This window comes from Anomaloglossus baeobatrachus, chromosome 7, assembly GCF_048569485.1.
Source record: "Anomaloglossus baeobatrachus isolate aAnoBae1 chromosome 7, aAnoBae1.hap1, whole genome shotgun sequence".
Classification (NCBI taxonomy): Eukaryota; Metazoa; Chordata; class Amphibia; order Anura; family Aromobatidae; genus Anomaloglossus; species Anomaloglossus baeobatrachus.
Window position 1 is genome coordinate 302,242,139 of NC_134359.1, and position 144,179 is coordinate 302,386,317.

At 50.9% G+C, this 144,179-nt stretch overlaps 3 protein-coding genes across 3 annotated transcripts; 1 reads left to right on the top strand and 2 right to left on the bottom strand.

Annotated features, from left to right (window-relative positions):
- Positions 1-27,880: 27,880 nt before the first annotated feature.
- LOC142245689 (nuclear factor 7, brain-like) lies at positions 27,881-50,267 on the bottom strand. The gene is made up of 9 exons (XM_075318620.1): positions 49,825-50,267; positions 38,849-38,923; positions 37,090-37,250; positions 32,064-32,510; positions 31,886-31,981; positions 30,283-30,516; positions 30,174-30,196; positions 29,942-30,072; positions 27,881-28,569 (listed from the first exon to the last, which is right to left on the bottom strand). The coding sequence occupies exons 1-9, from the start codon at positions 50,027-50,029 to the stop codon at positions 28,031-28,033; spliced, it is 1,911 nt and encodes a 636-aa protein (XP_075174735.1). The 5' UTR covers positions 50,030-50,267; the 3' UTR covers positions 27,881-28,030.
- A 55-nt stretch (positions 50,268-50,322) lies between these two features.
- On the top strand, positions 50,323-83,864 carry KAT8 (lysine acetyltransferase 8). The gene is made up of 11 exons (XM_075318626.1): positions 50,323-50,574; positions 80,074-80,319; positions 80,722-80,796; positions 80,871-81,046; positions 81,998-82,051; positions 82,142-82,306; positions 82,550-82,780; positions 82,858-82,951; positions 83,115-83,265; positions 83,349-83,503; positions 83,612-83,864. The coding sequence occupies exons 2-11, from the start codon at positions 80,082-80,084 to the stop codon at positions 83,674-83,676; spliced, it is 1,404 nt and encodes a 467-aa protein (XP_075174741.1). The 5' UTR covers positions 50,323-50,574; positions 80,074-80,081; the 3' UTR covers positions 83,677-83,864.
- A 15,847-nt stretch (positions 83,865-99,711) lies between these two features.
- PRSS8 (serine protease 8) lies at positions 99,712-118,062 on the bottom strand. Its single transcript, XM_075318637.1, has 6 exons — positions 117,755-118,062; positions 109,660-109,683; positions 101,695-101,839; positions 101,200-101,471; positions 100,951-101,117; positions 99,712-100,782 (listed from the first exon to the last, which is right to left on the bottom strand). Exons 1-6 carry the CDS (start codon positions 117,798-117,800, stop codon positions 100,456-100,458), a joined length of 981 nt encoding a protein of 326 aa, XP_075174752.1. The 5' UTR covers positions 117,801-118,062; the 3' UTR covers positions 99,712-100,455.
- Between the last annotated feature and the right edge of the window lie 26,117 nt (positions 118,063-144,179).

The window sequence follows — 144,179 nt, forward strand, 5'->3', positions numbered from 1 at the left end:
ACCGCTACCAGAAAGGCCACTTTCTGTGAGAGTCGAGAAAGTGAAACAGCCTTCAGAGGCTCGAAGGGCGGCTTCTGGAGAGCAACTAGTACCCTGTTCAGATCCCATGGATCTAACGGCCGTTTGTACGGAGGGACGATGTGACAAACCCCCTGCAGGAACGTGCGTACCTGAGGGAGTCGTGCTAGACGCTTTTGAAAAAATACCGATAGCGCTGAGACTTGCCCTTTAAGGGAGCCGAGCGACAAGCCTTTTTCCAAACCAGATTGCAGGAAGGAAAGAAAGGTAGGCAATGCAAATGGCCAGGGGGACACTCCTTGTGCCGAGCACCAGGATAAGAAAATCTTCCACGTTCTGTGGTAGATCTTAGCAGACGTGGGCTTCCTAGCCTGTCTCATGGTGGCCACGACCCCTTGAGATAATCCTGAAGATGCTAGTATCCAGGACTCAATGGCCACACAGTCAGGTTCAGGGCCGCAGAATTCAGATGGAAAAACGGCCCTTGTGACAGTAAGTCTGGTCGGTCTGGTAGCGCCCACGGTTGGCCGACCGTGAGATGCCACAGATCCGGATACCACGACCTCCTCGGCCAGTCTGGGGCGACGAGCAGGACGCGGCGGCAATCGGACCTGATCTTGCGTAGCACTCTGGGCAAGAGTGCCAGAGGGGGAAAAACATAGGGCAGCTGGAACTGCGACCAATCTTGCACTAAGGCGTCTGCCGCCAGTGAAAGTTGGGACCTTGTTGTTGTGCCGGGACGCCATTAGGTCGACGTCCGGCCTTCCCCAGCGGCGACAGATTTCCTGAAACACGTCCGGGTGAAGGGACCATTCCCCTGCGTCCATACCCTGGCGACTGAGGAAGTCCGCTTCCCAGTTTTCTACGCCGGGGATGTGAACTGCGGATATGGTGGAGGCCGTGGCTTCCACCCACATCAGAATCCGCCGGACTTCCTGGAAGGCTTGCCGACTGCGTGTCCCGCCTTGGTGGTTGATGTATGCCACCGCTGTGGAGTTGTCCGACTGAATTCGGATCTGCTTTCCTTCCAGCCACTGCTGGAAGGCTTGTAGGGCAAGATACACTGCCCTGATTTCCAGAACATTGATCTGAAGGGTGGACTCCTGCTGAGTCCACGTACCCTGAGCCCTGTGGTGGAGAAAAACTGCTCCCCACCCTGACAGACTCGCGTCTGTCGTGACCACCGCCCAGGATGGGGGTAGGAAGGACCTTCCTTGTGATAATGAGGTGGGAAGAAGCCACCATTGAAGAGAGTCCTTGGCCGTCTGGGAAAGGGAGACTTTCCTGTCCAAGGACGTCGACTTCCCGTCCCATTGGCGGAGAATGTCCCATTGAAGTGGGCGCAGATGAAACTGCGCAAACGGAACTGCCTCTATTGCTGCTACCATCTTCCCCAGGAAGTGCATGAGGCGTCTTAAGGGGTGCGACTGGCCTTGAAGGAGAGAGTGCACCCCTGTCTGTAGTGAACGCTGCTTGTCCATCGGAAGCTTCACTGTCGCTGAGAGAGTATGAAACTCCATGCCAAGATATGTTAGTGATTGGGTCGGTGATAGATTTGACTTTGAAAAGTTGATGATCCACCCGAAAGTCTGGAGAGTCTCCAGCGCAACGTTCAGGCTGTGTTGGCATGCCTCTTGAGAGGGTGCCTTGACAAGTAGATCGTCCAAGTAAGGGATCACCGAGTGTCCCTGAGAGTGCAAGACTGCTACCACTGCTGCCATGACCTTGGTGAAAACCCGTGGGGCTGTCGCCAGACCAAATGGCAGGGCTACGAACTGAAGGTGTTCGTCTCCTATGACGAAGCGTAGAAAAAGCTGATGCTCTGGAGCAATCGGCACGTGGAGATAAGCATCCTTGATGTCCATTGATGCTAGGAAATCTCCTTGAGACATCGAGGCAATGACGGAGCGGAGAGATTCCATCCGGAACCGCCTGGTTTTCACGTGCTTGTTGAGCAGTTTTAGGTCCAGAACAGGACGGAAAGAGCCGTCCTTTTTTGGCACCACAAACAGATTGGAGTAAAAACCTTGACCTCGTTCCTGAAGAGGAACAGGGATCACCACTCCTTCTGCCCTTAGAGAGCACACCGCCTGCAGAAGAGCATTGGCTCGGTCGGGATGTGGGGAAGTTCTGAAGAACCGGGGCGGAGGACGAGAACTGAACTCTATCCGGTACCCGTGAGACAAAATGTCTGTTACCCACCGGTCCTTGACCTGTGGCAGCCAAATGCCGCAAAAGCGGGAGAGCCTGCCACCGACCGAGGATGCGGAGAGAGGAGGCCGAAAGTCATGAGGCAGCCGGCTTGGAGGCGGTTCCTCCGGCTGCTTTCTTTGGGCGTGAGTGAGTCCGCCAGGAATCTGAGCTCCTCTGCTCCTTCTGAGTCCTTTTGGACGAGGAGAATTGGGCCCTGGCCGAACCTCGAAAGGACCGAAACCTCGACTGTCCCCTCCACTGTTGAGGTTTGCTTGATCTGGGCTGGGGTAAGGAAGAGTCCTTACCCTTGGACTGTTTAATGATTTCAGCCAATTGCTCACCAAACAGCCTGTCTTGAGATAATGGCAAACTGGTTAAGCATTTTTTGGAAGCAGAATCTGCTTTCCATTCCTTTAACCATAAGGCTCTGCGTAAAACCACAGAGTTGGCGGACGCCATTGACGTACGGCTGGTAGAGTCCAAGACCGCATTGATAGCGTAAGTCGCAAACGCAGACATTTGCGAGGTCAATGACGCCACTTGCGGCACTGATGGACGTATGACAGAGTCCACCTGCGCCAGACCAGCTGAAATAGCTTGGAGTGCCCACACGGCTGCGAATGCTGGAGCAAACGACGCGCCGATAGCTTCATAGACAGATTTCAACCAAAGGTCCATCTGTCTGTCATTGGCATCTTTAAGTGAAGCCCCATCTTCCACTGCAACTATGGATCTCGCCGCAAGCCTGGAGATTGGGGGGTCCACCTTTGGACACTGGGTCCAGCGTTTGACCACGTCAGGGGGAAAGGGATAACGTGTATCCTTAAGACGTTTGGAGAAACGCTTATCTGGATAAGCATGGTGTTTCTGGACTGCTTCTCTGAAGTCAGCGTGGTCCAGAAAGGTACTCAATTTACGTTTGGGATACCTGAAATGGAATTTCTCCTGCTGTGCTGCTGCCTCCTCCGCTGGAGGAGAAATATCCAGCAGTCTATTGATGGCCGCTATAAGATCATTCACCATGGCGTCACCATCAGGGGTATCCAGGTTGAGAGCAGTCTCAGGATTAGACTCCTGATCACCTAACTCTGTCTCATCATACAGAGAATCCTCTCGCTGAGACCCTGACCAGCGTGATGACGCCGAGGGTCTCTCCCAGCGAGCTCGCTTAGGCTGCCTGGGACTGTCATCCGAGTCAGAGCCTTCAGCTTGTGATGCCTGGGACCCCCTTGGAGCACGGATTAGTTCCAACTGAGGGGGACCGGGGAACATTGAATCAGCAGTGCCCATGGTCTGAGTGACCGGTCTGGACTACAACGTTTCTAGAATTTTTGTCATAGTCACAGACATCTTATCAGCAAAAACTGCAAAGTCTGTCCCCGTCACCGGGGCAGGGTTCACAGGCGTCTCTGCCTGGGCCACTACTAGCATAGACTCCGGCTGACGAAGTGGCACAGGGACCGAACATTGCACACAATGGGGGTCAGTGGAACCTGCCGGTAGATCAGCCCCACATGCGGTACAGGCAGTATATAAAGCCCGTGCCTTGGCACCCTTGCTTTTTGCGGATGACATGCTGTTGTCTCCTCAGAGCAATATAGGGGTATAAGCCAAGAAGCGACCGTACAGTGCAATATATAGGTACAGGCAAAAGTACACAAAACAACACTGTGGCACTAGTGGGGTCAGCACCTAGGTGCTGCTTACCGCCCGCTTAACAGCGGGTGTGTGGTCGCCAGAATCCCCTGTCTGGGTCTCCCAGGGCTATGTCCGTTCTCCAGCTCAGACTGCGTGCAGGAATGGCTGCCGGCGTCCTGTGAAGAGGGGCGGGCCGTGGGCGTGCTGCAGACAAAGAGCGGGAAACTGGCGTCCCACTGTGCCCAGTGAGAGGGCTGGAGTATGTAAATAAGACTCCAGCCCTCGGCGCTGACTATTGTACAGCGTCTCTCCCCTTCCCTGACTGACAGGGCTGGGGGCGGGAACGAAACGTAACTAGGCCGCAGAAGCCGGGGACTAAATTTATAAGCGCTGCCGTCGTAAAAGCACGGTCGGCGCGAAGTCCCCGGCGCACCACAAGTCTCAGCCGCGCCGCAGTCCCCGGGGGCGGCCGGCGCGGTAGTTCCCCACACATAAACTCACTCAGCTAAGCTGCAGTGAGTATAACCCAAGCGCGCAGCGCTACTGTCCCCGGCGCACTAGAACACCCAGCAACGCTGGAGTGTGTCTGTGCCTGTCTGTACGGGGACACAGAGTACCTGAATGTTGCAGGGCCTTGTCCCTGACGGTACCCAGCTCCGTATCCAGCAGGATCTCCGGGTCTGTGGATGGAGCCCGGCCTCAGAGTCTGGAGGTCGGTAAGATCCCACTTCACCAGAGCCCTCAGGGGGATGGGGAAGGAAAACAGCATGTGGGCTCCAGCCTCCGTACCCGCAATGGGTACCTCAACCTTTACAAACACCGCCAACAAGAGTGGGGTGAGAAGGGAGCATGCTGGGGGCCCTTTAGCAAGGGCCCTCTTTTCTTCCATCCGATATAGTCAGCAGCTACTGCTGACTAAACAGTGGAGCTATGCGTGGATGTCTGACCTCCTTCGCACAAAGCTTGAAAACTGAGCAGCCCGTGATTCCACAGGGGGTGTATAGCCAGAAGGGGAGGGGCCTTACACTTTTTAGTGTAATGCTTTGTGTGGCCTCCGGAGGCAGTAGCTATACACCCAATCGTCAATCGTCTGGGTCTCCCAATGGAGCGCCGAAGAAAAACTACATATAACTGAATAGGATAACTGAAGTGAGCACTAATATATATATTATGAGTGCAAGCCAAAAATTACATACTATATACGGATAAGGCTGCACATCAAACTTAGATAATAGTATAATGCCTCAAGCATATGGTCAAATATTGGAATATACAATGAAAAATGCTACTTGCTAATTTGAACATGTGAATAATGAATTGCATACCTGCCATGAATATTAGGAAAAAGGAGATATTTAGCAATCGCATTGATCAATGTAACTGAGCCCCAAGGCCTCGTCAAGGCATATCTCTATATTGGGGTCCCTAGCTCTGTGACCCTAACTGTGTGTCATCTCATTGCAATTAAAAACTGCTATGGGTGGAGAGGGGTAACTAAGGACTTTCTTATATAGGAGATGGAAAAAACATGGCCGAAAGGGGCGGAGCTGTGTTCACATTCAGAAGCAGTTTTTAATTGCAATGAGATGACATAAATGGCATCCATGTGCTTTCTTTTCCAAAAAATTGTCTTCTGCTGAGAAAGAAGGGAATTTTGTTACCGTAAATTCCTTTTCTTCTAGCTCCAATTGGGAGACCCAGACGATTGGGTGTATAGCTACTGCCTCCGGAGGCCACACAAAGCATTACACTAAAAAGTGTAAGGCCCCTCCCCTTCTGGCTATACACCCCCCGTGGGATCACGGCTGCTCAGTTTTAGTGCTAAAGCAAGAAGGAGGAAAGCCAAGAACTGGTTTAAACAAATTCAATCCGAAGTAACATCGGAGAACTGAAACCGTTCAACATGAACAACATGTGTACCCGAAAAAAACAAAAATCCCGAAGGAAACAGGGCGGGTGCTGGGTCTCCCAATTGGAGCTAGAAGAAAAGGAATTTACGGTAAGTAACAAAATTCCCTTCTTCTTCGGCACTCCATTGGGAGACCCAGACGATTGGGACGTCCAAAAGCAGTCCCTGGGTGGGTAAAGTAATACCTCAAGTTAGAGCTGCAAAACAGCCCTCTCCTACGAGGAGGCAACCGCCGCCTGCAGGACTCTTCTACCTAGGCTGGCGTCCGCCGAAGCGTAGGTATGCACCTGATAATGTTTGGTGAAAGTGTGCAGACTCGACCAGGTAGCTGCCTGGCACACCTGTTGAGCCGTAGCCTGGTGTCGTAATGCCCAGGACGCACCCACGGCTCTGGTAGAATGGGCCTGTCACAAACCACCGGGGGGGTCACTCAGAAATCCCCCGCGCTGGCTACCAGTACGTCACAATCGGGGGGTAACAAGTGGGGGTCACCCCTCCTTTATACCTCCCGACCGACAGACAGAGCACGTGACGCGCTCTCTAGCGCCCCTCTTATAGTCAGGCCAATTATGGAATTGCCCAACAATAAGCAAGGAGGCCGCTATACTACTTATGCCGATTATTGAAGGGTCCCCGGTGAGAGTAGGGTATATATTCCCCCGACCTCCGCGGGCGGAATATATAAAACCTCCCCGAATCTCACTGGCCTCCCCACAATAATCCTTGGCACAACTCGCTGCCACCAACCGCTTCACGGTAACTATTAGCCGAACACACAGACGTGGGATTCAAGATCGAGATAACAGAACAGCCCAAGATTAATTATATAATTTAATCAGCCTAAAGCACACTAGAAACTACAATATATACAATAGGGAATCTACAGAATATACATATGTCAGAGTACAGTTACAGATAAAGCATGGTTTACAAACAGGTATGCAATTCAATCAGTTACCTTGTGCGTCTGGCCACAGGGGGGCGCTGTAGACCAGGTTTCCAGGAACTCCCACAGATGTTTCCCTCACGTGACCCCCAGCGAAAGAACACTGGAAAATGGCCGAAGTAGGGTTATCAACCTGGGCAAATCCAGGTCCCCTCCTACCTTCGTGACCTCAGAGGGAGCACTGCTCCACCCCTGGCTGGAGTTATGGACAAAATCCACAACATGGAATATGGCCATAACTTGGCCTGGGAGCGTCGTAGGCGGACGCCAATGCTCTCATTGTGACAGTTATGAATTTAGCTACAGAATGAGAGGTTTCATGACTTGTCTACTAGTTCCCCATTGGCTGATATCACGCCTGGGGTATTTCCCAAGCTCCCGCTCCCATAAAAAGGGTGTGCCAGCATCGTCCGCATGCGGAGACACCATTTTTATGGTTGCCATATTTATCGGAAATATGGCTTGCAAGATATGAACCATTTTTTACTGGAGTCGTTCTGTCTGGATACTTCCAAGCTTGCTAATTAGATAGCAGCTCCTACCACAGGGTCACGGCAGGGAGTCATCCTGTGTCCATTGTTCCCACATCACCTAATTTCCATATCATAGGAGATGGCCATGGGATGTGACACCTTCACAGATGCTGGACATTGAGGACAAGAAGGGAGGGGGGCACTGCCAGGGAGTGATGAGCGATTATGACTGGAAGTCATAATTCATCTTCATATCCCGGGATTTGCCTCACACCTCCCCCCTTTTGAGGGCGCTAGGGGGCAGCACACTCCGGTGTTCCCCCGTGCGCCCGTCCGCGACCTCTCCTTGTCGGGACAGCCCGTCTGCGTTACCGTGGTCACGGCCCCTTTTGTGGCGAATGGTGAAGTTGTATTGCTGGAGCGCAAGGCTCCATCGCAACAATCGCCCATTCGTCCCAGAGACGGTGTGCAACCAGCTGAGGGGATTGTGGTCCGTCTCCACGATGAAGTGGCGCCCGTATAGATAGGGTTGCAGACACTGCAGGGCCCACACTATGGCCAGGCACTCCTTCTCCATCGTGGAATAGGCCACTTCCCTTGGTAACAGCTTCCTGCTCAGGTACAAGACTGGGTGCTCTTGGCTCGCAGAGTCCACCTGGCTGAGCACCGCACCGAGGCCGAAGTCACTGGCGTCGGTCTGTACTACAAACGGCCGCGTGAAGTCGGCTGCCTGTAGCACGGGCGGGCTGGACAGGGCGTCCTTTAGGGCCTGGAAGGCTGTCTCGCAGTCCATTGTCCAATCGACTGCAGAGGGCAGCTTCTTCTTGGTGAGGTCCGTCAAGGGCTTTGCCAGGCTACTATAGCGTGGAACAAACCTCCTATAGTACCCAGCGGTCCCCAAGAAGGACATCACCTGCTTCTTGGTCCTGGGGGTGGGCCAGGATGCGATGGCCTCCACTTTCTCAGGCTCGGGCTTCAGTGTTCTCCCGCCTACCCGGTGACCGAGGTACTGGACCTCGCTCATGGCCAGCTGACACTTTCCCGGCTTGATGGTCAAACCTGCCCGGTGGATCCGCCTGAGCACCTGTGCTAGATGCTCTAGGTGGTCCTCCCAGGTGGGACTGAAGACGGCAATGTCATCCAGGTACGCGGCCGCGTACCCTTCAAGTCCCTTGAGCAGGGTGTTGACCATCCGCTGGAAAGTGGCAGGGGCATTCCTCATCCCGAATGGCATCACCGTGGACTCGTATAGTCCAAATGGGGTAATAAAGGCAGAGCGTTCCCTGGCCTTGCGAGTCAGGGGGATCTGCCAATATCCCCGGCTCAGGTCCATGATGGTCAGGTACTGAGCCCCGGCCAACTGATCGAGCAGGTCATCGATGCGTGGCATTGGGTACGCATCGGCGACCGTGACAGCATTGAGCCCCCTGTAGTCCACGCAGAACCGAGTGGTTCGGTCCTTCTTAGGGACGAGGACTACAGGCGAGGCCCAAGCGCTGTTGGATGCCTGGATCACCCCCAGCTTCAGCATCTCGTCAATCTCCTGGCGCATGTGTTGCTGCACCTCCAGGGAGACCCGATATGCTGAACGCCGGATCGGGGGATGATCCCCAGTGTCCACGTGATGGACAGCCAAGTCAGTCCTTCCGGGCTGGTTGGTAAACAACCCCCGGAAGGGGAGGAGGGTGGCCCACAGCTGGGACCGTTGGTCCTCCAAGAGCTGGTGGCCAACCTCCACATCCTCAATGGATCCGCCTGCCCTAACCTGGGCTAGCATATCCAAGAGGGTTTCCGCTTCTCCCTCCTCGGGCAGGTTGCACACGGGGAGCGCACACGCCTCCCGCTCATGATGTGCCTTCATCATGTTCACATGGAAGGGCTTCCGCCTTCCACGGGCAGGGTCCAGGGTGACCAGGTACGTCACAGGGTTGAGCTGCTGGTACACGAGGTATGGGCCTTCCCAGGCTGCCTGAAGCTTGTCCTGTGGTACGGGGACCAGTACCCACACCTTTTGACCCACTTGGTAGGTCCTCTCACAAGCGTTCTGGTCGTACCAACGCTTCTGATCGGCCTGGGCTTGAGCCATATTGTCGTGTACCAGTTGCGTCAAGGCCTGCATTTTGTCCCGGAAGCGCATGACATACTCGATAACCGACACTCCAGGGGTGGCCAAATCCCCTTCCCAAGCCTCTTTCACCAGAGCCAGGGGGCCCCGCACACGTCGCCCGTACAGGAGCTCAAACGGTGAGAATCCTGTTGAGGCCTGTGGAACCTCCCGGTAAGCAAATAACAGGTGTGGGAGATACCGCTCCCAGTCACGCCCATGGGAGTCGACCAACATCTTAAGCATCTGCTTTAAGGTGCCATTAAACCGCTCGCACAGGCCATTAGTCTGTGGATGGTACGGGCTGGCCACCAGATGTCGCACCTGGACTTGCTTACAGAGGGCCTCCATCAGCTGGGACATGAATTGGGTCCCCCGGTCAGTGAGCATTTCCTGGGGAAAACCCACTCGGGAGAAAATCTCCAGCAATGCGGTGGCCACCTTGTCAGCCCGAATGGACGACAAGGCCACTGCTTCTGGGTACCGGGTGGCATAGTCCACTACCGTCAGTATGAAGCGTTTCCCGGAGCTGCTGGGGATGGCCAGCGGGCCGACCAGATCCACAGCCACCCTCCTGAAAGGCTCATCGATGATGGGCAGAGATACCAGTGGGGCTTTGGGGCGTGGCCCCGCCTTCCCCACTCTCTGACAGGTTTCACACGAACGGCAGTAGGCAGCCACATCGGCCCCCATTTTTGGCCAGTAGAAATGCTGGTTTAACCTGGCCTTGGTCTTAGCGATCCCTAGGTGTCCGGCCATCGGAATCTCATGTGCGATCTGCAACAACGCCGTCCGGAACGGATAGGGTACCACCAACTGTCGGTCCCTGGGCCACGCCTCCGGTGAACCCTGCTGGACCGTGGCCCGGTACAGCCGTCCTTGGTCCCAGACCACTCGCTCCGGGTCCGAGTCCGAGGGAGGCTGTGCCGCCTGCTCCTTAAGAGCTTTCAGGCTGTCGTCAGCTTCTAACGCTGCCTGAAACCCCTGACTAGATGTGGCCAGAATCGACGAGACTGTCACATCTTCAGTCAGTACCCCGGGACCTGTGTCCTGGCCTCCGCCTGACTCGGCGGCCACTTGGTCAGAAGGGGAAGAGCTATCGGACCTCCGGGAGGCCCCTTGGCTTCCAGCACTCCCACTGCGGGTGACAGCGGCCACAGCTGCTGCGACCGTGGGTCGTGCCTGCTCCTCCTCCGTTCCTGACCAAGTCGCCGGTTCAGGCAGACCTACCTGGCTTCCTGACACCCCGGTTGTGGGGGAACCCTGCACCGAGATCTTACCTGGGAGCACTTCCGCTCCTGGACCGGCCCCAATCTCACCTGCCTGTTCCCCTCCTGCAGCAACAGAACCCCGCTGTGAAATCTCTGGGGACCCCACATTTGCTGTGGTAGCCCCCACCCCACACACTGGTCCTCCCCCTGCAGCACCCTGCTCTCTGCTTATCCCTGCAGAGGGCAACAGATCCCAGCTCACTGGCTGGTTACTTGTAGAGGCATTGTCACACCTTTCTCTGACCCCCTCCCCTGTCACAGCTGCAGCTGTGTGTGTGTCTATGGTGTCTATGCAAGCAGAAATATCAGAGTTCACTCCCTCCTCCCTTACATCATTCATAGATAACACATTAACATTGTTAGGAGTCATGTCAGTACGGGCTGAAGGTTCAGCCCTTGGGGGGGGCCCAAACTGGGAGGTTATCTGCCCCAAATCTGTCCCAAGTAGCACGTTTGCAGGGATCCGATCAGTTACCCCCACCTCCCTCACCCCTCGCCCTGCGCCCCAGTCCACATAAATGTCAGCAACAGGCAGCGCCGGGTCAATGCCTCCAATCCCGGAGACAGCGAGGGTTTTTCCAGGGATCAAGTCTTGGGGGGACACCATCTCAGGCCGCACCAGAGTCACCTCCGAGGCGCTGTCTCGCAGTCCCATGGTCACAGACCGGCCGACGGTGACAGGTTGGAAGCTGTCCAGGGACCTACCACCACCCCCACCCACACAATACACCTTGGGCGGCCCTTGGGACGGGGACGGAGCCGGGGCCTTGGGACGCTGAGGGCACATGGCCTTGAAGTGTCCAGGTAGGTTGCACTGGTGGCACCGTCTTGGCTCTGCCACGGGCCTGGAGAGGGGAGTTGAGGGGGACACCCCCTGCAGTCTAGGGGCAGGTGGGGCAGTCGCAGAGTTCATCTTACCCCCTCTCCAGGTGCTGCTGGTGGCTGCTCTCCTGGCCTCAGGAGCCCGATTGTTGGTGTAGTCATCGGCCAGGGCAGCTGTAGCCGTGGACCCCTTTGGCTTCTGGTCTCGGATGAACTGGCGGAGATCCTCAGGGCAGTTCCACAAGAGTTGCTCCGTGATGACCAAGTCCAGGATCTCCGGTCCGGTGGAAAGCTGCAGGCCTTGGGTCCAGTGGTCGGCAGCTCGGGCAAGTGCCCGCCGGTGGTCAGCCCAGGAGTCCTTTGGTCCCTTCTGTAGGCTCCGGAACTTCTTGCGGTAGGACTCTGGAGTGAGGTTGTACTGTTGGATCAGGGCCCGCTTGATGGTGTCGTAGCCCTGATCTGCCTCAGCAGGCAAGTCCCCAAGGATATCCAGGGCCTTACCCCTTAAACGGGGGGTCAGGTATTTGGCCCACTGGTCCTTGTCCAGATGGTGCTGCAAGCAAGTCCGTTCAAAAGCAGTCAGGAAAGAGTCCAAGTCTCCATCCTTCTCCAGCACTGGGAAGTCCTCAACACGGACCTTTGGAAGTTTGGTGTTTTGAAGGTCACATGTGGCTGATGAGGGCCGGAGCTGAGCTAGCTGCAGCTGGTAGTCACGGTCTGCCTGTCGCTCTCGCTCTTCACGCGCTGCCTGCCGCTCCGCAGCCTCACGCGCTGCTTGCCGTTCCGCAGCCTCAGCGTCACGCGCTGCTTGCCGTTCCGCAGCCTCAGCGTCACGCGCTGCCTGTCGCCCACGCTCGGCCATGAGTATCTCGTAGGTATCCCGGTCTCCAGCCATAAGCCTGGCCAAGGCAGCTTGAAGGAGGGCCTCTGCACCTCTCAGGCCGGAGGGATCGGCAAGTGGTGATCTGCGGCACGCTGCAGAGCCAGGGGATTCACTGTCCATTGCAGAGCGGAGGGCTGGCATCTGGCTCGTTGAGGACCCTTGGGTGAGCTGCTCCTCATCTTGTCCAGCAGTGCCAGGTTGTGCAATGTCCTCTGCAGAGCTGTTTTCTGGCGTCGAGCTCCTGGAGGACTCGTGGGCAACCTCCTCATTACTGTCCACAGCACCGTCCTCCCTCTCTTCGGCTCCTGCTTTAGCATTGGCCAGTTGCATAGCTCTGCTCCTGGTGCCATCAGCCATTCTTGCAGACTTTTGGTCACTGACACAGAACTGACACCCGATGCCTCCACACACCTTACAGTATCTGCACTCTGACACTCTAGTGTTGAGCTAGTCTGAAGACCCCAGCAGCCACAGCTGCTGCAGGCAGTCTTTAGTGTCTGGGAGTATGGGTCTCACACTCACACACACTATTATCTCGATCCCACCGCTGCCACCAATATGTCACAAACCACCGGGGGGGTCACTCAGAAATCCCCCGCGCTGGCTACCAGTACGTCACAATCGGGGGGTAACAAGTGGGGGTCACCCCTCCTTTATACCTCCCGACCGACAGACAGAGCACGTGACGCGCTCTCTAGCGCCCCTCTTATAGTCAGGCCAATTATGGAATTGCCCAACAATAAGCAAGGAGGCCGCTATACTACTTATGCCGATTATTGAAGGGTCCCCGGTGAGAGTAGGGTATATATTCCCCCGACCTCCGCGGGCGGAATATATAAAACCTCCCCGAATCTCACTGGCCTCCCCACAATAATCCTTGGCACAACTCGCTGCCACCAACCGCTTCACGGTAACTATTAGCCGAACACACAGACGTGGGATTCAAGATCGAGATAACAGAACAGCCCAAGACTAATTATATAATTTAATCAGCCTAAAGCCACACTAGAAACTACAATATATACAATAGGGAATCTACAGAATATACATATGTCAGAGTACAGTTACAGATAAAGCATGGTTTACAAACAGGTATGCAATTCAATCAGTTACCTTGTGCGTCTGGCCACAGGGGGGCGCTGTAGACCAGGTTTCCAGGAACTCCCACAGATGTTTCCTACACGTGACCCCCAGCGAAAGAACACTGGAAAATGGCCGAAGTAGGGTTATCAACCTGGGCAAATCCAGGTCCCCTCCTACCTTCGTGACCTCAGAGGGAGCACTGCTCCACCCCTGGCTGGAGTTATGGACAAATTCACAACATGGAATATGGGCCATAACTTTGCCTGGGAGCGTCGTAGGCGGACGCCAATGCTCTCATTGTGACAGTTATGAATTTAGCTACAGAATGAGAGGTTTCATGACTTGTCTACTAGTTCCCCATTGGCTGATATCACGCCTGGGGTATTTCCCAAGCTCCCGCTCCCATAAAAAGGGTGTGCCAGCATCGTCCGCATGCGGAGACACCATTTTTATGGTTGCCATATTTATCGGAAATATGGCTTGCGAGATATGAACCATTTTTTACTGGAGTCGTTCTGTCTGGATACTTCCAAGCTTGCTAATTAGATAGCAGCTCCTACCACAGGGTCACGGCAGGGAGTCATCCTGTGTCCATTGTTCCCACATCACCTAATTTCCATATCATAGGAGATGGCCATGGGATGTGACACCTTCACAGATGCTGGACATTGAGGACAAGAAGGGAGGGGGGCACTGCCAGGGAGTGATGAGCGATTATGACTGGAAGTCATAATTCATCTTCATATCCCGGGATTTGCCTCACAGCAAAACAGCCCTCTCCTACGAGGAGGCAACCGCCGCCTGCAGGACTCTTCTACCTAGGCTGGCGTCCGCCGAAGCGTAGGTATGCACCTGATAATGTTTGGTGAAAGTGTGCAGACTCGACCAGGTAGCTGCCTGGCACACCTGTTGAGCCGTAGCCTGGTGTCGTAATGCCCAGGACGCACCCACGGCTCTGGTAGAATGGGCCTTCAGCCCTGATGGAACCGGAAGCCCAGCAGAACGGTAGGCTTCAAGAATTGGTTCCTTGATCCATCGAGCCAGGGTGGATTTGGAAGCCTGCGATCCTTTGCGCTTACCAGCGACAAGGACAAAGAGTGCATCCGAGCGGCGCAGGGGCGCCGTGCGGGAAATGTAGATTCTGAGTGCTCTCACGAGATCCAACAAATGCAAATCCTTTTCATACCTATGAACTGGATGAGGACAAAAGGAAGGTAAGGAGATATCCTGATTGAGATGAAAAGAGGATACCACCTTAGGGAGAAACTCCTGAATCGGGCGCAGCACTACCTTGTCCTGGTGAAAAACCAGGAAGGGAGCTTTGGATGACAGCGCTGCCAGCTCGGATACCCTCCGAAGAGACGTGACCGCTACCAGAAAGGCCACTTTCTGTGAGAGCCGAGAAAGTGAAACATCCTTCAGAGGCTCGAAGGGCGGCTTCTGGAGAGTAACTAGTACCCTGTTCAGATCCCATGGATCTAACGGCCGTTTGTACGGAGGGACTATGTGGCAAACTCCCTGCAGGAACGTGCGTACCTGAGGAAGTCGTGCTAGACGCTTTTGAAAAAATACCGATAGCGCTGAGACTTGCCCTTTAAGGGAGCCGAGCGATAAGCCTTTTTCCAAACCAGATTGCAGGAAGGAAAGAAAAGTAGGCAATGCAAATGGCCAGGGGGACACTCCCTGTGCCGAGCACCAGGATAAGAAAATCTTCCACGTTCTGTGGTAGATCTTAGCAGACGTGGGCTTCCTAGCCTGTCTCATGGTGGCCACGACCCCTTGAGATAATCCTGAAGATGCTAGTATCCAGGACTCAATGGCCACACAGTCAGGTTCAGGGCCGCAGAATTCAGATGGAAAAACGGCCCTTGTGACAGTAAGTCTGGCCGGTCTGGTAGCGCCCACGGTTGGCCGACCGTGAGATGCCACAGATCCGGATACCACGACCTTCTCGGCCAGTCTGGGGCGACGAGCAGGACGCGGCGGCAATCGGACCTGATCTTGCGTAGCACTCTGGGCAAGAGTGCCAGAGGGGGAAACACATAGGGCAGTTGGAACTGCGACCAATCTTGCACTAAGGCGTCTGCCGCCAGAGCTCTGTGATCGCGAGACCGTGCCATGAAAGTTGGGACCTTGTTGTTGTGCCGGGACGCCATTAGGTCGACGTCCGGCCTTCCCCAGCGGCGACAGATTTCCTGAAACACGTCCGGGTGAAGGGACCATTCCCCTGCGTCCATACCCTGGCGACTGAGGAAGTCCGCTTCCCAGTTTTCTACGCCGGGGATGTGAACTGCGGATATGGTGGAGGCCGTGGCTTCCACCCACATCAGAATCCGCCGGACTTCCTGGAAGGCTTGCCGACTGCGTGTCCCGCCTTGGTGGTTGATGTATGCCACCGCTGTGGAGTTGTCCGACTGAATTCGGATCTGCTTTCCTTCCAGCCACTGCTGAAAGGCTTGTAGGGCAAGATACACTGCCCTGATTTCCAGAACATTGATCTGAAGGGTGGACTCCTGCTGAGTCCACGTACCCTGAGCCCTGTGGTGGAGAAAAACTGCTCCCCACCCTGACAGACTCGCGTCTGTCGTGACCACCGCCCAGAATGGGGGTAGGAAGGACCTTCCTTGTGATAATGAGGTGGGAAGAAGCCACCATTGAAGAGAGTCCTTGGCCGTCTGGGAAAGGGAGACTTTCCTGTCCAAGGACGTCGACTTCCCGTCCCATTGGCGGAGAATGTCCCATTGAAGTGGGCGCAGATGAAACTGCGCAAACGGGACTGCCTCCATTGCTGCCACCATCTTCCCCAGGAAGTGCATGAGGCGTCTTAAGGGGTGCGACTGGCCTTGAAGGAGAGAGTGCACCCCTGTCTGTAGTGAACGCTGCTTGTCCATCGGAAGCTTCACTGTCGCTGAGAGAGTATGAAACTCCATGCCAAGATATGTTAGTGATTGGGTCGGTGACAGATTTGACTTTGAAAAGTTGATGATCCACCCGAAAGTCTGGAGAGTCTCCAGCGCAACGTTCAGGCTGTGTTGGCATGCCTCTTGAGAGGGTGCCTTGACAAGTAGATCGTCCAAGTAAGGGATCACCGAGTGTCCCTGAGAGTGCAAGACTGCTACCACTGCTGCCATGACCTTGGTGAAAACCCGTGGGGCTGTCGCCAGACCAAATGGCAGGGCTACGAACTGAAGGTGTTCGTCTCCTATAACGAAGCGTAGAAAACGCTGGTGCTCTGGAGCAATCGGCACGTGGAGATAAGCATCTTTGATGTCTATTGATGCTAGGAAATCTCCTTGAGACATCGATGCAATGACGGAGCGGAGGGATTCCATCCGGAACCGCCTGGTTTTCACGTGCTTGTTGAGCAGTTTTAGGTCCAGAACAGGACGGAAAGAGCCGTCCTTTTTTGGCACCACAAACAGATTGGAGTAAAAACCCTGACCTCTTTCCTGAAGAGGAACAGGGATCACCACTCCCTCTGCCCTTAGAGAGCACACCGCTTGCAGAAGAGCATCGGCTCGGTCGGGATGTGGGGAAGTTCTGAAGAACCGAGGCGGAGGACGAGAACTGAACTCTATCCGGTACCCGTGAGACAAAATGTCTGCTACCCACCGGTCTTTGACCTGTGGCAGCCAAATGCCGCAAAAGCGGGAGAGTCTGCCACCGACCGAGGATGCGGAGAGAGGAGGCCGAAAGTCATGAGGCAGCCGGCTTGGAAGTGGTTCCTCCGGCTGCTTTCTTTGGACGTGAGTGAGTCCGCCAGGAATCTGAGCTCCTCTGCTCCTTCTGAGTCCTTTTGGACGAGGAGAATTGGGTCCTGCCCGAACCTCGAAAGGACCGAAACCTCGACTGTCCCTTCCACTGCTGAGGTTTGCTTGATCTGGGCTGGGGTAAGGAAGAGTCCTTACCCTTGGACTGTTTAATGATTTCCGCCAATTGCTCACCAAACAGCCTGTCTTGAGATAATGGCAAACTGGTTAAGCATTTTTTGGAAGCAGAATCTGCTTTCCATTCCTTTAACCATAAGGCTCTGCGTAAAACCACCGAGTTGGCGGACGCCATTGACGTACGGCTGGTAGAGTCCAAGACCGCATTGATAGCGTAAGTCGCAAACGCAGACATTTGTGAGGTCAAGGACGTCACTTGCGGCACTGATGGACGTATGATCGAGTCCACCTGCGCCAGACCAGCTGAAATAGCTTGGAGTGCCCACACGGCTGCGAATGCTGGAGCAAACGACGCGCCGATAGCTTCATAGACAGATTTCAACCAAAGGTCCATCTGTCTGTCATTGGCATCTTTAAGTGAAGCCCCATCTTCCACTGCAACTATGGATCTAGCCGCAAGCCTGGAGATTGGGGGGTCCACCTTTGGACACTGGGTCCAGCGTTTGACCACGTCAGGGGGAAAGGGATAACGTGTATCCTTAAGACGTTTGGAGAAACGCTTATCTGGATAAGCATGGTGTTTCTGGACTGCTTCTCTGAAGTCCGCGTGGTCCAGAAAAGAGCTCAATTTACGTTTGGGATACCTAAAATGGAATTTCTCCTGCTGTGCTGCTGCCTCCTCTGCTGAAGGAGAAATATCCAGCAGTCTATTGATGGCCGCTATAAGATCATTCACCATGGCGTCACCATCAGGGGTATCCAGGTTTAGAGCGGTCTCAGGATTAGACTCCTGATCACCTAGTTCTGTCTCATCATACAGAGAATCCTCTCGCTGAGACCCTGACCAGCGTGATGACGCCGAGTGTCTCTCCCAGCGAGCTCGCTTAGGCTGCCTGGGACTGTCGTCCGAGTCAGAGCCTTCAGCCTGTGATGCCTGGGACCCCCTTGGAGCACGGATTAGTTCCAACTGAGGGGGACCGGGGAACATTGAATCAGCAGTGCCCATGGTCTGAGTGACCGGCCTGGACTGCAAGGTTTCTAGAATTTTTGTCATAGTCACAGACATCTTATCAGCAAAAACTGCAAACTCTGTCCCCGTCACCGGGACAGGGTTCACAGGCGTCTCTGCCTGGGCCACTACTAGCATAGACTCCGGCTGACGAAGTGGCACAGGGACCGAACATTGCACACAATGGGGGTCAGTGGAACCTGCCGGTAGATCAGCCCCACATGCGGTACAGACAGCATATGAAGCCCGTGCCTTGGCACCCTTGCTTTTTGCGGATGACATGCTGTTGTCTCCTCAGAGCAATATAGGGGTATAAGCCAAGAAGCGACCGTACAGTGCAATATATATATATGTACAAACAAAAGTACACAAAAACAACACTGTGGCACTAGTGGGGTCAGCACTTAGGTGCTGCTTACCGCCCGCTTAATAGCGGGTGTGTGGTCGCCAGAATCCCCTGTCTGGGTCTCCCAGGGCTATGTCCGTTCTCCAGCTCAGACTGCGTGCAGGAATGGCTGCCGGCGTCCTGTGAAGAGGGGCGGGCCGTGGGCGTGTGCAGACAACGAGCGGGAAACTGGCGTCCCACTGTGCCCAGTGAGAGGGCTGGAGTATGTAAATAAGACTCCAGCCCTCGGCGCTGCCTATTGTACAGCGTCTCTCCCCTTCCCTGACTGACAGGGCTGGGGGCGGGAACGAAACGTAACTAGGCCGCAGAAGCCGGGGACTAGATTTATCAGCGCTGCCGTCGTAAAAGCACGGTCGGCGCGAAGTCCCCGGCGCACCACAAGTCTCAGCCGCGCCGCAGTCTCCATGGCGGCCGGCGCGGTAGTTCCCCACACAAACTCACTCAGCTAAGCTGCAGTGAGTAAAACCCAAGCGCGCAGCGCTACTGTCCCCGGCGCACTAGAACACCCAGCAACGCTGGAGTGTGTCTGTTCCTGTCTGTACGGGGACACAGAGTACCTGAATGTTGCAGGGCCTTGTCCCTGACGGTACCCAGCTCCGTATCCAGCAGGATCTCCGGGTCTGTGGACGGAGCCCGGCCTCAGAGTCTGGAGGCCGGTAAGATCCCACTTCACCAGAGCCCTCAGGGGGATGGGGAAGGAAAACAGCATGTGGGCTCCAGCCTCCGTACCCGCAATGGGTACCTCAACCTTAACAAACACCGCCAACAAGAGTGGGGTGAGAAGGGAGCATGCTGGGGGCCCTTTAGTATGGGCCCTCTTTTCTTCCATCCGATATAGTCAGCAGCTACTGCTGACTAAACAGTGGAGCTATGCGTGGATGTCTGACCTCCTTCGCACAAAGCTTGAAAACTGAGCAGCCGTGATCCCACGGGGGGTGTATAGCCAGAAGGGGAGGGGCCTTACACTTTTTAGTGTAATGCTTTGTGTGGCCTCCGGAGGCAGTAGCTATACACCCAATCGTCTGGGTCTCCCAATGGAGCGCCGAAGAAAACTGATTTTGGCAATAGAGAACTCTTGGCGATTAAGTTAGCTTTCGAGAAATGGCGCCATTGGCTGGAGGGGGCAGTTCATCCCATTACCATAATCACACCATAAAAACCTGTTATATCTCGAGTCTGCCAAACGTCTCAATCCCAGGCAGGCTAGATGGTCTGGGGGTTTTTTTTACCAGGTTTAATTTTACTGTCCAGGGTATTAAAAAAAAAATCAAGGCAGATGCTTTATCCCGGAGTTTCCCTGGTGGTGGTGATAATGTGAACCTAATACCCATTTTTCAGAAGGGGTGGCCTTTTGTCCAGACCAGGAGGGGGAGATGTTGGCCTCTTGCCCGACAGGGAGGCTGCCACCTAATTTGAGCCGTAAAATAATTGGGGAACATCACAACTGTACTTATGGGTCCATCCAGGTAGTAAAGCAACCTCGGACCTCCTGTCTCGTCATGTTTGGTGGCCGGGGTTGCATCAGAATGTGGTTAACTATATCTGCTTGCAGCATTTGTACACATTCCAAGGTAACGCATACTCGTCAGTCTGGATCTCTTCTGCCATTGGCTATCCCTAATAGACCATGGACGCATTTAGTCATGGATTTTATTATGGACTTGCCTTTTGTCTGCAGGAAAGATTGTGGTTTTGGTGGTTTTGGATAGGTTCAGTAAGATAGTACATTTCATCGCATTACTGGCACTTCCGAATGCCAAGACTCCGGGCTCAGGTGTTAATCAGTGAGATCATGAAGCTTCACGGGGTCCCTTCCGATGTGGTTTCAGATCAGGGAATGAAGTTTGGTTCCAAATTTTGGAAAGAAGGGAATTTTGTTACTTACCGTAAATTCCTTTTCTTCTAGCTCTTATTGGGAGACCCAGACGATTGGGGTATAGCTACTGCCCTCTGGAGGCCACACAAAGCACTACACTAAAAGTGCAAGGCCCCTCCCTCTCTGGCTATACCCCCCCGTGGTATCACGGGTACTCCAGTTTTAGTGCCAAAGCAAGAAGGAGGAAGCCAACAACTGGTTTAAACAAATTAACTCCGAGTAACATCGGAGAACTGAAAAACCGTTCAACATGAACATGTGTACCCGCAAACAGCAAAAAACAATCCCGAAGGACAACAGGGCGGGTGCTGGGTCTCCCAATAAGAGCTAGAAGAAAAGGAATTTACGGTAAGTAACAAAATTCCCTTCTTCTTCAGCGCTCTATTGGGAGACCCAGACGATTGGGACGTCCAAAAGCTGTCCCTGGGTGGGTAAAGAAATACCTCATGTTAGAGCTGCAAAACAGCCCCCCCCCTACGGGGATGTCACTGCCGCCTGCAGGACTCTTCTACCTAAGCTGGCATCCGCCGAAGCATAGGTATGCACCTGATAATGCTTGGTGAACGTGTGCAGACTCGACCAGGTAGCCGCCTGACACACCTGTTGAGCCGAAGCCTGGTGCCGTAATGCCCAGGACGCACCTACGGCTCTGGTTGAGTGGGCTTTTAGCCCTGAAGGAACCGGAAGCCCAGCAGAACGGTAGGCCTCTATAATTGGTTCTTTGATCCATCGAGCCAAGGTGGCTTTAGAAGCCTGCAACCCCTTGCGCGGACCGGCGACAAGGACGAAAAGTGCATCGGAACGGCGCATGGGCGCCGTGCGGGAAATGTAGATCCTGAGTGCTCTCACCAGATCTAGCAAACGCAAGTCCCTTTCATACCGGTGAACCGGATGAGGATAAAAGGAAGGCAATGATATATCCTGATTAAGATGAAACGAGGATACGACCTTAGGGAGAAACTCCGGAATGGGGCGCAGCACAACCTTGTCCTGGTGGAACACCAAGAAGGGAGCCTTGGATGACAGAGCAGCCAGCTCAGACACTCGCCGAAGCGATGTGATCGCAACAAGAAACGCCACTTTCTGTGACAGGCGAGAAAAAGAAACTTCTTTGAGAGGCTCGAAGGGCGGCTTCTGGAGAGCCACTAGTACCCTGTTCAGATCCCATGGATCCAACGGCCGCTTGTACGGGGGCACAATATGACAGACCCCCTGCAGGAACGTGCGCACCTTAGGAAGACGTGCTAGACGCTTCTGAAAAAACACGGATAGTGCCGAGACTTGCCCTTTAAGGGAGCCGAGCGACAAGCCCTTTTCCAACCCTGATTGCAGGAAAGATAGAAAAGTGGGCAATGCAAATGGCCAGGGAGACACTCCCTGAGCAGAGCACCAGGTTAAGAAAATCTTCCACGTTCTGTGGTAGATCTTAGCAGAAGTTGACTTCCTAGCTTGTCTCATTGTGGCTACCACTCCCTGGGATAATCCTGTTGACGATAGGATCCAGGACTCAATGGCCACACAGTCAGGTTCAGGGCCGCAGAATTCTGATGGAAAAACGGCCCTTGAGACAGCAGGTCTGGACGGTCTGGAAGCGACCACGGTCGGCCGACCGTGAGATGCCACAGATCCGGATACCACGATCTCCTCGGCCAGTCTGGGGCGACGAGTATGATGCGGCTGCAATCGGATCTGATCTTGCGTAGTACTCTGGGCAAGAGTGCCAGAGGCGGGAATACATATGGGAGGCGGAAGTGCGACCAATCTTGCACCAAGGCGTCTGCCGCCAGCGCTCTTTGATCTCGCGACCGCGCCATGAATGCCGGGACCTTGTTGTTGTGCCGAGACGCCATTAGGTCGACGTCCGGCACTCCCCATCGGCGACAGATTTCCTGAAACACGTCCGGGTGAAGGGACCATTCCCCTGCGTCCATGCCCTGGCGACTGAGGAAGTCTGCTTCCCAGTTTTCTACGCCCGGGATGTGAACCGCGGATATGGTGGATGCTGTGTCCTCCACCCAATTCAGAATGCGCCGGACTTCCTGAAAGGCTTGCCGGCTGCGCGTCCCTCCTTGGTGGTTGATGTATGCCACCGCTGTGGAGTTGTCCGATTGGATTCGGATCTGCTTTCCTTCCAGCCACTGTTGGAAGGCCAGTAGGGCAAGATACACTGCCCTGATTTCCAGAACATTGATCTGAAGGGTGGACTCCTGCTGAGTCCACGTCCCCTGAGCCCTGTGGTGTAGAAACACTGCTCCCCACCCCGACAGACTCGCATCTGTCGTGACTACTGCCCAGGATGGGGGCAGGAAGGATCTTCCCTGAGACAATGAGGTGGGAAGGAGCCACCATTGCAGAGAGTCCTTGGCCGTCTGGGAAAGAGAGACTTTCCTGTCTAGGGAAGTCGTCTTCCCGTCCCATTGGCGGAGAATGTCCCATTGAAGTGGACGCAGATGAAACTGCGCAAAGGGAACTGCTTCCATGGCTGCCACCATCTTCCCTAGGAAGTGCATGAGGCGCCGTAAGGGGTGCGACTGGCCCTGAAGGAGCGATTGCACCCCTGTCTGTAGGGACCGCTGCTTGTTTAGCGGAAGCTTCACTCTCGCTGCTCGAGTATGAAACTCCATGCCAAGATACGTTAGTGACTGTGTCGGTGACAGATTTGACTTTGGAAAGTTGATGATCCATCCAAAAGTCTGGAGAGTCTCCAGCGTAGCCTGTAGACTGAGTTGGCATGCCTCTTGAGAGGGTGCCTTGACAAGTAGATCGTCTAGGTAAGGGATCACCGAGTGTCCCTGAGAGTGCAAGACTGCTACCACCGCCGCCATGACCTTGGTGAAGACCCGTGGGGCTGTCGCCAGACCAAATGGCAGAGCTACGAACTGAAAATGGTCGTCTCCTATCACAAAACGTAGAAAACGTTGATGTTCTGTAGCAATTGGCACGTGGAGATAAGCATCCTTGATGTCTATTGAGGCAAGGAAGTCTCCTTGAGACATTGAGGCAATGACAGAACGGAGGGTTTCCATCCGGAACCTCCTGGCGTGCACATGTTTGTTGAGCAGTTTTAGGTCCAGAACAGGACGGAATGAGCCGTCCTTTTTTGGCACCACAAAGAGATTGGAGTAAAACCCTCTCCCTTGTTCCTGAAACGGTACAGGAACCACTACTCCCTCCGCTCTTAGGGAGTCCACCGCCTGCCGCAGGACATCTACACGGTCTGGGTGTGGGGAGGTTCTGAAGAACCGAGCTGGAGGACGAGAACTGAACTCGATTCTGTACCCGCGCGACAAAATGTCCGTCACCCACCGGTCTTTGACCTGTGACATCCAAGTGTCGTAAAAGCGGGAGAGCCTGCCCCCGACCGGAGATGCGGAGGGAGGGGACTGGAAGTCATGAGGTAGCCGCTTTGGAAGCGGTTCCTCCATTTGCTTTCTTGGGGCGTGAATGAGCCCTCCAGGAATCTGAGTTTCTTTGCGTCCTCTGAGTCCCTTTGGACGAGGAGAATTGTGTTTTGCCCGAACCTCGAAAGGACTGAAACTTCTGCTGCCACTTTCTCTGCTGAGGTTTGCTTGATCTGGGCTGGGGTAAAGAGGAGTCTTTACCCTTGGACTGTTTAATGATGTCAGCCAATGGCTCGCCAAACAGTCTTTCTCTAGACAAAGGCAAGCTGGTTAAACATTTTTTGGAACCAGCATCTGCTTTCCAGTCCTTTAACCACAATGCCCTGCGCAAAACTACCGAATTGGCAGACGCCATTGAGGTGCGGCTGGTAGATTCTAGGACCGCATTGATAGCGTAAGACGCAAACGCGGACATCTGCGAGGTAAGGGACGCCACTTGCGGCACCGCTGGATGTAAGATAGCATCCACTTTCGCTAAACCAGCTGAAATAGCTTGTAGCGCCCATACGGCTGCGAATGCTGGAGCAAACGACGCGCCGATAGCTTCATAGACAGATTTTAACCAAAGGTCCATCTGTCTGTCATTGGCATCCTTAAGTGAAGCGCCATCCTCCACTGCAACTATGGATCTAGCTGCAAGTTTGGAAATCGGGGGATCCACCTTTGGACACTGGGTCCAGCGCTTGACCACCTCAGGGGGGAAAGGATAACGTGTATCCTTAGAACGTTTAGAGAAACGCTTTTCTGGATGAGCATCGTGTTTCTGGATTGATTCTCTGAAGTCAGAGTGATCCAACAGAGCACTTAATTTACGCTTGGGATAGAGGAAACGAAATTTCTCCTGCTCTGCCGCTGCCTCTTCTGCTGAAGGGGTTGGGGGAGAAATATCTAACAGCCTATTGATGGCTGAGATAAGATCGTTTACCATGGCGTCCCCATCCGGGGTATCCAGATTGAGAGGGGTTCCAGGATTAGACTCCTGATCACTCTCTTCAGACACATCACAGGGAGACTGATTGCGCTGAGACCCTGAGCAGTGTGATGACGTTGAGGGTCTTTCCCAGCGAGCCCGCTTGGGGTGGCTGGGGCAATCATCTGAGTCATCATACTCATCCTGAGAGGCCGGGGACCCCCTTGCAGTCTGGATTAAATCCAACTGCGGAGGGTTAGAGGACATAGACCTCGCCGTGTCCATAGACTGAGCCCCAGGCATGGATTGCAAAGTTTCCAGGATTTTTGCCATAGTCACCGACATATTAACCGCAAAAACTGCAAAGTCTGACCCTGACACCGGGGCAGGACTTACAGGCGTCTCAGCCTGGGTCACTATCTCTCCTGACTCCGGCTGGCGAAGCAGCACCGGATCTGAGCATTGCACACAATGGGGGTCTTTGGAACCTGCTGGTAGAGCAGTCCCACAAGCAGCACACACAGTGCACACAGCCCTAGCCTTGGCAGCTTTGCGTCTTGTGGATGACATGCTGCTGCTTCCTCAGAGCGATCTGGGGTATTCAGCCAGGAAGCGACCTCACAGTGCAAGAAATCAATAAATCTCTATGTCCAGTGACACAATACACTAACATACACTGAGGCACTAGAGGGGCCAGCTGAAAAGCCGCTTACCGCCCGCTAAAGAGCGGGTGTGTGGTCTTCCAAAGCCCCTCAGTCTAGGTCTCCCAGAGCCTTGCGTCCTTCTTCCAGCCAGCCATGCATGTAATGGCTGCCGGCGTCCTGAGGGAAGAAGGGGGGCGGGCCCTGGGCGTTCCTGACCAAGAGCGGGAAGCCTGCTCCCTCTGTGCCTAGTGTGAGGGCTGGAGCATGTAAATCAGGCTCCAGCCCTCCTCGCTGCCGTGAAACAGCGTCTCTCCCCTACCCTGATTGACAGGGTGGGGGCGGGAACGATCGGAGCTGCCGGCGTCCTAGGCCCAAAAGCCGGGGACTAGAGTTATAAACGCCGCCGCCGTAAAAGCGCGGTCGGCGTATCCCCGGCGCACCACAAGTCACAGCAGCGCCGCCCGGTCCAGTGAGGGTCGGCGCTGCGTTCCCAGAACACAAAGTCCCCCAGATGACTGTAGGAACACCAGCTCAGTGTACGGTCCCCGGCGCACTACAACACCCAGCCAGCCCGGAGTGTGTCTGTGCCTGCCGGGGACACAGAGTACCTGTAAGATGCAGGGCCCGGTCCCTGATGGTACTCCTGCTCCGTATCCATCAGGTTCTGATGGGTCTGTGGATGGAGCCCGGCGACAGAGCTTTGAGGCCGGCAGGATCCCACTTCCACAGAACCCCCAAGGGGATGTGGAAGGAAAAACAGCATGTCAGGCTCCAGCCCTGTACCAGCAATAGGTACCTCAACCTTACAACACCATCCAGGGGTGAGAAGGGAGCATGCTGGGAACACTATATGTGTCCTCTTTTCTTCCATCCGAACTAGTCAGCAGCTACTGCTGACTAAAATCTGTGGAGCTATGCATGGAATGTCTGACCTCCTTCGCACACAAAGCTAAAACTGGAGTACCCGTGATACCACGGGGGGGTATAGCCAGAGAGGGAGGGGCCTTGCACTTTTAGTGTAGTGCTTTGTGTGGCCTCCAGAGGGCAGTAGCTATACCCCAATCGTCTGGGTCTCCCAATAGAGCGCTGAAGAAACATTGTGTGACTGTGGGTGAAGTTGTCTTTCTCTTCTGCCTTCCATCTCAGTTGAATGAGCAGAGCACATAAATCAAAATTTGGAGGAGTGTTTTGCCTCATCACTCTTCTGTTTGGCAAGGGGTTCAGAGTAATTTGAAGCTGATGGTAGACAGATACAAACATATGGCTGATAGGAAATGTGTGCCAGGTCTGGACCTATGTATGAGTGACTGTGTGGTTGTCTACCAGGAACATAAAGGTGAAGGTTCCTACTTGGAAGCTGGGACCTAGGTTTATCGGTCCATTTAAGGTAATCATCATTAACCCAGAGGTGTTTCATCTGCAGTTACCTCAGACTCTTAGGATCCACAATGTGTTCAAGAAGTATGTGGTACTCTTGGAGTTATCCCCCTTGTCCCTGGCACCAATCATGGTTGATGGTAATTTAGTTTCAAATCGTAAAGATTGTTGATTCTCATTTTCTGCTTCGTTCCCTTCACTACTTGGTGCACTGGAGGGATTATGTACTAGAGGAAAGGATGTGAATGCCACAAGGTTGGTTAGTTAATTTCATGCTTCCCATCGTGATAAGCCAGGTCCTGAGACCACTTGTAGAAGGGGAGTACAGTAACTGGTGTGTCACGATTGACAGACAGTCCTGTGGTGTCCGGCTTTAGAGGTTCGCAGCGTGCCTCCTGACATTCTATTCTTCCTGCTGTGGTGTAAATGGTAACCTAAGTATGTTATTTGCTTGGGGTTAATCCTTTTAGGACACTGCGGATATCCTCACTTTTCAGATGTTAATCATCATCACTGTGTTCCTTAGTACTTAGTTGGGTTGACTAAGCGCTCATCACATCCGTTCCCTACCTAGGGCCCAGGTCAGGGTCAGCCAGGACCAGGTATCCTGCTCGGCACACAGGTGCAGAACCTATTTAGGTGGTCAGGGAAGCCAGGGACCAACAGTAGGTTTGGTCAGGGGTCACTATGATCCTCTAGCCTAGTCCCAGGGTTTCCCTTTCCTGTTACCATATGTGCGATACTTCCCACATTGGACCCTCCCAGTGCCGGAGTAATAAGACGCCAGGTATGTCCTCCCAGTGCCGGAGTAATGAACGCCTCCGTACGACCTCCCAGTGGCAAAGTAATAGACGCCACGTACGACCTCCCAGTGCTGAAGTAATGGATGCATACGACTTTACATAGTCAAGAATAATGGATGCCACGCACCTCAACACCAGAGTAAGGGACGACATATACAACCTCCCAGTGCCGGAGTAATGGACACCACATATGACCTCGCAGTGCCAGAGTAATTGACTCATACAAGTTATTGGTCATTCAACACATTTTATTTCCATAAAAAATAAAAATGCCACAATAAAGGTTGTGAACTAAACAGACACTAAACAGCAACATTTCAGTACTTCTTGGCAACAACAAGCGAAACTTAACCATTCTGAGATACGCGGCAGTGGCGTCACTCATGCACGAAGCGCAGGGCTTGGGCATTGAGACCGGAGTCATGCAGGAACGGGGACAGGTACGGATACAGCTTCTCTGTGAACGTGGCTGTGAACGTGTAGATTGCGGTCATATCGTCGGCATTGTAGAAGGATATCTGGCCTCCCTCGTAATCTACGTACACTCCGATTCTCTTCGGCTTGGCGTTCAGGATCAGGGTCCTGGAGGGCGACTCCAGAGCCTTGTAGGCGTTGCCGTTCCTCAGCCAGATGGCCCAGTAGCCGTTCTTGGGGTTCAGCTTGATCTTGCCCTTGCGGTTGCTGGACTCGCTGGCCATGCCCACGTCCCAGGCCGTCTTGTCTCCTACTTCTACCTCCCAGTAATGGCGGCCAGAATCAAAGCCTTGAGCGCCCAGGACCAGGATGCACTGGCTGAAGCGTTTGGGATTATCGATTAGCACGAGCTTCGTGTCTCCATATTTCACGCTGGTCATGTTATCGGACAGCACCAGGTTGGGATGCGCAGTCGACGGGTCCAATAGCATTGGGGTCAGTTCTGACAAGAGAAAAAAAAACAAAACAGAATTTGAGAGATTGCAGCTTTAAAACGATTTTCTCCTCGATCACAATGATCCCTGACCTAAAGCGGAGGCAGGATGGGCGCTGTACACCATGTCCGGCACTGCTCTGTGACTGTTGTCATTGTTCAGGGGGACTCATTGCACATCACAGCCCCACCCCCGCTCATCTTTTCTTCCCTTTCTTAAAAAGTTACAACTTTATTTTACCATGCTATGTGCTGGAAAGTGCAGAGCGAAATAAGACGTCACTGCGCCATTTATTTGTGCGGCGTTGTGTAGCACTACCCGTGACATTTTGTGGATGGAGCCCGTTTTTCGTCACCTGAACTTATGTTTCCAGTGGCACTGTTCCAGATACACTTTTTAGGGGGAAGATGCGGTGGCCAAAAAAATCCGCTATTCTGGCTTCTACATTTTCCTTCCCGCCTTAAGGTGTTCGCCGTTGGATTTCTTCTATTTTTGTGTTGGGCACAAAGATTTGGAAGTTTTTGACGTGTTTTAACGTTTGCCCATTTTTGTCCCCTGAGGGGACGTGAACAGGCTACAAAGTGCAGAGAAAGGCCTCTAAGTAGCCCCCAACTCCCATGATCACCCCCCCCCCCTCCCGAATGTTGCCGAGGAGTTTACAGACTGATTGTACTATGCCAGCTCACAATCTGATGCAGATATATATTGCTCTCTAATGAGCAGAGACCTCAGATGTCCACCTGTGTTGAGGATAAGAATTGAGTAACCCGAAATACTTAATTCAGCCATTTCACAGACCCAGATTAATGTAGTTTAGTTGATGTAGCCTAACATTTATGAATGCTTTTGTTTCTTACTAACACCTATATACATTTTCAGTAATTTTCCTTAATGCAATATCCAAGCACATGTAACTTAAAGATGGCTCCTACATCCTGGACAACGACCAAGATGATGAGCACGAGGAGGAATATCCAAAGTTTGGAACAACCAATCCAGTAGAGACTATGCAAGCGGCTACACGCCCCGAGTACAGCCTGCGATATTTGATTGGACTATATTTTGTCTACACCCTTCACTTCTCCAGAACTATAAAGGCTTTGTGAAAAATAAACCGAGCAGAATTTCTTTGGCGTCTGTCGTGAGAGGAAGATCATAACCGATCCAGAGTGTTATTTCTGTCTCGTGTGCACACGACATCCCAGATAATCTGAAAACGGCAGTCACACCTCAACAGACCCTTTTGTAGTCTCACCTCAACAGCTGCATCTGTTACGCGCAGGCACAATCTGTACAGGACACGTAATCTTGTGCCTTACGATACAAAACCCGACGTTTTACCACGCCCGGCGGACATTTCTTATAGAGGCTGAGACTTACTCGGCTCAATGAAGGACTTGATCTGCTTCCACACTGTATACTGGAGGGGTCCTTTGAACGTCCCCTGGCATAGATCCTTGGACAGCAGGCTGTTCCCTGAAGACATCACCTCCTTCTGCTGCACCTGACACCTGGAGAGAAGAAAGCGTGAGTCGCACCCTCCCCCATATGACAATCCCCCGCCTGGCACAGTCGTACTCATCACCAGCCTAAAGCTGCAGCAGAAACTTACTTCTCGATGAAAGACTTGATATCCTGCAAGAAAGATGGGAAAATAGTGATTAATTTGTGGGAAAAACAAAAGAGGCAGCGTCCTAAACCTCACCGGAGGCAGCACTTACCGTGAGGAAAGAGATGGAGTCTGTGTCGTTGGCCCGCTCGTTGGCCATGGTGATGGTCTGCTTGATGTTGTCCCGGTTCTCCTCCATCTTCACCATGTTGCTCTCCATCTCCTTCAGCAGGTTCTCACCCTGTTCCTTCAGATTCTCCAGCAGCTTCTCCTCTCGCTCCTTCAGGAAAGCGTGCATCTTCTCAAACTCTTCCAAGATGTGCTGCTTGAACTCGGAAATGTTGGTCTACGGGGAAGAGACAAAGCGTTTGTATGATATGAAGAGTGGTGGGCCCAACAGCAACAGTGAAGAAAAATTGGAGCGAGTGGAGTGGAACAGTGTCACAAGCTTTAAAACCAAATATCCCCCTGAGAGTGCTTGAATCCTTCATCCCAAATTTAAACCTTACCTCATGGGTAAAAAAAGAGCCTGTGGTGTTAGCGGGCCTATATAAAGATGGAGTTTTACTTCCCTACTCAGATTTGTGAGAAATTCAATCTTCCTCGGCACAGCTTGTTCCAATTTTTCAGTTGCGCCACTTTCTCATAAACGCTCCCATCTTCTCCAACCCTGTAGTAGCTGACCCCATCTCAATTAAAAACGTCTTTCAAAATAGTAAAATTAAGGGCCTCTCATACGTGTATAAATTACTAAATTGCCCGGTAGATGATAAACAACTCCCCTACATGCTTAAATGGGAGAAGGATCTTTCCTCCCCACTCAGGCCTGGCACTCTGCCTCAAAGTGGATCCAAAGATTTTCCTCATGCCTTAACCATATTGAACAACTAAAAAAAAAAATCCACCTGAGATGGTATAATTTCCCCACCAAATTAGCAACCTTTTCTCCAAATATGTCCCCACTGTGCTGGAGGGGCTGCAACCACAGAGGTACTTTAAGTCATATGTGGTGGTTCTGCCCAAGGACCTTTGAGTTTTGTAATTTAGTTTTTGAAATGATCCGGGAGGTCACTGGTCTCCGGATCCCCCCGTCCCCAGCCCTCACCGTTCTACATATGGGTATAGACAATTCTTGACCCCTTTAAAACCATTGTCTCCCATTTCCTTATTGCAGGTAGGCATTGTATAGCTTACAGGTGGAAGTCCCCGCTGTCCCCAACTAGGACAGAGCTAACAGACCGGCTGAATCTACAGTGAGTATATGAAACGAGTAGCTTCTAGTCTGAAAAAGAAAGGCAGTGCTGGAACAATGGCCCCCCTGGGCGACCTCTCCATATGCCGCGGCTCTCCCGCAACCTTCTAACCCCCCACAGTCGCCAGGCTCCTCTGAACCCTGAAGTAACTTAGAGCTGGCCCCTTGAGACAGATAACCCCAGGGAAAATGCTAGACTCGCTAAGGTAATTTATCTATATGGCTGCTCACCCCCTTCCCCCTATGTTTTTCCTTAGTTATTCCCAGTTCGTACTGTAGGGGTATTTAATGTCCCACAATGATATGTTGATATACCCTATATGTACTCTGTTTTTGTATTGTTACCTGTATGTGGTTTGACAGTGTCAAATGTCTGTTATATGCTGGAAATTTAATAAAACCTTTACGATTAAAAAGAGTGGTGGGCCGACGAGTCTCCGGATTACAGGGGCCGCTCGCTCACCTTGTGCTGCTCCACCTTCTCCTGCTGCTGGTCGGTCAGCTGCTCCGTCACCTTCAAGGCTTCTTCTAACGGGGCCACGATGGCCGACAGCTCAGCCTGCGGTGACATGATTGTAGTGATTAGCTAAATACACTATCTGCGGCCGTCGGTATCTACGGAGTGTTTCCTCCCCACTTACCCGGTACACCCCAACCGCATCCAGGATGGGCAGGAAGTTGTGACTGGCGTGTTTGAGCGAGTCGCGGCAGATGACGCAGCTCAGTATGCCGTCGTCCTTGCAGTACAGCTTCAGTCGCTCATCGTGCTCAGGGCAGTTCTCTGGCAGCTTGGCCTTCCCAGACGCCTTTGTCGGGGTCCCAGAGGTGCCCACCGTCTTCTTCACCAGGTTGGCCAGGGCTCGGTTGGTGGTGTACCTCTTGTCGGTGATGACCTCTTTACAGTCCGGGCAGGTGAAGGATTCCTGCCCGTCCCAGGCCTTGTCGATGCAGTTCCGGCAGAAGTTATGGCCGCAGTCCACCATGACGGGATCCTTGAACAGCTCGCTGCACAGGAGGCAGGTCAGTTCTTCAGCAAAGTCCCCGGACGCCATCACTGAATTGTTTGGGGTGTCTTCCACCTTCACTTTCTAGAAGAACAGACAACATGTGAGTGGACATTTCATGAATGTAAGACGGGGATCATGTGCGCCCGCCGGCGAACCATCCCTGCAACAACTCGCAGAGATATGCACTGCTCACACCGAGCTGATGGGAACACATAGTAACTCTCTACCTCGACCCACCCTGCGAGACGACTGCAAAATAGAAAGACATGGTTAATGGTAACAGGAAAATCTGCAGTTAGGAGAGGCACAGTATGAGGTGCTGGATGGGCGTCAGCTGAAACGGGCTGGAAATAAGACAAAACAACAAAAAACAGATAATGGAACACAAGTTACACAGTATTATCGGCGTTATCAGACGGCGGCAGCAATATTCAGGACCCCCGGAGCCCAGACTAAGGCTGGACACACATTACATGGCTGTCAGGCGATTAATGGCCTAACCCAAACCCCCCCCGCACACGGGAGAGCTAGCTTCGGCCGCCCCCCCCCCCCCTCCCGCGCACACGGGAGAGCTAGCTTCGGCCGCCCCCCCGCGCACACGGGAGAGCTAGCTTCGGCCGGCCCCCCTCCCGAGCACACGGGAGAGCTCGCTCGGCCGCCCCCCCCCTCCCGCGCACACGGGAGAGCTAGCTTCGGCCGGCCCCCCCCCTCCCGCGCACACGGGAGAGCTCGCTCGGCCGCCCCCCCCCTCCCGCGCACACGGGAGAGCTCGCTCGGAGCCGTTTCCCCCTCCCGCGCACACGGGAGAGCTCGCTCGGCCGCCCCCCCCCCCTCCCGCGCACACGGGAGAGCTCGCTCGGCCGCCCCCCCCCCCTCCCGCGCACACGGGAGAGCTAGCTTCGGCCGGCCCCCCCTCCCGCGCACACGGGAGAGCTAGCTTCGGCCGGCCCCCCCCTCCCGCGCACACGGGAGAGCTCGCTCGGGTGGCCCCCCTCCCGCGCACACGGGAGCTTGTTCTAGTTCTTTATGAGAATGCAGATGACCAACAACGGGCTGTGGCTCATCTCCGTGAGAATAATGTGGTTGGCAGACGTGCGTGATCGACACGTCCCCCAATCAGGCGGCCACGCTCCTATAGACACTAGACCATTAGCCGAACCCACTGATAGCAGGTTCAGCTGACTTGTCTAATGTGAATGGGGCCTTATAGTGACATCTGCTTGGTCACATGTGAATGCTGAGATGAGAGATTCCAGAGAAGTCCGGCAATCGCTCATCTCCACTAAGATATCAAAGTGGAAAAGAAAAAAAAATGAAAATATACATTTTAACAGCAATGCTGTACATAAGAGAAGCGATACACCGGCCCCCACTGAAATCAATGGGCACCGTACAGACCCTGGCTGATCCCAACATGAGAGGCTCAAAGATAACCGACGGGAGATTTCGGATTCACCCTCCACAATGTGGCATTGATCTTTGTGCCGCGTTTATAAATGGATATTTCAAGTGCGCGGTGTAAGGAGACCCCCTCACACGACGTGGCCCTCACAGACACCACCGCTCGCCCCCTTCACTTCAGTACACGGCGAGTCGGGTGCCACATGAGACGAGCGGTGGTGCCGTGAGCAGAGGACGCAGCGGCAATACTTGAGATATGAGGAACAGTCAATTTGGGGTGAAAAATGATCATTTTGGAATTGCACATAGAAACATGTTAAAAAAAAAAATTAAAACAAAAAGTAATGGCAAAAGTGATGGGATGATGATGATGCAGGAGTTTCCTCAGATCTTATGTGACGCTACACGGGCATAACGGGGGCATCGCTGCCCCGACCTCGGCCGACCTCATCTCTGTACGACTCTACACAAAGGTTACAAGTGGCGGCGATTATCAAAACTACAGGAAGTCGGGGCGCAGCACAGAGTATATAGCGCTGTATACACAGGGTGACGGCAAACATGGGGGATTCCACCGATAGCGTGAGGAAGGCTGTGAGACGATTTCTACACATTGCAATGGATCCCGTCCGTCACAGATCGTGCACAGATCTCTTCTGCGAGGTCTGAACGGTAACTTGTCACATGCACAAATTTAGGTGCAGATGTGCAAAAATAAAAATAAAAAAATTAAAAATAAATAAAAATACTCTGCATCTTCTCAGGTCAGCGCCATCAATTGCTTTTTTTTTGTCTTAATCCAGTGTCATAATTTGCTTTAGCGCTTGCACGGCTCCGCGCGGCTGCATTATTACAAGTACCCCCCGCTTACTCCCCGGTATACACTTTGTACAGATGTTGCAGAGCCGGGTTTGTCGTCTGGCACCGCTCCATGAGACTGTGATTTCAGAATGGCTGCAGAACAGCCGGATACATAATAACACAGAGCCAATGTAGTGAAGAAGCCGTGCGCTGTGACACACGAGCTCTGCTGCATCTGCAGTACAAGGTCGGCTTACGTGGAATTACAACTGAGCGCAGAAGTGTCCGGCCGCCTCTGCACGGTCCGGCCGCCTCTGCACGGTCCGGGCTGGTTCGGACACAAAACATCATAGAAAACCGCAGCTCTATTCAGGAGTAGAGATGAGCGAATTTGAGGTTCAGTTTTCGAACCGAACAGACTTTACAAAAAAAAAAAAACAGTTGGAGTTCAGATGCTTTCCGTGCAAACGCCACTCTCGCGCTTGGTGCTCGGCCCTGTGCGAGCCTCTTGCAGCGTTTGATTGGCTAACACAGGGGGGGGGGGGGGGTAACAACAGTGTGATTAGGTGTGGTGTGTAACAAAAAAATATATATTAGAACCCCCTCCTTACGTGTGGGTGGCGACAAACCACCAATCATTGATTTTGAACCTCCTCGGGCCAAGTTCAGACTAGTGGAGGTTCCCAACGTAACAAATTTCCAAAAGATTCGCTCATCTCTATTCCGACGCTGCAATCTCGTCCCGGCTCTGTGAGCGACCTTCCCAGGTATAGTCACAAAGGACTCCTCACAAGCTCAGAAGTGCCCCTAACAGCGAAGCGTTGCAATTTACCTACTATGGGCTCTTTTCCACTCGCGATTTCCTGGTGCGAGTGCGATCCGATAAAAAAAAAAAAAATGGATTGCACTCGCACCAGTGTTAATCAATGAGGCAGTGTCCTCTGTCCTATTTTTCATGCAGCGTTTTGCACCGAGTCTTGGCTCACATGTGGAAAAAAAAATTAAAAAAAAATAAATAAAATCGCACTGCACTCATGTTATATGACTGCAGTGCAGTGCACGTAGAGACAGACAACGGAGGAGATGGGAGAAAGTGCTCCCTCCTCCATCTTCTCCGTAGCTGTGATGTCATCTCAAGATCACATCAGTCGCACGACTCTCGGCTGACATCCGCAGCGGAGGGTCATTAACATATCGCTTCCGATGCTCTCGCATCGTAAGTGGTACACAAGTGGAAAAGAGCCCTATTAGAAATCCTCCAGGCTTATAAATCTATAGTGCACCGCTCGTTGTGTAGGTTGCCGGCCACTCTGCAGTTTCAGAGTAGCCGGTTACCCAGATAAGGAGCACGCGTTGCGTGCAGGTTCTCTGCTTGTGCAGCGCTGGATCTGTCTGGGCTCAGCGCCCCTGTGCTCCTCCAATGCTGCCTTTGCAAGCAGCGCGAGAGCATGTGCCGTCAGTCTTCAGGAGCGCAGCGCCCCCGGCAAATCAGGGAGCTGGAAACCAGTGGGCTCCTTAACACTAGAAGTCCCAGAGAGGGGTCATTTAACGTTTCTACCTTTGGAACCCAGAGATGGGTCGAATGACCTGAAGGATTTTAGCCAACATCCTATAATCACCGTCTTTTGTTCTGTAATTAAGGCCATTACTGTCGCACCACAGGAGGTTGTTGTTTTCCCATTGAGTTTAACCATTTAGTTTCTAGTTCGTTCTATTCAGTTTATTGTATGTCATTTGACCCTCTTTCGGGACTTCAGGGGGGAGCTCGAAATTTCTGGGACTTCTAGTGATAATGAATGATGCCGAAATGACTCTTTGTATGAACGAGGACCACATACTGATGGTGTGATCGCCGCAGGCCTGACTGCTAAACTCCATGGGTAAGAGGCGGCAGCCATGGCGGGAGGACTGTGGTATCACCAAATAAAGCAGAGCGGCTCTTTACACGTTCTCCTCTGACTACAGAGGGAGAAAGAAAAAAACAGAAGGCCGAGGAAAATGTATATAATAGTTGTATATCCCCGGGGGATGGAAATAAAATTATAAGACGACGTCTTCCCGCAGTAGCGGTCTTCAGACTGGTGGGGAACACATCATTAACAGATGGTAGCGCAGCACAACCCGAGGTGTATAGTTCTGTGCAGCACCGGCGGGGCGGAGGGGCCAATCCTACCACAGCCCCTTCACTATAATCGTGGGGGTCTCGTATTGCACGACTAGTTTGCAATTATAAAAAAAATATCTAGATATTTTAAATAGAAAAATCCCAGCCAGGCCTAATAATCCTAGAGCCGCCATTTACAAGGACAGAATATAAAATCGACATCCGTTCGGTTATACGTGATCAAAGCGGAGGATGAGACCAGTTTGTGGCCACACGGAGGCGCTATCGCAGACTGTCCCGCGGGCGTGGCGGGCAGTGCTGTGGAGCAGGACTGACATTTGGGGCTCACGTTACCTTCGCTTCGGGTTCCTCGTCCTCGTTTTTCCGCTTTTGGGGAGTCTTTCCGTTCTCCGCGACCTCCGGGCCGGTGCCGTTGGCCACTTCGGCCCCCTCCTTTACCGTCTTGGGAATCACCAACCGCGTTTTGTCAACCCACTCGTTTTGTCGTCGATTCACTGCGAAAGGGGGAAAACCGAACTTACAACATAATTTCAGAATATAAAACGAGAAAGGGACGGCCGTGGTCGTCTGATCGAGTCTGGACTTACCGTGCCGAGCTTCTATCTGCCGCCATCATGGGCGTCTGTAGAGAGATTGCCCCTGGAAGCTGCAAAAAACTGCAAATTGGGCAACGGAGCCATCGCGAACAAACACTCATGGTGTAAGGGATCTTCTGGAAGCGTCCAAGAAGAGATGCGATTCATCAAGGATAAGCCTCAACGTGGGAAGCAAAGTGCCCAGAGCCGCGAGTCTTCCGAGCTGGACACTTGCTACCACAAATTAGAAGGAAAAAAGGAAAGAAGAAAAAAAAAAAAAAAAAAAAGGCAACCAGAACCACCGCCCTCATTCAGGGTGCAGGCACCCTACAATTATGGGGGTGATTATGGGGGTTGTAGTCTGTCCTGCATCCCAATGAAGTGAGACACAGTACAAAGCATCCCTTGCGCCAAAAATAAAGCAGCAAAAAAATTGGCCAATTTTGATAACTTTCCCGACTAAAGAATTTGTACTTCACTCGGGGTCACAGAGGACACATGAATGTCCTCAATGTCCGAAGGCAGAGGTGAAGCCTGGAGCTTCATTTATCAATTTAGTTTTCTGCCAGACCCCCGTGTGTTAAGGATCGGGTTTCGTACCAGACCCCCGTGTGTAAAGGATCGGGTTTCGTACCAGACCCCCGTGTGTAAAGGATCGGGTTTCGTACCAGAACCCCGTGTGTAAAGGATCGGGTTTCGTACCAGACCCCCTGTGTGTAAAGGATCGGGTTTCGTACCAGACCCCCGTGTGTAAAGGATCGGGTTACGTACCAGACCCCCGTGTGTAAAGGATCGGGTTTCGTACCAGACCCCCGTGTGTAAAGGATCGGGTTTCGTACCAGACCCCCGTGTGTAAAGGATCGGGTTTCGTACCAGACCCCCGTGTGTAAAGGATCGGGTTTCGTACCAGACCCCCGTGTGTAAAGGATCGGGTTTCGTACCAGACCCCCGTGTGTAAAGGATCGGGTTTCGTACCAGACCCCCGTGTGTAAAGGATCGGGTTTCGTACCAGACCCCCGTGTGTAAAGGATCGGGTTTCGTACCAGACCCCCGTGTGTAAAGGATCGGGTTTCGTACCAGACCCCCGTGGGTAAAGGATCGGGTTTCGTACCAGACCCCATTAATTTGTGAAGTGCTGCATTTTGCTCGTAGTGACTCCTTTCTATGGAAGCGCTTTGCGATAAATCCGCCAGAAGAAGCGGGAGCGAATGAGAGATAAGGGAAAGAGCGAGTCACACGGCACAAGCAGGGGCCCAATGGGCCAGTCACAGAGGCTGCATTGGGCCCAGAATAGAAGGAGGAACCAGAGCGGCTCCGAGGCCACTGAAGTTTCCCTTGTGTTATGGAAACCATCCAAGATACCGCTGAGACGCTCCGGAGCGAGGCGCTGCACTTCCAGGAATATGGCGCCTTGGAAGGAACAGAGGCGATACCTGCATTCTCAGAGCGGAAAAGCAGAAGCGCATCCCACCTCCCCCTTACTATAAACATCAATCAGGCCCCCGGGGGTTACTTACAACCAGCGTAATGCACGTAGAACTCCTCCCGGCCCGCCTGCTTGTTCATTCGGGTCTTCACGATTTCGGCATCATCTGGTAGAAAAATAAAAATGCAGAAGTCACAAGAGGCGGCCACATTACAGAGGGGAGATTGCCAGGGTCCGTCCTGAAGATCAGAGTATACAGTCCCATCTCCAGTAAGAGCAGGAGCCGTAGTGATGGCACCTAGGCCGCTCCGGGCATCGGCCGCCTGCTGTGCCAGGATCAGACGTGCCCGGCTCATGTATAGAGGCTTTCATTCATACTCTTCTCAGTAAACTGATTGCCTGTCTGCTCTAGACCGCCCTCTGATAGATTATTAAAGGGTTATTCACCCCAGAAAGGCAAGTTACTCCCCATCCACAGGGTAAGGGATAAATTACTAGTCATGGGGGTACTGACCACCAAGGATCCAGAGATCGGGAAGTCGGCACTGGAAACTTATCCAGAAACTGCACACAAGACGCCTCTAACTCCACTGCCTATGGGACAGCTGAGCACAAACCTCCACTATGGTCTATGGGACTGGCAGTCCGTGTTTACCTCCAGGCCTCGGAGCCCACCAATAGTGCCGGTTTTCAGCATTTCCTTTGCCATGCAGAGGTCCTGAACACATGCACTGTTGGTGTGCCTTGAGGACTGGAGTGGGGGACAAAAAGGTGGAGGCGGCCGAGCACGCACAGCTCTACTCCACTCACGATAGGAGCCATCCTGTAAACTTAGTATATAGGGGTATATGCAGTATGTCGGGATCAAGCCAATCACTCCGGATCACTAAACAATTGTGCTGCCTCTTGCATATATCATATAGACAGTATATGAAAATCCTACACACCCGTTAAAATGTGATTTTTTTGTCATGTACAAAAATCCAACTAAATAAACATTTCACAGCTTTTCCCACCTTTACTGCCTCCAATCTGCACTAATCCACTAAAAGAAAATTGGAGGGCGGAGACCATATAAAATGGCAATTTTTATTTGCAAAAGTGTTCACACCCTTTTATAATTGAAGATGTGGTTGTGTTCCGAATCAGCCAATCGCATTTACGCTCATGTTACACAGTATTAATACTCAGACGCCGTCATTTACAGCGAATCTAATTAACCTCAGAGACAGTGTCGCTGATCAGGAAGGAAATTTTCGAAACTGTAAACAGCTGACAACAAAGCAAAGGATCTCATCGTGCAACGTTATCTGGAGAAGGTACAAAAACACTTACAGAACTCAAGGTACCATGGAGAATGAAGACTAAGAAGAGGTTGAAATGTGGCACAAAAGTGACATTACCTAGAATAGGACATGACTCAGGAAGAGATGAAAAGACAAAACAAATTGATCGGGGGGGGGGGGGGGGGGGGGCAGCAACAGTAAATCACGTTGGTGGGTGTGGACTTTTGGCGCCCTGGAGAGGAGAGACTAAGATTACCTAGTCTCTACAACCTCTGATGGGGAGGTTAGCCTTGTGTAGCAGGTGACCGCTACGTACCACTCCATGGCAGTGCCCAATACTGCAGCAGCCGATCCCAAGGGTCAGGATCATAGGCAGGGTGGATACTGGTTCAGATGGGCCGGCCGATACAGGATGGCCGATACAGGATGGCCGATACAGGATGGCCGATACAGGATGGCCGATACAGGATGGCCGATACAGGATGGCCGATACAGGATGGCCGATACAGGATGGCCGATACAGGATGGCCGATACAGGATGGCCGATACAGGATGGCCGATACAGGATGGCCGATACAGGATGGCCGATACAGGATGGCCGATACAGGATGGCCGATACAGGATGGCCGATACAGGATGGCCGATACAGGATGGCCGATACAGGATGGCCGATACAGGATGGCCGATACAGGATGGCCGATACAGGATGGCCGATACAGGATGGCCGATACAGGATGGCCGATACAGGATGGCCGATACAGGATGGCCGATACAGGATAACCTCAAAAACATCCTCCAAGCACACAGGCGAATACATGGAATAAGAGTCCTTGAAGGAGGAGGCTTGAGGAGACATCTGTGGAAGACGTTAGGCAAGCGTAACAAGGCTTAAAGCATGCAGGACAGTGTTGATTTGCTTGATGACCTCACAAAAGGACCAATATAGCGAAGATCCAGCTTGTAAGAAGGCATCTTGAGACTGATGTACCCTCGAGCAGAGTCACACCTCATCTCCTGCATGAAAACATGGTTGATCCAAGTGTCTTGTCAGCATGTCTTTTCATCCATTTGGACAACTTTTCAAGAGTGGCTTTGGTGTCCTTCTAGATCTTGGAGAAGTCCTTGGTGAGAGCATTGGCTGCAAGGATGTCAGAAACGGTTGACGCTGGAAGGGGAACATTTGGCTGCTGCCCATATACAATGAAGAACGGTGAATTTGTAGAAGCCTTGCTTACATGATTATTATACGAGAACTCTGCTCAAGGCAAAAGTTTAACCAAGTTGTGGTGCTGCAAATTCGTAAGATGCCGTAGAAACTTAGAGATGCTCTGGTTAACCTGCTCCACCTGACTGCTGGACTGAGGATGGTAAGCAGAGGAGAAATCCAGGGACATGTTCCAATGTTTACAAGTACCTCTCCAAAACTTGGATGTGAATTGAACGCCCCTATCGGATATGATGTGAAGAGGTAACCCGTGGAGGCGGAGTGCTGGATGAAATTCATTGTGAGAAAGGGAGCAGATGAAGACCAGACAGAAGAATAAAGTGAGCCATATTTGACAATCGGTCCACCATCATCTAGATGAGCATCCAGAGGAAGATCTGCGATTAAGCTCATAGCGATGTGCTGCCAGAAAGCTGAAGGAACAGGAAGTAGTAAAAGTCGTCCGGACAGACGTAACTCAGAGTCTTGTTTTGTGCAAACCAAGGACAGGCCGTAACGAAATCCACAATATCTTTCTGTATGGTTAACCACCAATGTCGTAAGATAATCAGAGTAGGCTCTCTCTCTATGCCCGGCATGGCCAGCCAACTTAGATGCGTGACCCCCCCCACAGCAAAACTTGCTTGCTATCCAATTTTGAGACAAAAGCCTTTTTGGAGGAATCTGAGACAAGTTCACAGGAACCCCAGTAACCATCTTGGAAGGCTCGATATGTTGAGGCTCCTTCTTTTGGTTGGTGGGTAGAAAGGACCTAAAGAGGGCATCCGCCTTGATCTTGTCTGCACACTGACTAGGAAGAACGGAGTCAAAACTGTCAAAGAACAGCGACCACCTAGCAAGGCGCAGATTCAGCCTCTGTGCGGATTGCAGACAGGCCAAGTTCTCACAGTGTGTAAATGCCATCTGGATGGACGCACCCTTGATTACGCCACTCCTCCAAAGGCATCTTTATCACCAACCACTTACGATCACCAATCGAAATGTGTTCAGGAGCAGAGATGGCCTTTGAGAAGAAATTGCACATTACCATTTGCCCAGTGAAAGATTTCTGTGTAAAAACTGCCCCAGAACACGAATCATCTTATTGCAAGAACAATTGCTTGTTGATCTCTAGACCATAGGGCCCTTCTATCGCCAGACAACACAAAACTCTGGAGCGTTGGACCGATCCATCACAGCTTGTCGCATGAAGTTTGCACCTGATCCAGAATCCAGGAAGGCTGTTTCAGTGAAGCTCCACATGCACAAATTCCACGGCGAAGAGGAATTACACTCGCCTACAGTAGCTTCTCCAACAGACCCTAGGCTTGGGATATTCCCTGACTTCTCGGGACAGGAGTGGATAAGATGCACAGTACTGCAGTAGTACCACAATCCCTTGTCACAACCTGTTCCTGCCGTCGCTCAGCCATCTTAACGTGAAGGACCTGCATAGGTTCAAGAGTACCAGCAAATAACATTCTGCAGCGCTTTACATACATCAGGAACACTGTCCCCATTGGGTATGTCTTTAGAGTGTGGGAGGAAACCCACGCAAACACTGGGAGAACATACAAACTCCTTGCAGATTGTGTCCTTGGTGGGATTTGAACCCAGGACCCAAGCGCCGCAAAACTGCAGTGCTAATCACTGAGCCACCGTGCTGCCCAAATGTAGAAGGCTGGGGAATTAACGGTCTATGGAAGGACGTAGCCAGACGCATTGGTTTCCTCTCACCTTTCTGGAGAGTTGCTGGAACCAGGCTGATGCGGATAGCCAGGGAAGTCACGTTGTTTAGGCTAGCGGAAATGTCTCGACCAGTCAGTTCGGCTTTATTTTTTCTGGACATACTCTCCCAGAAGGCTGCTACCGGCCTCTCATTGTTCCATCCAAGTTAAGACAAGGCACATAACCAGACCGCTTGTTGACCTACTGACAGGTCTCTCATTGACGATTTTGTGAAATGCCCCAAGGTTACAGGACCCCCTCTTTCCCATAAGGGGTTGAGCCATGTGATAGCCTCTCCACCCAGGTGAGGCATTAAGGCGGCAACTTTAGCTATTGGTTATTACTGATTGATAAATCCGCAGCATTGCTTAGGATCTCCATCAAACAGGGCTGAAGCAGACAGGCACCGGCTAGTACCAGGTGTGAGTAGCAGACAGTAGTAGCTGCTGGGATGGCTGCAGCCTGGATTGTGGCAGAAGAATCAGCCGATGCCCGAGCGTTTGAGTTAGGTCAGGATTTGATCCTGCTGGCGGACAGCTCTTGAAATAACTTTGTGCATGGGTAGCGGAGTTTTGGAGTCCATAGTGCGAGCGTCGCGTTGGTGGGTGTAGACCCACTGTGCCAAAGGCCTAGTTTATCCTGGAGGGGCATGACTAAGTGACTATGTTCTGTCTGATGAGACCAAGGGAGAACTTTTTGGTCATAATTCCAAACGTTGCAAAGTCTGCAGTGTGCATCCCCACTAGATACCCCTACCCACAATGAGGCTGGGTTGGGGCAGAACTGTGCACTGGGGCTGCTTTTCATCAACTGGAATTGGGACTTCAATCAAGAGGGAGGGGATTATGGACAGAACAAAGACAATGCTGTATCAAGAACATTCAGGTCTCTGCAAAAAAAGCTTACGATGAATTCCACCTTTCAGCACAATGACCTTCAGGGTCCTCCAAATCTGTTCCACAAGGAGAAGAGGAGGAAAGTTCTGGAACGTCCGAGCCCAGTTCTGAACGCATGGGAAAATTTGTGGTGACCTGAAGAGGGCGCTGTAACACAGGGGACGTCCCCGTAATCTGACAGATGTTGAGGAGCTACTACAAGAAGGAATGGGCAAAGATCAACAATTCTAGATGTGACAGACCATGACCCGAAAAGACTGAATGCTGCCAGAAACTCACAGGGGACGTCACTAAGGCTACTTTCACACATCCGGTTTTTGCTCTGCGGCACAATACGGCACTCTGCAGAAAAACCGCAACCGTTTTTTTGCCGCCGGTTGCGGGGGTTTTTTTTTTGCATAGACTTACATTAGTGCCGTATTGTGCCGCATGGGCTTGCGTTCGGTCCGGTTTTTGCCGCATGCGGCAGATTTAGCCGATGCTGCGGCCGGATGGAACGTTGCCTGCAACGTTTTTTGCTCCGGCAAAAAAACCCGCATCGCGCCGCATCCGGCCGCTGCGGCGCATTTTCAATGCATGCCTATGGACGTCGGATGCTGAAAAAACCGCATCCGGCCGCCGCATGCGGTTTCTTCCACTGCGCATGCTCAGTAGCGTGCCGCAACCGGAAAAAAACGGACCGGCCACATGTAAAAACTTATGCAAAGGATGCGGTGTTTTTGCCACAGAGGTTTCACAGCCGGATTGAGCCGCACTGCTCAAACCGGATGTGTGAAAGTAGCCTAAAGGACTAGTGTATGTGCACCCGTAAAGTATTTGGTGCAGAAATTTCAGTACCGCTTCTGCATCTTTTGGCAGGAAAAACATCTCTGCAAATTCCTCTGGCCCATCATGGCGTGATCTCGCTTTGATATCAAGCCTCCTGATGACGCTGAAGTCATGGGGAATCGTGCACAAGAAATAAGATTTTAGGTCCACAAAAACATTTGACCGCCCCATCTAGGGTCTAAAAAAAAACCAAAAACCCTTTTTTTATTTGATTGCAGTTTCTTCACGGTATCTTTATTTTTTGGGTGTATATCTAAAGTATATTTTCAGAGGTTTCACTACAGGAACAAAAACGGGATTTTATTACTATGGTAACTAAGTTACATTCCTGGTATTGACTAAAATACGGAGATAAAAAAACCCCTCACCAAATACTCAATGTGTGAACATGGCCTAAGGTGGGAAGAGTTTGAAATGTTTCTTCACTTTTTAAAGGCGTACTGCGGGGAGATAAAACATTCCACTATTGTCGCTTCCCTAACTATAAAGATGAGCTGCTCCTGGACCAGTGATTGGGAGTGAAGCTGGAGCTGCTCCCCCTCCCCTCTGGGACGTTACATCACATCAGGGGGCGTGGCCTGCTCCAAGCTGCCGGCCCCGATAACCACTTCTCCGCAGGCCACGCCCCCTGCTGTGATGCAACATCCCAGAGGGGAGGGGGAGCAGCTCCAGCTTCACCCCGAATTACAGGTCCAAGAGCAGCAGTGCACCAACAATAGGAGGATGTTTTATCTCCCAGGAGTACTGCTGTAACAGGGGTGTGTAGACTTTATATATCAACTGTGGTATATAGGGATATATAGTATACAGAAGGAATATGCAGTATATACAGGAATCTATAGAGGTGCACACGGTATACAGGGGTTTATACGGATACATGAGAATATAAAGGGATATATATACTGTAGGTGTGTACAAGGTATACATGGATAACTATAGATTTGTAGAGTATATAGATCGGTGTTCTCAGTATATAGGCATATATACAGGGGTGTACACGGTATATAGAGATGTATACGAGTATATACAGGGGGGCACATGGTATATAGAGATGTATACGAGTATATACAGGGGGGCACATGGTATTTAGAGATGTATACGAGTATATACAGGGGGGCACATGGTATTTAGAGATGTATACGAGTATATACAGGGGGGCACATGGTATTTAGAGATGTATACGAGTATATACAGGGGGGCACATGGTATTTAGAGATGTATACGAGTATATACAGGGGGGCACATGGTATTTAGAGATGTATACAAGTATATACAAGGGGGCACATGGTATATAGAGATGTATACGAGTATATACAGGGGGGCACATGGTATATAGAGATATATAGGAGTATATACAGGGGGGCACATGGTATTTAGAGATATAGAGTAGTATATACAGGGGGCACATGGTATATAGAGATATATACGAGTATATACAGGGGGGCACATGGTATTTAGAGATGTATACGAGTATATACAGGGGGGCACATGGTATTTAGAGATGTATACGAGTATATACAGGGGGGCACATGGTATTTAGATATATAGGAGTATATACAGGGGGGCACATGGTATTTAGAGATGTATACGAGTATATACAGGGGGGCACATGGTATATAGAGATATATAGGAGTATATACAGGGGGGCACATGGTATTTAGAGATATAGAGTAGTATATACAGGGGGCACATGGTATATAGAGATATATACGAGTATATACAGGGGGCACATGGTATATAGAGATATATAGGAGTATATACAGGGGGGCACATGGTGTTTAGAGATGTATACGAGTATATACAGGGGGGCACATGGTATATAGAGATATAGAGGAGTATATACAGGGGGCACATGGTATATAGAGATATATACGAGTATATACAGGGGGCACATGGTATATAGAGATATAGAGGAGTATATACAGGGGGCACATGGTATATAGAGATATATACGAGTATATACAGGGGGCACATGGTATATAGAGATATAGAGGAGTATATACAGGGAGGCACATGGTATATAGAGATATATAGGAGTATACAGGGGGGCACATGGTATATAGAGATATATAGGAGTATATACAGGGAGGCACATGGTATATAGAGATGTATACGAGTATATACAGGGGGGCACATGGTATATAGAGATATATAGGAGTATATACAGGGGGGCACATGGTATATAGAGATATATAGGAGTATATACAGGGGGGCACATGGTATAGATACATATAGGAGTATATACAGGGGGGCACATGGTATAGAGATATATAGGGGTATATACAGGGGGGCACATGGTATATAGAGATATATAGGGGTATATACAGGGGGGCACATGGTATATAGAGATATATAGGGGTATATACAGGGGGGCACATGGTATATAGAGATATATAGGAGTATACAGGGGGGCACATGGTATATAGAGATATATAGGAGTATACAGGGGGGCACATGGTATATAGAGATATATAGGAGTATATACAGGGAGGCACATGGTATATAGAGATATAGAGGAGTATATACAGGGAGGCACATGGTATATAGAGATATATAGGAGTATACAGGGGAGCACATGGCATATAGAGATATATAGGAGTATATACAGGGGAGCACATGGTATATAGAGATATATAGGAGTATATACAGGGGGGCACATGGTATATAGAGATATATAGGAGTATATACAGGGGGGCACATGGTATAGAGATATGAGTATATACAGGGATGTACTCTAGTACAGGGGTGTACACGGTATATAGAGGTATATACAGGGGAGCACATGGCATATAGAGATATATAGGAGTATATACAGGGGAGCACATGGCATATAGAGATATATAGGAGTATATACAGGGGAGCACATGGCATATAGAGATATATAGGAGTATATACAGGGGAGCACATGGTATATAGAGATATATAGGAGTATATACAGGGGAGCACATGGTATATAGAGATATATAGGAGTATATACAGGGGAGCACATGGTATATAGAGATATATAGGAGTATACAGGGGGGCACATGGTATATAGAGATATATAGGAGTATATACAGGGAGGCACATGGTATATAGAGATGTATACGAGTATATACAGGGGGGCACATGGTATATAGAGATATATAGGAGTATATACAGGGGGGCACATGGTATATAGAGATATATAGGAGTATATACAGGGGGGCACATGGTATAGATACATATAGGAGTATATACAGGGGGGCACATGGTATAGAGATATATAGGGGTATATACAGGGGGGCACATGGTATATAGAGATATATAGGGGTATATACAGGGGGGCACATGGTATATAGAGATATATAGGGGTATATACAGGGGGGCACATGGTATATAGAGATATATAGGAGTATACAGGGGGGCACATGGTATATAGAGATATATAGGAGTATACAGGGGGGCACATGGTATATAGAGATATATAGGAGTATATACAGGGAGGCACATGGTATATAGAGATATATAGGAGTATATACAGGGGGGCACATGGTATATAGAGATATATAGGAGTATATACAGGGGGGCACATGGTATAGAGATATGAGTATATACAGGGATGTACTCTAGTACAGGGGTGTACACGGTATATAGAGGTATATACAGGGGAGCACATGGCATATAGAGATATATAGGAGTATATACAGGGGAGCACATGGCATATAGAGATATATAGGAGTATATACAGGGGAGCACATGGCATATAGAGATATATAGGAGTATATACAGGGGAGCACATGGTATATAGAGATATATAGGAGTATATACAGGGGAGCACATGGCATATAGAGATATATAGGAGTATATACAGGGGAGCACACGGCATATAGAGATATATAGGAGTATATACAGGGGAGCACACGGCATATAGAGATATATAGCAGTATATACAGGGGAGCACACGGCATATAGAGATATATAGGAGTATATACAGGGGAGCACACGGCATATAGAGATATATAGGAGTATATACGGGGAGCACACGGCATATAGAGATATATAGGAGTATATACAGGGGTGCACACGGTATATAGAGATATATAGGGGTACATACAGGGGTGCACACGGTATATAGAGATATATAGGGGTACATACAGGGGTGCACACGGTATATAGAGATATATAGGGGTACATACAGGGGTGCACACGGTATATAGAGATATATAGGAGTACATACAGGGGTGCACACGGTATATAGAGATATATAGGGGTATATACAGGGGAGCACATGGTATATAGAGATATATAGGAGTATATACAGGGGGGCACATGGTATATAGAGATATATAGGAGTATATACAGGGGGGCACATGGTATAGAGATATGAGTATATACAGGGATGTACTCTAGTACAGGGGTGTACACGGTATATAGAGGTATATACAGGGGAGCACACGGTATATAGAGATATATAGGAGTATATACAGGGGAGCACATGGCATATAGAGATATATAGGAGTATATACAGGGGAGCACACGGTATATAGATATACAGGGGTATATACAGGGGTGCACACGGTATATAGATATACAGGGGTATATACAGGGGGGCACATGGTATATAGAGATATATAGGAGTATATACAGGGGTGCACACGGTATATAGAGATATATAGGAGTATATACAGGGGAGCACATGGTATATAGAGATATATAGGAGTATATACAGGGGTGCACACGGTATATAGAGATATATAGGAGTATATACAGGGGTGCACACGGTATATAGAGATATATAGGAGTATATACAGGGGTGCACACGGTATATAGAGATATATAGGGGTATATACAGGGGAGCACATGGTATATAGAGATATATAGGAGTATATACAGGGGTGCACACGGTATATAGAGATATATAGGAGTATATACAGGGGTGCACACGGTATATAGAGATATATAGGAGTATATACAGGGGTGCACACGGTATATAGATATACAGGGGTATATACAGGGGAGCACATGGTATATAGAGATATATAGGGGTATATACAGGGGTGCACACGGTATATAGAGATATACAGGGGTATATACAGGGGTGCACACGATATATAGATATACAGGGGTATATACAGGGGTGCCCCGGATCGGGCCGGTCACTCACGGAAGGAGCCGTCCTGCCTCTTGCACGAGTACGTGGACCCGATCTGCACGGTCACATCTTCCTCCACGTCCCCGTCGTCTCCATCGCCGCCATCATCATTCTCCTCGTCGTCGTCGTCCATGGGCTCCTCGTTTTCCGCCTCCTCCGGGGAGACGTCTTTCTTCTCCAGCTCTGAGGAGACGTCGAGCTGCGCTACAGAGGCCATAACGGCGGAACACGTGACCGGGAGAGCGGGAGGGGAGCCTGGACACAGTCACCTCTCACACAAGGGCGGGGAGCCTGAACACTGTCACCTCACACACTGAGGGGAGCGTGAACACCGTGTGGCGGGAGCGGCGGACACGGGCCTAGACGGAGGATACCGAAGAACAGACCTCGTCAGCACTGACCGACACCTGCACTGCGAGACCTCGCCTACACGGGCTGCGCATGCGCTGCTGCGACACAAAGCCTCGGGCGGAGCTTCACGCGGTCAAAGATGGCGGCCGTCTCACAATAGAGGCGGGAAAAATGCGGTCTTGATAAAGATGGCGGCCGGTTAGCAGCACGTGACCTGCTCCCAGTGACGCACTTCCGGCGGTTTATCGTGGCCTGGTTTTCTTATTGTTTCTCTCCTGTGTGAGGAGAATTAGCGGCGGCCTCTGCCCCGGAGGAGGCGGCGGTGTCCGGCCGTGAGGGGGCGCCCTGCGCGCCGGAAACAGCGGAGCCAGGGGCGGAGTGACGTCAGAGGCTGGTCATGTGATTGATGAGGTAACGTCTGATAATGGGAGGTATGGAGGAGTATAACCTTCATCATGTGCATCCCTGTGCTGTGGGGAATGATACTGTGTAGATACCGGATCTGCGGAGTGTTCTATGCCCGTGTAGGGGAGGTCCTGGATCTGCAGAGTGTACTATGCCCGTGTAGGGGAGGTCCCGGATCTGCGGAGTGTACTGTGCCCGTGTAGGGGAGGTCCCGGATCTGCGGAGTGTACTGTGCCCGTGTAGGGGAGGTCCCGGCTCTGCAGAGTGTACTGTGCCCGTGTAGGGGAGGTCCTGGATCTGCGGAGTGTACTGTGCCCGTGTAGGGGAGGTCCCGGATCTGCAGAGTGTACTGTGCCCGTGTAGGGGAGGTCCCGGCTCTGCAGAGTGTACTGTGCCCGTGTAGGGGAGGTCCCGGATCTGCTGAGTGTACTATGCCCGTGTAGGGGAGGTCCCGGATCTGCAGAGTGTACTGTGCCCGTGTAGGGGAGGTCCCGGCTCTGCAGAGTGTACTGTGCCCGTGTAGGGGAGGTCCTGGATCTGCAGAGTGTACTGTGCCCGTGTAGGGGAGGTCCTGGATCTGCAGAGTGTACTGTGCCCGTGTAGGGGAGGTCCCGGCTCTGCAGAGTGTACTGTGCCCGTGTAGGGGAGGTCCTGGATCTGCAGAGTGTACTGTGCTCGTGTAGGGGAGGTCCCGGATCTGCAGAGTGTACTGTGCCCGTGTAGGGGAGGTCCCGGCTCTGCAGAGTGTACTGTGCCCGTGTAGGGGAGGTCCTGGATCTGCAGAGTGTACTGTGCCCGTGTAGGGGAGGTCCTGGATCTGCTGAGTGTACTATGCCCGTGTAGGGGAGGTCCTGGATCTGCGGAGTGTACTATGCCCGTGTAGGGGAGATCCTGGATCTGCGGAGTGTACTATGCCCGTGTAGGGGAGATCCTGGATCTGCGGAGTGTACTATGCCCGTGTAGGGGAGGTTCCGGATCTGCAGAGTGTACTATGCCCGTGTAGGGGAGGTCCCGGATCTGCAGAGTGTACTGTGCCCGTGTAGGGGAGGTCCCGGATCTGCAGAGTGTACTGTGCCCGTGTAGGGGAGGTCCCGGATCTGCAGAGTGTACTATGCCCGTGTAGGGGAGGTCCCGGATCTGCAGAGTGTACTGTGCCCGTGTAGGGGAGGTCCCGGATCTGCAGAGTGTACTATGCCCGTGTAGGGGAGGTCCCGGATCTGCAGAGTGTACTGTGCCCGTGTAGGGGAGGTCCCGGATCTGCAGAGTGTACTGTGCCCGTATAGGGGAGGTCCCGGATCTGCAGAGTGTACTGTGCCCGTGTAGGGGAGGTCCCGGATCTGCAGAGTGTACTGTGCCCGTATAGGGGAGGTCCCGGATCTGCAGAGTGTACTGTGCCCGTGTAGGGGAGGTCCAGGATCTGCGGAGTGTACTATGCCCGTGTAGGGGAGGTCCCGGATCTGCAGAGTGTACTATGCCCGTGTAGGGGAGGTCCCGGATCTGCAGAGTGTACTATGCCCGTGTAGGGGAGGTCCTGGATCTGCGGAGTGTACTGTGCCCGTGTAGGGGAGGTCCCGGATCTGCAGAGTGTACTGTGCCCGTGTAGGGGAGGTCCCGGATCTGCGGAGTGTACTGTGCCCGTGTAGGGGAGGTCCCGGATCTGCGGAGTGTACTGTGCCCGTGTAGGGGAGGTCCCGGATCTGCGGAGTGTACTATGCCCGTGTAGGGGAGGTCCCGGATCTGCTGAGTGTACTATGCCCGTGTAGGGGAGGTCCCGGATCTGCTGAGTGTACTATGCCCGTGTAGGGGAGGTCCCGGATCTGCTGAGTGTACTGTGCCCGTGTAGGGGAGGTCCCGGATCTGCAGAGTGTACTATGCCCGTGTAGGGGAGGTCCCGGATCTGCAGAGTGTTCTATGCCCGTGTAGGGGAGGTCCCGGATCTGTAGAGTGTACTATGCCCGTGTAGGGGAGGTCCCGGATCTGCTGAGTGTACTATGCCCGTGTAGGGGAGGTCCCGGATCTGCGGAGTGTACTATGCCCGTGTAGGGGAGGTCCCGGATCTGCTGAGTGTACTATGCCCGTGTAGGGGAGGTCCCGGATCTGCTGAGTGTACTATGCCCGTGTAGGGGAGGTCCCGGATCTGCTGAGTGTACTATGCCCGTGTAGGGGAGGTCCTGGATCTGCAGAGTGTTCTATGCCCGTGTAGGGGAGGTCCCGGATCTGTAGAGTGTACTGTGCCCGTGTAGGGGAGGTCCTGGATCTGCAGAGTGTTCTATGCCCGTGTAGGGGAGGTCCCGGATCTGCAGAGTGTTCTATGCCCGTGTAGGGGAGGTCCCGGATCTGTAGAGTGTACTATGCCCGTGTAGGGGAGGTCCTGGATCTGCAGAGTGTTCTATGCCCGTGTAGGGGAGGTCCCGGATCTGTAGAGTGTACTATGACTGTAATAAACACCATTTTTTTTATATATATATATAAATAGAGACATAAACTGCTAATAGACCGAAAAACTGATTTCTCTAAAAACAATTATATTTATAAACATTAAAATAGTAAGTTCAAGCTAAATCTTGTCAAATATAGCTATATCGGTCAGTGAACACACAGCTGGTCGTGCAGAGCTAGATGTACTGTAAAAGAGTTAATAATATAGGGGGATGCGGGATAGCCCAAAAATGGTTCAACTCGGTGGTAATAGGGATAAAGATGAGATGTTAGAAAGGGCCAGGTCATAGATCCCTAATCTTTCTGCTTCCTGGCCGCGGAGGTTAGACACCATACAGTTTTGGGCGCCCCCGCTCAACGTCAGCTATCCCTATTAAACCCTAAACCTGCCTGTGTGTCAATAATTGACCCAAAGCCCAAAAAGATGTGGTTAGTGCTGAAGTCAGAATGGTTCACTCACACAAGGTGCATAGTAAGTATGCTAGTGAATATTTGGTATGATTGTTAGTCATAAAAAATAAAAATAAGTCCCCAATTGGAGTAGTTGTACATATGCTCCCCTCAGATGGTATACAGACAATGATTGGGGAGAAGGAGTTCCGCAGGTGGCTATCAACATCTGCTACCCAGTACAAACAACCAACCAAAATATAATGTGGATAGTGATAGTTAAATCCCAGTTGGGTAATTTTTCAAATCAGGGATTTTGCGAACGGTCGTACAGAGGAGGTAGTGTATAGATGCACCTGTACATGCCCCCTCAGCTATATAGGCAAGACGAAACGACAGCTACGGGTACGAACCATTCTGACTTCAGCACGAACCACATCTTTTTGGGCTTTGGGTCAATTATTGACACACAGGCAGGTTTAGGGTTTAATAGGGATAGCCGACGTTGAGCGGGGGCGCCCAAAACTGTATGGTGTCTAACCTCCGCGGCCAGGAAGGAGAAAGATTAGGGATCTATGACCTGGCCCTTTCTAACGTCTCATCTTTATCCCTATTACCACCGAGTTTAACCATTTTTGGGCTATCCCGCATCCCCCTATATTATAAACTCTTTTAGAGTACATCTAGCTCTGCACGACCGGCTGTGTGTTCACTGACCGATATAGCTATATTTGAGAAGATTTAGCTTGTACTTACTATTTTAATGTTTATAAATAAAATTGTTTTTAGAGAAATCAGTTTTTCGGTCTATTATTACTATGACTGTGTACAGGGAGAGGTCCTGAATTTGCAAAGCGTGCCAAGACCGTGTAGGGGAGGCCCTGGAGCTGCAGAGTGTACTATGACTTTGTACAGGGGGAGATCCCGAATCTGCGGAGCGTACTAAGGCCGTGTAGGTGGGGAGGTCCCGGATCTGTGGAGCGTACTAAGGCCGTGTAGGTGGGGAGGTCCCGGATCTGTGGAGCGTACTATGACCGTGTAGGGGAGTTCCCGGACTTGCGGAGCGTACTATGACTGTGTACAGGGGGAGATCCCGAATCTGCGGAGCGTACTATGACCGTGTAGGTAGGGAGGTCCCGGATCTGTGGAGCGTAGTATGACCGTGTAGGTGGGGAGGTCCCGGATCTGTGGAGCGTACTATGACCGTGTAGGTGGGGAGGTCCCGGATCTGTGGAGCGTACTATGACCGTGTAGGGGAGTTCCCGGACCTGCGGCGCGTACTATGACTGTGTACAGGGGGAGATCCCGAATCTGCGGAGTGTACTATGACCATGTAGGTGGGGAGGTCCTGGGTCTGCGGAGCGTACTATGACAGTGTAGGGGAGGTCCTGGGTCTGCGGAGCGTACTATGACAGTGTAGGGGAGGTCCTGGGTCTGCGGAGCGTACTATTACCATGTAGGCAGGGCTGTGGAGTCGGTATAAAATGGGATGGAATCTGATTCCTAAAATATATGATAAATGGGGTTCAGGAGTTCAATGCAGAATGTGATGAATGCATTTATTTGCTAAATGAGGGTGGATGGACACAGGCGGCTGAATTGCAGGAATTTCTTCATCACCCATTTACCATGAATACAAAATTACAAGCTGAGGATTTAATGCCCGGCCTTTTCATAAAGGAGGGGAAGAACTTGCTGTTTTTCTGTCCCAAAGAGGTTTAACTGCAGATGGCATTACTGCATCGAAGAAATAGAGAGACACAGCTATTGGAGAATACAATTCTTCTGGCAGCTGCTTCTGTGGACTCAAGTCATCGTATACTGCTGGATGATCAACAACTTACTAAAGGAAAAGAAGCTCTGACTGAGGTAGCAGTTAGGATGATCGGCTACAGGACAACCAAGAGCAAGAGGAGTTGTAATCCAGTGCTACATATCTTCAGCCTCATCAGATGAGGAGTTGTCATCCAAGGGCTACTGCTGCCGTATCTTCATCCTCATCAGATGAGGAGTTGTCATCCAGGGGCTGCTGCTGCCGTATCTTCATCCTCATCAGATGAGGAGTTGTCATCCAGGGCTACTGCTGCCATATCTTTAGTAGAGAAGAGTGAACCTTTGGAGGTACAGTTCACCAGGTGCACTCGAACCATAGTTAAAATTCGGTTTGTGACCCTGACCTGAACTGAACCTCACCATAAGTGAGTAATTGGGCAGTTTACTTCTCCGACCACATGCAGCCAGCCATAAGCAAAACACTTCCAGGAGAGGGTGGGCAAGGTTTTTCATTTTATTTTTTTTGTTTGTTTGTTTGTGTGTGCACACTGCATCTGATCACGCTTATTTTACTCCAAATGTGAGCCGTTAAAACACTGCATGTGGCTCGCACAGGGCTGATCATCACTCATACCCAAGCATAGTGCTGCTCGATTTAAGTGGTTTGCACTCGTAACTCACTCAAACTTCGAACCCAAATCTTGTGGGGGGTTTTTGGAAGTCTGTTTCCAAACCTCAGGTTCAGTCATCTCTAATCTTCAGCCTTATCAGATGAGGAGTTGTCATCCAGTGCTACTGCTGCCATATCTTCATCCTCATCAGATGGGAAGTTGTCATCCAGGGCTACTGCTGCCATATCTTCAGCCTCATCAGATGAGAAGTTGTCATCCAGTGCTACTGCTGCCATATCTTCATCCTCATCAGATGAGAAGTTGTCATCCAGGGCTACTGCTGCCATATCTTCAGCCTCATTAAATGAGGCATTTAATTTTGAAAAGTATTTGGACGACATGGGGCAGGCAAAAATGTTGCTGCCGGGTAAATTTCACTCCCATAGCAAACAGATTGACCAGGTTTCAGCTAAAATTTTCACTTACTCTCATAGAAGTAGAACCGTTCCTCAAAAGTGACTGTTCACGAGGCAGTTCCTTTATACCCCAAGATTGTCAGAGATGTTGCCGTGTGGTCACCTCTTTACAACTGACCCAAGTGTAGCGAGGTTGTTCTCTAGTTTTCCCACTTTCTGCACAGTGTATTGCAGATTTACAATTTTATAACATTTTTTGTTGTAAGCTTGTATCCAATACATACACTGCTCAAAAAAATAAAGGGAGCCCTAAAATCCTCATCGTAGATGTCAATGAGTGGAATATTCCAGGTGCAAATCTTTATTCATTATATGGTGAAATGTGATAAGAATAAAACATAAACATGATCAAATGTAAATTAAAATGAATATTCCTTGGAGGTCTGGACGTGGACTGATCCTCAAAATCAAAGTGAACAATCAAATTACTGTCTGATCCCAGGAAAATGAGGTTCAGCATTGTGTAGCCTCCACGTGCCTGTATGACCTCCCTACAACGCCTGGGAATGCTCCTGATGAGGCTTAGTAGTGTGTAGCCTCCACGTGCCTGTATGACCTCCCTACAACGCCTGGGAATGCTCCTGATGAGGCTTAGTAGTGTGTAGCCTCCACGTGCCTGTATGACCTCCCTACAACGCCTGGATATGCTCCTAATGAGGCTCAGTATTGTGTGGTGGCCTCCACGTGCCTGTATGATCTCCCTACAATGTCTGGATATGCTCATGATGAGGCTCAGTGGTGTGGTGGCCTCCACGTGCCTGTATGACTTCCCTACAACGCCTGGATATGCTCCTGATGAGGCTCAGTATTGCGTGTGGCCTTCACGTACCTGTATGACCTCCCTACAATGCCTGGATATGCTCCTGATGAGGCTCAGTAGTGCGTGTGGCCTTCACGTACCTGTATGATCTCCCTACAATGTCTGGATATGCTCCTGATGAGGCTCAGTAGTGTGTGTGGCCTTCACGTGCCTGTATGACCTCCCTACAATGCCTGGATATGCTCCTGATGAGGCTCAATAGTGCGTGTGGCCTTCACGTACCTGTATGACTGTTAAGGTGAACTCTTAACCAGAGATCACTAGTTGCCTACTGCCTGGCCGAATTGGTATATACCAAGTGCCTGTATAAAAGAATTCACACCAAACACAGTCGGATATGAAGTCTCTTCTTGGTCACAGTAAAGATGGCACCAAACAGACAGAGAAGGAACATGCGTCCTCCTGATATAGGCTAGGGGCGTACACAAGTTCAGATATGCCCGTTTAGTGGGACAGTTCATGAGCTAGCCAATGGGGAGATCCTTGTTGCTGTTGATGGGTGCGTCTGACTTCAGTGGATGAAACCATGACGATGGGAGGGACGTCATCTGGTGCATCCATGCTGATGGTTTGGTCTGTGATGTCTTCTAGCTTGACCAGGGGTCTTCCCTTATATGGTGGTCTTCTTTCATTCCCTGCATTCCAAGCAAGGTGTGGAGAACAGGAAATGGCAGCCATCTTTATATCTGCGTCATGTATATGATCTGAGAGCTGAATTATGTAAGGCAAATCGACATATTTCCCACAATGCTCTATGTCCAGAGGTTAATTAAGTATTTCATTTTATCACTCTCCTCAACATGACCTCTCTACAATGCCTGGGCATGCTCCTGATGAGGCTCAGTGGTGTGGTGGCCTCCACATGCCTGTATGACCTCTCTACAATGCCTGGATATGCTCCTGATGAGGCTCAGTGGTGTGGTGGCCTCCACATGCCTGTATGACCTCTCTACAATGCCTGGATATGCTCCTGATGAGGCTCAGTGGTGTGGTGGCCTCCACGTGCCTGTATGACCTCCCTACAATGCCTGGGCATGCTCCTGATGAGGCTCAGTGGTGTGGTGGCCTCCACATGCCTGTATGACTTCTCTACAATGCCTGGGCATGCTCCTGATGAGGCTCAGTGGTGTGGTGGCCGCCCCATGCCTGTATGACCTCCCTACAATGCCTGGGCATGCTCCTGATGAGGGTCAGTGGTGTGGTGGCCTCCCCATGCCTGTATGACCTCCCTACAATGCCTGGGCATGCTCCTGATGAGGGTCAGTGGTGTGGTGGCCTCCCCATGCCTGTATGACCTCCCTACAATGCCTGCGTGCAGGAATCAGAGATGTGGGCTGGAGCTCTGGTAACTGCAGGTGATGTTTGGCACAGAGGGCAGGTGGCCACGCAGAGGGGACTCGTGGCCACATGCCCTCTCAGGAGCTGAAGGTCTTTCTGCAGGTGAGGCCCAGGAGAGGCAGCGATCTGCGCAGCAGCATCGGCATGTCGCAGTCACGGAGCAGCAGGAATGACGACCCACAGAGATCACAGGGATCCACAATGCAGCGGCCGGACACTTTCCACCTGAAATCCACCAGAGCCGTCCGTGGCATCAGAGAATTCACAAGGGATGAAAAGGGAGTGGATACAAGAGGTCGGGGGAAGGAGAGGCGTCCTCTCACACCTCTGCAGCTGCACTATACATGTGTGTGTGCGACGTCCTCTCACACCTCCGCAGCTGCACTATACATGTGTGTGTGCGACGTCCTCTCACACCTCCGCAGCTGCACTATACATGTGTGTGTGTGCGACGTCCTCTCAGATCTACTAGGACGTGTGTAATTCATCAGTCTGCCCCTAGGAGGCGCTGCGAGGACATGTACCGTGTATGTAAGGGTACTTTCACACTTGCGTTATTTTCCTTCCGTTACAATCCGCCCTTTTGGGAAACAGCGGAATCCGTTAACGGATTCCGCTGTTTCCCATAGACTTGTATGGTTGACGGATTGTACCAAAAGGAGCTGCGTTGCTTCCGCTGGGCGACGCTCCGTTGCTTCCGCCCAGCGGGAGGAACGCAGCATGTAACATTATTTTGAGCAGCGGAATCCTCTGGATTTCACTGCGCATGCTCTTTTTTTTTTTTTTTTTTTTTTTAAATCAAACTTTATTTTGGCTCGCGGTGGCCGAACGTTCAGCTGAGCGCCCGGCCGTCGGCAAGCGACAGCGCTCAGCTGAATGACCGGCCACCAGCATGCCCGGCCGCCGGCAAGTCACAGCGCTCAGCTGAGCGCCCGCCCGCCGGCATGCCCGGGCGCCGGCAAGTGACAGCGATCAGCTGATCACCCGGCGGCCGGCTGCAGGGAGCGATCAGCTGATCACCCGGCGGCCGGGAGCGATCAGCTGATCACCCGGCAGCCGGCTGCAGGGAGCGATCAGCTGATCACCCGGCAGCCGGGAGCGATCAGCTGATCACCCGGCGGGCGGGAGCGATCAGCTGATCACCCGGCGGCCGGCTACTGGGAGCAATCAGCTGATCACCCAGCGGCCGGCTGCAGGGAACGATCAGCTGATCGTTCACTATAGTCTGCCGCTGGTAAAACCGGGAAAAAAAAAAAAAAATCAAAACGAATTGCGTTGTTTTGCAGCATCCGTTGTGTCACTATATGCAACACATCCGTTGCATCCGTTACACAACGCAATGCAACGGATACCGTTCAACGCAAGTGTGAAAGTAGCCTAAGGTGTGCGCTGCACTGTATCCGCGGCTCATGTATAATAATACACGATCCATGTCGACCTCAGTCATGGGACAGAACAGTTCTATCATTGCAAGCATGAAAGTCGGAGACCGCCAGCCCCCCCCCCCCCCATACACACTAGATGGAGGGCGACCGCAGCTGCTCATTCCTGATATGATGAGGAGGAGTTTTTGCTAGGGTGGAACGTAAAAATCTATCAGTGAATCCAGTATGCAAACTATTGGCGGAAAAAAACATTCGCTTCAGTCTACTGTATCCTGCTGTTCTACGCTTCACTACAGGGGGAAAGAATTGGACTTTTGAAGATCCTAAGTTGGCTTTAAATTACCTTCTTCAGGACAATGGAGCTTCGCCAGCACTCAACACAGACACTTAAATCGGAGACGTCACTTTGCTACAGTTCTGATGTTCATTCTGTTTTTCCTTTTTTTTTCAGTGTCAGGACTGCCAGAGGCAGGTGACATTGCCATTAGATTAAGGTTTTTGTTTAGATGGGAAGGGGTTAGGGGGCTCTGCGTGCACACCTTTAGTTTAGCTCTCATATGGGTTGTCGCGTTTACTCGCTGGGATGGACGAGGGAACCCAAATAGGTTGTTTATAATTTTACAATTAATTCCTCCTTCTGGAATAGGATAAATGACTAACACAGAGAGCACAAATGTGACCACGATTAAATCGCTGTATTGGTGCTCCTGGAATGTTAACGGGTTAAACTCTCCTATTAAGAGGAAAAAAGTTTTAAATTATCTACATCGTTTAAATTGCCATATTGTCTTCTTACAGGAAACACACTGGATGAAGGGCAATCACCCATTTCTTCACAGCAGAAAATATGCCGTATGCGCAGAAGCGTCATTTACGAGAAAACAAAGAGGGGTAGCTATATTGATCAATAAGCATATTAGTCATGAAGTTCTGGAGGTTTCAGAGGACCCTATGGGGAGATTATTATTGGTGAAAGTGAAGATAGAGGGCACTATCTACAACTTAGCAAACATATATGCACCAAATATTCCTGATGCACAGTTCAGAGCCAGATTGATGGAAAGTATCACAGGTTGGGATATGACTAATTTAATTGTAGGCGGAGATTTCAATGAGGCTCATGATGGAATTTTAGACAGGTCACGTCCCCAGCCATCTCCTCTATTGGCGCTCCATAGTGGTTTGCAATATCTCGTCAATCAATTGGGACTAATAGACACATGGCGCATGCAGCACCCAATAGATAAAGATTATACATTTTATTCACATGTCCATGACTTACATACACGGATTGACTATTGGCTACTAAGCCCAGCACTGACGCCACATTTACTTTCCTCCAACATCCTAGACATCTGTATTTCGGATCATGCACCGGTTACTTTTAATTTGTTATTATCTACCACAATACTACGGGAAAGAAGGTGGAGGTTTCCTTCATATTTATATCAATCTGAGGATTTCAAAGCTTCTTTACAAAACTACTGGAGCTTTTATGAGAAGGATAATCACGAGCGTAGTGGGGACGCTGGCTTGTATTGGGCTGCCTCCAAGGCAGTAGTAAGAGGTCAGATAATATCATATGTCAGCCATAAGAGAAAAAAAGCTCCTGGAACAAACTATATCAGCACAAAAACTTCTCACGCAGGCATATAAAGATTTTAAAAATAACAACACGGATGCGACAAAACAACATTTCTTAGAGGCCAAGGAGGCGGCGGACACCTTGGCCCATGAGATGGCACTTAGTAACCTGGACTACCAGAAACATAAATACTTTAAATGGGGCAACAAACCTGGGAAATTACTAGCTTCTTTAACCAAACCCTTTAGAACCACCACTAGAATCCACAAAATTAAAAAGAAAGATGGTAACAAAAGATGAGGACATAGTGGAGGAGTTCAGGGCATTCTGTGGCTCGCTGTATGAGGCGGAACCGAGGGAGGTTGACGGGGAAGCGGATTTTATCCATGGTACCGTAGCGCCCATCTTGACAGAGGAACAAAGAGTAGTACTAAACGCCCCTATAAATATTTCAGAAATAGTAAAAACTATTGGCACTCTTAAACTAGCCAAAAGCCCAGGGCCCGACGAATTTAGTAACGAATATTATAAGATCTTGGGAGCCTCTATCGGTCCTCATCTATGTGCAGTGTATAATAAGATAGTCACAGATAGAATAATTCCCGACAGGTTCAATGAGGCAAACATTATAGTATTACCTAAGCCAGGAAAAGACCCACTACAGGTGGAGGGATACAGACCCACTACAGGTGGAGGGATACAGACCCGCTACAGGTGGAGGGATACAGACCCGCTACAGGTGGAGGGATACAGACCCGCTACAGGTGGAGGGATACAGACCCGCTACAGGTGGAGGGATACAGACCCGCTACAGGTGGAGGGACACAGACCCACTACAGGTGGAGGGATACAGACCCACTACAGGTGGAGAGACACAGACCCACTACAGGTGGAGGGACACAGACCCACTACAGGTGGAGGGACACAGACCCACTACAGGTGGAGGGACACAGACCCACTACAGGTGGAGGGACACAGACCCACTACAGGTGGAGGGACACAGACCCACTACAGGTGGAGGGACACAGACCCACTACAGGTGGAGGGACACAGACCCACTACAGGTGGAGGGACACAGACCCACTACAGGTGGAGGGACACAGACCCACTACAGGTGGAGGGACACAGACCCACTACAGGTGGAGGGACACAGACCCACTACAGGTGGAGGGACACAGACCCACTACAGGTGGAGGGACACAGACCCACTACAGGTGGAGGGACACAGACCCACTACAGGTGGAGGGACACAGACCCACTACAGGTGGAGGGACACAGACCCACTACAGGTGGAGGGACACAGACCCACTACAGGTGGAGGGACACAGACCCACTACAGGTGGAGGGACACAGACCCACTACAGGTGGAGGGACACAGACCCACTACAGGTGGAGGGACACAGACCCACTACAGGTGGAGGGACACAGACCCACTACAGGTGGAGGGACACAGACCCACTACAGGTGGAGGGACACAGACCCACTACAGGTGGAGGGACACAGACCCACTACAGGTGGAGGGCTACAGACCCACTACAGGTGGAGGGCTACAGACCCACTACAGGTGGAGGGCTACAGACCCACTACAGGTGGAGGGCTACAGACCCACTACAGGTGGAGGGCTACAGACCCACTACAGGTGGAGGGCTACAGACCCACTACAGGTGGAGGGCTACAGACCCACTACAGGTGGAGGGCTACAGACCCACTACAGGTGGAGGGCTACAGACCCACTACAGGTGGAGGGCTACAGACCCACTACAGGTGGAGGGCTACAGACCCACTACAGGTGGAGGGCTACAGACCCACTACAGGTGGAGGGCTACAGACCCACTACAGGTGGAGGGCTACAGACCCACTACAGGTGGAGGGCTACAGACCCACTACAGGTGGAGGGCTACAGACCCACTACAGGTGGAGGGCTACAGACCCACTACAGGTGGAGGGCTACAGACCCACTACAGGTGGAGGGCTACAGACCCACTACAGGTGGAGGGCTACAGACCCACTACAGGTGGGGGGCTACAGACCCACTACAGGTGGAGGGCTACAGACCCACTACAGGTGGAGGGCTACAGACCCACTACAGGTGGAGGGCTACAGACCCACTACAGGTGGAGGGCTACAGACCCACTACAGGTGGAGGGCTACAGACCCACTACAGGTGGAGGGCTACAGACCCACTACAGGTGGAGGGCTACAGACCCACTACAGGTGGAGGGCTACAGACCCACTACAGGTGGAGGGCTACAGACCCACTACAGGTGGAGGGCTACAGACCCACTACAGGTGGAGGGCTACAGACCCACTACAGGTGGAGGGCTACAGACCCACTACAGGTGGAGGGCTACAGACCCACTACAGGTGGAGGGCTACAGACCCACTACAGGTGGAGGGCTACAGACCCACTACAGGTGGAGGGCTAGAGACCCACTACAGGTGGAGGGGACACAGACCCACTACAGGTGGAGGGACACAGACCCACTACAGGTGGGGGGCTACAGACCCACTACAGGTGGGGGGCTACAGACCCACTACAGGTGGAGGGCTACAGACCCACTACAGGTGGAGGGCTACAGACCCACTACAGGTGGGGGGCTACAGACCCACTACAGGTGGGGGGCTACAGACCCACTACAGGTGGGGGGCTACAGACCCACTACAGGTGGGGGGCTACAGACCCACTACAGGTGGGGGGACACAGACCCACTACAGGTGGAGGGCTACAGACCCACTACAGGTGGAGGGCTACAGACCCACTACAGGTGGAGGGCTACAGACCCACTACAGGTGGAGGGCTACAGACCCACTACAGGTGGAGGGCTACAGACCCACTACAGGTGGAGGGCTACAGACCCACTACAGGTGGAGGGACACAGACCCACTACAGGTGGAGGGACACAGACCCACTACAGGTGGAGGGACACAGACCCACTACAGGTGGGGGCGGGCTACAGACCCACTACAGGTGGGGGGCTACAGACCCACTACAGGTGGGGGGCTACAGACCCACTACAGGTGGGGGGCTACAGACCCACTACAGGTGGGGGGCTACAGACCCACTACAGGTGGGGGGGCTACAGACCCACTACAGGTGGGGGGACACAGACCCACTACAGGTGGAGGGCTACAGACCCACTACAGGTGGAGGGCTACAGACCCACTACAGGTGGAGGGCTACAGACCCACTACAGGTGGAGGGCTACAGACCCACTACAGGTGGAGGGCTACAGACCCACTACAGGTGGAGGGACACAGACCCACTACAGGTGGGGGGCTACAGACCCACTACAGGTGGGGGGCTACAGACCCACTACAGGTGGGGGGCTACAGACCCACTACAGGTGGGGGGCTACAGACCCACTACAGGTGGGGGGCTACAGACCCACTACAGGTGGGGGGCTACAGACCCACTACAGGTGGGGGGGCTACAGACCCACTACAGGTGGGGGGACACAGACCCACTACAGGTGGGGGGACACAGACCCACTACAGGTGGGGGGACACAGACCCACTACAGGTGGGGGGACACAGACCCACTACAGGTGGAGGGACCCAGACCCATCTCATTACTCAACTCTGATTTTAAAATCTTTACTAAAATACTAGCTGGTAGATTACAACGAGTGATTCCAGATCTTATTCTGCCCTTCCAAACGGGATTCGTGCACGGGAAATCCATCACCTATAACATCAGGACGGCTATTGGGGCTATCTCTTATAGCAGGAAGCATAGATGTACCAAACATATAGTAGCTAGCCTTGATGCGGACAAGGCCTTTGACAGGGTCTCTTGGGCCTATTTACATAATCTTTTGGCATGTCGCCAGGTGGGATCCTGGTTTTGCGAAGCAGTCAAGATGATACACACAGACCCCAAATCCAGACTATCTATAAATAATACATTCTCTGAGCCATTTGAGGTACAGAGGGGAACGAGGCAGGGGTGTCCCTTGTCACCTTTATTGTTTAATTTGGCTCTGGACCCAATGTTGAGGACCCTACATAATTTAGCAATAGTTCAGGGCATGAGAGTCGGTGGGACAACAATTAAACTTTTGGCTTTTGCCGATGATATTTTATTGTTTATTGCCAATCCCTCTCAAGCGATTCCAGAGATAATGAACACATTGAATAATTTTGGAAAGGCCTCAGGCTTCAGGGTAAATTACAAAAAAACTGACGCATTGGCAATGTACAAATCGGGTAAAATTGATAACTTATTTCCCTTCCAGTGGTGTACCAGGTCCATTAAATATTTGGGGATTCAGCTCCCAGCAAACCCCCTGTTACTATATCAAATTAATTATAAGCCTCTTATAAATTCATTAAAGGGAACCAATCATCAGGATTTTCGTGTATAAGCTGCAGCCAGTGCAGTGCTGGCACTATCATGCACAGTGTGTACATACCATTGGGGTGCAGCTCCGGTGTTTAGGCAGTGAAATTCATCTTTATAAAGTTTGAAATTTCGTGCACTTTTTGATTGACGTGTGCACCGCTGCTGCTAATGTCCGGGCGGGTTATGCAGGAGTTCCCCGCCCCCCCACCAGCCTGTTCCTCCCTCTCTCCTGATGTCCAGGCGGGTTATGCACGTGTTCCCCGCCCCCCCGCGCCGCCTGTTCCTCCCTCCCTCCCTCCCTCTGGCTGTATGTAAATATCTAATCTTCAGAAACATGGCGCCGGAGTGGGCCTCTGCGCACAGCGCTTATCTCCGGCGCCATGTTTCTGAAGCCCGCATCACACAGCTTGGTGTTAAAGGGCGGCGCATGCGCCCTCGCTCCTTCAGATCCCGTTGTGACCGCAGGAGCGAGCGCGATCACAACAGGACTGCAGAACAGCTGATCGGAGGACGCCGGGCCAACACACCAGCCGGTGTGACATCGCTGTGGCGCCGCCCTCTCAGACACCAAGTTGTGTAATGCGGGGGCTTCAGAAACATGGCGCCGGAGATAAGCGCTATGCGCAGAGGCCCACTCCGGCGCCATGTTTCTGAAGATTAGATATTTACATACAGCCAGAGGGAGGGAGGAACAGGCGGCGCGGGGGGGCGGGGGAACACGTGCATAACCCGCCCGGACATCAGGAGAGAGGGAGGAACAGGCTGGTGGGGGGGCGGGGAACTCCTGCATAACCTGCCCGGACATCAGGAGAGAGGGAGGAACAGGCTGGTGGGGGGGGGCGGGGAACTCCTGCATAACCCGCCCGGACATTATCTGCAGAGGTGCACACGTCAATCAAAAAGTGCACGAAATTTCAAACTTTATAAAGTTGTATTTCACTGCCTAAACACCCGAGCTGCCCCCTGATGGTATGTACACACTGTGCATGATAGTGCCAGTACTGCACTGGCTGCCCCCTGATGGTATGTACACACTGTGCATGATAGTGCCAGTACTGCACTGGCTGCCCCCTGATGGTATGTACACACTGTGCATGATAGTGCCAGTACTGCACTGGCTGCCCCCTGATGGTATGTACACACTGTGCATGATAGTGCCAGCACTGCACCGGCTGCCCCCTGATGGTATGTACACACTGTGCATGATAGTGCCAGTACTGCACCGGCTGCCCCCTGATGGTATGTACACACTGTGCATGATAGTGCCAGCACTGCACTGGCTGCCCCCTGATGGTATGTACACACTGTGCATGATAGTGCCAGTACTGCACTGGCTGCCCCCTGATGGTATGTACACACTGTGCCTGATAGTGCCAGCACTGCACTGGCTGCCCCCTGATGGTATGTACACACTGTGCATGATAGTGCCAGCACTGCACTGGCTGCCCCCTGATGGTATGTACACACTGTGCATGATAGTGCCAGTACTGCACCGGCTGCCCCCTGATGGTATGTACACACTGTGCATGATAGTGCCAGTACTGCACCGGCTGCCCCCTGATGGTATGTACACACTGTGCATGATAGTGCCAGCACTGCACTGGCTGCCCCCTGATGGTATGTACACACTGTGCATGATAGTGCCAGTACTGCACTGGCTGCCCCCTGATGGTATGTACACACTGTGCATGATAGTGCCAGCACTGCACTGGCTGCCCCCTGATGGTATGTACACACTGTGCCTGATAGTGCCAGCACTGCACTGGCTGCCCCCTGATGGTATGTACACACTGTGCATGATAGTGCCAGCACTGCACTGGCTGCCCCCTGATGGTATGTACACACTGTGCATGATAGTGCCAGCACTGCACTGGCTGCCCCCTGATGGTATGTACACACTGTGCATGATAGTGCCAGTACTGCACTGGCTGCCCCCTGATGGTATGTACACACTGTGCATGATAGTGCCAGCACTGCACCGGCTGCCCCCTGATGGTATGTACACACTGTGCATGATAGTGCCAGTACTGCACTGGCTGCCCCCTGATGGTATGTACACACTGTGCATGATAGTGCCAGCACTGCACTGGCTGCCCCCTGATGGTATGTACACACTGTGCATGATAGTGCCAGCACTGCACTGGCTGCCCCCTGATGGTATGTACACACTGTGCATGATAGTGCCAGCACTGCACTGGCTGCCCCCTGATGGTATGTACACACTGTGCCTGATAGTGCTAGTACTGCACTGGCTGCCCCCTGATGGTATGTACACACTGTGCATGATAGTGCCAGTACTGCACCGGCTGCCCCCTGATGGTATGTACACACTGTGCATGATAGTGCCAGTACTGCACTGGCTGCCCCCTGATGGTATGTACACACTGTGCATGATAGTGCCAGCACTGCACTGGCTGCCCCCTGATGGTGTGTACACACTGTGCATGATAGTGCCAGTACTGCACCGGCTGCCCCCTGATGGTGTGTACACTGCATGATAGTGCCAGTACTGCACCGGCTGCCCCCTGATGGTGTGTACACACTGTGCATGATAGTGCCAGCACTGCACTGGCTGCCCCCTGATGGTATGTACACACTGTGCATGATAGTGCCAGCACTGCACTGGCTGCCCCCTGATGGTATGTACACACTGTGCATGATAGTGCCAGTACTGCACCGGCTGCCCCCTGATGGTATGTACACACTGTGCATGATAGTGCCAGTACTGCACCGGCTGCCCCCTGATGGTATGTACACACTGTGCATGATAGTGCCAGCACTGCACTGGCTGCCCCCTGATGGTATGTACACACTGTGCATGATAGTGCCAGCACTGCACTGGCTGCCCCCTGTTGGTATGTACACACTGTGCATGATAGTGCCAGTACTGCACTGGCTGCCCCCTGATGGTATGTACACACTGTGCATGATAGTGCCAGTGCTGCACTGGCTGCCCCCTGATGGTATGTACACACTGTGCATGATAGTGCCAGTACTGCACTGGCTGCCCCCTGATGGTATGTACACACTGTGCATGATAGTGCCAGTACTGCACTGGCTGCCCCCTGATGGTATGTACACACTGTGCATGATAGTGCCAGCACTGCACTGGCTGCCCCCTGATGGTATGTACACACTGTGCATGATAGTGCCAGCACTGCACTGGCTGCCCCCTGATGGTATGTACACACTGTGCCTGATAGTGCCAGTACTGCACTGGCTGCCCCCTGATGGTATGTACACACTGTGCATGATAGTGCCAGTACTGCACTGGCTGCCCCCTGATGGTATGTACACACTGTGCATGATAGTGCCAGCACTGCACTGGCTGCCCCCTGATGGTATGTACACACTGTGCCTGATAGTGCTAGTACTGCACTGGCTGCCCCCTGATGGTGTGTACACACTGTGCATGATAGTGCCAGCACTGCACTGGCTGCCCCCTGATGGTATGTACACACTGTGCCTGATAGTGCTAGTACTGCACTGGCTGCCCCCTGATGGTATGTACACACTGTGCATGATAGTGCCAGTACTGCGCCGGCTGCCCCCTGATGGTATGTACACACTGTGCATGATAGTGCCAGCACTGCACTGGCTGCCCCCTGATGGTATGTACACACTGTGCATGATAGTGCCAGCACTGCACTGGCTGCCCCCTGATGGTATGTACACACTGTGCATGATAGTGCCAGCACTGCACTGGCTGCCCCCTGATGGTATGTACACACTGTGCATGATAGTGCCAGCACTGCACTGGCTGCCCCCTGATGGTATGTACACACTGTGCATGATAGTGCCAGTACTGCACTGGCTGCCCCCTGATGGTATGTACACACTGTGCATGATAGTGCCAGTACTGCACTGGCTGCCCCCTGATGGTATGTACACACTGTGCATGATAGTGCCAGCACTTGCACTGGCTGCCCCCTGATGGTATGTACACACTGTGCATGATAGTGCCAGCACTGCACTGGCTGCCCCCTGATGGTATGTACACACTGTGCATGATAGTGCCAGCACTGCACTGGCTGCCCCCTGATGGTGTGTACACACTGTGCATGATAGTGCCAGTACTGCACCGGCTGCCCCCTGATGGTGTGTACACTGCATGATAGTGCCAGTACTGCACCGGCTGCCCCCTGATGGTATGTACACACTGTGCATGATAGTGCCAGCACTGCACCGGCTGCCCCCTGATGGTATGTACACACTGTGCATGATAGTGCCAGCACTGCACCGGCTGCCCCCTGATGGTATGTACACACTGTGCATGATAGTGCCAGCACTGCACTGGCTGCCCCCTGATGGTATGTACACACTGTGCATGATAGTGCCAGCACTGCACTGGCTGCCCCCTGATGGTATGTACACACTGTGCATGATAGTGCCAGCACTGCACTGGCTGCCCCCTGATGGTATGTACACACTGTGCATGATAGTGCCAGTGCTGCACTGGCTGCCCCCTGATGGTATGTACACACTGTGCATGATAGTGCCAGCACTGCACTGGCTGCCCCCTGATGGTATGTACACACTGTGCATGATAGTGCCAGCACTGCACTGGCTGCCCCCTGATGGTATGTACACACTGTGCATGATAGTGCCAGCACTGCACTGGCTGCCCCCTGATGGTATGTACACACTGTGCATGATAGTGCCAGCACTGCACTGGCTGCCCCCTGATGGTATGTACACACTGTGCATGATAGTGCCAGCACTGCACTGGCTGCCCCCTGATGGTATGTACACACTGTGCATGATAGTGCCAGTGCTGCACTGGCTGCCCCCTGATGGTATGTACACACTGTGCATGATAGTGCCAGCACTGCACTGGCTGCCCCCTGATGGTATGTACACACTGTGCATGATAGTGCCAGCACTGCACTGGCTGCAGCTTATACACGAAAATCCTGATGATTGGTTCCCTTTAATACATCTACTCCAATCTTGGAAACATCTGAAAATATCCTTTTCGGGCCGATGTCACTTAATTTAAATGGTAGCATTCCCCAAAATAATGTTCTTATTTCAGACTCTCCCGTTGATTCTACGCAAATCAGATATTAAGCTACTAAATTCATCCTTTGGAAAATTCATTTGGGGGCACAAGGGGCGAACTAGGATCAGCTTAATCAAGCTTCAATTACCAAAAGGGGCAGGGGGCATAAATCTTCCAGATCTGGGCAGATATAATCTAGCAGCAAATTTGAGATATGTGGTGGACTGGGTGCGAGGAGTATCTCACTTTGCCAATGTACAATTGGAACAACAGCTATGTTCACAAGTCTCGTTACCAGCATTGCTGCATTTAGGGAACGAGGAAATACCGAGTGAGGTTAGGGATCATCCAACACTATGGCATACTATACAAACGTGGAGGAAGGTGAGGAAACTTGGTAAAATTAACACTTCAAGTTCCCCATTTCAACCCTTTATTGGAAATCCGAGATTCCTCCAGGGTCGCCCTCCGAGGATTTATGAAACATTGTCAATGCAGGGTTGTGCTTATGCTGCAGATCTAATGGAGCCTGATTGGTCGCTGCTTTCTTACGAGAAGGCGGCACACCGATTTCCAGCTTTTGTGGGTCGGCCTTTTCTTTTTCTTCAGGCGCGTAGCTTGGCACAAAAATATCTTGTCGACAAGCCAAAGGGAGATCTTGGAGGAAGTGTGGATAACTTTCTTAGGAGGGCAAGAAGCCAGGCGTCCTCGACTAGTCAGGTTTATTCAATGTTGCGTACAGTTTGGATATGGGAGGGGAAAACAACAGGTCCAGCAAAATGGAAGGTAGACATGCCAGAGGATTTTTTACAAGCCACGCTGTTGCAACGTAAATTTCTGTCGTCCAGTAGCTACACAGATATGGCCTTGATGATTCTACATAAAGCATATATTACTCCAAAAATTCAATCAAAAATGGACACAAATGCCTTATACTCTTGTTCTAAATGTGGCATAAGAGACACTGACCTGTTTCACCACTTATGGGACTGTGTTCAGATACAGGGAGTATGGAGAAGCGTTCACATACAATATTCAGTTTGCTCTGACACCACAGTGGGCCATTTTTAACATGTTGGAGGAGGCTCAACAAAGTCTTCCGAGAGGTACCAGGGCAATGTTAACTATTTGGGCCTCGGCCACTAGGAAAAGTATAAATCCTGAAGCCCCCTCTCTAGCGTTTATCCAAACAAAACTAATGTTCATATTCACAATGGACTGGCTGGATGCACTGTCGAATAAGGAGAAGCTGACGAAGCGTTTCTCTGAAACATGGTCTTTCTTCAGCGCTCTATTGGGAGACCCAGACGATTGGGGTATAGCTACTGCCCTCCGGAGGCCACACAAAGCACTACACTAAAAAGTGCAAGGCCCCTCCCCTTCTGGCTATACCCCCCCGTGGTATCACGGGTTCTCCAGTTTTCAAGCTTTGTGCGAAGGAGGTCAGACATCCACGCATAGCTCCACAGATTTTAGTCAGCAGTAGCTGCTGACTATGTCGGATGGAAGAAAAGAGGGCCCATATAGGGCCCCCAGCATGCTCCCTTCTCACCCGTGGATGGTGTTGTAAGCAGGGCTGTGGAGTCGGAGTCGTGGAGTCGGAGTCGGAGCTCATTTTGGTGGAGTCGGAGTCGGAGTCGGTATAAAATGCACCGACTCCGACTCCTAAAATATATAATAAATTGGGGACAGGAGTGCAATGCAGAATGTGCTGAATATTTTACTAAATAACAACATTTAGTATAATGCTTATATTTAAGTGAAAAATTTATTGTAGTACAATGTGAACATCAGACATTTAATTGTTTTTATGATACAATAATCAAGATATTTGGATAGAACATAAAATATTTATTGGAATACAACTTTAGAACACAAAAAAACTAATAAATTGTAAATATGTAATATATATAATATATATATATATATATATATATACAGTGTATATACACACACACAAGATATATATGTAATCTACTGTATATTACATAGTGTATTACATATTTACAATTTATTACAGTTTTTTGTGTTCTAAAGTTGTATTCCAATAAATATATTTTATGTTCTATCCAAATATCTTGATTATTGTATCATAAAAATTATTAAATGTCTGATGTTCACATACACATATTCATGTACTACAATAAATTTTTCACCTAACTATAAGCAATATATGTAGGAGTCGGAGTCGGAGTCGGAGTCGGAGTCGGAGTCGGAGTCGGAGTCGGAGTCGGAGTCGGAGTCGGAGTCGGAGTCGGAGTCGGAGTCGGAGTCGGAGTCGGAGTCGGAGTCGGAGTCGGAGTCGGAGTCGGAGCAAGAGAATTTGAGGAGTCGGAGTCGGAGTCGAAGGTTTGGCTTACCGACTCCACAGCCCTGGTTGTAAGGTTGAGGTACCTATTGCTGGTACAGGGGCTGGAGCCCCACATGCTGTTTTCCTTCCACATCCCCTTGTAGGGCTCTGTGGAAGTGGGATCCTGCCGGCCTCTAAGCTCTGACGCCGGGCTCCATCCACAGACCCAGTTGAACCTGATGGATACGGAGCAGGAGTACATTCAGGGACATGGCCCTGCATCATACAGGTACTCTGTGTCCCCGGCAGGCACAGACACACTCCGGGCTGGCTGGGTGTTGTAGTGCGCCGGGGACCGTAACGATTGAGTTGGTGTTCCTGCAGTTTACTGGGGGACTTTTGTGTTGTGGGAACGCAGCGCCGACCCCCATTGGACCGGCGGCGCTGCTGTGACTTGTAGTGCGCCGGGGACACGCCGACCGCGCTTTTACGGCGGCGGCGTTTATAAATCCAGTCCCCGGCTTTTGCGGCCTAGCTCCGCTTCGTTCCCGCCCTCACCCTGTCAATCAGGGTAGGGGAGAGACGCTGTTTCACGGCAGCGACGAGGGCTGGAGCCTGATTTACAAGCTCCAGCCCTCTCACTAGGCACAGAGGGAAGCAGGCTTCCCGCTCTTGGTCAGGAACGCCCAGGGCCCGCCCTCCTCCCTCTCCTAGGACGCCGGCAGCCATTACATGCAGTCTGGCTGGAGGAAGGACGCAAGGCTCTGGGAGACCTGGACTAGGGGACTTTTGGCGACCACACACCCGCTCTTAAGCGGGCGGTAAGCGGCTTTTCAGCTGGCCCCTCTAGTGCCTCAGTGTGTATTGGTGTACTGTGTCACCAGATATATATATTTATTTATTTCTTGCACTGTGAGGTCGCTTCCTGGCTGGATACCCCAGATCGCTCTGAGGAGGCAGCAACATGTCATCCACAAAACGCAAGGCTGCCAAGGCTAGGGCTGTGTACACTGCGTGTGCTGCATGTGGGGCTGCTCTACCAGCAGGCTCCAAGGACCCCCATTGTGTGCAATGCTCAGATCCGGTGCTGCTTCGCCAGCCGGAGTCCGGAGGGGTAGTGACCCAGGCTGAGACGCTTGTAAGTCCTGCCCCGGTGTCAGGGACAGACTTTGCAGTTTTTGCTGACGGAATGTCTGTGACTGTGACTATGGCAAAAATCCTTGAAACTTTGCAATCCATGTCTGGGGCTCAGTCTATGGACACGGCGAGGTCTCTGTCCTCTAATCCCCCTCAGTTGGATTTAATCCAGACTGCAAGGGGGTCCCCGGCTTCCCAGGCTGAGTATTATGACTCAGATGATAGCCCCAGCCACCCTAAGCGGGCTCGCTGGGAAAGACCCTCAACGTCATCACACTGCTCAGGGTCTCAGCGCAATCAGTCGCCCTGTGATGCGTCTGAAGAGAGTGATCAGGAGTCTTATCCTGGAACCCCTCTCAATCTGGATACCCCGGATGGGGACGCCATGGTAAACGAGCTTATCTCAGCCATCAATAGACTGTTGGATATTTCTCCCCCAGCCCCTTCAGCAGAAGAGGCAGCTGCAGAGCAGGAGAAGTTTCGTTTCCTCTATCCCAAGCGTAAATTGAGTGCTTTCTTGGATTACTCCGACTTCAGAGAGTCAATCCAGAAACACGACGCTCATCCAGAAAGGCGTTTCTCTAACCGTTCTAAGGATACACGTTTTCCTTTTCCCCCTGATGTGGTCAAGCGCTGGACCCAGTGTCCAAAAGTAGACCCCCCGATTTCCAAACTTGCAGCTAGATCCATAGTTGCAGTGGAGGATGGCGCTTCACTTAAGGATGCCAATGACAGACAGATGGACCTTTGGTTAAAATCTGTCTATGAAGCTATCGGCGCGTCGTTTGCTCCAGCATTCGCTGCCGTATGGGCACTCCAAGCTATTTCAGCTGGTTTAGCGAAAGTGGATGCTATCATACATCCAGCGGTGCCGCAAGTGGCGTCCCTTACCTCGCAGATGTCTGCGTTTGCGTCTTACGCTATTAACGCGGTCCTAGAATCTACCAGCCGCACCTCAATGGCGTCCGCCAATTCGGTAGTTTTGCGCAGAGCCTTGTGGTTAAAGGACTGGAAAGCAGATGCTGGTTCCAAAAAATGTTTAACCAGCTTGCCTTTATCTAGAGATAGGCTGTTTGGCGAGCCATTGGCTGACATCATTAAACAGTCCAAGGGTAAAGACTCTTCCTTACCCCAGCCCAGATCAAGCAAACCTCAGCAGAAAAAATGGCAGCAGAGGTTTCAGTCCTTTCGAGGTTCGGGCAAGACACAATTCTCCTCGTCCAAAGGGACTCAGAGGACGCAAAGAGTCTCAGATTCCTGGCGGGCTCACGCACGCCCCAAGAAAGCAAATGGAGGAACCGCTTCTAAAGCGGCTACCTCATGACTTCCAGCCTCCCCCCCCCGCATCTCCGGTCGGGGGCAGGCTCTCCCGCTTTTCCGACATTTGGATGTCACAGGTCAAAGACCGGTGGGTGACAAACATTTTGTCTCGCGGGTACAGAATCGAGTTCAGTTCTCGTCCTCCAGCTCGGTTCTTCAGAACCTCCCCACATCCAGACCGAGCAGATGCCCTGCTGCAGGCGGTGGACTCCCTAAGAGCGGAAGGAGTAGTGATCCCTGTCCCCCCTCAGGAACAGGGTCGAGGGTTTTACTCCAATCTCTTTGTGGTTCCAAAAAAGGACGGCTCATTCCGTCCTGTTCTGGACCTAAAACTGCTCAACAAACATGTGCACGCCAGGCGGTTCCGGATGGAAACCCTACGATCTGTCATTGCCTCAATGTCTCGAGGAGACTTCCTTGCCTCAATAGACATCAAAGATGCTTATCTCCACGTGCCAATTGCTACAGAACATCAACGTTTTCTACGTTTTGTGATAGGAGACGACCATCTTCAGTTCGTAGCGCTGCCATTCGGTCTGGCGACGGCCCCACGGGTCTTCACCAAGGTCATGGCGGCAGTGGTGGCAGTCTTGCACTCTCAGGGACACTCGGTGATCCCTTACCTAGACGATCTACTGGTCAAGGCACCCTCTCAAGAGGCATGCCAACTCAGCCTGAATGCTACGCTGGAGACCTTACAGTCTTTCGGATGGATCATCAACTTTCCAAAGTCGATCCTGTCACCGACCCAATCACTCACGTATCTTGGCATGGAGTTCCATACTCTAGCAGCGATAGTGAAGCTTCCGCTGAACAAACAGCGATCACTTCAAACAGGGGTGCAATCTCTCCTTCAGGGTCAGTCGCACCCCTTGCGGCGCCTCATGCACTTCCTAGGGAAGATGGTGGCAGCCATGGAAGCAGTCCCCTTTGCGCAGTTTCATCTGCGCCCACTTCAATGGGACATTCTCCGCCAATGGGACGGAAAGTCAACGTCACTAGACAGGAAAGTCTCCCTTTCCCAGACGGCCAAGGACTCTCTACAATGGTGGCTCCTTCCCACCTCATTGTCTCAGGGAAGATCCTTCCTGCCCCCGTCCTGGGCAGTGGTCACGACAGATGCGAGTCTGTCAGGGTGGGGAGCAGTTTTTCTCCACCACAGGGCTCAGGGAACGTGGACTCCGCAGGAGTCCACCCTTCAGATCAATGTTCTGGAAATCAGGGCAGTGTATCTTGCCCTACTAGCCTTCCAACAGTGGCTGGAAGGAAAGCAGATCCGAATCCAGTCGGACAACTCCACAGCGGTGGCATACATCAACCACCAAGGAGGGACGCGCAGTCGGCAAGCCTTCCAAGAAGTCCGGCGCATTCTAATGTGGGTGGAAGACACAGCATCCACCATATCCGCGGTTCACATCCCAGGCGTCGAAAACTGGGAAGCAGACTTCCTCAGTCGCCAGGGCATGGACGCAGGGGAATGGTCCCTTCACCCGGACGCGTTTCAGGAAATCTGTCGCCGCTGGGGAGTGCCGGACGTCGACCTAATGGCGTCCCGGCACAACAACAAGGTCCCGGCATTTATGGCGAGGTCGCGCGATCAAAGAGCTCTGGCGGCAGACGCCTTAGTACAGGATTGGTCGCAGTTCCGGCTCCCATACGTATTTCCGCCTCTGGCACTCTTGCCCAGAGTCTTACGCAAGATCAGATCCGATTGCACCCGCGTCATACTCGTCGCTCCAGACTGGCCGAGGAGATCGTGGTATCCGGATCTATGGCATCTCACGGTCGGCCGACCGTGGTCACTTCCAGACCGACCAGACTTACTGTCCCAAGGGCCGTTTTTCCATCAGAATTCTGCGGCCCTGAACCTGACTGTGTGGCCATTGAGTCCTGGATCCTAGCGTCTGCAGGATTATCCCAAGGAGTTGTAGCCACAATGAGACAGGCTAGAAAGCCGACTTCTGCTAAGATCTACCACAGAACGTGGAAGATTTTCTTATCCTGGTGTTCCGCTCAGGGAGTGTCTCCCTGGCCATTTGCATTGCCCACTTTTCTTTCCTTCCTACAATCGGGGTTAGAAAAGGGCTTGTCGCTCAGCTCCCTTAAAGGGCAAGTCTCGGCACTATCCGTGTTTTTTCAGAAGCGTCTAGCACGTCTTCCTAAGGTGCGCACGTTCCTGCAGGGGGTCTGTCATATTGTGCCCCCGTACAGGCGGCCGTTAGATCCATGGGATCTGAACAGGGTACTAGTTGCTCTCCAGAAGCCGCCTTTCGAGCCTCTGAAGGAAGTTTCCTTTTCTCGCCTGTCACAGAAAGTGGCGTTTCTTGTTGCGATCACATCGCTTCGGCGAGTGTCGGAGCTGGCAGCTCTGTCATCCAAGGCTCCCTTCCTGGTGTTCCACCAGGACAAGGTAGTGCTGCGCCCCATTCCGGAGTTTCTCCCTAAGGTCGTATCCTCGTTTCATCTTAATCAGGATATATCCTTGCCTTCCTTTTGTCCTCATCCGGTTCACCGGTATGAAAAGGACTTACGTTTGCTAGATCTGGTGAGAGCACTCAGAATCTACATTTCCCGCACGGCGCCCATGCGCCGTTCCGATGCACTTTTTGTCCTTGTCGCTGGTCCGCGCAAGGGGTTGCAGGCTTCTAAAGCCACCCTGGCTCGATGGATCAAAGAACCAATTCTAGAGGCCTACCGTTCTGCGGGGCTTCCGGTTCCTTCAGGGCTAAAAGCCCACTCAACCAGAGCCGTGGGTGCGTCCTGGGCATTACGACACCAGGCTTCGGCTCAACAGGTGTGCCAGGCAGCTACCTGGTCGAGTCTGCACACTTTCACCAAACATTATCAGGTGCATACCTATGCTTCGGCGGACGCCAGCCTAGGTAGAAGAGTCCTGCAGGCGGCAGTGACATCCCCGTAGGGGAGGGCTGTTTTGCAGCTCTAACATGAGGTATCTCTTTACCCACCCAGGGACAGCTTTTGGACGTCCCAATCGTCTGGGTCTCCCAATAGAGCGCTGAAGAAGAAGGGAATTTTGTTACTTACCGTAAATTCCTTTTCTTCTAGCTCTTATTGGGAGACCCAGCACCCGCCCTGTTGTCCTTCGGGATTTTTTTGTTGTTTGCGGGTACACATGTTGTTCATGTTGAACGGTTTTTCAGTTCTCCGACGTTATTCGGAGTTAATTTGTTTAAACCAGTTATTGGCTTCCTCCTTCTTGCTTTGGCACTAAAACTGGAGAACCCGTGATACCACGGGGGGGTATAGCCAGAAGGGGAGGGGCCTTGCACTTTTTAGTGTAGTGCTTTGTGTGGCCTCCGGAGGGCAGTAGCTATACCCCAATCGTCTGGGTCTCCCAATAAGAGCTAGAAGAAAAGGAATTTACGGTAAGTAACAAAATTCCCTTCTTATTTATACCTAACTGGGCTACAGTGCTTAAGGATAGACTTAAATCTCAGTTTGGACAGACCTCTTGGTACCTTCTTGAACTGCTCAATGGACACATACCAATTACATAAGTTACCATTTTAAGTTGCTTCTGGTCGCACGCAGAGCGGGGGGAGGGGGGGCGGGACTGTTTTGATTACAATGTCATCAATGAAATGCTCTTTGTATAAGAGCAGATTGTAAAAGAAACTCGGTTAAATTTCAATAAAAAGATGTTTTAAAAAAAAAAAAAATCTATCAGTGTGACTCCAGATTAGCGGCATTGTCTGCTGGAGTCTAAGGCGGCCTGAAATTCACCCTTTCTATCATCACAGGCAACTCTTGCTTTACACTGCAGCTCTGCTTCTTCAGATGTTGGTCTTTTGATTTAGCATCTGGCCGTGGATTGGCAACTTTTTGCTCATGATGTGCACAGTGTGGCGGTATGTTACTTCACATGCTCGGATATGACCGACGCCATTTGTCCCTCTTGTGTTGATGTTTGCAATTGATATTTTTTTTTTTTTTTAATTTGATTTTTTTTCTTAATATTCTAGTCACCCCCAGAGCAGCAGCAAGGGATTGATCTGGTTCTGTCTAAAGTCTTACACAATTTCTTGTAGTAGTTGGACATCAGTTGTGTCGCCATCAGGTGCACTGAGTACAGAGAATGTACTGTGTCTATATTTCTGGCCCGATTGTACGTACCCGGTGCTGAGGCTGTGTCTGTATTTCTGACCCGATTGTACATACCAGGTGCTGACGCTGTGTCTGTGTTTCTGACCCGATTGTACGTACCCGGTGCTGAGGCTGTGTCTGTATTTCTGGCCCGATTGTACATACCAGGTGCTGACGCTGTGTCTGTGTTTCTGACCCGATTGTACGTACCCGGTACTGACGCTGTGTCTGTATTTCTGACCTGATTGTACGTACCAGGTGCTGACGCTGTGTCTGTATTTCTGACCCGATTGTACCTACCAGGTGCTGACGCTGTGTCTGTATTTCTGACCCGATTGTACCTACCAGGTGCTGACGCTGTGTCTGTATTTCTGACCCGATTGTACGTACCAGGTGCTGACGCTGTGTCTGTATTTGTCCCCTGATTGTCCTTAGCATGTGCTGACTCTTTGTATTCTGTTCACTCTCTCACCTGCCCCTTCTATTTTTGCAGCGGTGGCCATGGACGATTCCGTTCCTGAGGAACACAAGTCCATGTCGGCAGGAGTCGGGGAGAACCAGCACGATCCTCTCCCACACCAGGATGACAGCCTGGAGCAAGGGAGCGTAAAAGAGGAGGAGGACGACGAGGTTGGGTCCGGAGGAGAAACCGGGTCAGTCTCCGCAGGTGGGAGAGACCCAGAGGTGACTGTGGAGATTGGCGAAACCTACCTGTGCCGGAGAGCTGACAACACCTGGCGTAAGAGACTAGTAGAGTCGGTTATGGTGGGATACAAGTAACAGTGTCGAGCAGATGGTTCTGTTTATCCCCATCCCGCATCCACGCATACATGGACGTCATACGGGTTGTTGGAACAGGGGCCCGTGTAATGTAGTCGACACCTGCCTGTAACAGCAGCGACTGGAAGTAGATGTTGCCTGTTCAGTCGCCCATCACATTCCCTGCAACCTAATCATAGCGTGCCGATGCATTACTATGACAGCTAGAAGCCTTCCGAAGACTTCCAACACCGCCATCTTGGCCCGTCCGTAATGGGGTTAAGCAATCCCTAAACTTAATACCTCCGATCAGTGTTCTGGAGACAGATGGTCCCTTCACCGCCTGACAGCTCTTGTCATAACGTCTTTGTCTTGTCTTCAGACTCCGCGGAGGTGATCCAGTCTCGGCTGAACGAGCAGGAAGGACGAGAGGAGTTCTACGTGCACTACGTGGGCTGTGAGTATCCGGCCATATTTCCGTAGATCTCGCTGTACTGCCGCGGTCCTACACATTCTCCAATCTCTTCCTAGTTAACCGGCGACTGGACGAGTGGGTGGATAAAAATCGCCTGGCGCTGACCAAGACGGCAAAGGACGCGGTTCAGAAGAACACAGACCAGTACCTGAACGAACTGTCGGAGCAGCCGGAGCGGAAAATCACCAGAAACCAGAAGAGGAAACACGATGAGATCAATCATGTGCAGAAGGTGAGTCTGCCCCCCCCTACATCCTTCCATATGGTGGTCTTATTCTGCCCCTCCGTACATCCTTCCATATGGTGGTCTTATTCTGCCCCTCCGCACATCCTTCAATATGGTGGTCTTATTCTGCCCCTCCGTACATCCTTCCATATGGTGGTCTTATTCTGCCCCTCCGTACATCCTTCCATATGGTGGTCTTATTCTGCCCCTCCGCACATCCTTCAATATGGTGGTCTTATTCTGCCCCTCCGTACATCCTTCCATATGGTGGTCTTATTCTGCCCCTCCGCACATCCTTCCATATGGTGGTCTTATTCTGCCCCTCCGCACATCCTTCAATATGGTGGTCTTATTCTGCCCCTCCGTACATCCTTCCATATGGTGGTCTTATTCTGCCCCTTCGCACATCCTTCCATATGGTGGTCTTATTCTGCCCCTCCGCACATCCTTCCATATGGTGGTCTTATTCTGCCCCTCTGCACATCCTTCCATATGGTGGTCTTATTCTGCCCTTCCGTACATCCTTCCATATGGTGGTCTTATTCTGCCCCTCTGCACATCCATCCTTCCTCCCGGGGGGTGCACTCAGCCTCTTGGCCGGCCTCGCCCGGGGGGCCACATATTTGATTTAAAGTCAGTTTCTGCAGAATACGCGCAGCGACTAGAACACTAAAGGTGCGATTTATAGATGCTTCACAAGGCTGTGTGCTTAGTTTTCAGTCGATTGAGCTGTACACTCCTTTTTGTGCACCTTGTTAATGGTGACTTATCGCCCTTTCGCTCACAGGATTGAGCATGTTGTAATTCAGCATGTCCAATCGTTTTATTCCACAAACAGCCAGTACATATGACATGATCGGTTGTTGTCTCTGAAATCGCAAGGTTTGGATGACCTTAATTCAGTCTGTAATTGGCAAGGTTGTGTTGTATTCACCCTACTTTCCATACACTTTCCAGACGTACGCAGAGATGGATCCCACCACAGCCGCGCTGGAGAAGGAACACGAGGCGGTGAGTCCGCGCCGGAGCGTAAGGTGAATACCTCTAACAGTTATACGGTTCCTCCCTAACTTTTTTAAAAATAAATTTAATAATCTTCAGATTACAAAAGTTAAATACGTAGACAAGATTCACATCGGGAACTACGAAATCGACGCTTGGTACTTCTCTCCGTTCCCGGAGGATTACGGGAAGCAGCCCAAGCTGTGGGTGTGCGAATATTGCCTGAAGTACATGAAGTTCGAGAAAAGTTATCGCTATCATCTGGTGAGACATTGCGCCGCTCATTTCTTCTGGTAGTTGGTAACATTGAATAGCAGATACCTGTACACGATGGGGTATAACTTGTGGATTTCAGCCGGGGCCCCCAGTCACGTAACAGGGCCCCCCGCACAACGAGACTCCCAACAATCTGCAGGTTATCACTTAGTTGGATCCCTTGAAAGTAGTAAGAATTTGTGGGTGGCTTCACGCAGACCTCACCACATCCTTCTTTTTGTGACTACCCAGGGCCTGTGCCAGTGGCGGCAACCTCCAGGGAAGGAAATCTACAGAAAGAACAACATCTCCGTGTACGAGGTCGATGGCAAAGACCACAAGATCTACTGCCAAAATCTGTGTCTCCTGGCCAAACTCTTCTTGGACCACAAGACGCTGTACTTCGACGTGGAGCCATTCGTCTTTTACATTCTGACGGAGGTCGACCGGCAGGGAGCGCACATCGTGGGGTATTTCTCAAAGGTAATTTCAGAAATAAAAATAAGTTCCTCGTCTCTGCTCCTAACGTGAGGAATAACTGAGGATCCGTGTTGTTGCAGGAGAAGGAGTCTCCAGATGGAAACAACGTGGCTTGTATCCTGACCCTGCCCCCGTACCAGCGGCGCGGCTACGGAAAGTTCCTCATCGCCTTCAGTAAGTGACCGGATGCCACTAACTGTTTAGAGGGGGAATTCTGGTTTTAACAATTTAGATGAGTTAATGGTACTCTGGCACCGTGCACAGGGGGATCCCCACCACCCGCTGCTGTTCCCTGTGCGGGGAAATCTTGGTGACCGGATCGTCTTCTGTGTCTCAGGTTATGAACTCTCTAAACTGGAGAACACCGTGGGATCACCCGAAAAGCCATTGTCAGACCTGGGCAAACTGAGCTACCGCAGCTACTGGTCCTGGGTGCTCCTGGAGATCCTGCGAGACTTCCGGGGGACGCTCTCCATCAAGGACCTGAGGTGATGTCCCACCCTAGCTCATTCCCGTCACGGTCTCATCTATCTGCCACATTTTGTAACTTTCCGTCATTCTTCCCATCCAGCCGGATGACGAGTATCACACAGAACGACATCATCGGGACTCTGCAGTCACTGAACATGGTCAAATACTGGAAGGGGCAACATGTTATCTGCGTCACCCCCAAACTGGTGGAGGAACACCTTAAGAGCGCGCAGTATAAGAAGCCCCCCATTACAGGTATGAGCCGGTTCCTCGGTGGTGTGCCGGCGTTCCCGGCTGGTCAGTATGTGTCGTCCAGTTTGACGCTCGGTACTTGGGATTGATCTGTTCTTCTTCTCTGTGCAGTGGATTCGTTGAACCTAAAGTGGGCCCCCCCGAAACACAAGTTAATAAAGGTGTCTAAAAAGTGAGGTGACAGCGGACACAAGCTTGGATGAGGTCGTGTGTGTTGGGGCGACCTTCCCGGCGCCCAGTAATTCGCACCAGTAGGACGTGGTACCCGGCGGTCGTCCTGTGAACGCGCTACATGTAGCGGCTCCAGATGTTCATTTCTCTTCTGTTATATTTTTATATAATAAATTGTCTTCTTTTTTTTGTACGATGGGTTCGAAATTATGAACGTTTTCCGCACAAACGACAGATTACTCCTCGGTCTTTGTAGATGGCGCGGGACATCCCTGCCCCATATTCTCACAGGACCAGGAATAAAGTGTTATGGTCTCTGGATGCTGATTTACAGTTCTCTGTCCTTGTGCAAACTCGGCCGTTACCGAGGAATATCCGACTGATGGGGCCGGAGGACCACGAACGAGGCGTGTGACTATAAAGGGCTGTACACGTCATGAGTGAGCACTTAGATGTTCGAGTGGTCGTTACGCAAGTCGAGTCTTCTATATTTCTCCTCTCTAGTAACGAAACTCAAATATTTATCCGGCAAACCCCCGCGAGGTCTGGGGGGGGGGGATGAAAATCACTGAAATGAAATGGGAACAGCATGGGGAAGATGCCCGGACGTATATTTGACTCCAACGTCGCTGCTGGGAACAATGTTGTCAGAGGATTACGCAACTTTTACGGAATGACAATAAAACATAACAAAACCGAAGATGAAAGTGAAAAAGTTAGGAAATATTCTTTCCTGTATAATTACATGTATATAAGGAAAGTTAATAAAGGGAAAAAAACCTCCTCCTCAACCCCTTTGGCTATATTCACACTCAGTGGTTTTTAAAAAATGCAGCACTTTTCCATTTCGGTCAGGGAAAAATAAACAATTGTGTGCATTAGTTTTATGACGTCTCATCGCTTTTGCTGGGACTGTAAAATCAGCTTTTAATTTGCATCAAACGCATTAAAAACGATGAAAAAAAATCTAACGTAAACATAGCACTTATTGCTGGGCCCTCGCTCACCATATTACCCTGTTACGCATAACTGCAGTACATGACATAGTAGAGGAGGAAATAAAACTACACCTACCGGTAGTCTCTCCGGTCAATATCATTTTAACATTTTACTGCCATATCTGGGACTCTAAACCTTACAAATTTTATGCGGACAAAGCAAAAACTGGCAAAAGGTAGAAGGAAGTGGAACTCCGATACACCCTGCATTAGACATAAAGGAGGGACTCCGATACACCCTGCATTAGACATAAAGGAGGGACTCCGATACACCCTGCATTAGACATAAAGGAGGGACTCCGATACACCCTGCATTAGACATAAAGGAGGGACTCCGATACACCCTGCATTAGACATAAAGGAGGGACTCCGATACACCCTGCATTAGACATAAAGGAGGGACTCCGATACACCCTGCATTAGACATAAAGGAGGGACTCCGATACACCCTGCATTAGACATAAAGGAGGGACTCCGATACACCCTGCATTAGACATAAAGGAGGGACTCCGATACACCCTGCATTAGACATAAAGGAGGGACTCCGATACACCCTGCATTAGACATAAAGGAGGGACTCCGATACACCCGGCATGAGACAGAGAGGAGGGACTCCGATACACCCTGTATTAGACATAAAGGAGGGACTCTAATACACCCTGCATTAGACATAAAGGAGGGACGCTGATACACCCTGCATTAGACATAAAGGAGGGACTCCGATACACCCTGCATTAGACATAAAGGAGGGACTCCGATACACCCTGCATTAGACATAAAGGAGGGACTCCGATACACCCTGTATTAGACATAAAGGAGGGACTCTGATACACCCTGTATTAGACATAAAGGAGGGACTCTACACCCTGCATTAGACATAAAGGAGGGACTCCGATACACTCTGTATTACACATAAAGGAGGGACTCTGATACACCCTGCATTAGACATAAAGAAGGGACTCTGATACACTCTGTATTACACATAAAGGAGGGACTCTGATACACCCTGTATTAGACATAAAGGAGGGACTCTGATACACCCTGTATTAGACATAAAGGAGGGACGCTGATACACCCTGCATTAGACATAAAGAAGGGACTCCGATACACCCTGCATTACACATAAAGGAGGGACTCTGATACACCCTGTATTAGACATAAAGGAGGGACTCTGATACACCCTGTATTAGACATAAAGGAGGGACGCTGATACACCCTGCATTAGACATAAAGAAGGGACTCTGATACACTCTGTATTACACATAAAGGAGGGACTCTGATACACCCTGCAATAGGGCTGCTTCTCACTTGCGAATTTCTAGCAGTAGAGCAATGCGATAAAATCTCGCATTGGAATCGGACACATGTTAGTGAATGATTCAGCTCGCATTTGCGTTTTTTTGTTGTTTTTTTTTTCCCCTCAGTCCAAATCGGACTGAGAAAAAATCGCAGCATGCTGCTTTTTTGAGAGTGTCTACTGTGAGTCTCTCCAATGCAAGTCTATGGGAGCATGTAAAAAATCAGATGTCATGGGACGGCACTCACACCATCCTAGTGACATCCGATTTTTCTAAATACATTTCTCGCATGTGTCCTAAAACACTGGAAACGAGTAAGGTCTCACAATGTCTGTCAATCACTATTCTCTGTCAGTCGGTCTCTCCCCCTCGGTCTCTATTCTCTCTCTGTCGGTCGGTCACTATCTCTGTCCCTCACTCTCTGTCCATGTCGGTCTATCCCTCTCCCCCCCCCCCCCTTCTCTCTCTCATACTCATCGATTCCCGATCACCAGCGCGGCGCTGCACGGCGTTCACACTACTCCGGCGGCTTCTCCTCTTTGGAAAAAGCCGGCCGCTCATTATTCAATCTCGCATTCCCTGCTTTCCCCGCCCACCGGCGCCTATGATTGGTTGCAGTCAGACACGCCCCCACGCTGAGTGACAGCTGTCTCACTGCAACCAATCACAGCAGCCAGTGGGCGTGTCTATGCTGTGCAGTAAAATAAATAAATTAATACGGCGTGCGGTTCCCCCCCCCAATTTTAATACCAGCCAGATAAAGCCATACGGCTCAAGGCTGGTATTCTCAGGATGGGGAGCTCCACGTTACGGGGAGCCCCCCAGCCTAACAATATCAGCCAACAGCCGCCCAGGATGGCCGCTTCTATTAGATGCGACTGTTCTGGGACTGTACCCGGCTCTTCCCGATTTTGCCCTGGTGCGTTGGCAATCGGGGTAATAAGGAGTTAATGCCAGCCCATAGCTGCCACTAAATCCTAGATTAATCATTGCAGGCGTCTATGAGACACCCTCCATGATTAACCTGTAAATTAAAGTTAATAAACACACACAGTGAAAAAATCCTTTATTTGCAATAATAAACAATAACAAAGACCCTCGTTCACCACTTTATTAAGTACCCAAAAAACCCATTCATGTCCGACGTAATCCACGTAGGTCCAGTGTTGCTTCCAGCTCTGCTACTTGAAGGTGACAGGAGCTGCAGAAGACACCGCCGCTCCGGTCACCTCCACGCAGCAACTGAGGTGAGAAGCGTGATCAGCTGATGTCACTCAGGTTACTCGCGGACACTGCTGGATCCTCCAACAGTGACTGCAAGTCACCCGAGTGACAGCGATGAAGTCACAGGTGAGTTGCAGTCACGGGGGGAGGATCCAGCTGGCCGCGGGTAACCTGAGTGACGGCAGCGCTAATCGCGCTGCTCAATTCAGTCACTCAGGAGATTAGCGGTCACCGGTGAATCCTTCACGGGTGACCGCTAATCAGGACGCAACACAGACAGAGCCGCGGCATGACAATGAAGTCGGGTGAAGTCCACCCGAGTTAATTCTGATCACGCGGCTCTGTGTCTGCTGTCATCTGCCATTCAGCTCTGCTACATGGCTGTCTGTGGCTGCTGTCAGCGGCCATGTAGCAGAGCTGAATGGCAGATGACAGCTGCTGAGAAAAAAAGGATCACACACGCATTTGACACGCACTGCAATCATGAGAAAAATCTCAGGATCGCAGTGCAGTTGCATTGCACTCTGACCTAACGTGAACTAAAATCAGCCGAGTTTTTTCCAGCCAACTCGGACCGATTTTACTCACATAGATGTTTCCAGCCATAGACCTAAACGAGGGACTCTGATACACCCTGCATTAGACATAGAGGAGGGACTCCGATACACCCTGCATTAGACATAGAGGAGGGACTCCGATACACCCTGCATTAGACATAAAGGAGGGACTCTGATACACCCTGCATTAGACATAAAGGAGGGACTCCGATACACCCTGCATTAGACATAAAGGAGGGACTCTGATACACCCTGCATTAGACATAGAGGAGGGACTCTGATACACCCTGCATTAGACATAAAGGAGGTGACTCTGATACACCCTGCATTAGACATAAAGGAGGGACTCTGATACACCCTGCATTAGACATAAAGGAGGGACTCCGATACACCCTGCATTAGACATAAAGGAGGGACTCTGATACACCCTGCATTAGACATAGAGGAGGGACTCTGATACACCCTACATTAGACATAAAAGAGGGACTCCGATACACCCTGTATAGAGACATAGAGGGCCAGCTCATGCCACGTGTCCAGCTTGGATACCCAATAATTGTATGGCACAGAGGAATAACGGAGGATAATGGTACGGTCGGCTATGTAATCCTTCACTATCTTGATAAACTTATCCCTCCTTGTAAGAGTATCCCATGCATCAGGGACTGGGAAGGTCTAATGAAACTGTCCCAGACTTTTGATAGTGTTCCCCGGCCTCTGTTGGTTCCACTGTCTGTCTCCCTCTATTCCTTGATTTTTTAAAGAACTCTGATCTCTGCCGCCAGCGTAGTCAGATGAGAATTTTTTCAACAATTCTTTAACTATGGCCTTCTGGTATTGCACCATTTCAGTAGCCCTCTCGATCGAAGGAAGGTGAGATGGAAAGTTTTTTTTGTGTTGGTCGAGAAGGGTGAATAACCAGTAATCAATGTTGCACAAAATATGTATTACACAAGGGTCATGGGAAAGGAAACAGCACATAAATTCAGCCATGTGTGCTAGACACCCAACAGGCAAGACGTCCCTGTCCCTTCCAGAGAAACGACTGTCCATGTCCTCCTAAGCCTTCTCCTCCTTATCCGTGCTGAGAAGATGTGATGAGGTTGGGTAGTATCACCCTGTGTATTTTCTTCCTCCTTCTCCACCTGTTCCACATACAAAGCTTCCTCTTTCGTTGTGAGCAGCGAGTATTTCAGTATACACAGAAGCTGATTATGGCGTCATCACTAATCACCATCTTGGTTGATTCCTCAAAGTTTTGGAGAACCGTAGCGGATGTCAGATATTCATGGCCACTCATCGGTTCTTATATGTGGAAGCTAACCGGAATACCGAAGGGAATTTTGTAGCTGGTATTCAACTACAACCCCCTGCTGCCCACAAAGCCTGGACAATGTGTAATGTTAAGTTCTAGCGTGTGGGCAGATCACAAACCAGTGGGAGAGCTGGAACTTGAAAGCACTGCTGAAGCTGTGCCAGACCGGCAGCAGCTGTAGGTGACTTGTGTAATTGGCGCACATGCAGTGCACCTTCACAAGTAACTGAGGCAAATCTGGGTAGGGTTTTCAGAGAGCACTGAACCACTAAGTTGTGCACGTTGGCTAGACATGGTACATGTGCAAGCTTGCCAAGCTTCAGAGCCTAGACCATGTTACAGCCATTATCACACATGACCATTCCTGGTTGGAGGATCATTGGAGAGAGCCACAGATCTGGATGGTCTGTTAGAGCTTTCAGCGACTCTGTGGTGGTGTGTGCCGTTTGTTACCTAAAGACATGAGTTTCCGCAGAGCCTGTTGCCGCTTCACAGAGGCCGTGCTGCAGAGCGTTCAGCTTGTGACCGATAAGGACAACCATTTTGACATGGTGGAGAAGGAGGTGGTGCAGGAACTGGTGTAGGAGGTGGAGGAAACCCTAATGGAACTAAGACCAGCAATTCTGAGTGTTGGTAGCACATGTGCCGTCTCAGGCTCCACCCAGTGTGCCATCATGGAAATATAGCATTCGTGGCCACAAGCTTTTGTCCACGTGTCGGTGGTCATGTGTACCTTCCCAGTAACTGTGTTGGTCAGGGCACAGGTGATGTTACATGACGTGCTTGTGTAAGGCAGAGACGGCACACCGGGAGAAATAGGGACTGCTGGGAACAGAGTACAGGGAGACGACCACCACCACGAGGTTACAGAAAACATCAGTGTCCACAAGCCTAAATGGCAACTTATCCAGGGCAAGCAGTCTAAAAATTTGTCTGTTTAGTGTTTGGACCTGTGGGTGGGCGGCTGCGTATTTCCGCTTGCGTTCCAAAGCCTACAGTAGAGACCAGGGCCGGATTAAGGTTGGTGGGGGCCCCTGGGCAGAAAATCTGGTGGGGGCCCCATAAACGTTAACATTTTTAGCCATAACAGTAGAGCACGAACTGTAGCATTTAGATATAAATTCAATGAACCTTTATCTTATCCTCTTCTGCCACATTCAGATTTACAGGACTACAATACAGATACAGTCCAGGATCACTCACAGCCGTCACTTATACACACAGTACAATACAGATACAGTCCAGGATCACTCACAGCCGTCACTTATACACACAGTACAATACAGATACAGTCCAGGATCACTCACAGCTGTCACTTATACACACAGTACAATACAGACACAGTCCAGGATCACTCACAGACGTCACTTATACACACAGTACAATACAGATACAGTCCAGGATCACTCACAGCCGTCACTTATACACACAGTACAATACAGACACAGTCCAGGATCACTCACAGTCTCAGTGGGCCCCATCCACACGCAGACACGCACATACACATACAGGCATACGTACATATACATATTTGAAGACGAATTCACAAAAATACATTTAAACAGACAAATATATGCACAGTCATATACACTGACATACATGCAGACACAGGCGCATTACAGGTGTTAATATGGAGAAGTCACAAGCAGCATCACTCACCTCCCCCGCTTGTTTCCGTCCCGCTCCTCCAGGACATGTGGCTGTGTTGCATGATGGCCATCACTAACAGTCATGACTGCACACCGTGCACACTGACACAGCACTGCTGTATATACATCACAGGATGGGCTGGGGCCTACATTATATACATTACAGGAGGGGCAGGGGGCATAGACATTACGGGGGGGGGGCATAGATGTTACTGGAGTGGCAAACAGCTCTGGTGGCGTACACATTACTGGGATGGGTGGCTTAGCGCTCTGGGGTGCCGCACAGACTGCTCTGATTCATATATATACACACACAGCTCTGCTTCTCACACACACACACACACACACACACACACAGCTCTGCTTCACACACACACACACACAGCTCTGCTTCACACACACACACACACACACAGCTCTGCTTCACACACACACACACACACACACACACAGCTCTGCTTCACACACAGCTCTGCTTCACACACACACACACACACACAGCTCTGCTTCACACACACACACACACAGCTCTGCTTCACACACACACACACACAGCTCTGCTTCACACACAGCTCTGCTTCACACCACACATCTTTCTTCAGCTCTGCTTCACACACACACACACACACACACACAGCTCTGCTTCACACACACACACACAGCTCTGCTTCACACACACACACACACAGACACACACACACAGCTCTGTTTCTCACACACACACACACACACACACAAACACATCTATCTTCAGCTCTGCTTCACACACACAGCTCTGCTTCACACACACACACACACACACACACACAGCTCTGTTTCACACACACACACACACACACAGCTCTGTTTCTCACACACACAGCTGTTTCTCTCTCACACACACACACACACACACACAGCTCTGTTTCTCACAGACACACACACATCTTTCTTCAGCTCTGCTTCACACACACACACACACCACACATCTTTCTTCGGCTCTGCCCTTACCTGCTCTGATGCCATCCTCCTGCTGCTCCAGTATATGCCGCCGTCCTCCTGCTGCTGTTCCGGTGCCACGGCCATCCTCCTGCTTCGGTGAGTCTCCTCTCCTGGCCGCGGTGTCCGTCTTCTCCTCTCCTGGCCGCGGCATCCGTCTTCTCCTCCGCGGCCACGGCGTCCGTCTTCTCCTCCGCGGCCGCGGCGTCCTGCTGTGACATCCGCGGCATCCTGCTGTGACGTCCGCAGCATTCAGCATTGGACGCCGCAGCAGAGCAGGGAGCAGGCACACCTCTGACCCCGGAAGTACAAGCGCTGGTACTTCCGGGGTCAATCAGCGTCCTGCGCCCGCAGTTTGTTTTTGCGTCTTAGAGACGCAGATACAAAAAAATGTAGGTGCGCCCCCCCCCCGCCGAAAACACAGCTGATTTATTAGACTGTCTTTACGGAGGGGGAGCGGGTGTGAAGAAAAAAAAAAATTGCTAACGGGTGGCAAGTATGGCCCTGGTGGTGGGGGCCCCCTTGGAAGCTCTTTTGGTGGGGGCCCCGGGGCTGAATCCCCGCCTGCCCCGCCTATAATCCGGCCCTGGTAGAGACAGATGGACTCTACGTTGGGACCAGAAAGTGGACGTGGTTGTTGATGGTGTTTGTGAATGTGCAGAGACAGGTGCGGGGGGGAGGCATCCACGCCAGTGTTCTGGACAGGACATTGACCAGCATGTAGCTCAGGGGAAGAGGCAATGAGGTCACCCGCAGATAATGATTGTGGACCCAGGTGCTCAGCCCACTTAGTCGGGTCCTTGGATAACGTACATGCTGGTGGAGGTCAGGCTGGTAGTGATCTGGCCCCTACTGAGCTTTGCACGGCACAGGTTATAAATGACCGTGCTCTTGTTTTCTGCACTTTTTGTAAAAAAAAAAAAAAAAAAAAAGCGCCTGACTGGGGAACACCTAACCCTTAAAAAAACAAAAAGACAAGTTCTAAAACCAGTATTTTATTAAAGATGGTTTTAAAGGTTGTTTGTTTTTTTCTGGGTGTTTATCCTCTAGGGTTGAGAATATATTTATATGGTCTTGAGTGAACAAGTCACCCTTAGCCTGTGATCTGGCCATGTGTGGTTGCTCTGGGGAACAGTTGTCCACTCTTCTGTGGTGCTGTCCTTGCTCTGCATGGCACCTTCCCACGTTGGGTTAGTGACTTCATTATCCACCACCTTGTCTTCCACTTCTACTCTGGTCCTCCTGATTTGTAGACTTAATCACCTCTTGAGACCGTAATTCCCATTCCCCACAGTCGGCTTCTTCTAACCATGGCTGCTCGAATATTTTGGCATCACCGCACACATATTGTCATCTGACTCTTGAAACGTGCATGATGAGAGTCCAGAAGAAACCATAAATGAAAGGTAAAGAGCTCCTCGGAGTCTCCAAGTGTGGGGTCTCTTGTCTCCTGAGACTCGCAATGCTGTGAGGATGGAGGATCAGGGTGAGGATTATGTGGTCAAGAGCAGACTCTCGGCTAGTGAGACTTGATCGTGTGGAAGACAGGATGATGCTTGTAAACACACTAAAAGCATTATCTGCCATCCAGCCCACAATCTGTTCACACTGTTCTGGCTTCAAGAATGGTGTCCCGTGTCCCCTGCAAAGTGAGACAGGAAGCTAGGTCTAGATGATAAGTATTTTTGGTGTCCTTCTGTGGCAAGCCCACTTTGCTGTGGCTCACAGCAAGGACTTCTACGTGCACCATCAGCGGGACGACTATTTCCACACCGCTCGGCTTGCACATTCTCAATTGTGTACGCAGCTAAAAGTAGTATTATGAAGAATAGAATTTATTTTTTAGGTAGCAGCAGCACGGTATGTAAGGATAGAATCTCTGCCTACAAGCTTCTAATACACTATACCTACTCAAGCAGCTTTTCCTACATTAAATGCAGCTAAGAACGGTATTATTAAAGAACACAATGTCTCTAAGGCTAGAATCACTGCCTACAAGTTTCTGATACACTATCCCTACTCCAGCAGCTTGTCCTACATTAAATGCAGCTAAAGCCTGCTTTACACCTTTCAATTAAGCATACGATATCGTATGCGATGTGACACGCCCCCATCGTATGTGCGGCACGTTCAATTTGTTGACCGTGTCGCACAATCGATTAAAAGCTGTCACACGTACTTACCCTTCCATACGACCTCGATGTGGGTGGAGAACATCCACTTCCTGGAGTGGGAGGGATGTTCGGCATCAGACGGCAGCCGGCCAATAGAAGCGGAGGAGCGGAGATGAGGGTGACGTAAAAATCCCGCCCACCTCCTTCCTTCTGCATAGCCGGCGGGATGCAGGTAAGATCTGTTCATTGTTCCCGGGGTGTCACACACTGCGATGTGTGCTGCCCCGGGAACATTGAACATCCCGACGTGCAATTTTTAGGAAATGAACGACGTGTATGCGATGAACAGTTTTATGTTCAATCGCAGTCGCACGTAGCTGTCACACACTACAACACCACTAACGATGCCGGATGTGCGTCACTTACGACGTGACCCCGCCGACACATCGTTAGATATGTTGTAGCGTGTAAAGCCCGCTTAAGAGCAGTATTATTAATAATAATAATAATAATAATCTTTATTTCTATAGCGCCAACATATTCCGCAGCGCTTTACATTATTAGAGAACACAAGGTCTCTTAAGGCTAGAATCACTGCCTACAAGTTTCTAATACACTATCCCTACTCCAGCAGCTTGTCCCACATTAACCCCTTAAGGACGAAGCCAGTTTTGTACTTCATGCCCAGGCCATTTTTTGCAATTTTGACCAGTGTCACTTTATAAGGTTATAACTCTGGAACGCTTCAATGGATCCCGGTGATTCTGAGATTGTTTTTTCGTAACATATTGGGCTTCATGTTAGAGGTAAATTTAGGATGATATTTTTTTATCATATTTATGAAAAAATCTGAAATTTGACAAAAAAATTAAAAATTTTGCAATTTTCAAACTTTTAATTTTTATGCCCATGTGAGTTATGTCACACAAAATAGTTAATAGATAACATTTACCACTTGTCTAATTTAGATCAGCGCAATTTTTTAAACAAAATTTTTTGGGGTTAGGAAGTTAGAAGGGTTCAAAGTTCATCAGCAATTTCCCATTTTTTCAACAAAATTTACAAAACCATTTTTTTAGGGACCACATCCTATTTGAAGTGACTTTGAGAGGCCTGGGTGACAGAAAATACCCAAAAGTGACACCATTCTAAAACCTGCACCCCTCAAGGTACTCAAAACCACATTCAAGAAGTTTATTAACCCTTCAGGTGCTTCACAGGAACTAAAGTAATGTGGAATGAAAAAAAATAAAAATTAACATTTTACCTAAAAATGTTACTTTAGCACTAATTTTCTTTTTCAAGAGGTATCACCAAAAATTGGACCTCACACTTTGTTACCCACTTTCTTATGAGCGCGCCGATACCCCACATGTGGTCAGAAACCTTTGTTTGGGTAAATGGGAGGGCTCGGAACGAAAGGAGCAATATTTGAATTTTGGAAAGCAAAGTTGGCTGAAACAGATTGCGGGCACCATGTTGCATTTACAGATCCCCTAAGGTACCTAAAGAGCAGGAACCCCCCTCAAGTGACCCCATTTTGGAAACTAGACCCCTTAAGGTTTCTATCGAGGGGTATAGTGAGCATTTTGGACCCACAGGTACTTCACAGATTTTGATAACGTTACGTTGTCATATTGAAAATTGACATTTTTTTCTCAAAAATGTTCCTTTAGCATCAATTCTCTCACTTTTTCAAGAGGTAATTCCAAAAATTTGACTCAAATGTTTGTTACCCACTTTTTTATGAGTGCGGTGATACCTCACATGTGGTCTGAAACCTTTGTATGGACAAATGGGAGGGCTTGGAACGAAAGGAGCAATATTTGAATTTTGGAAAGGAAATTTGGCTGAAAAAGATTGCGGGCACCATGTTGCATTTGGAGGACCCCTAAGGTACGTAAACAGCAAAAATCCACCACAAGTGACCCCATATTGGAAACCAGGCCTCTCAAGGAATTTATCTAGATGTTTGGTGAGTACCCTGAACCCCCAGGTGCTTCACAGACGTTTATAACGTTGAGCCATGAAAATAAAAAAATAAAATTTTACCACAAAATTGTTACTTCAACCACATAGCTTTTTTTTTTAACAAGAGTAAAAGGAAAAAAAGCTGCATAAAATGTATTGTGCAATTTCTCCTGAGTATGCAGATACCTTATATGTGGTGGAAATCAACTGTTTGGGTGCATAGCAGGGCTCGGAAGGGAAAAAGTGCCATTTGACTGAAGATTTGGCTGGACGCTATGTCGCATTTGGAAAGCCCCTAAAGTGCCTAAACAGTGGAGGCCCCCCACAAGTGACCCCATTCTGGAATCAAGACACCTCAAGGCTTTTATCTAGGTGTATATTGAGCATTTTGAATTCACGAATACTTCACAGAATTTGATAAGCTTAGGTTGCCATATTGAAAATTTTCATTTTTTTCACAAAAATGTTTCTTTAGCATCACATTTCTCACTTTTTCAAGAGGCAACAACAAAACATAGACCCCACAGGTTGTTATCCAATTTCTTGTGAGCGCAGGGATACCCCATATGTGGCCAAAAACCTCTGTTTGGATAAATGGGAGGGCTTGGAATGGAAGGAGCACAATTTGAATTTTGGAAAAGTTTAAATAAATTGCGCGCACCATGTCACATTAGCAGCAGGGCCTCTTGGGTACCTATGCATTAGAAACCCCCCACAAGTGACTCCATTTTGGAAACTGGACCCCTCAAGGATTTTATTCAGGAGTATAGTAAGCATTTTGAATCCACAGGTACTTCACAAAAATGTTGCTGTAGCAACAAATTTCTCACTGTTAAGGCTACTTTACACGCTGCGATATCGGTCCCAATAACGCTAGCGTGGGTACCTGCCCCCATCTGTTGTGCGACACGGGCAAATCGCTGCCCGTGCCGCACAACATCGCGCAGACCCATCACACATACCTGCCCGGCGACGTCGCTGTGACCGGCGAACCGCCTCCTTTCTAAGGGGGCGGTCCGTGCGGCGTCACAGCGAAGTCACTGAGCGGCCGCCCAATAGAAGCGGAGGGGCGGAGATGAGTGGCCGGAACATCCCGCCCACCTCCTTCCTTCCTCATAGCGGCAGGTAAGGAGAGGTTCCCCGTTCCTGCGGCGTCACACATAGCGATGTGTGCTGCCGCAGGAGCGACGAACTACATCGTTACTGCTGCAGTAACGATAATCGAGAATGGACCCCCATGTCACCGATGAGCGATTTTGCACGTTTTTGCAACGATGCAAAATCGCTCATTGGTGTCACACGCAGCAACATCGCTAATGTGGCCGGATGTGCGTCACAAATTCCGTGACCTCAATGACTCCACATTAGCGATGTCGCAGCGTGTAAAGCCCCCTTTAGGCTATGTGGCCATGATCCAGCGACACGGCGTCTAGTACACAGTGTCAGCCTTCCTGCAGAGATGTGAGTGTTGTCCACGGGAGAACGCAGCTGCCCATGCCCACGATTTTGGTTCAGGCTGCTGTGGAGCTCTATGCTACCTGCAGAGAACACTCTTGTCTCCGCAGCATAAATTGACATGCTGAGGCTCGGGAAGCTGCGCCACAGGTCAGTTTATGCTGCGGAGAAAAGAAGCACATTGGGCATGGGATTTCTAAAAATCCTTCCACTGTGCTTCTACTGCACAACGCAGCGTTATGGATGCAGGGAAAACACTCTGCGCCCACAACGCTGCAAACCCTGATTGTGGGCACATAGCCTAAAATGCTACAATGGATGAATGGATAGATGTCAAACATATATAACGTCCTACCCCCCTGCATTTTCTAAGCTGGCGCCCTTCAGTGACTTTCATGTGGCACTAAAGGGTGCCTAGCCTTATATTTAGCCCAAAAAGAAAAAAAAAAAGAATTAAAATAAATGACGTGGGGTCCCCCCTATTTTTGATAGCCAGCTAGGGTAAAGCAGACAGCTGTAGCCTGCAAACCACAGCTGACAGCTTCACCTTGGCTGGTGATCAATTTGGAGGGCTCCCCAAGCTGTTTTTTTTTTAATTATTTATAAATAAATAATTAAAAAAAAACAACAAACGTAGGGTCCCCCCAAATTAGATCACCAGCCAAGGTGAAGCTGACAGCTGGGGTCTGGTATTCTCAGGGTCCTGGTGCGGTGGCAAACGGGGTAATAAATGGGGTTGATACCAGATGTGTAATGTCACCTGGCATCAAGCCCAGCAATTAGTTATGTCACGGCATCTATTTGATACCAGACATAACTAATTGACAGTAATAATAAAAAAATTGACAACAAACAAAAATTTTATTTGAAAAAACACTCCCCAAAAACATTCCCTCTTTGGCCAATTTATTGAAAAGAAAAAAAAAAAAAAAAATCGGGTCCCTGCTGTAATCCATTGTGAAAGTCCCGCGGCGATTCTGGACCTTCTAGAATATGGGGGGCACGTTCAGGGAACGTATCCCCCATTTTCTAGGAGTGCAGATCCTCCATTTGAGGAGAGTGGGTGCAAAGAATTTGCACCCACTTTCCCCGGGTCACGGCTGCAGAGTGCGAGCAGCAGCAGCAGCGTCTCTGAGTCAGACACAGGAAGTGGAGCTGACAGCCGCGCTCTGCAGTGACCGGCGTGCACTGTGAAGGAGGAGGGGGCCGCGGGGGATCGGAGCTCCGACAGGTACGGGGGACACCGGGGAACACCGGGGTGGGAATAGGGGGTGACCTGGCAGGGCCTGGGGAGTAGTTTTCTGTCGTATGTGTCATAGCACATGTGACAGAAACCATAGGAAAGGGGAAATGCGGCCGGCGCGCTGCTGTGCGCGCCGGTATGTGCGGCGCCATGTTAGATTTTAGGGAGGAAGGGGGGGTGGGGGGGACACTTTGGCGACACCGGGGGACCGGAGAGGACTGGGGGATGAGATTTATCTCCCATCTGACATGTTTGTTTATGCCAGATGGGAGATAAATGATTTTTTACCGGCGCGGTCATTTACTGTAACCTGATCATCGGTATACGGTGTATACCGGTCATCAGGTGAGCGGGGACCGGAAAAACCGGCCAGAATCATGATCTCCAGGGTCTCAGCTACCCCCGGCAGATGAGACCCGGAGATTTTCTGACTCTGGGGGGCGCTAGACCCTTTTTTTCCGACCGCCGTTAAAAAGCGGCGGATCGGAAGAAGTACCCTAATTTGTCGCCGTTAAAAGGCGTATCGGCGGTCGTTAAGGGGTTAAATGCAGCTAAGAGCGGTATTATTAGAGAATACAAGATCTCTAAGGCTGCAATCACTGCCTACAGGCCTCTAATACACTATCCCTACTCCAGCAGCTTGCCCTACAGTAAATGCAGAATAAGAATGGTATTCGTATAATTTCAATTAGCCCTGCAAAGGACTGCTGGTTTAATGTTGCACGAGCAGGTCCTGTAACGCTATAAATACGCTGTCCCTTCTCCAGAAGAACCTCTGCCTTCACCATTTCCAGGTACAGTGAGCATGGCGTCACTGGGGCTTATATAGACCCGATGACACTATGTGGCCGGCCAATCACAGTAATGTCAGTAGCCAACATGGCTATAGCATTACCATGATTGGCAGGCAATCCCCTCATGTTTAGTGGCTGAGAAAAAGGCGCAAAACATGTGAAGGCTGGGACCCAAGCATGGCGCCAGAGTACCAGAATACTTGATTGAGTATTGAGCGTCTCAAGCACCCCGATGCTTGGCCTAGTACCGAGCACGCTCACCCATCACTAGTGATAAGTTACAGGAGGGAAACCACCTATTTACCCCCTTTAGGTGGAACGCTAGATTGAATATTGGTGATGGCAGGAGAAGGCTTTCATCTGGGCGGCCATTGTTCCCGTGTTATTTGCAGAGGAGGTACTTCATCTTCAGTGCCCACCACAGGAAAATTTACACAAGCCCAATTAGTGTCTTAGAAATAATTTATTACCAGCAGGACGAGAGATTGTCTGTCAGCAGTAACGATTATAAAAAATGAAAATTTACAAAAGATTGTGAGACGCTCACAAAGAAATTTATCGTGAATGGCTTCTCAGATATGAGAGAAGAAGTCAGACCGGGTGCAGAGGACGTGATGTCACCCACCCCGACGATATGCATAGGGGGAAGCATTTAGTATTGAGTTCAGCAAGTCCTTCATCTCGAAGACCAGGACTGGCATCATGGCCCATAATGAATCCAGTCATCCTCTTCCATGGAGCTCAACGTCATCTCGACATCCTTTAGGATTCATTTACAAGACCGAGGGAACACCGATGAGTGCCAGTATCTCCTACCTCCAATCAGATTCTCATGGAGAAGCCAGATATCAGCCCCACCCCTGAGGAGCAAACCTCACATGTAACAGAACATATTCCACAAGATGTTGGATATCCACTCCAGGATGTTGACAAGAAAATGGTAACAAAAGGGTCAAAAATGTTCTCCTCTGGAGTGGTGGAAGGTATCAGAAAAAAGGATTCGTCACAAGGAAATGAACAATCAACATCAACCGATGGAAGAGCTTTCGTTATTGGTTACACAGCGTCCACTTGGACAGCACCAATCATCAGGTGCATTGTCAGAATTATGGTTGGTGATAAAACAGAAGGAAAGGAACGCATGATCAATTTGGAGGCAGGTATAGAAGTTACATGATGGCAGCAAGTCTACAGTTCAGTCAGAAAGTAGGCAGTCAGCCAGTACACCGGCAGCATGGCCAGTGTGACCAGGACCATCGATACACTGTTATAAGGATGAAATACGCCGTCTGCTCCAGTACAGCCGCCCTCAATGTCGGGATCTGGAGTCTGGTCAATGGTGAAGTCGTCAACCTGAGCGTCCGGCACTATGCTGTTAATCCAACCAATGTAGGGAACGGTGTCAATGTAGACGCCGGGCCGGTTTTCCGCTCCACACTCATCGCCCCAGCTCACCACTCCGGCTTGGTACCAGTTATTGTTTGTGTAACAGCAAAGAGGGCCCCCAGAGTCACCCTGGAAAAAAAAAAGACATTGTGATGGAGCGCGGGCAGGTAATAAAAGATGAAAGCCCTAGGTGACCTATGAATATGACAATATCGAAAAGAGCTACCATTAATAACTGGCGAGTGTGAGAGAAGCCAACATTAATCCATCAGCTTCTGTCCTCTGATGGTCACATACCTGACAGGCATCGACAGATCCATCGACTGTCCCGGCACAGATCATGTCCTGCTGTATGGATGACAGCGTCTCGGGGCTGGGGTTGATGTCATACAGACAATTGCACATCCTTCTACTGATTATCTTCACTTGCCCGACCTGAAGATTCTGAGGGTTTGGAAGAGGAACTGCAAAGACAATACACATCATCCTCAATAACCTGAACCGTACATTATAAGAGGGGTGCAGCAATAACGTCACCGTACTCACCAGATTGTCTAATGTGGCCCCAGCCCATGACCTTGCACGACATACCAGCCGGGAACTGGACGTTGGCAGCGGGCAGGCGGATGGGCTGGACAACAGCACTCAGAGTTGCCGGACTCTTTAGTTTGACCACAGCAATATCCCAGGAATAAGTACCCTCAGTGTACGCGGGGTTCTTAGTGAAGGCCTCCACCAGGATTATTTCCGCAGTGGAGTCTGTGACAGACAGCGAGGTTGTTCCAACAAGGACTTCGTAATTATCAGGTTGGTGTCCCCTGAAAGAGCACAAAAAAAGAGGAGCATCAGTGCCGGATGTCCACTGCCCCGCTACAGGGAATGACTATCATTACCCGAGTCATCAGATAATCGGTCTCAAGTTTAGGATTGGTAATAGTCGGGGGGGTTGTCCCAGTCATGTACACATGCCTCTGGACATTAACATCCGCGCTCCCGATAACTTCCCCGGCTCATATCAGTCACAGTACACAGAAGACTTACGATGGGAAGCAGTGTGCCGCGGTCAGGATGTAGCCAGGTGACAGCAAGGATCCTCCGCAGACGTGCTCATGCTGATACCGCAGGCTGACCAGGAACGGCCATTGCTGAATGTTTCCATCCTCTCCTCCGACAATGCGATTAGCCACTGCAAGGAAGATGAAATTCTGTTTAATGCTCATATACAACACCAGGCCGATGGAAGTCCCTCACTGACCGCAAAGTCATAAAGTGCAGTCTATGGCGGATGCCCCGATGGAATAGGATTCCACCCTTAATACACCTCTATCTGCAAAGCAGTTGGCCTCCAAACTAATAGCAATCAGCATAGAAAATTGATTTTTGCTTCTTAGCTCACACAGAGGATTATCTAGACTTTCTACACTGACAAATCTGCAAGACGGTTTCTCCAAGAATAAGACACACCATGAAAATAAGCCCTAACCTGATTTTACAAGATTTTTGGAGTATGCTTGAAATGTACGTCCTACTCCAAAAATAAGCCCTCGTTACAGTCAGGACCAACGTAAGGGGGGGGGGGCCTCACTGGGCACTTGCATAGGGCCCCCAAGTGTTTCCATTCCAATACTGCTTTGGGGACATCAAGGTTATGTGACCATGATGTTATGAAAGATCCTTTAATGGGGGGAATCTAGAGAAACTGAGGAGGAGGCAGGCTCGTGTATACCAGATGTGCAGTGTAAGGCGAGCTTTACACGTTGCGACATCGGTAACGATATATCGTCGGGGTAACGTCGTTAATGACGCACATCCGGCGCCGTTACCAACATCGCAGCGTGTAAACCCTAGGAGCGACGATCACTGATCGCAAAAACGTGAAAAATCGTTGATCGGTGACACGTCGCTCCATTCCATAATGTCGTTGCTGCTGCTGGTGCGATGTTGTTTGTCGTTCCTGCAGCACCACACATCGCTGTGTGTGAAGCCGCAGGAACGACAAACATCTCCTTACCTGCGTCCACCGGCACTGCGGAAGGAAGGAAGTGGGCGGGATGTTATGTCCCGCTCATCTCCAACCCTCTGCTTCTATTGGCCAGCCGCTTAGTGACGTCGCGGTGACACCGAACGCACCTCCCCCTTGAAGGAGGGATTGTTCGGCAGTCACTGTGACGTCGCCGACCAGGTATGAGCGTGTGAAGCTGCCATAGCGATAATGTTCACTAACGCAGCTATCACCGCATATCGCATGTGCGACGGGGGCGGGTACTATCGCGCTCGACATCGCTAGCGATGTTGCAGTGTGTAAAGTAACCCTAAGTGTATATATACAAATGTGTATGTGCAGTGTGTGTGGGTATATACATAAACACTGGAGCTCAAAATTAGAGAACACAGTTTCCTAAATGTTGCGCTCCTTGTGTCGTCCTCTGTGATTATATCCTAACATGAGGAATCTCGCAGGATTTTCCGCTTAATTTATAAATTGAATTTATTGAAAAGCAAATAATAAAAATGTAAGTGAGATAAATGTAAGAGACGGATCATAATTAGAGAACACTGTCAGACCCCTGCAAGTTATTGGTGTTAATCTGCACCTGGTGGCAATTCCCTTCATTATCTGACAAACCCTATGTAACTGGCTCCTAACTTTCTAGTCTGCACTGACTTTGCCATTCCAAAGTGACTGAAACCCTTCGGCAGCGAAATGTCCAGATGAAGGCCAAAGGGGTCACCCTATCAGCCATAGCAAGAGAAGTTTGTCGTTCCAAGTCTGTGATATTGCGAATACTGCATCCTTACAACACCATAAACTCTTTCAAGTCGCCCTCGAAAGACAAATGCCAGAGAGGACAGGATAATGTGGACACTCTCCATGGGTAATAGTTTCATCACTGCAGCTGAAATTGCCGGCAGTTCAGCACTGAACAGGGTAAGGATCTGTCTCGTCATACAGTGTCACGGCGTGTAAGAGCATTTGGACTGAAAGCCGACTATACAGTGATCAAACCTCTCATTAGCAGAAAGAATCACAAGGCTGGACTCACCTTTGGTGAGGAGCATGTTGGTGGACAGAGGAGAAGTGGCCACAGGTCATTTTACTGATGAAAGCAAGTGTGATTTATTTGGGTCTGATGGGAAACATTATGTTCATCAACAAACTGGGGAAAGACTGAACCCAAAGTGTGTTAAGAAGTCAGTGACAGGCGGTGGAGGAAGGGTCATGGTTTGAGGAATGTTTTCTGCAGCAGGAGTTGGACCTCTCATACAGGTACATGGCAGAGTGAATGCAAGTGTGGATCAGAACCTTCTTCACAACACGAGGCTGCTTACTTGTGTTCATCACTCAATCAGCAGCAATTTCCATGCATCACAATGCCCCCTGTCACACAGCACAATGGGCAAAGCAGCTCCTTTAAACCATGAAATGGCCACAGTCCTGATCTAAACCCGATAGAAAACCTCTGGAAAATCCTTGGTGACAAAGTTATGGCCAAGAAACCACAACAGTCAAAGAACTGTGGAAGACACTGGAAGAAAAGTGGGCCAAAATCCCCCCAGAGCAGTGTGAGAGACTAGTGCTGTCCTGTGGCCGCAGATGTGCTGAAGTCATTCACAGCGACGGCCGGTGCACGTCCTACTAATTGTGACTGTTGTCACCCGCAGAACATTTACTGATCATCTCTCTACAGTCATTGCTGCTCTCTAACTATCAGCATCACGTTTTGGGCAAAATAAAGGTTTTATGCTGATAAACTTTGACCTGTAAAACCCTGCTCTAGTGGCACAGTGCGCCCCTTACCCTGCTCTAGTGGCACGGTGCGCCCCTTACCCTGCTCTAGTGGCACGGTGCGCCCCTTACCCTGCTCTAGTGGCACGGTGGGCCCCTTACCCTGCTCTAGTGGCACGGTGGGCCCCTTACCCTGCTCTAGTGGCACGGTGGGCCCCTTACCCTGCTCTAGTGGCACGGTGGGCCCCTTACCCTGCTCTAGTGGCACGGTGGGCCCCTTACCCTGCTCTAGTGGCACGGTGGGCCCCTTACCCTGCTCTAGTGGCACGGTGCGCCCCTTACCCTGCTCTAGTGACACGGTGCGCCCCTTACCCTGCTCTCGTGGCACGGTGCGCCCCTTACCCTGCTCTCGTGGCACGGTGCGCCCCTTACCCTGCTCTAGTGGCACGGTGCGCCCCTTACCCTGCTCTAGTGGCACGGTGCGCCCCTTACCCTGCTCTAGTGGCACGGTGCGCCCCTTACCCTGCTCTAGTGGCACGGTGCGCCCCTTACCCTGCTCTAGTGGCACGGTGCGCCCCTTACCCTGCTCTAGTGGCACGGTGCGCCCCTTACCCTGCTCTAGTGGCACGGTGGGCCCCTTACCCTGCTCTAGTGGCACGGTGGGCCCCTTACCCTGCTCTAGTGGCACGGTGGGCCCCTTACCCTGCTCTAGTGGCACGGTGGGCCCCTTACCCTGCTCTAGTGGCACGGTGGGCCCCTTACCCTGCTCTAGTGGCACGGTGGGCCCCTTACCCTGCTCTAGTGGCACGGTGGGCCCCTTACCCTGCTCTAGTGGCACGGTGGGCCCCTTACCCTGCTCTAGTGGCACGGTGGGCCCCTTACCCTGCTCTAGTGGCACGGTGGGCCCCTTACCCTGCTCTAGTGGCACGGTGGGCCCCTTACCCTGCTCTAGTGGCACGGTGGGCCCCTTACCCTGCTCTAGTGGCACGGTGCGCCCCTTACCCTGCTCTAGTGTCACGGTGCGCCCCTTACCCTGCTCTAGTGTCACGGTGCGCCCCTTACCCTGCTCTAGTGGCACGGTGCGCCCCTTACCCTGCTCTAGTGGCACGGTGCGCCCCTTACCCTGCTCTAGTGGCACGGTGGGCCCCTTACCCTGCTCTAGTGGCACGGTGGGCCCCTTACCCTGCTCTAGTGGCACGGTGGGCCCCTTACCCTGCTCTAGTGGCACGGTGGGCCCCTTACCCTGCTCTAGTGGCACGGTGGGCCCCTTACCCTGCTCTAGTGGCACGGTGGGCCCCTTACCCTGCTCTAGTGGCACGGTGGGCCCCTTACCCTGCTCTAGTGGCACGGTGGGCCCCTTACCCTGCTCTAGTGGCACGGTGGGCCCCTTACCCTGCTCTAGTGGCACGGTGGGCCCCTTACCCTGCTCTAGTGGCACGGTGGGCCCCTTACCCTGCTCTAGTGGCACGGTGGGCCCCTTACCCTGCTCTAGTGGCACGGTGGGCCCCTTACCCTGCTCTAGTGGCACGGTGGGCCCCTTACCCTGCTCTAGTGGCACGGTGGGCCCCTTACCCTGCTCTAGTGGCACGGTGCGCCCCTTACCCTGCTCTAGTGGCACGGTGCGCCCCTTACCCTGCTCTAGTGGCACGGTGCGCCCCTTACCCTGCTCTAGTGGCACGGTGCGCCCCTTACCCTGCTCTAGTGGCACGGTGCGCCCCTTACCCTGCTCTAGTGGCACGGTGCGCCCCTTACCCTGCTCTAGTGGCACGGTGCGCCCCTTACCCTGCTCTAGTGGCACGGTGCGCCCCTTACCCTGCTCTAGTGGCACGGTGCGCCCCTTACCCTGCTCTAGTGGCACGGTGCGCCCCTTACCCTGCTCTAGTGGCACGGTGCGCCCCTTACCCTGCTCTAGTGGCACGGTGCGCCCCTTACCCTGCTCTAGTGGCACGGTGCGCCCCTTACCCTGCTCTAGTGGCACGGTGCGCCCCTTACCCTGCTCTAGTGGCACGGTGCGCCCCTTACCCTGCTCTAGTGGCACGGTGCGCCCCTTACCCTGCTCTAGTGGCACGGTGCGCCCCTTACCCTGCTCTAGTGGCACGGTGCGCCCCTTACCCTGCTCTAGTGGCACGGTGCGCCCCTTACCCTGCTCTAGTGGCACGGTGCGCCCCTTACCCTGCTCTAGTGGCACGGTGCGCCCCTTACCCTGCTCTAGTGGCACGGTGCGCCCCTTACCCTGCTCTAGTGGCACGGTGCGCCCCTTACCCTGCTCTAGTGGCACGGTGCGCCCCTTACCCTGCTCTAGTGGCACGGTGCGCCCCTTACCCTGCTCTAGTGGCACGGTGCACCCCTTACCCTGCTCTAGTGGCACGGTGCGCCCCTTACCCTGCTCTAGTGGCACGGTGCGCCCCTTACCCTGCTCTAGTGGCACGGTGCGCCCCTTACCCTGCTCTAGTGGCACGGTGCGAACCTTACCCTGCTCTAGTGGCACGGTGCGCCCCTTACCCTGCTCTAGTGGCACGGTGCGCCCCTTACCCTGCTCTAGTGGCACGGTGCGCCCCTTACCCTGCTCTAGTGGCACGGTGCGCCCCTTACCCTGCTCTAGTGGCACGGTGCGCCCCTTACCCTGCTCTAGTGGCACGGTGCGCCCCTTACCCTGCTCTAGTGGCACGGTGCGCCCCTTACCCTGCTCTAGTGGCACGGTGCGCCCCTTACCCTGCTCTAGTGGCACGGTGCGCCCCTTACCCTGCTCTAGTGGCACGGTGCGCCCCTTACCCTGCTCTAGTGGCACGGTGCGCCCCTTACCCTGCTCTAGTGGCACGGTGCGCCCCTTACCCTGCTCTAGTGGCACGGTGCACCCCTTACCCTGCTCTAGTGGCACGGTGCACCCCTTACCCTGCTCTAGTGGCACGGTGCACCCCTTACCCTGCTCTAGTGGCACGGTGCACCCCTTACCCTGCTCTAGTGGCACGGTGCGCCCCTTACCCTGCTCTAGTGGCACGGTGCACCCCTTACCCTGCTCTAGTGGCACGGTGCACCCCTTACCCTGCTCTAGTGGCATGGTGCACCCCTCACAAAAAACCTGCAAAAGGTTCATCAATGGAGATTAAATTATTTCTGAGAAAAGCAAGTGATCATTCATTGTTCTCTAATGTTCATCTCCAGTGTACATGTGCAGTGTGCGCCTCTACATGTGCAGTGTGCGCCTCTACATGTGCAGTGTGCGCCTCTACATGTGCAGTGTGCGCCTCTACATGTGCAGTGTGCGCATCTACATGTGCAGGGTGCGCATCTACATGTGCAGGGTGCGCATCTACATGTGCAGGGTGCGCATCTACATGTGCAGTGTGCGCATCTACATGTGCAGTGTGCTCCTCTACATGTGCAGGGTGCGCCTCTACATGTGCAGTGTGCGCCTCTACATGTGCAGTGTGCGCCTCTACATGTGCAGTGTGCGCCTCTACATGTGCAGTGTGCGCCTCTACATGTGCAGTGTGCGCCTCAACATGTGCAGTGTGCGCCTCAACATGTGCAGTGTGCGCCTCAACATGTGCAGTGTGCGCCTCTACATCTGCAGTGTGCGCCTCTACATCTGCAGTGTGCGCCTCTACATGTGCAGTGTGTGTACATAAATGATTAAATTTGAAGAAATGGATTGTTGTTCGTGCAAAAAAAAAAAATAAATAAATAAAATCTCCTGACAATAAGGCCTAGAGCGTCTTTCGGATAAAAGAAATTGACACGAACCACCGGGGGGGTCACTCAGAAATCCCCCGCGCTGGCTACCAGTACGTCACAATCGGGGGGTAACAAGTGGGGGTCACCCCTCCTTTATACCTCCCGACCGACAGACAGAGCACGTGACGCGCTCTCTAGCGCCCCTCTTATAGTCAGGCCAATTATGGAATTGCCCGACAATAAGCAAGGAGGCCGCTATACTACTTATGCCGATTATTGAAGGGTCCCCGGTGAGAGTAGGGTATATATTCCCCCGACCTCCGCGGGCGGAATATATAAAATCTCCCCGAATCTCACTGGCCTCCCCACAATAATCCTTGGCACAACTCGCTGCCACCAACCGCTTCACGGTAACTATTAGCCGAACACACAGACGTGGGATTCAAGATCGAGATAACAGAACAGCCCAAGATTAATTATATAATTTAATCAGCCTAAAGCACACTAGAAACTACAATATATACAATAGGGAATCTACAGAATATACATATGTCAGAGTACAGTTACAGATAAAGCATGGTTTACAAACAGGTATGCAATTCAATCAGTTACCTTGTGCGTCTGGCCACAGGGGGGCGCTGTAGACCAGGTTTCTAGGAACTCCCACAGATGTTTCCTGCACGTGACCCCCAGCGAAAGAACCTTGGAAAATGGCCGAAGTAGGGTTATCAACCTGGGCAAATCCAGGTCCCCTCCTACCTTAGTGACCTCAGAGGGAGCACTGCTCCACCCCTGGCTGGAGTTATGGACAATCCACAACATGGAATATGGGCCATAACTTTGCCTGGGAGCGTCGTAGGCGGACGCCAATGCTCTCATTGTGATAGTTATGAATTTAGCCACAGAACGAGGGGACTCATGACCTGTCTGCCAGTTCCCCATTGGCTGATATCACGCCTGGGGCATTTCCCAATGTCCTGCTCCCATAAAAAGGGTGTGCCAGCATCGTCCGCATGCGGAGACACCATTTTTATGGTTGCCATATTTATCGGAAATATGGCTTGCGAGATATGAACCATTTTTTACTGGAGTCGTTCTGTCTGGCTAGTTCCATAGCCTTGCTAATTAGCTAGCAGCCCCCACTACAGGGTCACGGCAGGGAGTCATCCTGTGTCCATTGTCCCCAAGCCACCTAATTTCCATATCACAGGACATGGCCATGGAGGTGTAAGTGGAACACTGAGAACAAGAAGGGAGGGGGCACTGCCAGGGAGTGATGAGGGATTATGACTGGAGTCATAATTCATCTTCATATCCCGGGATTTGCCTCACAGAAATGATATAAGACCCTGTTATATTTTCGGGGAATCACGGTGATCATGAATGTTCCCATTACTCAGAGCAGGGGTCCTAAATTGCAAACTTGAAACAAAGTTGCAGAACGTTTCGTTATACAAGACCCCAAACTTCTGTTTAATAAAAGATGTTCTGCAGCAGCCGTGATAAGTCACTCCTTCTGTATCGCCCCGAGCCCCCAGAGGACCCTCATATTCCCTTATTTATGGTCATCTCGGGCATCACACGTCTTCGTCTCATTTACGTACCTTGTCCGAGCGCCAAGTTCACGGCTGAAAGAGAAAAGAGAGAAATGGTCACAACAAAGAATCCCAAAGAAAAAACGCACCTGCAATCAATATGGCCGCTGTTCTATGTTACGCACATCACTCAGCGGCAATTCTGTCTCAATGATACGTGAATGACGGTCTAGGTGGCGACCAGTGTGGAGGAGGACATGTTGGCTGCGGTTGGTGTGATCCGCAGCAGTGTCATGTGATCATGAGGCGGCGAAACGCTCGGAGGACACGACAGGCACAACGTCCTCGTGAACTGATCATTACTGAACACCAGCCCGTCCTGATGAAGAACATGCGGCAGCCGCTGCCAAATCCTCACAGAGCAGCCATTGTCCACGGCCGCCCAGAGTCAGGAGGGCGGATGTAAAGGTCCCATCATCTGCAGCTTTCCATTGTGCGGCAACTGTATTGTCACCGCTCCCCCCTGTAAATCCTCTGAACCACAACTAGACCATATGGGCAGATGGGAAACATCTGCCCCTGTGTGGAAGATCAGCCCTGCAGGAAGCTAGGAAACATGGGAGACAACCCCTGAGGGAGCCGTAATGGCGGCGATACGGAGCACTGCTCTGACACAATCTGGACTCAGTGGTGCCCCCTCTGTGCCCCTGACTGGCTGGTGTAACTACAGGGAGGAGTGTGAGCTTTTCTCCTTGAAGGACGACTGCTGTGCACTCACAACTAATTCGTTATCTGGACGTTTCGCCAGAACAAACCTCATCAGTGTCACAAGGATTTATCCGGTAACCCTTAGTGCTCTTATTAGTGCCTATTACAATACCCCTTTCATGGCCACCTTAAAATAACCCCCAAAATGCTACACACACAGTATATACCATGACTCTCAAATCACCCCCACACACAATTTGCACATACAGCATGATGTCCCCACAGTACATTCCCCCCCACACACAGTGTGATGTCCCCACAGTACATTCCCCCACACACAGTATGATGTCCCCACAGTACATTCCCCCCACACACAGTATGATGTCCCCACAGTACATTCCCCCACACACAGTATGATGTCCCCACAGTACATTCCTCCCACACACAGTATGATGTCCTCACAGTACATTCCCCCCACAGACAGTATGATGTCCTCACAGTACATTCCCCCCCACACACAGTATGATGTCCTCACAGTACATTCCCCCCCACACACAGTATGATGTCCTCACAGTACATTCCCCCCCACACACAGTATGATGTCCTCACAGTACATTCTCCCCACACACAGTATAATGTCCTCACAGTACATTCCCCCCACACACAGTATAATGTCCTCACAGTACATTCCCCCCACACACAGTATAATGTCCTCACAGTACATTCCCCCCACACACAGTATAATGTCCTCACAGTACATTCTCCCCACACACAGTATGATGTCCTCACAGTACATTCCCCCACACACAGTATAATGTCCTCACAGTACATTCCCCCCACACACAGTATAATGTCCTCACAGTACATTCTCCCCACACACAGTATGATGTCCTCACAGTACATTCTCCCCACACACAGTATGATGTCCTCACAGTACATTCTCCCCACACACAGTATAATGTCCCCACAGTACATTCCCCCCACACACAGTGTGATGTCCTCACAGTACATTCCCCCCCACACACAGTATAATGTCCCCACAGTACATTCCCCCACACACAGTATAATGTCCTCACAGTACATTCCCCCCACACACAGTATAATGTCCTCACAGTACATTCCCCCCACACACAGTATAATGTCCTCACAGTACATTCCCCCCACACACAGTATAATGTCCTCACAGTACATTCTCCCCACACACAGTATGATGTCCCCACAGTACATTCCCCCCACACACAGTATAATGTCCCCACAGTACATTCCGCCCACACACAGTATAATGTCCCCACAGTACATTCCGCCCACACACAGTATGATGTCCCCACAGTACATTCCCCCCACACACAGTATGATGTCCCCACAGTACATTCCCCCCCACACACAGTATGATGTCCCCACAGTACATTCCCCCCACACACAGTATGATGTCCCCACAGTACATTCCCCCCCACACACAGTATAATGTCCCCACAGTACATTCCCCCACACACAGTATGACGTCCTCACAGTACATTCCCCCACACACAGTATGATGTCCTCACAGTACATTCCCCCCACACACAGTATGATGTCCCCACAGTACATTCCCCCCACACACAGTATGATGTCCCCACAGTACATTCCCCCCACACACAGTATAATGTCCTCACAGTACATTCCCCCCACACACACAGTATGATGTCCTCACAGTACATTCCCCCCACACAGACAGTATGATGTCCTAACAGTACATTCCCCCCACACACACAGTATGATGTCCTCACAGTACATTCCCCCCACACACAGTATAATGTCCTCACAGTACATTCCCCCCACACACAGTATGATATCCTCACAGTACATTCCCTCCACACACACAATGATGTCCCCCAGTACATTCCCCCCCACACAGTATGATGACCCCACAGTACATTCCCCCACACACAGTATGATGTCCCCACAGTACATTCCCCCACACACAGTATGATGACCCCCCACAAGCCTCCAAGTAGGATGACCATCAGAAACCCGCTTCTACCACCTTTTTTGAGTATACTAATCCTTGTAGACCCCCAAAGAGTATGATGTTCCCCTCCCCCACAGCCACCCACATCCTGTGTTATATTCCAGAGCTGCACTCACTATTCTGCTTGTGGATTCACTGGCTACACACATTAGATTACCAATTCAGAGTTACCTTCTGTATTACGCTATGTGTGCACATTGAGTTTTTGGTTGCAGAAATTTCTAGAAAACAGCAAATGTGTTCAATGCCACTTATGATATAAATATCAAAAAGCAAATAAGAGGCTAAAACATAACTTTTAATAAAATACATTACTGTATATCCTTAGATTGTGAGCTGGGATGCAAGACCTCTGTCCCTCTGTTGGACGATATCCCCTGATGTGTCTATATCGATGAAACGCGTCGGGGTGCTATTAGGGATAGTACAGAGGTTTACATTATAGCTAGTTGTGGTCTGCCCTTGTTAGGGCGGACGTGCGGGGTAACAGTCGAGGATATCCACCATCAGGACTAGGGTTAGTGACGCCATGGCAACTCTAGGACTCCTAGGAGAGAGAAACTGATTTACCCGGCGGACCACCTAATTGGTGACACCACTCCAATCTTTTCTATATCAACTCTACTATCAATGCTTTATGTACAATTGAACTGTTGACCGCTGTCAATAATCTATAATATTTATATATTTTGTGTTTTTCTACTAAGTTTGTCATGTACAGTGTGTCCAATCATACTGAATTGATGAGGCCCTACAACTTTGTAATTCACTTTTTTTCTCTATCTCGTTCCGGTTTCGAGATAAAAATCCTAACTCCATTCTTGTCCACAAGGTGGCGCTATAGGTGGTTTCATTGTGTAGCGCATGGCTACTTTACTATACCTAGACACCACTTCTATGCCTCTAGCTGCCGCTGTTCTCAAGTTAATGGCAGTGGACAGGATATGGGGGGACACACTGTATATAGGTGCGGTGTATACAGGATATGGGTGGGCACGCTGTATAGAGGTGCGGTGTATACAGGATACGGGCGGACACACTGTATATAGGTGCAGTGTAGACAGGATTTGGGTGGACACGCTGTATATAGGTGCGGTGTATACAGGATATGGGTGGGCACGCTGTATAGAGGTGCGGTGTATACAGGATACGGGCGGACACACTGTATATAGGTGCGGTGTATACAGGATATGGGTGGACACACTGTATATAGGAGCGGTGTATAGAGGATATGGGTGGACGCACTGTATATAGGTGCGGTGTATACAGGATATGGGGGGACATACTGTATATAGGTGCGGTGTATACAGGATATGGGTGGACACACTGTATAAAGGTGCAGTGTATACAGGATATGGGTGGACACACTGTATATAGGTGCGGTGTATACAGGATACGGGTGGACACACTGTATATAGGTGCGGTGTATACAGGATATGGGGGGACACACTGTATAAAGGTGCGGTGTATACAGGATATGGGTGGACACACTGTATATAGGTGTGGTGTATAGAGGATATGGGTGGACACACTGTATAGAGGTGCGGTGTATACAGGATATGGGTGGACACACTGTATATAGGTGCGGTGTATACAGGATATGGGTGGACACGCTGTATATAGGTGCGGTGTATACAGGATATGGGTGGACACACTGTATATAGGAGCGGTGTATAGAGGATATGGGTGGACGCACTGTATATAGGTGCGGTGTATACAGGATATGGGGGGACACACTGTATAAAGGTGCGGTGTATACAGGATATGGGTGGACACACTGTATAAAGGTGCGGTGTATACAGGATATGGGTGGACACACTGTATATAGGTGTGGTGTATACAGGATATGGGTGGACACACTGTATATAGGTGTGGTGTATACAGGATATGGGGGGACATACTGTATATAGGTGCGGTGTATACAGGATATGGGTGGACACACTGTATAAAGGTGCAGTGTATACAGGATATGGGTGGACACACTGTATATAGGTGCGGTGTATACAGGATACGGGTGGACACACTGTATATAGGTGCGGTGTATACAGGATATGGGGGGACACACTGTATATAGGTGTGGTGTATACAGAATATGGGTGGACACGCTGTATATAGGTGCGGTGTATACAGGATATGGGTGGACACACTGTATAAAGGTGCTGTGTATACAGGATATGGGTGGACACACTGTATATAGGTGTGGTGTATAGAGGATATGGGTGGACACACTGTATATAGGAGCGGTGTATAGAGGATATGGGTGGACGCACTGTATATAGGTGCGGTGTATACAGGATATGGGGGGACACACTGTATAAAGGTGCGGTGTATACAGGATATGGGTGGACACGCTGTATATAGGTGCGGTGTATACAGGATATGGGTGGACACACTGTATATAGGTGTGGTGTATACAGGATATGGGTGGACACACTGTATATAGGTGCGGTGTATACACAATATGGGTGGACACACTGTATATAGGACCGCTGTCCGGATAACACGTGGAAACACAATCTGTATATATTTTTGTTTGTTTGTTATATTTGTGGCATCCCTGCGGGGCCCTCTCTCGTGTGGCGTGGCCTACGCCTTATATCCTGATAGCAGTCGGGGATGCTTATGGTTACATTGGCCTACGTACTGGGTCTTTTACACACTTTTATTAACAGTTATTTTTTAGCCTCTCATTTGCTTTTTGATATTGCAGACATTTCTGCACAATTTTTGCAGCTGCTGGCAGGTAAAACTGTGTTTGTTGCATATTTTCCAATGCATTTTTCATGCATTCTGGGGTGGAAAAACGCTGAAAGAATTGACACGCTGCATATTTTTGCACCAACTCTACAAGGGGGAAAAAAAAAAAAAAAAAGAAAAAAGAAGAGATGTGCACAAAACACCAAGAATCTCATTAACTCTGCTGGCAAAAAGATTTTCATGCAGTTTTGTGATAAAACTGTACTCAAAAACGCATTAAAAAAATGCAATAAAGACGCACATACCCTTATACTCCAGAGCTGCACTCACTATTCTGCTGGTGCAGTCACTGTGTATCCTGAGTTACCTCCTGTATTATACTCCAGAGCTGCACTCACTATTCTGCTGGTGCAGTCAGTAATATAATGTATGTACACAGTGACTGCAGCAGCAGAATAGTGAGTGCAGCTCTGGGGTATAATACAGGAGGTAACTCAGGGTCAGTAATGTATGTACACAGTGACTGCACCAGCAGAATAGTGAGTGCAGCTCTGGAGTATAATACAGGAGGTAACTCAGGATCAGTAATGTAATGTATGTACACAGTGACTGCACCAGCAGAATAGTGAGTGCAGCTCTGGGGTATAATACAGGAGGTAACTCAGGATCAGTAATGTAATGTATGTACACAGTGACTGCACCAGCAGAATAGTGAGTGCAGCTCTGGGGTATAATACAGGAGGTAACTCAGGGTCAGTAATGTAATGTGTGTGCACAGTGACTGCACCAGCAGAATAGTGAGTGCAGCTCTGGGGTATAATACAGGAGGTAACTCAGGGTCAGTAATGTAATGTATGTACACAGTGACTGCACCAGCAGAATAGTGAGTGCAGCTCTGGAGTATAATACAGGAGGTAACTCAGGGTCAGTAATGTATGTACACAGTGACTGCACCAGCAGAATAGTGAGTGCAGCTCTGGAGTATAATACAGGAGGTAACTCAGGGTCAGTAATGTATGTACACAGTGACTGCACCAGCAGAATAGTGAGTGCAGCTCTGGAGTATAATACAGGAGGTAACTCAGGATCTGTAATGTAATGTATGTACACAGTGACTGCACCAGCAGAATAGTGAGTGCAGCTCTGCGGTATAATACAGGAGGTAACTCAGGATCAGTAATGTAATGTATGTACACAGTGACTGCACCAGCAGAATAGTGAGTGCAGCTCTGGAGTATAATACAGGAGGTAACTCAGGGTCAGTAATGTATGTACACAGTGACTGCACCAGCAGAATAGTGAGTGCAGCTCTGGAGTATAATACAGGAGGTAACTCAGGATCAGTAATGTAATGCATGTGCACAGTGACTGCACCAGCAGAATAGTGAGTGCAGCTCTGGTTTATAATACAGGAGGTAACTCAGGATCAGTAATGTATGTGCACAGTGACTGCACCAGCAGAATAGTGAGTGCAGCTCTGGAGTATAATACAGGAGGTAACTCAGGGTCAGTAATGTATGTACACAGTGACTGCACCAGCAGAATAGTGAGTGCAGCTCTGGAGTATAATACAGGAGGTAACTCAGGATCAGTAATGTAATGTATGTACACAGTGACTGCACCAGCAAAATACTGAGTGCAGCTCTGGAGTATAATACAGGAGGTAACTCAGGATCAGTAATGTAATGTATGTACACAGTGACTGCACCAGCAGAATAGTGAGTGCAGCTCTGGAGTATAATACAGGAGGTAACTCAGGATCAGTAATGTAATGTATGTACACAGTGACTGCACCAGCAGAATAGTGAGTGCAGCTCTGGAGTATAATACAGGAGGTAACTCAGGATCAGTAATGTAATGCATGTGCACAGTGACTGCACCAGCAGAATAGTGAGTGCAGCTCTGGTTTATAATACAGGAGGTAACTCAGGATCAGTAATGTATGTACACAGTGACTGCACCAGCAGAATAGTGAGTGCAGCTCTGGAGTATAATACAGGAGGTAACTCAGGATCAGTAATGTATGTACACAGTGACTGCACCAGCAGAAAAGTGAGTGCAGCTCTGGTTTATAATACAGGAGGTAACTCAGGATCAGTAATGTAATGTATGTACACAGTGACTGCACCAGCAGAATAGTGAGTGCAGCTCTGGAGTATAATACAGGAGGTAACTCAGGATCAGTAATGTATGTACACAGTGACTGCACCAGCAGAATAGTGAGTGCAGCTCTGGAGTATAATACAGGAGGTAACTCAGGATCAGTAATGTAATGTATGTACACAGTGACTGCACCAGCAGAATAGTGAGTGCAGCTCTGGAGTATAATACAGGAGGTAACTCAGGATCAGTAATGTAATATATGTGGCTCCGTCGTCAGTGGAGTTCAAGGTCGATGTATTATTAACCCGGGACAGTTTTTTCTTTAGCTATTTAATACTTTGCAGACGTTTTTGATTTCTCGCCATAAACAACAACTTCCCGCTGCTCCGTCCTCTAATCTCTTCTCCATCCTCTTCCATTACTGTATCCTCACCTATCCCCTGTAGACTGTGACCCTCGCGGGCAGGGACCTGGCTGTGTCTTGTATGGTTTATGATTATTGTACTTGTCCCTATTATGTACACCCCTGTCACATGTAAATTGATGGCACTATAATAATAATATAATTATATATATATATATATATATATATATATATATATATATATATATATACGGTCTTTTCGGTGTAACGTGTGCGGCACTTACCTCCGAGCAGTAATATCACTCGCTGGATGGCGACACCACGCTCCATCCTCAGCACACGGGGGTCCGGATATATCCCAAGATTGGCCCTCACCGTCCAGGTCCAGACCCTGCCCCAGGTGACGCGAGTCCTTATACAGGGAGGGGGCCCAGAGGTGACATAAATCCGGGGGCCACGGCTGAGTGATTGGGAATCCTATACCCGAGGGTCAATGTCCGGGGTCAGCGCAGGTGATGGCGGAGCATCCAGGCGCGGAGGTCCTGATGTCGGCTCCGTCCTCTCCGGAATGTGGACAGGTGTACGGCTGCAGTTTCACCTGAGAAGCTGAACAACCTGTTCCTGAGCTGCGCTCCTCCCCGCTCCCTGCCCCCACCCTGTGTCTCAGCCTACTGCCTGGGAAGGCTTTCCCCTATGTGCACAATGTGGATGGATTGTCAGCTCTGAGGGTGAGAACGATACCAGTGATGGAGAGGTTCTATTCAGATGTTTCTTAGTTACATCCATTTTTTTTTTTTTTAAAGTTGGATGAGAACGATCATGACCGCTGTTACTACAGATAAGCAAATCGATTATTATAACCCTGATCAGTTGCCCAATGGCCGCGGGACGGGACCCTGTGACCCCCTCCTGGCAGCCATGGCTCCGCTTCTGATTAGTCGCCTTGGTGCAGTGACATCATTGTGCGTAATGCACACTCGAATGTACGGCAGACCCGCTAATCAGGAGAGGAGCCAGGATTACAGCAGGTAAGGTAGCGGTGTGTGGGGTAAGGAGCAGTACACAGGGTAGGTAGCGGTGCGCAGGGTAAGGAGCAGTACACAGGGTAGGTAGCGGTGCGCAGGGTAAGGAGCAGTACACAGGGTAGGTAGCGGTGCGCAGGGTAAGGAGCAGTACACAGGGTAGGTAGCGGTGTGCGGGGTAAGGAGCAGTACACAGGGTAGGTAGCGGTGTGCGGGGTAAGGAGCAGTACACAGGGTAGGTAGCGGTGCGCAGGGTAAGGAGCAGTACACAGGGTAGGTAGCGGTGTGCGGGGTAAGGAGCAGTACACAGGGTAGGTAGCGGTGTGCGGGGTAAGGAGCAGTACACAGGGTAGGTAGCGGTCTGTGGGGTAAGAAGCAGTACACAGGGTAGGTAGCGGTGTGTGGGGTAAGGAGCAGTACACAGGGTAGGTAGCGGTGTGCGGGATAAGGAGCAGTACACAGGGTAGGTAGCGGTGCGCAGGGTAAGGAGCAGTACACAGGGTAGGTAGCGGTGCGCAGGGTAAGGAGCAGTACACAGGGTAGGTAGCGGTGTGCGGGGTAAGGAGCAGTACACAGGGTAGGTAGCGGTGTGCGGGGTAAGGAGCAGTACACAGGGTAGGTAGCGGTGCGCAGGGTAAGGAGCAGTACACAGGGTAGGTAGCGGTGTGCGGGGTAAGGAGCAGTACACAGGGTAGGTAGCGGTGTGCGGGGTAAGGAGCAGTACACAGGGTAGGTAGCGGTGTGTGGGGTAAGGAGCAGTACACAGGGTAGGTAGCGGTGTGCGGGGTAAGGAGCAGTACACAGGGTAGGTAGCGGTGTGTGGGGTAAGGAGCAGTACACAGGGTAGGTAGCGGTGTGTGGGGTAAGGAGCAGTACACAGGGTAGGTAGCGGTGTGCGGGGTAAGGAGCAGTACACAGGGTAGGTAGCGGTCTGCGGGGTAAGGAGCAGTACACAGGGTAGGTAGCGGTGTGCGGGGTAAGGAGCAGTACACAGGGTAGGTAGCGGTCTGCGGGGTAAGGAGCAGTACACAGGGTAGGTAGCGGTGTGTGGGGTAAGGAGCAGTACACAGGGTAGGTAGCGGTGTGTGGGGTAAGGAGGAGTACACAGGGTAGGTAGCGGTGTGTGGGGTAAGGAGCAGTACACAGGGTAGGTAGCGGTGTGTGGGGTAAGGAGGAGTACACAGGGTAGGTAGCGGTGTGTGGGGTAAGGAGCAGTACACAGGGTAGGTAGCGGTGTGTGGGGTAAGGAGGAGTACACAGGGTAGGTAGCGGTGTGTGGGGTAAGGAGCAGTACACAGGGTAGGTAGCGGTGTGCGGGGTAAGGAGCAGTACACAGGGTAGGTAGCGGTGCGCAGGGTAAGGAGCAGTACACAGGGTAGGTAGCGGTGCGCAGGGTAAGGAGCAGTACACAGGGTAGGTAGCGGTGTGCGGGGTAAGGAGCAGTACACAGGGTAGGTAGCGGTGTGCGGGGTAAGGAGCAGTACACAGGGTAGGTAGCGGTGTGTGGGGTAAGGAGCAGTACACAGGGTAGGTAGCGGTGTGTGGGGTAAGGAGGAGTACACAGGGTAGGTAGCGGTGTGTGGGGTAAGGAGCAGTACACAGGGTAGGTAGCGGTGTGCGGGGTAAGGAGCAGTACACAGGGTAGGTAGCGGTGTGTGGGGTAAGGAGCAGTACACAGGGTAGGTAGCGGTGTGCGGGGTAAGGAGCAGTACACAGGGTAGGTAGCGGTGTGTGGGGTAAGGAGCAGTACACAGGGTAGGTAGCGGTGTGTGGGGTAAGGAGCAGTACACAGGGTAGGTAGCGGTGTGCGGGGTAAGGAGCAGTACACAGGGTAGGTAGCGGTCTGCGGGGTAAGGAGCAGTACACAGGGTAGGTAGCGGTGTGCGGGGTAAGGAGCAGTACACAGGGTAGGTAGCGGTCTGCGGGGTAAGGAGCAGTACACAGGGTAGGTAGCGGTGTGTGGGGTAAGGAGCAGTACACAGGGTAGGTAGCGGTGTGTGGGGTAAGGAGGAGTACACAGGGTAGGTAGCGGTGTGTGGGGTAAGGAGCAGTACACAGGGTAGGTAGCGGTGTGTGGGGTAAGGAGGAGTACACAGGGTAGGTAGCGGTGTGTGGGGTAAGGAGCAGTACACAGGGTAGGTAGCGGTGTGCGGGGTAAGGAGCAGTACACAGGGTAGGTAGCGGTGTGCGGGGTAAGGAGCAGTACACAGGGTAGGTAGCGGTGTGTGGGGTAAGGAGCAGTACACAGGGTAGGTAGCGGTGTGTGGGGTAAGGAGGAGTACACAGGGTAGGTAGCGGTGTGTGGGGTAAGGAGGAGTACACAGGGTAGGTAGCGGTGTGGGGGGTAAGGAGGAGTACACAGGGTAGGTAGCGGTGTGTGGGGTAAGGAGGAGTACACAGGGTAGGTAGCGGTGTGTGGGGTAAGGAGCAGTACACAGGGTAGGTAGCGGTGTGCGGGGTAAGGAGGAGTACACAGGGTAGGTAGCGGTGTGCGTGGTAAGGAGCAGTACACAGGGTAGGTAGCGGTGTGCGTGGTAAGGAGCAGTACACAGGGTAGGTAGCGGTGTGTGGGGTAAGGAGCAGTACACAGGGTAGGTAGCGGTGTGTGGGGTAAGGAGCAGTACACAGGGTAGGTAACGGTCTGCGGGGTAAGGAGCAGTACACAGGGTAGGTAGCGGTGTGGGGGGTAAGGAGCAGTACACAGGGTAGGTAGCGGTGTGTGGGGTAAGGAGCAGTACACAGGGTAGGTAGCGGTCTGCAGGGTAAGGAGCAGTACACAGGGTAGGTAGCGGTCTGCGGGGTAAGGAGCAGTACACAGGGTAGGTAGCGGTGTGTGGGGTAAGGAGGAGTACACAGGGTAGGTAGCGGTCTGCGGGGTAAGGAGCAGTACACAGGGTAGGTAGCGGTGTGCGGGGTAAGGAACAGTACACAAGGTAGGTAGCGGTGCGCAGGGTAAGGAGCAGTACACAAGGTAGGTAGCGGTGTGTGGGGTAAGGAGCAGTACACAAGGTAGGTAGCGGTGCGCAGGGTAAGGAGCAGTACACAAGGTAGGTAGCGGTGCGCAGGGTAAGGAGCAGTACACAGGGTAGGTAGCGGTGCGCAGGGTAAGGAGCAGTACACAAGGTAGGTAGCGGTGCGCAGGGTAAGGAGTAGTACACAGAGTAGATAGCGATGTGCCGGGTAAGGAGGGGTACACAGGGCAGGTAGCGGTCTGGAGGGTAGGTAGCGGCACACTGGGTATGTAGTAGTTTGCAGGTTAGGCAGCAGTTTGGAGAGTAGGTAGCGGTCTGGAGGGTAGGTAGCGGTCTGGAGGGTAGGTAGCGGTACACCGGGTATGAAGTGGTCTACAGGGCAGCGGTACATAGGGTAGGTAGTAGTTTGCAGGTTAGGCAGCAGTTTGGAGGGTAGGTAGCGGTCTAGAGGGTAGGTAGCGGTACACCGGGTATGAAGTGGTCTGCAGGGTAGCGGGTCACACGGCCAAGAATACTGACGCAGCCGCTGGATTAGGGTCCTGTGAATCAGTCTGTTCATCTCCAGCCATTATTGGTCCTAACAGATAACACATCCGATGCCCCATAAAATGATCTGATTACCAGTATGGCCGCCGTCACGTCTCCCTCACGGGTGTACCGAACGTTACCAATATCACATCTGCCTCCACAAGCGGCCATATCAAAATGGGGTACATTTGCTTTTCAGGTTTCCAGAAAAGCTGGGTGACGCAGCCAATGGAAGCTGTAAATCCAGAACATATCACGGCCGGAGGATTGGAAATTGGCCGTCGTCCGTAGTTCAGACAATGAGGTTTTCTTTCCGGCCTCTCATCCACTTTCGCTTGGTAACATTTTACAGATAAGTGGTAATTTCACTGTTTGTAAATTACTGCAACTGGTGAAGCGGAAGCCGTTCAGATCAGACGCTCCGACAACGCACAGCCGCCACCACTTATCTCACCGCCCACCAGAGATGTCCACACATCGGTCATTTCCTATCATCTCTGTTTCCGGGAAGCCAGGTGACAACCAATATGGCCACAAGACGCGTCTCTGGATGTCTTTCATATTCTGGAGTCTTGGTGAGAATGAGGCCACAGTAATTCCTGGGTTGTTTGCTCTTTAGATTTGCATGGTGCCCGGTGGGCAAGGGGTTTGTGGACATTCACCTGGCGGGGTGAGGGGTTTGTAGACATTCACCTGGCGGGGTGAGGGGTTTGTATTCACCTGGCAGGGTGAGGGGTTTGTGGACATTCACATAGCTAGGTGAGGGGTTTGTGGACATTCACCTGGCAGGGTGAGGGGTTTGTATTCATCTGGCAGGGTGAGGGGTTTGTGGACATTCACATAGCTAGGTGAGGGGTTTGTGGACATTCACACGAGGAGGTGTCGCAGGTTCCGATCCCCCTCATTGTGAAGGCTCAGATAATGGTGTTTGCCTTTTTCCTGGTTGTTTCACTCTTTCGTAGGTTTATCATTAACTCCTGGATTCTTCTTCTCAGGTTTCCAGATTCCAATCCCCGAGGAATGTTTCCTCTATGCTGCGTCGCACATTTTTTTTGGGTCACAAGGTTGGACCAAAGTGACGTGAACCTTAGAAGAACGAAAAACTCTTGATGCAAAATTTCCACCAATTCTTGGAGCTTTGCAATGTGGGTGATAAATGTCAGAGCCTCGAGAAGTCCCATGACACATAAAGAGTCCGGGTATAAGAGTCCGGAGGTTGGGGCCTTCTTCGAGGGATCAAACATTATAAAAGCTTGATGGCCAAGTCTGCACATCTCTGTGAGGCTCTGTGTACCCTTTACCTTCGCCATATCTTATTTACCACCATCTCTTCAAGGACAGCAAAAAACAGTGACCCCATCTGTACTGCAGCTATAAAAATGCTGATAAAAATGACTACCAGCTCATCCTTAAAAGGAGCAAAGTCATTAATGGCCGATTCAAGGTCATGGCCCCTTGGTCTCCAGGTAGACCGTGAAGTAACACGGGCCCCAGTGTCTGTCGCCGGCCGGCCGGGAGCGGCTGTGCAGCTTTGGCTTTTCACAATGGCCTCTGTGTTCTTTGGCTCAATAACAAAGTAAAGTGACACTTAATCCGCAGGAACATGCGGAAGATCAGATCCGCCATCAACCTTCAAGCATTACCCTGTAATAACACCGTACCCACCCCACCACCGGCCACTACCCATCATCGACCAGCCGTAAATGCCATAAAAATGTTATCAAAAACGCCGCTGATACGACTTCCATCTAATTAAGGATTAGAACCCTAGTGTTATACTGCGTGCCCCACTGCTGCACGCCATGATCTATAGAGCAGCTCATTCTGAGCCTCCTGGTTCATGAAGAGAATCCCTAAACTGCAGTGAAGACTGACAAACGGGCCGAAAATTGCCTAAGCAATGAGGTTATGTAGATCTATATACCATTTTTTGGATGTGTGGCAGTGAGACCCTACGCAAGCAATCTACTTGGTACTTGGTGGTTTCCATGCAGCATCACAAAGTAGACCAGTATAACTCATGGACAACTCGGAGCTGCTGGATGTTGTCACACTGGTTTTTTCCAGGCAGTGAGACCTTCTGCAGGCGATGTACTTGGTGGTTGCCTTCCAGCATCACAAAGTAGACCAGTAAAATTCATGGATGATTTAGGGGCTCTTGTAACATTATTTTTTTTTTTTTCAAACTGTGTGGGGCCCTCTGCGGGCAATGTACTTGGTAGTTGTTGTTCGGCATCACATAGTAGACCAGTAAAATTCATGGACAACTCACAGCTGCTAGAGGTTGTCACACTGTTTTTTTCCAGGCAGTGAGACCCTCTGCGGGCATTGTACTTGGTGGTTGCTATCCAGCATCACAAAGTAGACCAGCATAATTCATGGATGAGTCAGGGGTTCTTGTAACATTGTTTTTTTTGCCAATGTGAGACCCCCTGCGGGTGCTGTACTTGGTGGTTGTTATTCGGCATCACATAACAGACCAGTATAATTCATGGATGATTCAGGGGCTGTAATGACATTGTGTTTTCACAGTGTGAGACCCCCTGTGCACGATGTACTTGGTAGTTGTTATTCGGCATCACATAGTAGACCAGTATAATTCATGGATGATTCAGGGGCTGTAATGACATTGTGTTTTCACAGTGTGAGACCCCCTGTGCGCAATGTACTTGGTAGTTGTTATTCGGCATCACATAGTAGACCAGTATAATTCATGGACACTGAGCTACTTGTTGTCACACTGGTTTTTCCAGGCAGTGAGACCCTCTGTGGGTGATGTACTTGGTGGTTGCTATCCAGTATCACATAGCAGACCAGTATAATTCATGGATGACTCAGGGGTTTCTGGATGTTGTCATACTGGTTTGTTCCAGGCAGTGAGACCCTCTGCGAGCGATCTACTTAGTGGTTGCTATCCAGTATCACAAAGTAGACCAATATAATTCATGGATGATTTAGAGGCTGTTGTAACAGTGTTTTTTTCCAAACAGTGTGAGACCCTCTGCGGCCGATGTACTTGGTGGTTGCATCCAGTATCACAGAACAGACCAGTATAATTCATGGATGACTCGAAACTGCTGGATGTTGTCACACTGGTTTGTTCCAGGCAGTGAGACACTCTGTGAGCAATCTACTTGGTGGTTTTATTTGGAATCACATACCAGACCAGTATAATTCATGGATGACTTGGCGCTACGGGATATTCTCCCCCTGGTTTGTTCCAGGCAGTGTGAGACCTTCTGTGAGCGATCTACTTGGTGGTTGTTATCCAGCATCACATAGCAGACCAGTATAACTCAAGGAAAATTTAGGGGCTGTGGTGACATTGATTTTTCCCAGGCAATGTGACCCTCTGAGGGCGATGTACTTGGTGGGTATCACACATCATGTAGCAGACCAGTATATCTCATGAACAACTCAGGGGCTGCTGGAAGTTTTGACACTCTTTTGTCCTGGGAGGTATTAAACCCTCTGTGGCAATGTACCTGATGGTTGTTATCCAGCATCACATAGCAGACAACTATAATTCCTGGATAATTTAGAGGCTGCTGAATGGTGGAACACTGGTTTGTTCCAATAGGTGTGAGACCCTGAGCGGGTGATGTCCTTTATTGTTTTCCAACACCAAACAGAAGACCAGCATAACTCCTGGATGACTCAGGGGCTGTAGTGGCTTTATCCAAGGCAGTGTGATACCCTTTGCAGGCGATATACTTGGTGGTTATTTCCAGCATCACACAACAGACTAGCAGAACTCATGGATGACTCAGGGGCTTTTATGGCCTTGTTTTTTGCCAGACAGTGTGAGAACCTCTGTGGGCGATGTACTTGGTGGTTGTTTTCCCGCATCAGAGAGCAGACCAGTCTCATGCACAACGCAGGGTCTCCTGGATGTTGTGACACTGGTTTGTCTCAGGTTGTAGGACCCTCTGTGAGTGATGTACTTGGTGGTTGTTCTCCAGCATCACACAGCAGACTAGTAGACCTCATGGATGATTCAGGGGCTGTAGTGGCATTGTTTTTTCCCAGACAGTGTGAGACCCTCTGTGGGCGATGTACTTGGTGGTTGTTTTCCCGCATCAGAGAGCAGACCAGTCTCATGCACAACGCAGGGTCTCCTGGATGTTGTGACACTGGTTTGTCTCAGGTTGTGAGACCCCCTGTGAGTGATGTACTTGGTGGTTGTTCTCCAGCATCACACAGCAGACTAGTAGACCTCATGGATGATTCAGGGGCTGTAGTGGCATTGTTTTTTCCCAGGCAGTGTGAGACCCTCTGTGAGTGATGTACTTGGTGGTTGTTCTCCAGCATCACACAGCAGACTAGTAGACCTCATGGATGATTCAGGGGCTGTAGTGGCATTGGTTTTTCCCAGGCAGTGTGAGACCCTCTGTGAGTGATGTACTTGGTGGTTGTTCTCCAGCATCACACAGCAGACTAGTAGACCTCACCATGGATGATTCAGGGGCTTTAGTGGCATTGTTTTTTCCCAGGCAGTGTGAGACCCTCTGTGAGTGATGTACTTGGTGGTTGTTCTCCAGCATCACACAGCAGACTAGTAGACCTCACCATGGAAGATTCAGGGGCTTTAGTGGCATTGTTTTTTCCCAGGCAGTGTGAGACCCTCTATGAGCGATGTACTTGGTTGTTCTCCAGCCTCACATAGCAGCCCAGTAGCACTCATACAGAACTCCGGGTCTGCTGGATGTTGTGACACTGGTTTTTCTCAGGTAGTAAGACCCTCTGTGAGCGATGTACTTGGTTGTTCTCCAGCCTCACATAGCAGCCCGGTATCACTCATGCACAACTCGGGTTCTGCTGGATATTGTGACACGGGTTTGTTCCAGGCTGGTGGTTGCAGCACCTGCTGATGCATGTTCCCAGTGCCCCTCCCATGTCATTGCAGAAGTATCACCATCCATGCGATTATGACTTTTCTGTGTCATTTCAATAGTCAGAGTTGTGAGGCCAGAAACCGCCACACCTAGGTTACACAACACTTGGCTGCCGAACAGATTCCAGAGATCTTAAAACTCCTGGGAACGCAAGGTGACCCGATGATATCACTGATCCAGAAACCTGGCCTCTGCGTCCAGCACCAGCGGAGTCACTGACATTTCTGGAGCATGTGTATAAGCGGTGACATAATTACTGATGTATGACTTGGTTTGCCTTCAAGGGATGCAAACTCGATATTCTATCACAGCCAACCCAAAAATGGCCCCCAAGAGCCAACTAGGGGCAAACAAAAGTGATACAAGGCCTTCCTTGTCCCTTATAATGTCAGCTGCAAGGAAGCCATGTACCTATCGTAAACTTCTATTGCTACATGGCTGTTTAGTTTTTATGGCAGTGACATTTGTGACGTGCAAACGTGATGGGCATGGATGTCCATGTGTCAGATCCTGTGACATCTTCTTGCCTGTTCCTAACCATTTTCTAGGTGACTTGTCTTTAGAATTTGTGTTTTGGAAGATGACATCATAAGTTAAAATGACAAATTGTAGATTGATCCCTATTGTGATCTGCGGCCTGGTTTGAGCTTCTAGTAATGAGTAGGACTTGACAAAGGCATAAAAATTACAATGGATGGACTTTTGGACAGACTATTATTACTGTTTCATGGCCTTCAGCTCAAACACAAGCTATGGTGACTTGATGTAGGAGTGATCTGTAGGAAGATTGATCTTGTGCAGCCTAGACAGGGCCACCAGGGTCTTCTACACCTATATAGGTCCACCAGGGTCTTCTCCGCCTACATAGGTCCTCCAGGGTCATCTCCGCCTAGATAGGTTCACCAGGGTCTTCTCCGCCTAGATAGGTCCACCAGGGTCTTCTCCGCCTAGATAGGTCCACCAGGGTCTTTTCCGCCTAGATAGGTCCACCAGGGTCTTCTCCGCCTAGATAGGTCCACCAGGGTCTTCTCCGCCTAGATAGCTTCATCAGGGTCTTCTCTGCCTAGATAGCTTCATCAGGGTCTTCTCTGCCTAGATATCTCCATCAGGGTCTTCTCTGCCTAGATAGCTCCACCAGGGTCTTCTCCATCCAGATAGCTCCAACAGGGTCTTCTCCATCCAGATAGCTCCAACAGGGTCTTCTCCATCCAGATAGCTCCAACAGGGTCTTCTCCATCCAGATAGCTCCAACAGGGTCTTCTCCATCCAGATAGCTCCAACAGGGTCTTCTCCATCCAGATAGCTCCAACAGGGTCTTCTCCATCCAGATAGCTCCAACAGGGTCTTCTCCATCTAGATAGCTCCACCATGGTCTTCTCCATCTAGATAGCTCCACCAGGGGCTTCTCCACCGTTATCTTGATAGTATCAAGCCATCGGGTTCTGGTCTTCCTCTTCTTGTTCCTTCTATTCTTCCGACAATGATGTCCTTCTCCAGTGATTGCTTTCTTCGTATGATGTATCCAAAGTAGGTAAGTCGTAGCTTGGTGATCTTTGCTTTGAATGACATGTCTGGCTTGATTTGTTCCAAAATTGATTTGTTTGTTCTTCTTACCATCCATTGTATTGATAACATCCCTCTCCAGCACCAGATTTCGAAGGCTGTTGACATCTGTCGCACTTGCTGGTGTCAAAGAAAAGTGCTGATCATCGGGAGAAAATGGTCTCAACAAGCTGTTCGAAATCTGAAATGTACAGACGACTAAACCACGGTGACGTCAAGCTGGTGAGATCTAATATTGTGTCTATGTCACAACCTCAATCGGTGAGTACTTGGCAAAATTAGTATTAATTGATGGAAATCCAGGTGGTGCAGATCCACAGGACCCAAGAATCAAAGAAATTAGGAAATGAAATGTGGTTTCTCCGTGCTGCTGATAGAATACCAGGAGAGATACGAAGACTAGAGATGAGCAGACCCGTGGAGGTTCGGTTTGCCAGGTGCAGCCGGATTTTAAGTACCCTTTACACGCTGCGATATCACTAACGATATATCGTCGGGGTCACGTTGTTTGTGACGCACATCCGGCATCGTTAGCGACATCGCAGCGTGTGACACCAAGGAGAAATGCAAAAACGTCAAAAAATTGTTGATCGTTGAAACGTCGCTCCTTTACGAAATATCGGTGGTGGTGGTGCATGCCGCAGGTTGTTCGTTGCTCTTGCGGCATCACACATAGCTGTGTGTGACACCGCAGGAGCGACGGCCATCTCCTTACCCGCGTCCACCGGCAATGCGGAAGGAAGGAGGTGAGCGAGATGTTACGTCCCGCTCATCTCCGCCCCTCCGCTTCTTTTGGGTGGCCAATTAGTGACGCCGCTGTGACGCCGCTAGAACCGCCCCATTAGAAAGGAGGCGGTTCGCCGGCAACAGCGACGTCGCTAAGCAGGTAAGTCCGTGTGACGCTGCCGTAGCGATAATGTTCGCTACAGCAGCGATCACTACATGTCACCTAAACGACGGGGGCGGGTGCTATTGCTCGCGACATCGCTAGCAATCGCTAGCGATGTCGCAGCATGTAAAGCACCCTTTAGATAAAGTTCAGTTTGTGACCAAGACTTGACCTGAACCCCAATGGAAGTCACTAATTGGACAGTTCGGGTCTCCGCCAACATATAGCCAGCTAAACTTTGGGTTCACGCATTTCTAACGAAGATGAAGCAGATGTGGTTTTACTCTCTACGCGTTTCGAAGTCGTCAGAGTTCTTCTTCAGGCTAAGGCCACATTTTAATTCGTTCTTCTTCAGGCTATAACCACATTTTAATTCTTTCTTCTTATGCGGGCTTTACACGAGTCGACCGATCGTACGATTTCACGATCGATCGTACCCGCCCCCGTCGTTTGTGCGTCACGGGCAAATCGCTGCCCGTGTCGCACAAAGTCGTTAAAGCGCCGTCACACGTACTTACCTGCTGTGCGACCTCGCTGTGGGCGGCGAAAATCCTCTTCCTGAAGGGGGAGGGATGTTCGGCGTCACAGCGACGTCACACGGCAGCCGGCCAATAGAAGCGGAGGGGCAGAGATGAGCGGGACATAAACATCCCGCCCACCTCCTTCATTCCGCATAGCTGGCGGGTGCCGCGGGACACAGGTAAGCTGAGTTCATCGTTCCCAGGGTGTCACACGGAGCAATGTGTGCTGCCCCGGGTACGATGAACAACCTGCGCCATGTAAAATAAACAATATTTTAAAACCGAGCGACGAGTACACGACTCACGATTTGTGAGCGATACTGCGTCGCTCGGAGGTGTTACAAGAGACGACGTCGTGAACGATGCCGGATGTGCATCACGAAAACCGTGACCCCCGACGATGCATCACACGATAGCTCGTCTCGTGTAAAGCACCCTTTACTCTCTACATCATGACATTTAGAAATTAGAAGTGGTCACTAGGGTTGGATATTATCGACCTCCATAAGGCTGGGGTTCTTGTCACGTTGAAAAATCAAATCGTTTGGTATCCTACGGTGTCGCATTGTGATGCCGAGCGGCAAACATTTCCCAATTTGTTCAGTTTTCGGTCGCACGTGATTCACTTGCTGGAGACATCATGTTACTTGTCTACAGTAGTTACGTCAGCAGTTTGCACACATTTTTTGGTGGTGGAACTTAAATGATAATTGCAGTTACGTGACAGGTGTAGACCTTGCCTTAATGTCGAGAAACGAAGAGCAACTGGATCCGGTTGGGTTTTTTTTACATTGAAGTCTATGAGAAATGGGTCATAACGGGAGACATCTAGTAAAAACAAAACAGTTACCGACGGAGCAAAAATGTTTTTTTTTTCCCTCTCCTGTGTGGACTCAGACAGGTTTGCTTAGCTAGTTGGCATATTGTATTTGTTTAATTCATTATGCTAAGCTTCTACAGATTGACGTGGGAGGTACAAGGTGGTTGTTAACCCTGTGCAATTTTTTATTATTGCTTTGCTGTACTTAAAGGGAACTCTCCTGTAGGACATCGCATTCCTCCAGACGTTCCTTTCAGTGGCGTAGAGATAAGTGTTTGCTCTAAGAAATACTTTATACTTGGTGACGTTTCGCCTCTCCGTGGTTTTGCTCCTCACCGTACACACTCAGATTAATGCTGCTCTTGCTCTTTGTGCGCAATTTTTGCTTAGTTTAATATTATTTACTTGGTTTCAATTTCGAGTTAATGTGTTTTTTTCTTCTTCTCCAATGTACAGTGTTTAGCAAGTTCCAGCCACAGTTGTTCAGGGGGAAGGAGCAGCCTCCATATTAAATCAATTAAATTGCAGGGATTGTTGTATTCCTGCCTGACAGCGATGACTTTCTAAGTGCCAAGACTGTTGTCCTCATAAACCTGCTGACAACCTTTGGCTGTTTCTTGAGTAAAGCCGGAAATACACATTAGATGGCTGTCGTGAGAAGCATCAATTCGGCCGACAGAAGTCTCTCCCATACACAGGAGTGCTCACTGGGCCGATAGCCGTTCCTCCCATACACACGAGCACACGCTTAACTGACAGCCATCTCTTCCGTACAACAGAGTGCTTGCTTGACCGACAGCCATTTCTCCCATAAACAGGAGCGATCGCCTATCTGACAGCCATTTCTCCTGTATGAAGGAGCGCTCGCTTGGCCAACAGTCATCTCTCCCATACACAGAAGTGGTCGCCTGGCCAACAGCCATCTCTTCCATATATATGAGTGCTTGCTTATCTGACAGCCATCTCTCCTGTACACAGGAGCACTCGCTTGTCCGACAGCCATCTCTCCTCTATGCATGAGCACTCGCTTGGCTAGCAGCCATGTCTCCCATACACAGAAGTGCTCGCTTGGCTAGCAGCCATCTCTCCCATACACAGGAGCGCTCGCTTGGCCGACAGCCATTTCTCCTGTATGCAGGAGCACTCGCTTGACCAACAGCCATCTCTCCCATACACAGGAGCACTTTCATGGCTGACAGCCATTTCTCCCGTACAGAACAGCGCTTGCTTAGCCGACCGCCTTCTCTCCAATACACATGAGCGTTCGCTAGGCCGTTAGCCAAATTTTCTATAAACAGGAGTGCTCGCTTGGCCAGCTCCCCCATATATAGGAGCAGTTGCTTCAATGACTTCACTGTCATTTATCCCATACACAGGAGTGCTTGCTGGACTGACAGCCATCTCTTGCATACACAGGAGCGCTCTCTTGGCCGACAGCCATCTCTCGCATACACAGGAGCGCTCACTTGGCCGCCAGCCCTCTCGCCCATATACAGGAATGCTTTCTTAGCTGAGCGCTCCTGTGTACTCTATGAGAAAGCCACCCTTTTTCGAATGAATGGAGATGTGCAGCACCAGGATGCGGCCATTACACAATTGACAAAGCCGTGCTGTTCTTCAAATGATCACATTCGGCCATTTCCACTGGTCCATCTGATCGGCGAGTGTGCCGGGTGCCACACTACCACTGATCTGATAACCTAGCCTAAACATCAGGCCATCAACGTACACATACAGGACAACTGCTTTAAGGTCTATGTCCTGATGTCTATCTTGAAATGAAAAAATTATATAACAAATAGTTCCGGCACACTTCAAGAAATGTAGGAAAAGATTATAATGCTTCAAAGTATTTTATTTTATTTGTGCATAGGCAAAAAAAAAGTCCAACGTTTCAACCATAAATTTTGGTCTTTGTCAAGGACAAGAGTTTCTAGGAAAAATGAATGACGAAAGGTTTCTAAGCTACCAACTGTTGCCTCTGGTAGATATATGAGGATATAGGGTGAACAGTCTTTTACACTTGTGTGGAAAGAACGAGGACTCAATCGTCCTAAAAGGAAAAGGGTTTTTTTTTTGCTCTTTTTTTTTCTCTACAGCTATATGGCATAAGATCAATATTTATTCCATTGGTAAAGAATGTGTGACCAGTTGCAGAAAAATGAATCTGCTGTGTGAACGCAGACTTCTCCCCAGGCTCCACAAGTGACTTGAATCTGAGTGGGATATTCTGAAGTGCTGTAAGTGCGCAGGGTATGAGGTTTGTAGCAGCGATTGATGCATTATATAGCCAGATATCTAGAAATCGCTGCTACAAACCTCATACCCTGCGCACTTACAGCACTTTAGAATATCAGATTCAAGTCACTTGTGGAGCCTGGGGAGAAGTCTGCGTTCACACAGCAGATTCATTTTTCTGCAACTGGTCACACATTCTTTACCAATGGAATAAATATTGATCTTATGCCATATAGCTGTAGAGAAAAAAGAGAGCAAAAAAACCCCTTTTCCTTTTAGGACAATTGAGCCCTTTCTACACAAGTGTAAAAGACTGTTCACCCTATGGGTGGCTTTACACGCTGCGATATCTCTAAAGCGATGTCGTTGGGGTCACGGAATTTGTGACGCGCATCCGGCCGCGTTAGCGATGTCGTTGCGTGTGACACCTATGAGCGATTTTGAATCGTCGCAAAAATGTTCAAAATCGCTCATCGGTGACATGCCCCCCTCTTCCCAATTATTGTTGCTGCTGCTTCTACGATGTTGTTCGCCGTTCCTGCAGCAGCACACATCGCTCCGTGTGACACCGCAGGAACGAGGAACCTCTCCTTACCTGCGTCCCGCCCGCAATGATGAAGGAAGGAGGTGGGCAGGATGTTACGTCCCGCTCATCTCCGCCCCTCCGCTTTGATTGGGCGGCTGCTTAGTGACGACGCTGTGACGCCGAACGAACCGCCACCTTAGAAAGGAGGCGGTTCGTCGGTCACAGCGAAGTCGCTAGGCAGGTAAGTCCGTGTGACGGGTCCGCGCGATTTTGTGCGCCACAGGCAGCGATTTGCCCATATCGCACAAACGATGGGGGCGGGTGCACTCGCTAGCGATATCGGTAACGATTTTTCAGCGTGTAAAGCGGGCCTATATCCTCATATATCTACCAGAAGCAACAGTTGGTAGCTTAGAAACCTTTTGTCATTCATTTTTCCTAGAAACTCTTGTCCTTGGCAAAGACCACAATTTATGGTTGAAACGTTGGACTTTTTTTTGCCTATGCACAAATAAAATAAAATGCTTTGAAGCATTATAATCTTTTCCTACATTTCTTGAAGTGTGCCGGAACTATTTGTCATATTAGTTCTTCTTTCTTTCCGTGCACCTATTTTTCACAATGAAGTCAGGTTTACTTTGTATTTATCTTGAAATGAAAGACTTTCTTCTACCAGCAGAGTCTGACCATTGGCTGGGTAAAATGCCTGCACTATTCGAATTATCCCATCTTGTAAGAGAATACAGAACTTTTCGTAGTCCTTCCAGAGGATTTAGGATTGTGTGACATCTCCAGTGATAAAACCACGATTGCCATGCGGTGCGACACTTACAAAAATTGATCGCGACATGGCTGTAGACATTACGTTTTGTTCTTCCACATCCAGACACAAGAAACACGGGGAAGAGAAAGCTCGTCTAGAGTTCATAGTTCTGCACACACTTTATTAGAAATGGTATCAATCGCCACCAAACTCGAGGGGTAAATTACTGAGGTCCCACGTCTGCAATCCACTAATCTGCTGATTTGCTCCTCTCTCCAGCAGCAAGAGTCCCACATCGCCCTGGTATCTGATCGGTGCACAACGCTGGTGTCATACTTTGATCCTGAAGTCTTGCTTTCCAAGTCTTATGCAATTCAGACCGCCTGTTGCTTTGCAGCAATGCCTTCTAGTGGTTGCTTCTGGTCATGGGTTTAGGGGTCCGTCCATATGGTGCACAGAAATGTCTATTCTGTGTCTTTAGCCAGTTATAGTCCTGTTTGATTGTCTATCTACTAGCGCCTTGGATGTGTCTGTGACCTGCACTTCTACATTTGGATCACAGGTACCATGCCCGGGACTTGTTGGCTTTGACTCTTGGCGCTGTCTGACCACACTCCGGTCCCATGTCCTCTCATCACTGCATTGATGGCAGCAAAGTTCAGGTTTGACCATTGGAGGATTAGATGGATAGTTCTTGTGGTTTTTTTTTTGTAAACTTTACTGTGTTTCTTTAGAATGTTTTTATTACTTTCCCTCTTTTCTCCTACACTACACACACACGTGAACGTAACAGAGACTCACAGTGGGAGATCGTGAATGACTTATTACTAGTAACGCTCGTAAAAAAAAGCTGCTGGTACTCAACGAACGAGCAAAATGATCGTTTGGTGAAATGAGGATTGGTGGTCGTTTACAGCATAGTGTTGGAGCACGGAAACGTCACACCTGTGTAAAAATAAAAACGTCCCAAAATTTATGATGATCCAAAGAGGTGGATGCCCAACTTGTCTGACAACGATTCGTCCAGTTTTGCTTTTCTTCCTCCCCATCTGGATTCCAGCACCTGAGACTCAGTTTCCGGATTTTTGGGAATCTCACAGATTGCCTTCTTTAAGATTTGGAGGGAGTAATGAGGATACTGTGTACTATAACTTGATTTTTGTTACATGATCCGGACAAGTTTTGAAGCAGTTCTGAAGCTTTTACACCGCGACGATAATGCAAAGAAGGGAATTTTGTTACTTACCGTAAATTCCTTTTCTTCTAGCTCCTATTGGGAGACCCAGACGATTGGGTGTATAGCACTGCCTCCGGAGGCCACACAAAGCACTACACTAAAAAGTGCAAGGCCCCTCCCCTTCTGGCTATACACCCCCAGTGGGATCACTGGCTCACCAGTTTTAGTGCAAAAGCAAGAAGAAGGAAAGCCAATAACTGGTTTAAACAAATTCACTCCGATGTAACGTCGGAGAACTGAAAACCGTTTAACATGAACAACATGTGTACCCGAAAAACAACCAAAAATCCCGAAGGACAACAGGGCGGGTGCTGGGTCTCCCAATAGGAGCTAGAAGAAAAGGAATTTACGGTAAGTAACAAAATTCCCTTCTTCTTCGGCGCTCCATTGGGAGACCCAGACGATTGGGACGTCCAAAAGCTGTCCCTGGGTGGGTAAAGAAATACCTCATGTTAGAGCTGCAAAGACAGCCCTCCCCTACGGGGAGGCAACTGCCGCCTGCAGGACTCTTCTACCTAGGCTGGCGTCCGCCGAAGCATAGGTATGCACCTGATAATGTTTGGTGAAAGTGTGCAGACTCGACCAGGTAGCTGCCTGGCACACCTGTTGAGCCGTAGCCTGGTGTCGTAATGCCCAGGACGCACCCACGGCTCTGGCAGAATGGGCCTTCAGCCCTGATGGAACCGGAAGCCTAGCAGAACGGTAGGCTTCATACCACACATCCAGTCCCTCACCACCTCCTGCCGTCTTCAACTCAAAAATATTTCCAGAATCCGCCCTTTCCTCAATTTGCAATCTACTAAAATGCTAGTGCATGCCCTCATAATCTCCCGCCTCGACTACTGTAACATCCTCCTCTGTGGCCTCCCTGCCAACACGCTCGCCCCTCTCCAGTCCATCCTTAACTCTGCTGCCCGACTTATCCACCTCTCTCCTCAATACCACCCCGCTTCTCCCCTCTGCATGTCCCTCCACTGGCTTCCAATCTTCCACCGTATCCAATTCAAACTTCTAACACTGACCTACAAAGCTGTGCATAATCTTTCCCCTCCGTACATCTCCGAACTACTCTCCCACTACACTCCAACACGTCACCTCCGGTCCTCCCAAGATCTCCTCCTCTCCTCCTCTCTCATTCGCTCCTCACGCAACCGACTCCAAGACTTCTCCCGAGCATCCCCAGTCTCCTGGAACTCGCTGCCTCAACACGTCAGACTATCCCCTACCCTTGCAAACTTCAAACGGAACCTGAAAACTCATCTGTTCAGAAATGCCTACAATCTACAATGAACTCGCTGCCGCCCGACCACCGTGCGGAGCTGCCGCCCGACCACCGTGCGGAGCTGCCGCCCGACCACCGTGCGGAGCTGCCGCCCGACCACCGTGCGGAGCCGCCGCCTGACCTACACCCCACCTATTGTCTCCTCCCCATAATCCTATAGAATGTAAGCCCGCAAGGGTAGGGCCCTCTTCCCTCTGTACTAGTCTGTCTACTGTAACTTGTATACGTATTTTGTATGTAACCCCCTTCTCATGTACAGCACCATGGAATTAATGGTGCTCTATAAATAAATAATAATAATAATAAATAATAATAATTGGTTCTTTGATCCATCGAGCCAGGGTGGCTTTTGAAGCCTGCGACCCTTTGCGCTTACCAGCGACAAGGACAAAGAGTGCATCCGAGCGGCGCAGGGGCGCCGTGCGGGAAATGTAGATTCTGAGTGCTCTCACCAGATCCAACAAATGTAGATCCTTTTCATACCGATGAACTGCATGCGGATAAAAGGAAGGCAAGGAGATATCCTGATTAAGGTGAAAAGAGGATACCACCTTAGGGAGAAACTCCTGAATGGGGCGCAGCACCACCTTGTCCTGGTGGAACACCAGGAAGGGAGCTTTGGATGACAGCGCTGCTAGTTCAGACACTCTCCGAAGAGATGTGACCGCTACCAGAAATGCCACTTTCTGTGAGAGTCGAGAAAGTGACACATCCCTCAGGGGCTCGAAAGGCGGCTTCTGGAGAGCAACAAGGACCTTGTTTAGATCCCACGGATCTAACGGCCTCCTGTACGGAGGTACGATATGACACACCCCCTGCAGGAACGTGCGCACCTTAGACAGTCGCGCTAGACGCTTCTGAAAAAACACGGATAGTGCCGAGACTTGCCCTTTAAGGGAGCCGAGCGACAAGCCCTTTTCCAACCCAGATTGCAGGAAGGAAAGAAAGACAGGTAACGTGAATGGCCAGGGAGATACTCCTTGTGCAGAGCACCAGGATAAGAATATCTTCCACGTTCTGTGGTAGATCTTAGCAGACGTGGGCTTCCTAGCCTGTCTCATGGTGGCAACGACCCCTTGGGATAATCCTGAAGACGCTAGGATCCAGGACTCAATGGCCACACAGTCAGGTTCAGGGCCGCAGAATTCCGATGGAAAAACGGCCCTTGGGACAGTAAGTCTGGTCGGTCTGGTAGTGCCCACGGTTGGCCGACCGTGAGATGCCACAGATCCGGGTACCACGACCTCCTCGGCCAGTCTGGGGCGACGAGTATGACGCGGCCGCAATCGGATCTGATCTTGCGTAACACTCTGGGCAAGAGTGCCAGAGGTGGAAACACATAAGGGAGCCGGAACTGCGACCAATCTTGCACTAAGGCGTCTGCCGCTAGAGCTCTTTGATCGCGAGACCGCGCTATGAAGGTCGGGACCTTGTTGTTGTGCCGAGACGCCATTAGGTCGACGTCCGGCACCCCCCAGCGGCGGCAGATTTCCTGAAACACGTCCGGGTGAAGGGACCATTCCCCTGCGTCCATGCCCTGGCGACTGAGGAAGTCTGCTTCCCAGTTTTCCACGCCCGGGATGTGAACTGCGGATATGGTGGATGCTCTTTCCTCCACCCACATCAGAATCCGCCTGACTTCCTGGAAGGCTTGCCGACTGCGTGTCCCTCCTTGGTGGTTGATGTATGCCACCGCTGTGGAGTTGTCCGACTGAATTCGGATCTGCTTTCCTTCCAGCCACTGCTGGAAGGCTAATAGGGCAAGATACACTGCCCTGATTTCCAGAACATTGATCTGAAGGGTGGACTCCTGCTGAGTCCACGTCCCTTGAGCCCTGTGGTGGAGAAGAAGGGAATTTTGTTACTTACCGTAAATTCCTTTTCTTCTAGCTCCTATTGGGAGACCCAGACGATTGGTGTATAGCTACTGCCTCCGGAGGCCACACAAAGCATTACACTAAAAAGTGTAAGGCCCCTCCCCTTCTGGCTATACACCCCCAGTGGGATCACTGGCTCACCAGTTTTAGTGCAAAAGCAAGAAGGAGGAAAGCCAATAACTTGGTTAAACAAATTCACTCCGAGTAACATCGGAGAACTGAAAAACCGTTCAACATGAACAACATGTGTACCCGAAAAAAACCCAAAAATCCCGAAGGACAACAGGGCGGGTGCTGGGTCTCCCAATAGGAGCTAGAAGAAAAGGAATTTACGGTAAGTAACAAAATTCCCTTCTTCTTCGTCGCTCCATTGGGAGACCCAGACGATTGGGACGTCCAAAAGCTGTCCCTGGGTGGGTAAATTAATACCTCAAGTTAGAGCTGCAAAACAGCTCTCCCCTACGAGGAGGCAACCGCCGCCTGCAGGACTCTTCTACCTAGGCTGGCGTCCGCCGAAGCGTAGGTATGCACCTGATAATGTTTGGTGAAAGTGTGCAGACTCGACCAGGTAGCTGCCTGGCACACCTGTTGAGCCGTAGCCTGGTGTCGTAATGCCCAGGACGCACCCACGGCTCTGGTAGAATGGGCCTTCAGCCCTGATGGAACCGGAAGCCCAGCAGAACGGTAGGCTTCAAGAATTGGTTCTTTGATCCATCGAGCCAGGGTGGCTTTGGAAGCCTGCGACCCTTTGCGCTTACCAGCGACAAGGACAAAGAGTGCATCGGAGCGGCGCAGGGGCGCCGTGCGGGAAATGTAGATTCTGAGTGCTCTCACCAGATCTAACAAATGTAAATTCTTCTCATACCGATGAACTGCATGAGGACAAAAAGAAGGCAAAGAGATATCCTGATTAAGATGAAAAGAGGATACCACCTTCGGGAGAAACTCCTGAATGGGGCGCAGCACTACCTTGTCCTGGTGGAAGACCAGGAAAGGAGCCTTGGATGACAGCGCTGCTAGCTCAAACACTCTCCGAAGAGATGTGATCGCTACCAGAAAAGCCACTTTCTGTGATAGTCTAGAAAGTGAAACCTCCCTCAGAGGCTCGAAGGGCGGCTTCTGGAGGGCAACTAGTACCCTGTTCAGATCCCATGGATCTAACGGCCGCTTGTACGGGGGTACAATATGACAAACCCCCTGCAGGAACGTGCACACCTTAGGAAGCCGTGCTAGACGCTTTTGAAAAAAGACGGATAGCGCCGAGACTTGCCCTTTAAGGGAGCCGAGCGACAAACCTTTTTCTAACCCAGATTGCAGGAAAGAAAGAAAGGTAGGCAATGCAAAAGGCCAGGGAGACACTCCCTGAGCAGAGCACCAGGATAAGAATATCTTCCACGTTCTGTGGTAGATCTTAGCGGACGTGGGCTTCCTAGCCTGTCTCATGGTGGCAACGACCCCTTGGGATAATCCTGAAGACCCTAGGATCCAGGACTCAATGGCCACACAGTCAGGTTCAGGGCCGCAGAATTCCGATGGAAAAACGGCCCTTGGGACAGTAAGTCTGGTCGGTCTGGTAGTGCCGACGGTTGGCCGACCGTGAGATGCCACAGATCCGGATACCACGCCCTCCTTGGCCAGTCTGGGGCGACGAGTATGACGCGGCTGCAGCCGGATCTGATCTTGCGTAGCACTCTGGGCAAGAGTGCCAGAGGTGGAAACACATAAGGGAGCCGGAACTGCGACCAATCTTGCACTAAGGCGTCTGCCGCCAGAGTTCTGTGATCGCGAGACCGTGCTATGAAGGTTGGGACCTTGTTGTTGTGCCTGGACGCCATTAGGTCGACGTCCGGCCTTCCCCAGCGGCTACAGATTTCCTGAAACACGTCCGGGTGAAGGGACCATTCCCCTGCGTCCATGCCCTGGCGACTGAGGAAGTCTGCTTCCCAGTTTTCTACGCCGGGGATGTGAACTGCGGATACGGTGGAGGCCGTGGCTTCCACCCACGTCAGAATCCGCCGGACTTCCTGGAAGGCTTGCCGACTGCGTGTCCCTCCTTGGTGATTGATGTATGCCACCGCTGTGGAGTTGTCCGACTGAATTCGGATCTGCTTTCCTTCCAGCCACTGCTGGAAGGCTAGTAGGGCAAGATACACTGCTCTGATTTCCAGAACATGGATCTGAAGGGTGGACTCCTGCTGAGTCCACGTACCCTGAGCCCTGTGGTGGAGAAAAACTGCTCCCCACCCTGACAGACTCGCGTCTGTCGTGACTACCGCCCAAGACGGTGGTAGGAAGGATCTTCCCTGTGATAATGAGGTGGGAAGAAGCCACCATTGCAGAGAGTCCTTCCGAAAAGGATACTTTCCTGTTCAGGGATGTGGACTTCCCGTCCCATTGGCGGAGAATGTCCCAATAAGAGGACGCAGATGAAACTGCGCAAACGGAACTGCCTCCATTGCCGCCACCATCTTCCCGAGGAAGTGCATGAGGCGTCTTAAGGAGTGCGACTGACCTTGACGGAGAGTCTGCACCCCAGTCTGTAGTGACCGCTGCTTGTCCAGCGGAAGCTTCACTAGCGCTGACAGGGTATGAAACTCCATGCCAAGATACGTTAGTGATTGGGTCGGTGACAGGTTTGACTTTGAGAAGTCGATGATCCACCCGAACGTCTGGAGAGTCTCCAGCGCAACATTCAGGCTGAGTTGGCATGCCTCTTGAGAGGGTGCCTTGACAAGTAGATCGTCCAAGTAAGGGATCACAGAGTGTCCCTGTGAGTGCAAGACTGCTACCACTGCCGCCATGACCTTGGTGAACACCCGTGGGGTTGTCGCCAGACCGAATGGCAGAGCTACGAACTGAAGATGGTCGTCTCCCATCACGAAACGTAGAAAACATTGGTGCTCTGTAGCAATCGGCACGTGGAGATAAGCATCTTTGATGTCTATTGATGCTAGGAAATATCCTTGAGACATTGAGGCAATGACGGAGCGGAGGGTTTCATCCGGAACCGCCTGGCCTCCACGTGCTTGTTGAGCAGTTTTAGGTCCAGAACGGAACGGAAAGAGCCATCCTTTTTTGGCACCACAACCAGATTGGAGGAAAACCGTGTCTTGTTCCTGAAGAGGAACAGGGATTACCACTCCTTCTGCCTGCAGAAGAGCATCGGCTCGGTGGGGAGGTGGGGACGTTCTGAAGAATCGAGTCGGAGGACGAGAACAGAACTCTGTCCTGTGCACATGGGCACAATGCCCCTCACCCACCGGTCTGTGACCTGTGGCAGCTAAATGTCGCCAAAGGCGAGCGAGTCTGCCATCAACCGCGGATGCGGAGAGATGAGAGAGCTGAGAGTCATGAGGAGACCGCCTTGGTAGCGGTTCCTCCGGCTGCCTTCCTTGGGCGTGATTGAGCCCCCGGAAACTGAGCCCCTCTGAGGCTTTTCAGCTCTTCTGGACGAGGACAATTGGGACCTGCCCGAGCTTGGGAAGGACCGAAACCTCGACTGTCCTTCCAGGACAGCATTAATAGGGTAAGTCGCAATGCAGACATTGCGAGGTTACGGACGCCCCTGCGGCACAAATGTACATATGCTCAAGACCAGCTGTGCAAGAACAGCTGAAAAGCTTAGGGTGCCCATACGGCTGTAAATGCCGGAGCAACCGACACGCCGATAGCCTCATAGACAGATTTGAACCAGAGTCCATCTGTCTGGCATCTTTAAGTGAAGTCCCATCTCCACTGCAACTATAGCTCTAGCCGCAAGCCTGGAGATTGGAGAATCCACCTTTGGACCCTGGGTCCCGCGCTTGACCACGTCAGGGGGAAAAGGATAACGTGTATCCTTAATACGTTTGGAGAAAACGCTTATCTGGTAAGCGTGGTGTTCCTGGACTGCTTCTCTGAAGTCAGCGTGGCCAGAAAAATACTCAATATACGTTTGAGCTACTGAAATGGGACTTCTCCTGCTGTGAAGCTGACTCCTCCGCTGGGGGAGCTGAGGGAGAAAGATCCAACATTCCATTGATGGACGCTATAGGATCATTCCTTATGGCGTCACCATCCGGTGTATCCGGATTGAGAGCGTTGTCAGGATCAAAGTCCTGATGAGCTACGTCTGCCTCATCATACAGAGAGCCTCCTGGGACCCCCCCCGGAGCACCGATTTTATTCCCAATGAGGGTGGCCAGGGAGCAACGATCCAGATTGCCCATGGCCTGTCCGGACTGCAAGTCTCTATCCCATTGCAACTCCATCACTGTCCTTGGACAGGGTTGACAGGTGGTTCCTTTGGCCACGTCTAGTAGAGACCCCGGCTGACCAAGTGCTCCAGGGGAGCATTGCACACAATGGGGTTCAGTGCCGTGGAACAGTATCACATGCAGTAAAAACAGCATCGAAAGCCTGTGTTGCTTATATGCTGCTGCCGACTAGCCATCTAGGACATAGAGCCAATAATGGCGACCGTACAATGCAATGTATAGCATACAAGCATAAAGTACAATGAACACTGCAGCACATGCAATACAAGCAGCATAGAAAGCCTGTGCCTTGGCACCCCTGCTTTTCTGCTGCTGTAGACTAGCCATCTAGGGGAATATAGCCCAGAATATCGACCATACAGTGCAATGTATAGCATACAAGCATAAGTACAAATGAACACTGCAACCCCTGCAATACAAGCAGCATAGAAAAAACCTGTGCCTCAGCACCCCTGCTTTTCTGCTGCTGTAGTCTAGTCATTCTAGGCGAAAATAGCCCAGACTAGCGACCGTACAGTGCAGTGTATAGCATACAAGCATAAATACACATGAACACTTCAGTACGTGCAATACAAGCAGCATAGAAAGCCTGTGCCTTAGCACCCCTGCTTTCCTGCTGCTGATGTGTCGCCATCTAAGAGGGCATATAGCCAAAGATAGCGACCTATGCAGTGTAAGCATAAAAATACAAATGGACAACTGCGGTATTTAGTGGGGTCAGCACTTCAGGTGCCGCTTACCGCCCGCCTATAAGCGGGTGTGTGGTCGCCCTAGTCCTGTGCCTGGTTGCCCAGAGTCCGATCTCTCAGCTCGGACTGCAGGAATGGCTGCCGGCGTCTTCTCCAGCTCGTGTGAGTAGGGGCGGGCCGTGGGCGTGCCCCCAAGTCAGAGCGGGAAACCGGCGTCCCACAGTGTCCAGTGAGAGGGCTGGAGCATGTAAATAAGGCTCCAGCCCTCGGCGCTGCTGATTGTACAGCGTCTCTCCCCTACCCTGATTGACAGGGTGGGGGCGGGAACGAAGCGGAGCTAGGCCGCAAAAGCCGGGGACTGGATTTATAAGCGCCGCCGCCGTAAAAGCGCGGTCGGCGCTAAGTCCCCGGCGCACTACAAGTCCCAGCCGCGCCGCCGCTCCCGGAGCGTCCGGCGCGGTAGTTCCCCATACATAAAGTCACTCAGCTAGGCTGCAGTGACTGTAACCCTTTACTGTCCCCGGCGCACTAGCACACCCAGCAAGTCTGGAGTGTGCTGTGCCTGTGTGTACGGGGACACAGAGTACCTGAATGGTGCAGGGCCATGTCCCTGAACGGTACCCAGCTCCGT

Excerpts from the sequence above, each read along its gene's own strand:
- LOC142245689 (XM_075318620.1), bottom strand. The coding sequence starts at position 50,029 with ATGGCCTCTGTAGCGCAGCTCGACGTCTCCTCAGAGCTGGAGAAGAAA. Across the intron at positions 30,197-30,282 it reads ACTCCATCTCTTTCCTCACG|GATATCAAGTCTTTCATCGA; the intron begins GTAAGTGCTGCC and ends TCTTTCTTGCAG. Across the intron at positions 30,073-30,173 it reads ATCAAGTCTTTCATCGAGAA|GTGTCAGGTGCAGCAGAAGG; the intron begins GTAAGTTTCTGC and ends TCTTCTCTCCAG.
- KAT8 (XM_075318626.1), top strand. The coding sequence starts at position 80,082 with ATGGACGATTCCGTTCCTGAGGAACACAAGTCCATGTCGGCAGGAGTC. Across the intron at positions 82,052-82,141 it reads TGGAGAAGGAACACGAGGCG|ATTACAAAAGTTAAATACGT; the intron begins GTGAGTCCGCGC and ends AATAATCTTCAG. Across the intron at positions 83,266-83,348 it reads CTCTCCATCAAGGACCTGAG|CCGGATGACGAGTATCACAC; the intron begins GTGATGTCCCAC and ends CTTCCCATCCAG.
- PRSS8 (XM_075318637.1), bottom strand. The coding sequence starts at position 117,800 with ATGGAGCGTGGTGTCGCCATCCAGCGAGTGATATTACTGCTCGGAG. Across the intron at positions 101,472-101,694 it reads GCGGCACACTGCTTCCCATC|GGGACACCAACCTGATAATT; the intron begins GTAAGTCTTCTG and ends GTGCTCTTTCAG. Across the intron at positions 100,783-100,950 it reads GATCTGTCGATGCCTGTCAG|GGTGACTCTGGGGGCCCTCT; the intron begins GTATGTGACCAT and ends TTTTTTTTCCAG.